Genomic DNA, 144179 nt, shown 5'->3' on the forward strand with positions numbered 1-144179 from the left:
ATTTAGACCACAAACACATGCCAGTGATAACATGGCAATAAATCAGAGATAGCAGAGGTCAAGAAGTTCACAGTTTAGGCTTGCAGACAACAAATAACAACAACCCACAGTCAAAAGATTAAAATTAAATTAAAACAAATATAAAATACAAAAATATACAAATGTTAAGAACACAAAAATATATTGATGAGGATCAAACCAAAGCCAGAGACACTTCTGCCATCCTGGATGAAAATAAAAGATTAAAGGAGAGGTTCACATTTTTTTCAAGTGTTTCTTAAAATAATACTCACGCACCCATATGTGCAATGAAACAGTTTTTGGTAGCTGTAATTGTTCCTGCCGATATACATTATAAAATTTGGCTTAATATGAGGCTTCAGTCATGAAGGAGATAGATTAAAGGGGTAGTTCAGATCATTTGGAGTCAGGTTTTATGAGGTACTTATCAATAGTTCACCTATCATGGCGGATGACACACCCCAGTTAGGAGAAGCAGAGAGGAGTACCAGCATAAAAACTAAGCCATGTACTCCTGTGGATGGGGTCAGCAGCAAAATGTATTTTAGTCACTTAAAGACCAGCCAATCTGAAAAAAAATAAAAAATAAAATAAGTTGACGTTTTTTGTTTTTATTTTTTTCAGAATATTTTCACTACTTTACTTTGCAGGAAACCACAATTATGTAAGCCACGACTGGTTAGTTTATTTGTGTTATTATCTTGACTCCTATGTTTTAAAGGACCAGTTTCAAATTCACTGAAGTCACACATTAACACTAGGTAACTAGCCAACTGAGTTAGTGGTAGACCAGCAGCTCCTGTGTTTTGCAAGATAAAATTACTGAGTTTGCCTGTGGAGTTTGGTTGGTTTGGAGATACTGATATTTGGCTTATATAATGGCAGTTTCCTTTCAGAAGAGGCTGTCTGATGTCAAGGTAAAAAGGTTATAATATTCTAAATATAGTTTCTATTTAAACTGATATCAGTGTTTTTAGGTGGACCTTTTTAAAGTAGCTAAAATGCCTTTGTTGCTTTTGTTTTCGGGGGGGGGGGGGGGGGCATGCCAACCACCAAAATAAGTAAATAAGTAAATACACTAACTATGGATAATTACCTTATACAACTCCACTTCAAATAACCTGAACTACCCCGTTAAAGTGGATATTTGCCGGATTTACAGTCTTTTTAATACAAACTTACCTCTTTGTGTTGCTACAGCTCAGCAAGGACAATCATTTTGTGGAAACATAAAGAGGGAATGTCACACCAAAAAGAGTAACCTCGACCACCTCTAACATTGCACTTTCTATCTCCTCAGAGCCAGTATGCACTCAAGGAATACTTATAAAAGACCAAAAACTGTCAATGTACATATTGTTCTAAGACAGACTTGGGGGGAAAAGGAAGCCTATCTATGCGGAGATGAATAAAGTGCTTTTAGGGGTATGGTAAAGTGTTGTAGTGCTATTAAATGTTAAGCCTGTCATCATAAAACCAGATTTAAAACCCATATTCCATGTCAACAAAGCACACCTGGTATTATCCAATTTAATGACCTCATGCAATTTGTATCTCAAGTTTTCATAATCTGGGCTAATCCTGCAGATGTCACTGTGAGCATGTGTTCCCTTTGCAGGGAGGGAACAAATCCAGTGCCGTCGTTAGAGGCTTAGAAGGTGTGAAAACTGTACAGTAGATTTCATCAGTGGAATGACAGCCTGTTAAAACTTTGGATGACTGCTCAAGCAACCAGGATTTTTTTTGGCCCCAGCTGGCTCACCCTGCTGGAGTCCAGACTTTAGTCAGACATGACCACGCAGAGACTGAACCAACAACTCTGGAATCCCTCTCAGAGGAAAGAGAAAGAAGGGGGTTGGGGTCGAAATGAGTTCTGACTTTCAGGTACTTTTTGGGGAAAAAAGGTGTCTAGACTGGACGTTCTTTTCCCTGCGCACAGTTCCTCAAGTGTGTCTGGGCTCTGTTGGGCAACCTCCCCCCACACAGTGCCTGCCCATATACTCTCACTCTGTGTAGCTAATTAGCTCCATGCTCTCAGGATGGTCAATGTACACTCTTAGAAATAAGGGTTCCAAAAGGGTTCTTCCAGGATTTGTCAAGGGTTCTTTGTAAGACACAGAGTTCCCATTTCATCTAAATAACCCTTTCTGGAAGAAAGAGGATTGCTGTATTCCCCAAAGAACTCTTTTATCAAGAGTTCTTTAACCATAATATAAATGGATTCTCTGAAGATCCCTTTGGGTGAGTTCTAGAATAAGCCCTCTTGTTAGCACCATTTTAAGTTGAAAGGGGTCTTGACAGAGCCCTTTTTCACCAACATGGAACCAGCCTTGTTCAAGTTCAAATATCTAATTTTGAACTGTTCTGAGCATTTCCACAACAAAACAAAACAAAAAAAAAAAACATGGTTTGGAACCTTGAATAGTTGGTTCCCAGCTGGAACCACAAAATAATGGTAATTTCCTTGAGATGGGTGTATTCTACAGGTTGTTGTGCCTGAAAGAGTTCCAAGAGGAACCATTATAAAAGATTCTTCAAGGAACCAAAAAGGGTTCTTCTATTTGCCCTTTTACACCAAATTAGCTCTGGTTCCATTTACAGAACCATTTCTATTCAAGATCTTTGGAAACCTGGTACTAGCTAGTGAACCAAGCTGAATCAAGGATTCTTGATTTTTGGTGGTAATTCTCCAAATGGTACACAATTAGGTGCTTGAACTGGAACAGGGCCAGTTCCATATTGGTGGAAAAGGCCTAATAGGGGGATCTGAGTGAAACCTTTCACATATGGTTCTAGGTCCAAGTGTAACGATTATAAAAGGTTCAACAAGGAACTAGAAGGGTTCTCCTGTTGGCCCTTTTCCACCAAATTAGCTTTGGTTCTTGAACTGGTTCCACTGAAGCTTCTTGGAAACTTGGTGTTATCTTGTGACCCAGCCCACGTTTCCACCAGTTTTGAGCTGAACCAGTGTAATCAAAGATGACATCAACCGAGGGTGGAATATGACACGCCCACTTTGGTTCCCAAGTATAACTTGCTAGTTTTTGGTTCCTGTCAGGAGCCAATGTTTTGGGTTGCAAACTAATTTATTTTTGGTGGAAATGTTCCAAATGGTAAAAAAAAGGCCTATGAGTGGACAAGATCCCTTTATGGTTCTAGTTAGTGCCTATATTTTTGAGACTGTAAAGCAGGTGTGGGGTTTACACAGTCATCCCCCCAGGGCGGCAATGAGAGGATTGGATGGTGATCCAGAGTTGTGCATTAATAAGCAATGGAAACTAACCACAGCATTAAGAGATGGAAACCATTAACTGCCTTGTAAGAAGTTTTATGCTCTTTTTCCATCCATACCGTTTGGAGAGGGTTCCTTTTTTTTTGTTTTTTGTTTTTTTTTTTTGTTTTTTTTTTGTTTTTCGTTTGTGTCTAAAAGCCAGGATGACATTCCAGAATATAGCATAGTATTCAATTAGAAGCCTTGTTTTTTCCCTTTTGAAATGAATAGCTCCACTCACAGTCTGTGGTTAAGTCCACACACCAGAACAATTTTCTACTACAGTGCTTGCATTAGAACACTCTGTCCTTCATGTGAGGAAACCAGTCCTCTTTAGAAATCAGATTTATTGAACTATAAACGCTTTAAAATCTAAAAAAAACTTTGTTCTTTTCCTTCACATACTTCACAGTGACACGTTTCAAAGGCAAACTCTAATTTTCTGAGTAGATTATTTTAATTAAAATCTGAATCAGACAGACACACCACTACTTAGTCCAGTCTTTGAGGGTGGAGCTGCAAAGAATCAAGCTTCTTCCACTGTGTTTCCAGCCATGGGGGAGAAGTTACAGTACACTGTGCATGTGGAGCCGTGGATGCCTCAGTGTGTGCTGTAATGTGGTCTAGCCATGCCAGCGTGCTGAGAAAATATGTGACTTTTCATCTCCCGAGATGCAGGGAGATGCAAAGCAGCTGCTAGTCTGCCCAGCAGCTTGAGGGAAGAGGAGCGTCTGCCAAGTTACAAACCAGCGACTTGAAGAAGTTGTTATTATGGTCCTCTGCCCTGTGTGCATGCAGGGATTTGAGAACTGAGAGCTTCACAATGAGCGCTGAGTTATGACCCAGGTCAGACTCGCTGAGTTTCACTTGACCTTCTTAAAGAAAATGTGATTAGTCTGTAATGAGTGTGGGAGTCTTTTCTGTAGCAGTAGCAGCACTCTTCTATCTGTCCACAAAATACAAAATGCGTTTTGTCCATGCTTTCTAGAACAACACATAGACGTTTTCTGATCTGATGCCACTACTGGCAGGACATCGTTTCTCTGTGCCTTTTGTAAATATCAGAAAGACATCTCTATGGTTAGGCTTTGGTTAGGTTTAGGCACAAAAACAACTCAGTTAGGTTTAGGGAAATATCATGGTTTGGGTTAAAATAAGTACCTAAGGTTAGGGGACCTTTATCGTCATGGTTACAATAATAAACACTTGGTTAAGTTTAGGGAGCAATCGTGGTCATGCTTTAAAAAAAAACAATGTTGGCTGTTGGAAACCAACAGCTGTGTTAAAGTCCAGTGTTTTGTTAACCCATTCATCCACCCCCAACCTCCTTCCTGCTCAGACTTTCGTTAGCGTATAACAGCGTCATCTCACTTCTTCCTTTACTCTATAAAGAGTGTGCATAGATGTCACCTTCCCACTGTGACACGCCCGCTCAGTCGGACTGGGTGGCAAAACATCCTGCAACATGGCTGCCTGTAGTGATTGTTTGCTTAATTTAAAAGCAGTTCAACTCGACTGATCCCTACAACTTACAAAAGAGACAGTGGTTCATGGACATTAGATGCCCCTTACCCCCCACATCACAGATTTTTTAATTGCTTTTCCTCTCAAAAGTTGTATAGACATCATGGTGGTCTATGGGGGAAAATGCTTTTCAGGCCGATGGGGTATCTTTCACTGTAATACTGCATGTGGCCACTGGCAAAAAATCTGCCTCAAGGCTGAGCAGCAAAGCCCTGTCTAGTTCTATAGTAAGTCTATGGTTTATACAGATTAGCCTCCACCTCCTTTCTCACGTCTCAAGTCACAAATCCATCTGTAAACAATGACTGGCGCATAGACGAGGAAGTTTTGGCCTGGATATGAGTTGGCTGAACCGGAAGGCCTGAAACACTGACTATTGCCCCGAGAGGCTAAATGGTCATCAGTCAACAGCTTATCGTTTCCCAGATTTCTTTGATTTAAGCAGATGTCATTTTAAGACACTTGGTGAAACCACTGATACAGTCATTGTTCTTGGGAGGACAGTTTCATCTTATTGTATCTGATGGAGTCTTGCCTTGTCCTGAGTTTTCCAGTTTTCCCAACACTGTCGGGCCAAGAAATAGTCCCACACATCACCCATGTGAAACTACAACGGGTGAGTTTTTTTCTTTCTTTTTTTTTAACCATTGGACAAAATCTGGCTAACTGTTTCCTTTTCTTCCAATCTTTATGCTTAGCTAAGATAAGCCAAGAGTCTTCTGTCTGTAGCTTCATAGTGAATGAACAGATGTGAGTGTGGTGTTAATCTACTCATCTAACTGGTGACAAGAAAGCAAAGAAGCATATTTCTCAAAATGTAAAGAGTTTAGTGTTTGCCATGTTTTTTAGTTTAGTTTTGTATCTTACTTTACCCAGAATTCGTGACAAATGACTCCTACTTGAGTCAGCTAGACAGCTTTATGAAACAGGTGAGTTCAGACTGATCAGATCAGAAATCTGGCTATTATTGTGATCAAGGCCATAGTCAAAGTCCAGCCACAAGCCTGACAGTTAAATATTCAAGTGTGCAACTATAAAATGCCTGTCTGTCACAGTCTTCTTCAGAATTTAAACAGGCCAAAACTTGTCTCTTTCTGCTTTCAAGTCTCAAGTCAGGTCAAGTTCTTGAAGAGTCAGTTCTCAAAGAAATCAAGTCTCAAAGCAGTCTCATGTCTGCAGTCTTTTGACTCATGATCCATCCTTATACAAAGCCTTAAATTCCCAGACATGATTCACACACATATTTAAGGTTTCTTATCATAATGTCCTATTATTTGTACTAATGTGCAGCCTTATTGGAGCCATTTATATCGTTAGGATGCTGTCATCAGTGGCTCCACTTTAGGACTTTATCTTATTATATAGTTCAGCTAACACAACAAGATAAAAAGCCACTTATACTTGAAAGCAGGACGTCTAAATAACAAAACATTGATCAATGGGATACATCCCAAAAGATCAAATGGAGGAAAATAAAGAGCATTTAAGAGCTCTCTATCAATTCAGTCAGTATTTTTTAATCCTGCCAGCTGAGACTTTTCATTACCTTGCTCAGCAGAGTGTATAATACCCAGCCTATCAGGGATTGTGTATTATTGCCCACGGTAAGTGAAGGCCTAGATGTGTATTTGCCAATGCAGATTTAAGAACATCCCTTCAAAGATTTTCACGGTCTTGTTATTATTGATCAAATCCCTGCGAGGGCCGTGAGCACACTTGAGTCTCTGAGGTGTTTGTAATGCTGCCTTTATCCACACAAGAACAATCAAAGAGGACGGCGGTGCACCCATGCACCCCTTGCACCGGCACCATGCCTCCTCTCCTGAACAGCTCTCTCATCTGCAGAGGGAAGCTTTTCACATGAAGTTCATTACATCCCCTCTTGCTGCTCACCTCTCAAAGCCGCTCTTTGTCCGCCGTAATCTCGGGATCCTTCAGAACCGCTAGCTTGAGTTTCACGTTGGGGAGTATCTCAATGAGTCTGGAAGGGATTTCAAAGGCGAGGGGCCGCTATATCATCCAAGCATGGTCTTCATGTCCTGGGCTTATCTTGACCTGGAGTCAAGTTGGCCACATGCTGCAACTGAATAGCTCCTCTCCATATCCGAATGTTGTTTTAACCAATTTGTCCCTGTTGGTAGAGTTAAGAGAAATTTACAAACCCGGATTCCACGATGCTGGGATGCTGTGTAAAATAAATGAAAACAGAATGTGATGATTTGCAAATCCTTTTCGACCTATATTCAATCAAAGATATTTAATGTTTAAACTTTATTGTCTTTTGTAAAGATACACTCATTCTGAACTTGATGCCTGCAACACATTACAAGTTGGGACGGGGGGAATATTTACCACTGTGTTACATCTTTTGTCTTTTAACTACACTCAGGAAGCGTTTCGGAACACTAATCGTTGCAGTTTTTACATAGGACTTCAGTTGCTCAGAAGAGGCTCGGTTATTGTACTTTTTGCTTCATAAAGTGCCAGTCATTTCCACTGGGGCACAGGTCTGGACTGCAGGCAGTCTTGTAACCTTACTTTTTTTTACAATGAAGCCACGCTGTTGTGACACATGCAGAATGTGTCTTTGCATTGCTGAAGTGAGCAGCTACATCCCTGAAAAAGATGTCCCGATGGCAGCATATGTTGCTCCTAAAACTGTATGTACCTTTCAGCATTAATTTACAGATGTGACAGTTAGTCATGATGCCATGGACACTAACACACCCCCACACCATCACAGATGCTGGCTTTGGAAGTTGCTGCTGGATTGTCCTTCTCCTCTTTAACCCAGAGGTCACGATGACCATAATTTCCTTAAAAAAAAAAAGTGAAATGTGGACTTCTCAGACCACATCACACTTTTCCACTGTGCGTCAGTCCATCCCAGATGAGCTCGAGCTCAGAGAAGTCTGCAGCGTTTCTGGATGTTATTGATATATGGCTGTCACTTAATACAATTATGTGGGTTTTTAACACAGTGCTGGCTGACAAGTCTTGGACATTCAGTGTTGGTTTTCGGTCTTGTCCCTCACATGCAGAGATTTCTCCAGATTCTTGTAATCTTTTAATATTTTGGATTGTAGATGGTGGAATCCCTAAATTCCTTGCAATTGTACATAAATAAAATGTTCTTAAACTGTTGGTTTACTTGCCCACTTTGTTTTTCACGAAGTCATGAACATTGCCTTGTCTTTGCTTGTGCACGACTGAGCCTTTTGTTTTCAACATTGCACAATGTTCCAGTTTTTTGTTGCTGCTGTCCCAATTTTTGTGAAACATGTTGCAGACATCATTTACAAAAAACATTAAATGTAAAGAGTAAATATCTTGTCTTTGTACTTAATTCAACTGATTAGAGGTCAAAAAGGACTGGAAAATCATTGTAACATTTTACACAGCTTCCCAACTTTTTTGGCATTGGGGTTTGTACAAAACAGACACTGTGCTCTATTAAAGTGTGTTTGTGTTACTGTGTATATCTCTCGCACACTGCCAGACGCCTAACAAAGAGGGATAAGACAGCTCATAAACTTAGATGATGTAGAAAGGAAACAAGTGTGACAAACTATAAAAGGAGCGTTTCAATCTGGACCACTTGGTTTCCATTTACAATAATCCAGGATAGGCCTGTGGTGTGATAAAATCCTAACAACTTCCGTACTCCCAAAGATAAGCCTGCTATGCACTTACAAGACGGGAAGTGATCTGGGATATCAGCCTTTCAAAGCAGGCCAGCAAAGCCAAGTGAGCTTCACTGATGTGCCGGCCGGTGGCTTTTAATCCCCACACAGGCCTCCATTCTTGAGAGAGTGACCATATTTTTTTTTTCTTTTAATTAAGACCTTACCTGTCCACATCAAAAGGCGACTCAGATTAGTCTTTTGATCTGCCTAAGCTCTTTATTACTGTATATGGAATATGTTAAGATTTCAGCCCAACAATGAATCATCTGTTTTGTGTAAATGTATGCTGCTCCATGCTCATAACCTGCTCTGCTCTTCCGAGGCTGGCATTGACACAAGACAAAGAGGCCGTCCGGATACATGAGTGGAGTCTTAGCGGTGCGTATCTGGAGCAAAAGATGATGCCGAGATAAGCAGGAAAAAAGTCAGGAAGCTGAGGAGGGAAGAGACAATTATTTGGCTCCTACGCACGGCACTGTTTTATTGAAAATCCGCCCACAGTTTTAAGTCCTTGACACAGATGGATCGGTTTTATTTTTCTCTTAAGAAAAACCAACAATAAAACGATACCAAAAGCAGACACAGACTCTTAAATCTATTTGAATTATTTATTTTATGCCCCCAAAAAAGAAAACAAGTGGTACATAGTGAATAAAGGGTAATGCATCGCCTCTATGAGGAGCGCCTGTTAAAAAAAAACATTAAATTAAGAGCATAGCTAAGATGTTAGGGTGTTATTACAACCTGCACATGTACTCTATGTTCTCGTGTTATCAAGTCACATAAAACTGGATTCTTTCAAACATAAAAAAAAGCTCAACTTCATCACCAATCATCACAATATTTTTGCTCAATTAGTCTGAATCAACTATATACAGTACAGATACATTGACAGAAAGGATAAAACTGATGAGAGGCATCTGGAGGAAGGAATTTAGATTTTTTTCTGGCTTATCTTTCTGGTTTTAAGGCAGGAATCATGTTTGTTTAAAGCACATTTTGTTACTTTACAACTAAACAAACATTAGCAAATTAAAGATGAACAAAATAATCAAACAAAATAAATGTTAGGACTTTCAAAGAAACTGTACAATAAAAGTTATCCCGGAAATGTAGCCACAGTAAACAAAACCCTGCTCTCCTGGAAATGATAAAGGGTATATTTATCCTTCATCACTGATACCAAGTGTTTTTGTTTTTTTTTTAACCTAAGTTACACCAGGTATTTAAAGGTCTGGCCGTTTCCAACCATAAATTTTACAGACGTATAATTTGATTCCTGCTGATGGATTGATGATGTCACAGAAATTGCAACCATTTACCGGTCTCGGGTCGAGAAGTCTGTGAGAGCCGAGCTGATTAAAGGAGAACTTCGCCAATGTTGCACTTCAAAGTTTGTTTACAGGTCACAGGGAGGACAAATGAGTATGTGAACAAAGTCGGATAAAGCCTTTTTTGGCTCCAGAGGGAGCAACATGAAGTCTGACAAGTTGCCTCAAGTGATGTCACAGCATCATCATCAGGGCAGAAGAACACAAAATCAAAAATGAACAAAATCTGGAGAGAAGTGAGCTTACCAGACCTCTATATCCTGCTCCTCATCTCTGCTTGAGGCTAACAATGGAGGCTACGTTAGCTGTTAATAGCATAACACACCTGAATATCCAGCTGAACATCCTGTGGCTGAAGGAATAGTTCAGATGATCTGAACTGAGGTTGTATGAGGCAGTAATCGAGTGTGTGCTATATTTAGAATACTGTCACTGCTTTACCTTTCCCTCAGACAGTCCTTTCTACCGTTACGTAAGCCATACATCACTGATTGAGCAAGAAAGACAGCAATATATGGCTTATATAATGGTGGAAAAGACTGTCTGATGGCAAGGTAAAGTGGTGGAAATATTCTAAATAAACCATACATATAAAACGGGCACTGTCCACTGTAGGTAATACACTGTCTATCGACAAGTATCTCATACAACCCTATTTAAGGATGTGATGTTACAATTTCATGCAACTTAGAAGGAATCCAAGAAAAAAAATATTCATTTGCAGTTCTTAAGCAACACTGCTTCAAAGTTAACAAATAAAAAGACACATTTGCAGCTTTAAAGTCAAATCAAACTAGCATAAAAAACTCCTGACATGCTGTACTGTTAGTACCTGTATCATGGCACACGTAAATAAATGTAAAAAGAAACAGGCACAACAGATTACTGCTGTTTTAACTGTAGCAAACGAAACTCTCCTCTCAAAAAACACCAACTCTGATCAGCTTTAGAAAATGTAAAGAAGTTTAAATAACAGCTTTCATATGTACACTGGAAAACCTGTCAAAAATCGAAAAAAAAACTTCAGGTTGAACTAATGCAAAGCAACTGATGACAGCTGTGCTGGAAAGAAACAGGGACAGAGCTCAAGAAAAATATCAGGGCACACAACAGCAAACAGTTGTGACATACAACCAAAATTATTGGCTGACAACACAGTGGAATTTGCTTCTCTCCTCCATAACAACATTTAACTCGCGTCTTGTTCAAACAGAAGGTTGAAAAGGTTGTCTCATCTTCAAAAGTGAGAACTCATGAACAAAGAAAGGTTTTTTTTGTTACCTTGATTTGAAAAAAAAATAACAGCATAAATATTAGTACATTGAAATTCTATGTTCTAGCATTGATAAAAAAAGGCAAAGGCACAAATATCAACTTCTAATATAGGAGCAACATTCTGCTAAGACTCATTACAACACCTACAAAATGTTAACATCGCCAGTGAGTTTGAAAAAAAAAAAAGCAGTAACACAAACAATAGATGGAGTGAAGATGCATAATACAGGAGTAAATATAGAAGGCATAACAATGTTAATGTGAATGTCTTTTATTCTGAAAAGCACAGTACTGTCCTGGTGCGTTCACAGTGATCCTCTCTCTCAGATGAACTCCCCTCGGAAAGGAAGTGACTGAATGTTTTGCTGTTGCCAGCGGCAGCGCAGCCTGGCCAGCGGCGTGTCCCTCGGGTTTTCAAACTCGGAGAAGCCCAGCTGGTTGAGGATGTCATAAACTCCGGCTCTGGCAGCCACCTAAACACACAAACACACGAAATGTTAATGAACAGGCGACACAGACAGCCAGGCTTTTTTTTTTTGTCCCTCATGACCACACAAACACTTTGACGGCCACTTTTTCAGAGTCGAAGCGTGTTATCTGACGGTTTCTTACATGTGCAGCTGTTTCACTGGAACAATAGGTATCTACTGTGGGTTTGGAAACAACAGGAAGTGGCAGAAGAAGTATTCAGAACTTTTACTGAAGTAAAAATATCAACACCACACTGTAAAAATACTCCACTATAAGCAAAATTCCCAGAATTAAAAGTTTACTTAAAGGAGCAGTTCACAGATTTTGCACATCCAGTCTAGCTTACTCATCACAAAGACTACTGTTTAGCCGATGAAGCCTTTTAAATAAAACTGTGCCTTTGGAGAGAGAGCTCTTAAAAATTAGCCACGATGATGACATAATGATGTCATCAGGGTTATGCATCCAACTGGCATCATGCCACCAGGCACCAAGGCTGCGTGCAATTTTGGAGGACAGAATAGCACTTACTCAATTGTTAATGTGAGGAGCTGCACTGAAACTAGAACAAACCATAATAATAACCAAGACACTGAGATCTGAGGCACATAAGAAGCATGATTATACACTCCTTGAAGTGGGTGGCTAAATGTATCACCAACACTCAGGTTCAGGCAAGGTCACATATTATTTGGCATGTCTATAAAACAAAGGCCTTTTTTAAATGTGAAATTAATGCACCCAAACCTGTCAAAATTGCAATATAACTGCATGTCAAATTGCATTGAAATCCATTGACTCTTCAGTTTTCTACCCCCCAAACAGGGACAGGGCAATGATACTTGTATGTGCCGGTCTGATGTATCTCAGCTCAGGCTTAGAGACTTAACTGATAACAGTTTGCATTACCAACTGGGATAGTGGAGTTTAAAGGCAGGGGAAGGTCTAATGAAAGACTATTCAGTTGCATCATGCTGTGTTTTGGGGGCTGGACCTACTGTACTAGAGGTCAGAATATATAAGGCTCAGCTGCTTTGATTTTAGACAGTCCCCAAACTCATTGCAGGTAAAATATTACTTCGCAAGAGTACCAGTACAAGAGTGTGTTGTTCACGCGACACAATAAATCATGAGCTGCTGAAGGGGCTGCAGAAAGCGTCGTCCACTAATTGCAGGTGGTTTGAGCTCTGGCTCTTCCTGTCCACATGTCAAAGTGTCCGTGTGCAAGACACCGAACGCTAAATGTTCCCGATGGTCGTCCTATGTCCTTGCATGGCTGCTCACTGAGTGAGAGTGAGTGAGTGAATGAGAGGCAGCTCCTAAAAGTGACATATCAATCAGCCCATTTACCATTTAATAATATCTATGAAAAGCCTCCTCATGCGCAGTGTTCCACTTTATTTTTTTCTTAGGTGTTTACTACTGGTGTATAGTGGGCATAAAACTGTCTACCTCACTATTGTACTTAAGCACAGTAATGGGACAACACCATGGAAACGGTACGTGTTATTCAGTTTTTCTCAGACTGAGTCATTACTGAATGAATGAGGACAGAGAGGAAGAGGGTGAGATTTCCCACAAGACAGTTCAGTGTTCATATTAAGCAGCAGGTCACGCTGACTCATGATCTGCTGTGTCTGTCAAACACCCTAGGACTGATGGGAAGCACCACGGACAACCAGAAACATCTGGCCATAAAGTCAAACAATACAAACAAATACAAATAAAACCAACAGACGGCGACTTAACTGCAAAAACTAAAGATTGAATACCCCATTAGAATTGCCACAGCTTGCCCAGTTTACTCTGCAGGAGAGGCTTCAAGAACCAGAGCAATAAAAGAGCACATGAGACTCAAAAAGTCAAATGTTTTTTATTTCTATCAATCTGTGTATTGATTTTCACATCATAACCCATTTATAAACTATTTCAGTTCATTTTTCGGGTGCAGAGGAAAGGTTTTTCTTGCAGCTTACAAGATACAGGACAAACCACCAGCTGTCAGCAAGTTTATTAGACCCTGGAAGAGTCGGGGAATGACTCAGTGGAGGCAACATGGCGTTAAACATTTTGTCAATTTCATGTCTCCCTCTTCTCCTCAGGCAGTCACGATGTCTACACAGAGAAGTGGAGAGGAATGTGAACTTTTAGGATTCCAAAAGGGTTCTTCCCAAAGTGCTGAGGATTCTCCCCAGAACCATTTGTTTCTGAAGAACCCTTTTATGAAGTAAGGGCTTGTCAAGGGTCAAAGGTTACATTAAGATCCCTTTTTATCCAAAGAACCCTTTTAAGGAGAAAGAGTTTTTCAGGGACACAATGGAACTGGCCCCGTTCTGGTTCAAGCACCTAATTTGGACCATTTTGATCATTTTCACCAAAAATACATTGATACACCTGAAACGTTGGTTCTCAAATGGAACCAAAAAACAGCAGGTTTTACTTGGGAACCAAAGTGGGCGTGTCATATTCTACAGGTTGCATTGTGCAGCACCCTCTGTTGATGACATCCTTGATTACAATGGTTCCACTTGAAACTGGTGGAAACTCAGGTTGGTTCACAAGAAAAAACCAGAGCTTTTGTGGTGGAAAAGGGTCCTGAAAAGATTCCAAGTGGTTCTAACAGGAACCAAAAGGACAAGCCAAAGAGCCCTTTATGGTTCTAGTAAACACCTTTATTTCCAAGAGTGTGCAAGAAGAGAAGTTTAAACATGTGGGTAAAAAAGGGCATCATTTGTGGATTTTAAGACTATAAAAAGTTGAATAATACAACTGTGGTTATGTTCTCAAGGCTGTGAGGTAATCCTGTATGAAGAGCTGCTCGGGATACTTTTAAAAATGCACTGTCAGGTTGAATGCTGAGGAGGACATAATGGAACAATGAACAGGAATAATAGTATCAAGATATCCCTTCCACTAACAGTGATTATAGCTCTGCGGGCCAGCTTTGTGCAGAAATAAACACAAGGCACCGCAGAGTGTGGTCTAGATTACCTACTTGCTGACCATGCAAAATCAAATCTTACAATAGATATCATGTAACGCTAAAACTTTTGCTTCTCTGCAAAGTCGACCTTGCCTAAAACTTAAAAACCTCCCCTCAGTCCTGTTAGCCGTCTCACCGTGCATAAATGATGAAGCAGCTTCCATTGTCCTGTCTTAATCTGACATTTTATGGCAAACATATGCACTGATGGACCTTTGAGTACATTTATGTTAGTGTCTGATGTGTTCCTGGACGGGTGCCAGGCTGAATGCTGTATAAGCTTGCTGGTGGGAACGAATGAGTGGGTGCAGCGGAACCATTAGTCAGTGGATGGGTCTCCCAGGAAAAACTATGGATCTGAGCTGTTAAGCAGGACACTTAACCTGACTCATCTACTCCTAAGACCAGCTGTCCAAATAGGCGAGGAGAGACAAATCCCAAAGAGTGAAATGTTGTGTTAAGAGAAGCCCATTTGCTCACGGTGTAATCAAGGGTTTCAAGATTTCCAAAAGAGGATGTTGGGAAGCGGAGATGGATCAAGGATCAAGAGCGACTGCACGCAATGTCCGTTGGTCAGAGCTGAGGCCGCTGACCCCACCGAAGAGCTTCTTCTTTTGTGTATCAAATACTCACAATCCCTCTTGAGAGTGTCTCTGAAAAGTTTGCTCCTTCAAAGGAGATGCCAGCTGCAGTCAAGGCGGACTCATTAGCAGTTACAGTTGAATGGATTTTGATGCTGACACAGAGACACGGCAGAAAAGGCATCAAAACTTCCAAAGAATCTTTTCAGCCCACTCTCACAAAAAACATCCAGAACGTAAACTTTCCGCCAGAGAGGTAAATACACCACTAGTCTCTTTAGTGATTTTCTGGTACAACAATGATTCTTTCGAACACACTGACCATCTGGGTCAACAGTGAAGCCAATTATGGTGCAGGAATTTGTTTTGATAAGTTTGTAAGAATGTTTTGGTCTTTTCTGACACAGATGGTTTTCAGGAGAGTATTCCTTTAAACCTTGGTATTGGAATTTAACTACAACCACCAAGCACTAATGATTTTAATTGATATTGCATTATTATTCTTATTTTGACTGAAAAACATATTAACATGTAGCTTCAGAAAACAAGACCAAGAGCTTACAGCCATGCTAGCAGCTCGGTGAGGCCGTATTTAGACACAGAATTGCTAAATGCTAACGTCAGCATGCCAACATGCTCACAATAACAGTGCTAACACACTGATGTTAACCAGGTATAAAGTTTACCAGGTTAAACATCTTAGTTTAGGATACTAACATCTGCTAATGAGCACCCAGTACAGGGGAGACTGATGGGAATGTGATTCATTTTTCAGGCATTTTATTATAAACTAAAATTAGACAAAATGAAACTTTGATGTAAAGACAGCGCTTTATGAAAAGTTGGGATGACCAAAGTTATTACAACCCTGAAAGGAACATGAATTCCTGTATCAAATTTCATACCAATCCATCCAATAATTGTAGAGATATTTCAGCCACGACCAAAGTGGTGAACCAACCATGAACTAGGTAGCTTTCACTCTGCTGTCTGATTTTAGTTTATTTGGTTTAGTCTCAGACTTTTCTCATACTTTCCTTTTAAGTCTGTTTACTGTAAAGCACTTCTTCATCTCCTGCTTTGATCTGGAGTTTGTCTGAAAAAAGCTACCATGACAACCAGCTAATGTTAGCGACCATGACAGCAATTTATTACTTACTGCTTATTTCTTTCATTTTGACCTGTTTGAAAATGTAATATAAACATAATCAATTGAAATACAGCTTCACAGCTTGTGACACCGTTGGCAAGTTCTAGTGGCATCCCTGGGTGCTGCTGTGGTGGAAATAAAAGCAAAAGACAAATCATTAGATCTGCACCCTGTATAACAAAGAGAAAAACAAATCAAAACTGTTCTGATCTTTGGGGGTGCATCTCGCCTTCTTTGTTTCTCTCCGTTTGTAAAAAATGCCCTTGAAGTTGCTGGTGTGTGGTGACAAGATGTCTGGGTGACAGCAAGCAGAGCTGTCAGAGAACGCGCTTTCATGCTGCACCGAAGAGATCACAAACGCCAATAGACATTAGGCGGCCGGAGCGATCGGGGAGGAGCAAGGCAGCGAGGAGGCACTGGTCTTTCCCACAGTCGGCTATCTCAAAGGCAGCACATACCGAGCCTGTGCAGGGGGACAGGAGGGCCTCTGTGCCACACATCAAAACAGCTGGAGTGACTGATAGGGTACCTCTCCTGCAGGCATCCATGGTATGCACTGTACACAAGTCCTGCCATTGTGTGAAGGGCCGTGTTTTGGATTAGCAAACATGGATTTCAATTCCAATAACTCCTCTGATGTTTCTGCTCTGATCTCACTACATCACCACAGAGCAACATGGCGCTAATGACTCAAGGCACAATATTTGTCCAATGTGCAAACAATGTGGCAGTAATGTGGAATTTAATTCCATAACTTTTCTCAAGAAAAACACAGATGCAAAACTTTTGTTTTTGCTTCCATTTTTCATGAGTTAAAGTAAAACATCCAAGACTTCCTCTGTGGACACAAAAGGTTTATTTCTCTCAAATTTTGTTCACAAATTTGCTAAAATCCGTGTTAATGAGTGTTTCTCCTTTGCCATCGATCTGACAGGTGTGGCATATAAAGATGTGGATTGAACAGCATGAACAGTGTAAAGGTCACAATAAAATGCCACCCTTAAATGCAGTTTTATCTTGAAAAAAGACACTTATTAGGCACTGAACTATGGATATGTTGCACAGGGCAAGAGATGACATTATTATTTCCTCAGGAGGGCAAAGTCAGCCTCTAATACTCCTTTTCCATACACATATGCTGGCTTGGCTTGATTGCTTGACACATGAACCCAGCACGGCAGGGATTTGCTTCTTGAGTTGGGCAGTTGTAAAATGGTGGATAAACACTTTATTTCCTACAAACTTTTCACAATGATAGTCATTATTTTGTTATTCAAATGTTTTTATTATGAAGCAGCAAAATTAGGAAATGTTGGGCTTTCATTAGCACCATCTTAACACGACTCATACAGTTGAAAGCGAACATGAAACAATAAAACAAAGCACATTCTGAAAGAACAAATAGTGACGCAGAGAAAAACTAAACCTCAAACCACAAAAATTCAGTTAGAAGCTACAAAAGAGATTTTTAAAGATGTCTTTCTCTCTGCTTTTCTCTATAGACTTGAGTTCAGTCTTGCAACACACCTCTGAGGAGGAGGACGGGTTTGTCCCCACGCCAGAGAGGGTCCACTTCGGATGCAATTCGGCACAACTCGGTGAGTTAAACGCAGTAATGGAAATGCAAATCAGCACAGCATGGTTTGACTTGGCGTGGTCAAAAGTGATGATAGAAAAGCACCATAATAACCTTAATCAATCACTCCTCATGCCTAAACCTAACCAACCCAACCAATGAAGTCAACAAATATGTGCCAGTCAGAGGCAGATCATGACTTTGCTCTCCTGGGAAAAAAAGATTGAATAAACATACATTTTTTCAAGATAGAACTGCGAATGTCAGATTGGCCTTTTATTGTGATGAGTCTAAGACACACCTGTGCAATAATTATGCTGGTTAATCAGCATCTCTCTATGCCACATCTGTCAGCTGGAGGGATTATCTGAGTAAAGGAAAAGAGCTCTCTAGCTTTTTAAATAATTTATGAACAATCTGAGAGAAAAAACTATTAGATCTTTTACTTCAGCAGCCCACTGCATCATTATACTGCAATTAGCGTTTTAAATCCTGCAATGAAACAACACAAAACACATGCTTCTGTGTTTAAACAATCTGTATGAACAGAAGCATCAAAACCAAATGGGTCAGAGGCTCCATATCAGCTGGCAGAGGCTGCTGCCCTGCATCACTCTGAACACTGCAGAGATCAAATTAGTCCATGCACAGACACACATGCGTGCACCCAGTGCAGGATGCAGGACAGACTGTACCGCTCATGATCTGGCAGGTTGTGTAACCGCGGCTTCAAATGCATGACGAGGGGTGGTGATGACCCTCGACTGCTGCCTCTGGCGTCGCAGTGTGTCATTAATGATCCTGCCACGGTCACTGGCGATAGGCTAATGATTGTGCCTCCGGGTTGGTTGGGTCGGATTGGTTGGGCTGCTGCCAGATTCTGCAGCAAGTGGGCCAGTAAACACATCACAACACTGATGGTGGTCGGGGAAAATGTATCATATGTCATAAGATTTTGCTGCCCAACATTTGTGATCGACTACTATTATAGAGATTATTCTTTTCTCTTAAATGCACTTTTAACAGAAAGTAGGGATGCATTATATTTGGTTTTTGCCAATATCTGATGTACCAATACTTTCCAACTCATTCTGGTTGATTGCCAATACCAATATATGTAGACGTTTCTTTTCCACCCAACTGCAGAGAACATCAAGTCTCTCTTGTAGTGGAATTATGCCTACTGTGTTTTAGGTTGGAACTTCTTTGTAATTGACAAGTCATTCTCTGTGAGTCCATCCAGTGCCATGCCCAGGACTCATGAAACTCTCAAAACTTTCAAACTAGACAGAGCTCATCCAATATAAATCAAGATTTGGTTATGTCGTGGCCTTTTTCTTGCCTAAAATAATGTAGAAACGCATGTTAACATTCTGTCTACTGACCGGGCCGCTGCCACTGTGTGACTGGTTTCCAACAGAGCCTCACAAAACTCAGATCAAACTGTCAGGCTAGGCAGTATTGATCAAAGATGGATTGATATTCTGTTACAACCTTGTCTATTCCTCACCTACAATGTTTAAGAAATATATTTTAGTGTACTGTTTTGTTGTAATACAAGAAATCTTGTGGCCAGACTGGCCACCATTATTTCTTGCTGAACAGACACAGTCCTAGTGGCAGTTTGCCACCTACCAGCTTCACCCTCTCATTGGCTCAGCTCATACTCTGGTTGCAGAAATCAAGAAGGCAACCTACATAATGTCTTGAAACTTCTCTCTTTGAAAGGTAGGTTAGCCACTGAAGCCACGATGCCTGTGTGTTTTCATACTAGGATGCAGTCACATACCAGCAGGTTTTACTCGTTCTTTGTCCTCCTGGCTGATGAAAGCACTAGGAGTTTCTGGATTTAACACTTCAATAATAATAATAATAATAATAATAATAACACTACAACCAACAGCAGGATTGGTGTCAGTGAGGTAAACTGTGCGAGATGACAGATGTAGTTCTCTAAGTGGTTGCACACAAAACTAAACTCAACCACCACAAACTGAGACTTCCTTGACATAAAATTATGTTTTAAAATGACAAATAGCACATGTAATTCATGGCACAATTCAAATGGAATCAAAAAACAATTTGTCTTTCGCCATTAACTATCATTTATATTTTTTTATATTTAGGTCCCACAGGGCACACTTGAAGGTGCGAGACTTAGGCACTCTATGGCGTGAAGGGAAGAATGAAGACAACACACCACATAATCCCAGAGAACACATGGGACAAATTTCTGTCTGGATGTTGAAAAGACTACATGCATTCTGTCTCAGTTGTGACTTACTCTTTCTTGTCCTTTTTGTTAGTCTCTCATGGGTTAAAAAATCATAAGAATGAAGATCTCTTCAAAATGACACCTAATTCTAACCCTAACGCCAGGAGGGAGGTTGCCACAACTGTCTCACCTCACAGGGTCCAACAGGTTCAAAATCAATCTCTGTCTTTTCTCTATTACCTCCAAGAAGTAATTTCTTATAAATGGTACGTTGGGAAAAATCTTTCATGCTCGACAGTTCTGCTCTCTGTTTGCGTGCTGCACTTTCCAGAGATGACCTGTCATTCAAACGGTGTCAAAATGCTTTGACAGGTTGTTGAAGTTTCCTTCTATTCAATTCAGACAAACGACTGCTGCTGTTGAAAATGTATAGAAGCTCACTCCCGCCAATGTGATGAAACAACAATTTTCAAAAAGTAACTCATTATTTTAACATACTAACTCATTATTTTCAGTTAATAACTCATACTTTTGAAACATACAAAGGAGAACAGGTGGATAACCCTCCCTGTATGCAGCTGATATTTCAACCGTGTGCACTTCCGTTACTTCACCCTGACAGCTCCTCTCTGTGATCACACATACGGACTGTAGAGAGTACATAAATGTTCACAGCATGTTTCTGTCTTTTCATTCATTCCACGTAGCTGTTATATCCGAGATCCGGACCACAGCCATGGACCTTTGTCTAATGTCAATTCACCTCCCTGTCACACAATCTTCCAATGTCACTGTTAATCCCACTGTGTAAATGTTGCACTTTGCTGCAATATAAAAAGTGTGCAGGTTCAGACGTTGGCCACTTTGACTGACATTCAGAATATAAAAAGGATATGACTCTTTGTTAGCTTCACATAGTGTTCAATCATCTAGGCAATTGGAAGTAATTCATGAAGCAGTTTGACCTAAAGCGAAGGAGGACTGTTATGTGATTTGATGACGTCCTCACAGGACTTTGAGCCTGCAATGACTAAGCACCTGCAGCAGGTGTCCGGTACATCAACTCTGCACTATGTGGCTGATGATGAAGATCATCTGGGGTGTCATCAGCTTTAGTATAGAAATTTAAATTCCAATTCTTAACATTACGATCACTTGGAACACATTTGTAAGACTGGGCCGTATGTTCTTTTCTGCTGAACCAATGCATGGTGAAACGTAACGGTGTGAGTCAGTTATGCTCTAAGCTTGTCTCCTTCTTGAGTTTTGGTGAAGATGGCTGAAGGAAAAAAAAAGGTTTCTGCTTTTCACTCTGATGTCCTCCGGCTCCACCATGCCACAACCGGAACTGAGCAAGCAGCAAACGTAATTGAGGTAAGCGTATGCGACATCGCAGCAGATATGAAGAGACCAAAGAGGATGTTGACAGAGGATGCCAAGACGAGAAAAAGCGTGTGACCACGCAAGAGGCTGTCGGACAAGAGAGAACGTTGGACCGGCTTTTAGTTGTTGGCTAGAGCTTCAAGAAATAAAAGGCTGCAAGATGGACGCCAAGCTGACTTCTTGCAGTTGGACTGGTAAGTAATGTTAGCTGACTTCTTATGTCTTGTGTTGTTGCACTTGCTTGATGTTTGGCTGTCTTAGCAAAGTTGTCAACTGGCTCATTTTTGATCGTAAGTATCATAATCATAACAGCAGCTGTCCACATTTATGACGGCGGTGTATATGGACTCTATTGTAGTCCTGAAAGTACAGGGACAGCCAGTTAGTTTTGTTTATACTATTTTCTGGATTCTGCTTGGAGGCCATGTTCCACACATGTGCAAAAGATCAACATTTGTAGTGGTGCATGGACAAGTGCGTATGCAGACACTCCTCCCATGATGGCATTTGTGTCACATGGATCTCAGTGGACCCTTGCACTGTCATTGAAGTGGATGGCATATTACCGGCTTAAGTGAATTGCACTCTGAAACTGGGATCATGCAATCACAGAAATGACCACACTTGGTCCACATTGGTGAGCAGGACATAATGATGGAATGAGTGCTGTGGAAATGTACATTATGCTAAATTTACCATGTGATGGTAATGTCACCCACCTCAATGCAAGTGTAGTCTAATGCTATAGTTAAAGTCGAAAAAAGCAGGAATATGTGTTCCAGTGCAGAAAATGGCTCACTTGATGTATTGTGGTGTCATCAGAATGATGTTCTCTGTGCAGCTGATGGATGGCTCTTATTTCCCAACTGCGTTACTTGGTTCCCTCCAGGCCTTCCCAGTGGGCTGGGAGGTGAGAGCAGATTGCACTGGCTCATCTACAGGACAGGCTGGGTTATTTTTGTTGTCCAGCTCAGACAAGGCCCCAGGTGTTCCAGGTGATGCAAAAGAATTGCCAGAAACTGGGAGTCGAAATTTACCACTGAGGTTATTATTATTATTACAGATTATTATTCATACTCTGCAGCCGACTAAATATAATTGGCTATAATTATATATTTGCATTCATAAAACATGGCTATTATAGCCATTTAAGCAAGCATATAAGAAATGCATTTCATAAGTAGCTATTAGGATGACATCTTTAACTACAGAACCTTGAGAGACTACATAGAAGAGAATAAAACGAAGTCTACTGATAATATCACCCTTTGCTTGTACAAAAGACACTTTCAGGTAAGCAGAGAGGTTATGAACACTGCAGCTCAGAGCAGAAGGTTAAGGTTTTTCAGCTGTAATCGCTGTACATCTAAACATGCTAGAAGTATCTGACTCATTTTCTCAAGGGCAGAACAAGCACAAGAAAGCACAATTTAGTACTTCGGATGATTTTATTGAATCTTAGACTCCTATTGAGTAAATGAGCTCTGTGCCCTGAACTTTTCCCCTTCTTTAATGAGCCATTTCGCTGAAAAAGTATTTCTTAAAGGCAGTAAAGTGTTTGTATGTAGTTTGTATCTGCACAAAAAGACTGTAAATACTGAACCTACAAAGATTTACTACCTGAAGCTGCAGCTCTCCTCAGCTTTACATGGATTCATAATGAGTTTCAGTTCACTGTTTAGTTGTTCAGCTGCATCTGTCCTGTCTCACGCATCTCACAGAGCCATTTTCAAGCCACGGCAGGCAGATGTTTTCAGTGAAAAAGCCCTAAAAACCCGCTGTACACTACCTGCTGAGCACCAAACAACAGACAGACACAGTTAATGACTAGCTGGTGACCTAGTGGAGCACTTGACAGCTAAAGAGACAAATATTTCCCTCAGGAGTTGGTAGAGACCAAAAACAAAGCTAAAAGTGATTATTGGACTTGACAGTCGGTGGCCAGAAGCACAACTCATGAGCAAATAAGCAACTGTTTGCTAACAAGTAGACCATATCAAGCACATGGGAGCAGTAAGCCTTCAGTGCTTTCTGTCAGAAAGACTTTGTCCTGCTAGTGTGGTTTAATAAACAAAGTGTCAAGAAATGAAATATTCTCACACCTTTTTCCCTTTTTAAACAGGTAAATACAACCATTTTAAGTTTCTGACTTTTACCAAACTAAGACGAGTTTAATTGGCTTATTAACTCAAACATAAAAACATGTAAAACTCACGAAAACCATCTTTGTTAGTCTGTCCAATTCTCCAACAATCTGCAACTCTGAAAAGAGTGCACAAAGTCTGTCTCTGCAGGCTGTTTTCCTCTCACTCCTCACCCAGCTCAGCACACTCAGAGTGGGTGTGTACTGCGCTGCTGGATGAGAGCGTGGCTGTTACTCTGCAGACCATACGTTTACAAAACAACATGACAAATATTGGCCCAAAAATCTTAAAAAAAACTCCAACTGGCGATGGATTTAGTCCTTCATCGATGGGCAATATATTTGTCCAATTGCCCAACTGTACTGAGTAGCTTAGTTGGTCAAACCCTGGTCTCCTGAGTGAAAGTCCTTTGGTTGACCCACTCATCCACCTCAACCTACAGACTTTACATCACCTGACTGCCAAAAGGTTTTTACAATTTTTGATATTTTGTTATCAACTTCAAACTGCTGATTTGTACTTTTAGGCCATTTGCTATAACAACACCACAAGAAAGCTGTTTCAGGAAGGAATAATGAACCAAAGAAAGACAGAAAGGAATACAAACAAAAATAAAAGACTACCTAGATGATAAAAGACTGAAATATCCTATCTGAGGGTTGCCTGCTTTACAGCAGAGCGATCCTGTTCCCTGTGTGCATGCCTGTATTTTCTCATGGCATAACTGGGCCATTAGAGTCACTCTGATGCACCACATATATTTGCTATTCATAACAGGAAGAATATGCCCCGATTGACCGCGTATATTTCTGTGACAATTGTTTTCACAGCTATTGTTCCAGTCTATTTTGGAATTCCACGTTTTTTCCACAAGTTTATTCCACCTCAATAAGAACAAAGAAGGAGGAGATTTTCATTCGGTGATTTTCAAACATTCCAGGCTCTTGGCCCTGCTTCTCCAGGACGCCTCTGCTTGCAAATAAGAAGAGAAAATGGCTGTGAAGTTGCAGGCAACAATCACGAACAAGGCTATGTTTATTTTAGACACCTCATTCTGACTACAAACATAAAGATGCATCACTCAAACTAAGGAAAACATATTGTTAAGCTGCTGCAGATGCTTGCTCCGTGGTGGCACAACACTTTCTAATTAAAACCGAATGCACAGACATGTAAATTAAACCATATGATGCAGATTTATTGTTTGTTTACATTTGAGCTGTGGCTTGAACTGATTACTGAATGTGTTTTGTCAGCCTGCCAAATTGCTTTTTTTTTCTTTTCTTTTTTTTTTACCACCATGTGAGTAACATATTGCAACATACATTTTAATTGCAGTGTGTGTGTGTGTGTCTCTGTGTGTGTTGGGTACCACTTACAGACTACTCATTTGTTTGGAATGCACATAAATTCTCCACTTTACTGTAGGGGCACAGCTGGCCAAACGATTAATGTACCAACAAAAACACAGAGCCGAGACGTTATGAAGTTCAGTGTGTGAAGAACCAGGCCACAATAGAACCAGAACCAGCTTGTAAATTCCTGCCGGAAAGTCCAAATGAAACTGTGGTAACCAGCTCACAATGTACTCGAACTGAGTGATAAAAGAAAAAAAAAAAGTCCCTCATCTTTGGCCTTTCACCAAGTTACTGACACGTGGTATAGTGTGTAATTAAAGATTTGTTCCTCTGCCACCATTTTAATGAAACCACGATAAACAGCACATCTTACACATGCAGAGCTGCAAATGACAAACCAGTCTCAGAGGCCACCAGCAGGTATTATCTCCTGCCTGTAGCACCTGACTTATTCAATACAGCACTGATCCGACCTGCCTGGCCTAATCTGCATGGCTTTTCTGATATTTTTCCAAGGGAAAATAGTACCAGCAGCATTAACTTGACATTTCCATGTCATGCAATTGTAATTGTGACACAAACCTAGTAATGGTGTTTTAACAGAAGACATATTATTATTTTTTCTTATGGCTGAAGCCTGCTTAGTTAATTATCATATTACCTTTCATTTATCTGTGTTTTATTTGCATCAGTGTCACAAAAATTAATTAAAATTCACATATATTCCCCGACTAAATTTGGCTGTTAGATACAAATATTCAACAATTAATTTTTTTTTTAGTTGAGAATGCCACACTAAATTCCTATATTTTCTGTATAGGAATTTGCCTGAGTATGTTTTACCGGTTGGTAGTTTTAACGCCATACTTCGTCATCTGTGATGGTAATTTTCACACATTCAGATAAAGTAAAGCCAGGCTGCAGCCAGTGTCACCGTCCCTGCACTCTATGCTCCTGAATTACGGATTAATTTTGACCAAACCAGAGTTGGTGATCTTTGGAAAAGTGGAAAGGTTACCCAGGACGTTTTTGATGGGTTTTATTTTGTTTGAAGTTGACAATAATGTTAATATTAGAGTTCTTCAAAGGGAGAAACAGCTGTTTCTAGTTAAACAAAATGTATCTTACTATTTACACAGCTATCTGTTCTAATAAGTGTGACAGCTACTACAAAAATATATTTATTTTTATTCCCCTTCTTTATAATTCCTCATTGAAATGTTCTCCTTTGCATTTTTGTAAGCTTCTATCGGTGTTTCCTGTTACTGTGATGCACACTGACTGAGTCTAATCTTCAACTTTCAGGGGGAAACCTTAATCTAGATAAACTGCATATGTCCTGTAAATAGAAATCAAAGCAAGACAGTACAAAGTAGAAACAGTAGAAGTGGGACAGAGATGCTGTACCTGCTCCATCCAGAGCGTGAAGGAGCGCTGCCAGGAGTTTTTCTTCTCTAGGTGCAGGTATGTGTTGAAGAGGATGAGGTAAATGTAGCGCTCCAGGTACTGCAGGCTCCTCAGTAGCAGCTGCTGACACTCCTTCTCCGTCTTACCGCTTTTGATCTAAGAAGAGAGGCAAATAAAGATTTATTGATGTATCAAGTGGATACAACAGTTTTTGTATTTTTTTCAAACAGCAACAGAAGCTTACTTGTTACATTTTTGTATTTTTATGTGTCAAGTATCAAAACCCATCACAAAAAAGATGAGCCAATTTTGTTCCACTCAATGTAAATGTAATAATTCACAAGAAAATCACAAAAATGTGATTCCTGGGTCCAAACTAGGGCCGAGCAATTTAAAAATATATATCAAATTAAAGGGATTTGTACCAAACAAACATATTTTCTTAAGTCTGTCAAATAAGATGTGTGGGCTATGACATATCTGCAGTACAACAACTTTTAAAATAAAATGGTATTTGGACACACAAAATTGTGCCTCCTGCTATTTGAAAATTGCCGTGGGCCAATTTGCGATTTTAATAAAATGTCTATGAATTTTTCAGCCGAACCTAAAACAATTTACTGACCAATTATTTTCAGGATTGATCAGTTAATAGTTTCGTCTTTTTCAGCTAGAAATACATACAACGTGCCGACATGAGTGACAGCTGTTGAGGACATGTGTGGTGAACTAGACGACCAATGAGATCAGACGTGTTCTCAACTTATATAACGTCCTCATTCCTGCAGTGTGTTTCTCCTATATCCCCTCAAACCCTCAACCCCTGCCTGCATGGACATTATTTCCGCTTAGCACCAACATGATATTGTTTATCGTAGTCTCCCTCAGGGCAACAGGGGGTTTGTGTCCTACTGAGCGCAGGAACAGTAGCAAACACATGAGTCACGCTTCAATAGCTTTGACTAATCTATTACAATACACAGAAAAGGACTGAAAAAGGGGAAGCTCTTGGCGACCAGTTCACAAAGTCGCTCTCTGTCCTCCAACAATGTGAGAGCAATTAATTAAAAAGCAGCACCCAGAGTAATTTAATGGATGAAACGTTTGTGGTATTACATTTTAAAGTAAAATAGGTCTTCACTGTCCTCGTGCCTTGGGCAGCAGAGGTGAGTGACTGAGAGCACACCCTAAAGATTCAAAAAAGTGCAAGAGACCAGCATTTCATATCATCTCTGCATGTTTCATGCAATTTATCAAAAGAGTGCTGAGCGGTCATATTACCATGCTGGGCAAGAGTAATTTATTTCAACCTTGAAGATGAAGGGCCAGAGTGTTGCTTTTTTTTTCCACACAGCCACCACAAAGGAATTTCAAATGCTGGACTTATAGGATATATTCGGAGGAAAAAATGGTCCTAAAACAAGAAATGTAACACAACTAAGTGAGGAAAAATTATCTATAAGATAGGCATTAGTATGAAATTTCAAATCTTTAAGCTGTCTCGCCAGTGATGACCTTCAAGGGAAGCCAGAAAGTAATAAAATGGAGGACGCTATTGTAGCTATTAGCTGTGATCCACCTTTAACCCACTGCCACTGTAAAACACCAGGGGATGCACTGATTATACCACTTCCTGTGTGACCAGGCCATTTATGACCACTACAGGGCATAAATACTGCAACCAAAACTCACAGATTCACAACACTTACATACCTTCAGTTTATTATGTTTTTTTTTTTGGCTAATGAGTTGCGAAACAATCGCATACTACGGCTGCACACACAAAGCAACATTATCATTCATTACAGTCATGTTTCTGTGATAAATCTAATTATCCTTTTAGTTCAATTTTGGTCTCCACCATCTTCTGCTACAATAGATGTTTGACTTTCTTTACCTAGCCACGTATTCAATGTTGGAATTAAGGTGACCAAAAAGTCGATAGATTTGTCACTAGGCGCTTTTTGATAAGGGTACATCTCTCCTACTGATTCATGTCTGTACTTTAGATAACAGAACTCGCTAGCTTCGCCTCGGAAGACCTTCAAATAGCCTCAATATGACATAAACAACATAAACGAGCAAGGCGAAGTAAAGTACTTCTGTCTAGACAACTTCCAGCGTGCGTATGTGTGATATGGTTGGTATATTCTTAGAAAAGAAATAAAAACATTCAAATTGCTCCACAGGCAGACCTTTCTTTCATCTCCTCTCCACTTCTCTTGTTGAAGAAGCCCACTGGCAGACAGCAGTTTTGACATTTGGAAGAAGCTCAGTCGCTAAGACATACGCCAAAACTTGTTACCCCGTGTACAATTTCATCCACAGTACACCCGGTGGTGCTCCTCAGGTGATAAAACATGATGAAGAGCCCTCTAAGGTGCCCTTCCAGAGGACAAAACATGCTGAAGTGTCCTCAAGGGTTCCCTTCCAATGCAGAAAACATGATAAAATGTCTTCTAGGGTTCCCTTATAGTGGAATGAAACATGATAAAGAGCCCTCTAAAGTTCTCGTCCATCATATAAAACATGATAAAGTGGCCTCCTCCAGTGGAGAAAATGCGATGCAGTGCCATATAAGCTGACCTGGCCTCTAAATGGTTAAATAGTAGTTCCTGTGTGCTTTTATTACAGAGGTGTAGTTGTGCATTAAGTCATATAATAAAACGTTTTTAGTATATTCGGGGATTGGAACGGTTTCTCGTCAAATGCATCACAACTTTCCGCCAGCTGGTGCCCTTTTTATTTTTTTCACCCCTGCCCCTCAGACAGTCCACGACTGGGTACACCCTAGTATTCACAACAGCTCCCTAAAACCTTTAAACCCCACGGTTTTATCAATAAACACTATAGTTACATGGTTATTCTTGTGATAATTACTAAATGATTTGAATTTTCATGTAAACCCTATGGTCAGAAACACGAGAACACTGCAATTATCCTAAGTATCAGATGCTGCTATAATTCCCTTGATTGTTATTCAAGAGATAAGATAATAGTACTCTCACAGGACTAATCTCACTGTCTACAGAAGAGCAGGAGGAAAACTTCTAAGTCCACATAAAACTGTATAAATTAAAGTTTTGCTTAAGCAATGAAGCCGCTCTGTAACAGCACTATTACATGCCACTTCTCGCAAAGTAAGGCTGGTAATTGAGCTGCTCTTCAATTACAGGCTGTGAGCAGCACGGAGGTACATGCAGACAGGCTTTCATCAGGGTGGCGAGTCGGTGTCAAGATGTTTTTCCTTATTTCTTTTCTTTTTTTTTCACCCTTTTCTGATTACTAAGAGCCTTGAGCACTTCCAGGCATCATGCGAAAAAGGTCCACCGTCCAGCTGTGCGTCTGTGTGGCGAGGTGTGAGGTGTGTGCTGGACTGGATAACATGTCAATTGGGGTTAAGAGAAAGTAATAAGGGGGGACGAGGTGTAGTATAGCTCGGTGATTTGTCAGCAGTTCTCCAGACGCTTGACACTAATGAGCATTAGACCGTTTGTGGTCTTTGTTTTTCCAAGTTTCGTCGGCACACACATCCTCACAAACGCTGATATAAAATGTCACAGTGTCGGTGAGTTCATCTACAGTAGCCTCAAAAACACTCAAATCGGAGCAGTCAAAACAGCCTTTTTGATGGATAAAACAGTTTATCTGCAGGGAGGTATATTAGAGACACTGTGGGGGTTGTTGCGCAGAGAATAATGAAAGTTTACCAAGTAGGTGGCCCAGCACTCAGGGTAATTTGAAATGTGCACAGAGCACCATAATACGATCATTCCAGAGCCGAATGACGCAACAGAGCAAGAGGGGGAATAAGTGGGGTTTCCTGTCCATTCCCAAACAGCCGTGGTCGGATCCCAGTTTTCCAAGCATCTGCAGCAGAGCTGAGGAGAAACTACACCTAGGAAAACAAAGGATGTGCTGTCTGTTATCAATCAACTCTACCAGGACACAGAGGAAAACAGAAAGCACACGCGTCACTTTCTCTAATCTCCCCGAGTTAACACTGACCACGGCGGTAGGCAGAGCAGGTGAACGCTGGTGAACCCGATCACCCTGTGCGCCCTGCTACCCCAGGGGGCTTTCAAGCATTTCATCTCATAGCCTGAAAATCCACAGTGCCAAAGCCTGGCAGCTATCTGCGCACAAGCCACGGCCAAATACCGACCTCATAGCGCACATGCACGCACACACACTCACATACCCAGAAACACACACGCTCAGATCAGTTTGCAAAGATTACATAATTCACACCTCTACAATCTGTTATTCTATGGCTGCCATCTGTCTGTCTGCATCGACTGAGCCATATGTGGTTGAGCGGCCTCTCGTGCACTCTCAGAAATTCCTTCAGAAAACAATGTAGGGGAAGATGTGGTGAAGAAACTGAGTAGATTTCTTCCATTCCATGTAAAAGAGACAGCCTTGAAAGCTCTGGATTTGCATGGATTACATTTTTTAAGTTCTGGGACTATGTACTGTTCTGACGATCATAACCACTTATCAGCACTTTGTTTGACAAGCTACAAAAAAAAAAGTTTGGAAAAAAAAAAGCTCAAGAAAGCTGCGATATTGCAGTTGCAAATTCAACCATCCCTGTGAATTCTGCACAACCTTGCAATTATATCCAAACACAACAACTTTTCCGCAAATTTGACCAAACATAGTGGCTTTCCACTAGTTCAACATATCATTGCAGTCCTCCATGCAAGTTTCATACATTCAAGTTTTTTCTTTTGTTGTCAATGTTATTGACGTTTAACAATTCTCTGTGCCTTTTTATATTTTCTAATTATAAAAAAAAAAATCGTGGAGAGACTGAGTTATAACTTGCATTACTGAGATCAAAATTCCTTCTAGTTCTACAGGTGGAGCAATTTCGTAACATTTTAAAGATAAAGAAGAAAACTGCTGAGTTGGCAGAACAGAAGGGGGGGGCGGAGTGCTACAGCATCCTCTCATCTCACTTGGCCTTTCAGAACAAAAGGAGTTGACAGGTCAGCCTTGATTTGGTATCAAAGGTGAAGGCCATTATTCAGCCGACCGCTGAGGTGTGATGATGAATGTCCTCAGCTCTGCTCGGTCCTCAGAGGAATGGGACGCCGGCCAAACACAGGCCACATACCATTGTTGAGAGAGTCCAGGAATGCTGCTTGGCTGAGCAGAGCTCTGGGCGAGGACAATATGAAAAGTGAGCGGTTAAGAGAAAGTGGAGGCTGAGTATGTTCCCACTAATGAGAGCAGTGACAGCTTTCTGTTAAATGTGTGGCTGGAAAAATCTCAGCTACTTCTCCTCATAAAATCAGAATCAGAATCTGATTTATTGCCAAGTAGGTTCACACACACAAGGAATTTACCTTGGTGTTTTACTGCATAACAATAAACCCAGTAAGCAGAAAAATATAGAGAAAGACAAAAGCAGGCACTGCAAGTCAAAAAGTAAAATAAAAAACTGACAGTAACAAAGAAAAATATTATAAAAATATGGAAAGCATGTTATTTAAATTAGAGAGCTGCTCATTTTTTGCAGGAACATACATAGTATTCTCCAAAGAATGGGCAAAAGTTCACAGCGCTACAGATTAGAAACATTTTATGTGAATTCAAAGGTTTTTTGTTTTTTTTTAATTGTGATGGACATACAACATGTATAACACATGCTCATTCTATGCAACTTAATTAAACCAACCTTTTTAGCTTTTTGAGTCACTCTTGGCTCTTTCCTCCTCTCACCATCTGTTCATCGCTTTTCTATTTTTGCCTGAGATGCTCACATCTATTTGTTAAATATGGAGCTGGAGACAAGCTGGAGATGGTTTGGTTCTTCTTCTTTTTGGTTTTTAGTGGCGGTTGGCAACCACTGTTATAGGTGCATCATCACCACTGGACGCTTAGGTTAGCTTAGCCTAGCTTGAGTGAAACAGGTTATGTGCTGGACTTAATTTTGTGGTTTTCCAGCAATTACTCCTTTATAAGCCATCTGCAGGCATCTGTCCATACAACATGTGTACGTTACTTATTGTTTTGTTTTTGTCATTCTTTCAAAGTCACCAGGATGCAGGAGACAAAGTCTTTGAAACTCACAATTTTTCAGGGAAAGAACCGCCAGACTTTCTGCTTTGGTTTGAACTTTCTTTTTTGAGGTCTCAAGGTTGGTAAGTATGTGTAAATTTTCAGCCAGTTCTCATGCCAAGCTAAACTAATTGCCTTTGCACAGACATGAGAGTGGAATCAGTCTTATCATTTAACTCTTGGCAAGAAAATTGCTATTTTCCAAGAGGTCATTACTGTTATTGACATAAAAAAAATGTATGACTTTGTCTTAACCCTGCATACACCATATTTTTTCTTGTTTGTAACTAAGAGAAAGAGGGAGAAGGAAAAAGGGGGTGGAGATGAGTAGACATGGTTTTTCTGTTGCTAATATACACTAGTCAGGAAATACAGTACAGTCACTGTACGAGACAGCATGGGGTTTGTCCAGTCAGTAAACTGAGTGAAGTCAGCTACAAAGCATCTACATATATTACCACATCTAAATGAGCTGCAAACCTCAAGTTCAATAAACTTTGTCTCCTGCAAGGCAACAGCACAATGAAATTAGGAACCACATGAAACCTGTGTTCAATATACTTTAAGACACTCAAAATCTCAGCAAAACAACTCAAAACTGCACTGGAGATGAGGCCGCTGAAGGGCGGACGCTTTGCTTCTTAAATATTTCCAGTGGATACAAATTGAAATGCAGCAGATCTTTGGGGTAATATGACTTACAGGGTGGCAAATAGTTTGAGAGTGTTCAGGCGTTCAGTCTGATTCAGTGATAGAGACTGCTGAATTTCATAAGAGGATTTAGTGTTTCATGGAAATAATTTTATAATGCATATTTTTTTATGAGTCACATCAATATGGAACTCATCAGACTTGTATAAAAGAGCTGAGTTGAACTATATTGGATTTAAACTTCATTCTTTCTCCCTTGTTAAAATTATCTATTTTGAAGGTAAAAGTGCTTCGGGCAATTAAAGCTTTAGTTCTATACAACGATGTCTTTCCATGAAAGTAAATTGATTTTGGAGAAAGAGAAATGTGCTTTGCAGCAACTGCATAAATGCATTCGGTCGATGCACTCGATTGTTGGCGGGTGATTTAACGCTACCCCGGGCAACTGTTTCAGTCTCTGCCTTTTAATTCAAACACGTCAGACCAGGGTCAAACAGAAGTTCACAATAATCCGCACATAAGTGCCACAGCCTGCAGCCTGCAGGTGGAGGTGTATTAAAGACAAACACCACTAACATATGAGACTCACTGCCTGCCCCGTGCCCGTGTCTTGTGTAAACAGGGTTGCTGCACATCAGAAGGTTTGGTATAAAAGGGCGCCACATGTGTCTAAAAGGGTTGACAGGCCAATCTGAAAAGCTCATCTTCTTGTCAAAACCGCAGAGACCAAACAATGGCGAGTGCTCAGCATTCATACAAACATGCTTATTTGTAGTTCACAACCACAGTGATGAAGTGAACCCCAAACTTCCCCCCCCCCACACACACACATACACACACAGATACTGAAAGGGAAGCTAGTCAATCAGAGCCTAGCTAGTGCTATTGATTTATCACCAGGGTTTTGGGAGGCACTAGCAATTTCTGCCCATCTCTGACAGTGAATCGCTCAGAAGTGTTTTCCATGAATGCGAAAAGCATTGACAGCATTGACATCTCTCTCACAATAAAAGCACAGTAACAAAAACATCAGACAACTTGAAAGTGATTGCAAGTCCCACAGTGGAGCATTAGGGGAGCAATTATTGGTATGTTCTTTTTCCCCTGATACTTTTCTGGAATGAACTAAATCAGCTGGTATGTCATGCAGCGAGTGCACAGTTGCAGCCGTGAACTTGGGAAGCCCACATCGAGGTCATTGCCCCAAGTTGTTGTGATATATCAGGCAGCGTTGGCACCGATCTGCTCTCACTGGCAGACGTTCAGCCAGCTGAGCGTGTTTGATCAGCAGCAGAGGCAGCCACTAAAAGAGAGCGCTCGAATGGTTGTACAGACCAAATGTTATGAAAACAGTAAGCTACTTTGTCATCTTTCCTCACAAGTGGGGCAACTTGTTTTCTGTTTCTGGATTACAGACACTGCCAGCTCACAAAGCTGAATGTTAATGAGTTTTGTTTACCCATTTCTTGTTTTGAGTTTTCTCCACTTGCTCCTCTTCATTGTCTGAAATTGAATGATTTCTGAGCTGCAAGAGGACATCAACTGAAGTAAATTTATGGTCAGGTGTTATTTCATAACAGGAAACAACTATGTTTGGGTGTATGAAGACATAAAATGTAAAATAACAGGATCTGAGTATTCTTCAGTGAACATCAGTAAAAACAGTTGTCATGTTAAGCCTTAAAGGGATAGTTTGGAGTTTTAGAAGTTGGGTTATATGAGGTTCTTATCCATAGTCACTTTATTTCCTGCAGTAGATGCTGGCTGACATGACCACCAAAACAGTATCCAAGGAATGTACCGCTGTGCACAGCCACCTAAAAAAAGGTCCATCTAAAAACATCAATATCAATTTAAGTGTACGCTATATCTAGAATAGTTTCACCACTTAACCTTACCATCAGCAGTTTGGGGTCGGAAAAAGCTGTCTGATGTTAAGGTAAGGTACCTTTTAAAGTAAAATACGTTCTGATGCTGACCTGTCCACTGCAGTACATTGATTAGTTTCCATTTCCAGTTTAGTATTGACTGGAATCGACTGAATGAAGAGACTGACCCCGTACAACCCACCGCAAATAATCTAAACTATCTCTTTAAGAGGATCTGAGTAAATCAGAGGAAAGAAAAAGTTTCCACAGTTTAATCCCTGAATGGTGGCAGACAAGTGTTGAAGGTTGCCCTTTCTGTGGGCTCATATGGGTGAGGACTGAACTGAGACGTGCGCATTATGGAGAAGTCCGTCTGCTTGACATATGGTGCCAATTACCAACTGATGGGGTTGCTGAGGTAAAAAGGCCAATCCATATTGGCCCTTCCCACCCAGGTTCGCACAAGCAGCCATTCATGAGATTCTGCGAGAACGCCTCCCACCCAAATCCTAAACCAAACCCCAACCTGTCTAGAGCAGACAGGCAGCCTACACATGGCTGCTTGACTCAATGTACAGACAACTCAAAGTCAAGTATGCATGCTGATCTTCAGGTAGGTTCATTAGAAACCAGGGCCCAGCTGCCCAACTTCAGGAACTTCTTTGTTCTTTGTTGCCAAAGCTTACATATGCAATATTTGAAGTTAAGAACCTCAGTGACAATGGGAAGATACTTATACTTAAAGTTAAGATATTAGAATTTTTCCTCCATCTGTCCTTGTCTAATATCGACAAATAAATGGATCTCACAAGTGACTCATCTTCATCATCATCTTCTTCACACAAAATTGTTCTGGCCACGGCTCTGACACCATCATGTCGGTACGTGAGTCAAAAAAGGTTAATGATCTGTGCAACTGTTATTTTAGGACATCTCAGACTCGTCACACTTGTCACGCTCAGCTCTGCAATGTCAGACTTGCAAATAGCAACATGCATGTTCATGCTATTATGCTAGAAAGGCCATAATTAGTATGTTAAGTTGCATGTTTACCAGCTATGTTTGGATGGTGAGCATGTAAGAAAAGGGAGATTGTGACTTCATATAAATGTTACAAGGGAGGGCAACTATCAAGTAAAACCTTCATTAATTTGTTAACACAAAATATTACTTTGTACTTAATTTATTCTCTCAAATATACAAAAAATAGCCTGACCTGAAAATTTATTAATTTTCCTTTCTTGTTCTGAACACGAAAAGAATGATTCATTACTCTACACATTCTGGTACAATAATATGAACCCAGACATAAGGTGTAGGACTATTACCCCTGAGTAATAACATTCATTACCATTGATTCCTGTCCAATAGTTTTCAAATACAACAAAAGGCACCTTAGTACACACTCACAGCTCTGTAAAATGCTCTTTTCTTTCATGCAACTTCAAAATGCCTCATTTTCACACTTCGCTTTTTACAACATGTCACATGCTCTCTTCTGAATGCCATACAAGATTGGGCGCCATTGTTGCCCAGCATGAAAAATATAATGTAATTTTACTCTGTGCTGAAGTGAAAAATTTCAATATTCTCTCTCTCTGACATTGTATTTTTGCTTTTGTTACAGTCTGTATGAAGCTTTTTAACTTTGATCAGACTGGTGAGGTATTTTAGACATACTAAATACTGTAAGTAGTGTTATTAAACCTGAGTGTGTTATGTATATGAACATATGTCATATATAACACCAATTCCTTAAAAGATAGGATGCTGTGTAAAACTGTACATAAAACTGTGTGGGCAAACAGTTCAGCAGTTTAAGGACAAAGTTTTTCATCTCAAAACTGCAAGGAATTGAAGGATTTCACCATACACAGTCCATCATATTGTCAAAAGATTGTGAAAATCCACATAAGGGGCAAGGCCGAAAAGGAAATGGACCGACAGAAAGGTGTTCCAACGATGTGGCTTCATAGCAAAAGAGTTCAGGTACTAGACTGGTCTGACTGCAGTCTGACTGAAAATTTGTGGTGCGTTATGAAGCGCAAAACACGACAACAGAGATCCCGGATTGTTGAGCTGTTGACTGTTGAGCTAAAGTTGAATAGGAAGCAAGAATGAGAAAGGACTGTGCTTCAACAATTAGCGTCCTCAGTTTCCAAACTCTTACCAAGTGTCTTACACAGTGGTAAACATGCGTCTGTCCCAACTTTGTTCGAACATGTTGCTGGCATCAAATTCAGAGTGAATGTTAATTTACAAGGAACAGTAAAGTTGACCAGTTTGAACACGAAATATCTTGTCTTTGTGCTGTATTTAACTGAATATATTAGTTGAAAAGGATTTGAAAATCATTGTACTCAGTTTTTATTTACATGTCACACAGCATCCCAACTTTTCTGGACTTGGGGTTGCATATTCCTCCGTGTTTCATGAACCTTGTTTTTCTCATATGCACTGCCATTTTTTCTGAAAACCCGACCATCCATGCATCCAGTAGTCCGCTGCCTGCCAGGTTGGCCAGTAGCAAAGCAATATAAGTCATATATCATCTGGCTTCAAGCTGCAGAGCTGATCTTTACGGACCAAGATGGTGCCCAAAACTCCTTCTTTTAAAAAGGAGCAGAGAAGCCATGTAGCAGCCAGTGAGAGGAGGAGACGGAGATGCCTTTATGTTAATGGTTTCTACAGATTCCAATCCTCTGTCTGTCTTTTTCCAGTCTCTCAGCCACACTGCGCTGATTAAATCATGAAGTCGAGGTTGAGGTGGATTTAAGGGGCAAGCTGTGTCAATCCGCATACTGTATATAGAGATCTGCCATCAACGAGTCTGCCCATCTCGCCACGGGCTTGAAAATGAATGTGAAAAGTTTAGATTTTGTCTCAGGACATTACACACAAAGTCTTGTGGATTTTGATCTCTATCAGAATATATTTATCCTTCCTTTAATATATAAATTGAATATTTAACAGCTCTCAGGTGTCATGTGTCTAATACAAAAATAAGACTCAAAAATAATCAAAGTCATAGAGAACTAAAGACACAATGTACTATATAATCAATAGTCAATAGGCATTTAACTACAAAAGGCCAGTGTCTCAGACAAAAAGACAAGCAGAAATGCATCACGTGTCTGGAGAGCAGAGATTACAAAACCCACAGGAGGAGACAGGGCTCATCAACTTAGCCTACACAGAGACTGGAATATCTGCCCACATTAACCACACGCATTATGGTACATTCTGTACGTGCACATGCCTGGCAACAGAGCACATGGAGACTCCCACTGTGAATCAATCATTTACTGAGCTATCAAAATATCTTGTGCATGCAAACCAAACACTGGGGCATTCAAACGGCATGTCTCTGAGCTACAGCTAATCAGACAGCAAGTATTTCAGCCCACTGGAGTTCCTCTAATCAAATTTTTATTCTTGGCCATTACTGACATTTTGTATCGATGCTGGTGGCTAACAGAAAGCAAATGTATTGATGGTCGGCTTTTTTTCTTGTGTGGGAGCCACAAACTGCTGTGGAGGGCATGTTGTATGTTACCCACGGCACAGTGCGGTCAAACACTTGGTTATTTTCTAAATAACTATGGATGTATCACCATGAAATTAGGTGCAGACATACAACCCCAATTCCAAAAAGTTAAGATACTGTGTAAAATGACTTGAATGAAAAAAACATTTTGATCTATATTTAATTGAACACAGTGCAAAGACAAGACATTTAATTAGAGATGCACTGTTTCCAATTTTCTTGGCCGATTCCGATTTCCAATTCCAATTTTCAATTTTTCTAAGACCTATAATTGACAGCATTCACAAATGTTTTTGTAACTTTTCTTGTAAAATTAAATTGGATGCTTAGAATAAAACAATGACCATACTCAAAACACTACACTATACTCACATTTTCTCCAAACGTCCTCCAGGTTATAGCCAGGCATTATTATATGATTATATTAAGATTATCTACTAGAGAGACAAGATCTTGTGGGATTACGCACGACACAATTTCCTGTGATCTCACGTGGAAGCAGATGTAATCAAACCTGAGACAGTCGCAATAGTTTGCTGTAGTAAAACTGCAGTGAGAAAAACAGAAGGAAGGCCAGTCGATTGATGCATCCCTACTGATTTCTTAGACATTTAGTCATGTGGTCCATTTTCTGGTTGAAAGCTAGGATTATTTAGCCCACGAATCAGTAATGACATCCTTTCTTAGGCATCTTTTGCTTTTGCTTTCATTTATTCTGCAGGGTGGTTTTTACAACAGTGTAGTTATGTACATCTGATGAACACTTGTTGCCATTTTTCTGCCTCTGTCAAAACAGATTATGTGCCCAAAAAACACGCCAGATGTGTTTGAATCAAAGGTCTGGAACCATGCTGCTCTTGCAACACCATATGTTCTTTGTCCTATTAAAATAAATCATAAAGTTTTTAATTTTAATGTTGTTTTCTGCCGTTTAACAGTCATATCCTCAAAGGACTGCTGATGTGCCTTTAGATGTTTATCCTCACTCCGATCTCTGAATATGCCAGTCTGATGCTCAGTCATAAAAACAGCGACACATGGATTTCACCACCAGCTGTCCCTGTCAATCTGTGGAATGTGTTCAGGCCATGAGCCCAGTGTTTAAATGCCAGCACATATCAAATCTGCGTCATAATGAAGGCTTCAGACAATGAATGAATGCAGAAAGACGATGTTCTTCATCAAATTGTGACCTGCCTCTGTGGCAAAGAAAAAACGATCTGACAAGATCTGAATGTTCCTTGCTGACTCTGTGAGTTGTTGGCACTTGGGGAGCAGTTATAGTGTCGTTAACACGGGATTCATCTGTTGCTCAACTGTCCTCACATATGAAACATGGCTTCCCCACTGGGGCATCACAAAAGTGCAATTCCTGGAGCAACTCAGCAAAGTCACGACTTCTGCATATTCCACATGGCTGGCATTTAGGTCACTTCACCAGTGGGATTGTGTTCCCGTTGGTATTTGCTCAGTGCCAGTAGCTAGCTGGTGTGAAATCTTCGACAGAAAAAGGGTGGACCTTTTTCCTGGTGAAATGATTTGGGGCTTAGCAGGATCCCTCAGATACCACGGCCACAGCTACTGGGGGCATGCTTAAACACACATGCATGGCTTTGGAGGTAGTTATTCCTGGTCTGTGGGCCTGGGGGCAATGACAGGTTTAGTGTGTGGGGGCAGGAAATGGCAACCCTTCTGCGCAGCGCTCAGCGAGGTTTGCAGCGTTGTCCTGGGGCCGGTGGTTAAGAGGGGGGGTGGGGGACATGAGAGAGGTCAGGGCAAAGGGCAGGCCAGGGCAGTTCAGTTATTCAGGGTAAAAGGGGACAGACCAGGAAAGAAAACATGATTTCTAAAGCGGTCAGCATGTAGAGAGTGAGGACGAGCATGAAAGGGAAAGTGTGAAATAAACACACAACATTATGATGAATGCAGAAGCCTTCGATAGTAGCTGCAGAATCATTAATGCAAAATAGAACAGATTTGCTTGTCTAATTATCCAAATTAACCCTGTCCTGCATACTGCTGCCCTCAGGCAACAGAAAACCTCCCCTCCCCTGACATTTTGTTTTCATTCCTACACATGACATTGTGTTGTGATGTCTGTAAAGAATCCACTGGAGTGCAGGAGTGTTTGTGATGCATCGAGTAGGGGAGTGGAGTGGTCTGAGAGGAGGGTAGGATAAATGTCAACCTTTCACATATTTAAATAGAGAACAACCTGATGATTATAATGTATTGCAAAAAATGTATATATACACTAAGTATAAATAAAATATACATAAAATGCACACTTGAATGGACCTCTACAGAAGCATATGTGATATATAGCCTATGATTGTGGTGCAGTTAGGCTACTTTGCAGAGTAGATTTCTGCTCAGTGAAGGAATCTGATGTAAAATGAAGGTCTCGATCAATGTATTTTCTGAACAAATACACTGAAATTGACAGAGGATGGACACAGGGACGGTCTACGGGTGAAAGAAGTCTAATGGAACAGTTAGGATCATATCATATGGTTGTTTTTCTCTTTTGTAAGAGGAAGAAAAGAGTTTTTTCTGATTTCAAAAGTAACTCAGTCGGGCTATTAATAGGTTTATAAAGCATGTTACCAAGGTTGCTAATTAGGGCCTGCTTGTTAACACCACAGCAGGCAACACCTTTGAATTTAGCCGAATCAAATGACTCCCTGCAGCTATTTTCAACATTTCAACTCATTATTTTTGTAAGTTGGGCTGACAAAAACATAAACAGTGCTGGTTTATATAAAACCTGGCTGCCCACAGTGCTCACGCAGCTCCCACAACACTACCTGCCCGGTGTGACGCGGCAGCTGAATAACATTCGGCTGTTCAGATCAATAAAACATCTGACCATGCAAAGAAACATGTTTTTGTCGGGTATTAGTGGACCAACCCAGGACTAAAACAAAAACAAATGTATGACTTAAAAGCAACAGGCGACGAGAACAAGAAACCCAGAGGGATTCACGTGCTGCCTTTTGCTGGATGTGAAACTAAGCAACTGAAGTCAGGATGTCTTAAATCCTATATACTGTGAGTCAGGTATATTGATATTAAGATTTCCAGTTCTGACGGCAAAATGAGAAGCCAGAAACCAAAAGTGTGCAGTTCTGATTGCCAAGTGTCAGTTAAAGATAATATTTAAACTCAAATGTGAATAACAGTGACGAAAAAGGTGAAGTGGATCTCTGTGGCACAAAGTGATTGTGGTGGCAGCAAATAGTTTGAATAATGAGACTGAAAATGATGGTAATTTGGGGTTGATGAAGCATACATTCGCGTGTATTGGCACCGTCGATGCGATACGCCAGTTGATTTCACTGATTAGCTTCTCTTCTTAGCGTGCTAATCAGTAAAATCACCTGGTGGTTTAACGTCAAACAAAAACCTGCATACACTCCACTACGATTTCCACTGGACACGTGGATATAAATACCATGGGCTCATGCCATGAGAGAGTGGAAATCTGTTGACCCTCCCTGCTCTGAAAAATGGCTAAACATATTTTCTTGTCTATATCTTCTATAAATTCTGTATATTCTGTCCATACTAATCATATTACAAGGGAGAGGGGTCATACTGGGACCTAATTACATTGACTTGTATTGGTTTTCATTGTTTTCTGGCCTTCGTCTTGAGCGTTGTTTGGTCTCACTTGGCCTCAGTAGCACAGACACTTTCTTCCTCTAAATCCACTTTAATACAGACTGACATTCATATTATGAATTTTTTCTGTCAGCTGGCAGTCAGTTTTATTTTCTTCTTCTTTGTCCTGTCTGTTTGTCCTTTTTTCTTATCTGCTGTGAGGCAAAAATCTTCATTAATAAAACATAAAAACTTAAACCGCCTCGCAATTGCATGCCAGTCAAGTTCCAGTTTACATCCATGTCTGTCATATATGCAGTGACTTTAAAGGAATTAAATAAAATGTTTAAGTTTATTTGAATCACTGTATTAACATGTAGGATTCCAGTCAATAATTTCCAGTGAGAAACTTAAGGTCTTCATTTAGAGACTATTTTTTTACAGAGGTGTACAGAGGACTGACGGAGAGGTGAAAATTATGATGTCACAGTGAAGGTGACCTTTGACCTTTTGGATATAAAATGACATCACTTCATCATTTTATCCTATTAGACATTTGGGTCAAATTTCGTCAAAATGTGCGTGTGAATTCTTGAGTTATGAAAAAGATGTTTTGTGAGGTCACAGTGACCTTGATCTTTCCCAAAATCAGTTTGTCCTCGAGTCTAAGTGGACATTTGCGCCTCATGTAATGAAATTCCCTCTAGTTGTTCCCAAGAAATCATGGTCACGAAAATGGGCAGACGTGACCTTGAAATATAACCTTTGACCAACAAAATCGAATCATTTCATTCTCAAGTCCAAGTGCACATTTGTGCCAAATTTGAAGAAATTACATCAAAGCGTTTTTGAGATATTGTGTTCGCAATAATAGGACGGACAGATAAGAGGTCACACTGAGCTTGAACTGACCAAAATCGAATCAGTTAATCTTCCGGTCCAGTTGGACATTTGTACCGAGTCTTAAGATATTGAGTTCATGAGAATGGCAAGGACAGACAGACAACTCAAACACATAATGCCTCTGTTGCAGTTTTTCTTCTCCTTGTCTCTGGCTTCTGCTGCAAATGTATTATTGAACCTACAGCTTCTAAACAAGGCACATAAATCATCACCGACACGAGATATATGAGGTTAGCATCAATGCTACAAGTGAATTCAGCAGCCCTCTAATGGATCATGTCATATTAGACATCAGCGTGTACATTAAACGCTCTCTAGGTGTATTAGAGTATCATTTGAAGTCATTTACAGTTGTGGAAACTCCCTTGAAATAAATGAGCTCCTGAATAGCAGCTGACTCGTAGCAGCTGCCTATAACCACCCCCCCTTTTCACCAAACCACTCTGGAAAGTCCCCAGAGACGCTTTATTTACCTCTATGTGTACTACCGACATACATACACAGAATCACACCTCCCTGTCCTCTGGACTGATGGTGCACAGAGAGGTGGTGTTATCCCTATCCAAGTACCTCAGCTGGATGCACCTGTTCAGACGGGATTCAGTCAAAGTAAGTCATTCTGTAGACGGCCGCAGCAAATACTGCTTTTGGCACTGGCATGTGAGAGGCTGGAAATTATGAATAAAAACAACAACCTCTGGCTCTCCCACTTTGCTCCCTCCCACAGTGCTGGATCTAAATAAGAGCTTCTTTTCAGGAATCAACGCGCACTTCAGGCAAGAAGAAGAAGAACCTGTCTCTGGCTCAGGTGGGATCATTTTCCTGCCAATATTTCCTTTGGCTGGTACCAACACCACCTTGTAATTGGCCCACTTGTCTCAAGTGGTTGTCCTAATTGAGAAGAAAACTGTTAACACAAAGGCCCTTAGGCCAAAGGAGTATTAAAGATAGCTGAAATTAAAGCACAAAGCTGCAAAACACTAGTTCCAACGTGGCGAAGTGGTGCATTAACCTTCCAGCGTGACTGCCTCTTACTTTCCCACCACACCACTTTCTCATTTTCTTTTTTCTTTCTAATCCCTTGCTCTTCTTTCTCAGTAAAATTAATCTGGCTGTCAGTGCTGTGGTGGTCCCCTCAGCCTCCACAAACATAGAGCATGTGGCCCCCACTCTCTCCTAAAGACGTCCACTACCTTTCCTCGAGAAAACCTGCTCGCAGCATTCTCCCCTTTCTGAAAATATTTTTCCACTGCCCCGTCCAAACCATGAGGGCCTTTCTTTGGACACACACACACACACACACACACACACACAGCATGGTTTGCTGCTCATTCACTCTGCTCCATGCGTTTCAGTTTTCTCACCACCTGAGTGAAAAAGCTTTTAATTACTGAAAAGAGGAGATACAGGAAACCTGTTTAAACTCTTGGCCCAACAAAAAGAATCAGGAGGTGAGTTCCTGGGGTTGTCAGATTTGACAATTTCCATTTCTGTACCTGCACTCACTTTGATTCTAATACCCTTTTGATGGATTGGGTGGAAGCCCGTGAAGTCCTGGACAGGATAAATCAGAAAAAGCTATGCCGTGCTCAGCCTGGTGGTCTCAAGGGTAACACTAGGCATGCAGAGCTAACTGATGGTCTGGGCAAAGAAATATAATTAGAAGGGTAATTTCAGTATTTTCCAGCCTGAATCCTATTTTCCCATGTTTTTGTGCCTATGTGACTAATGGAGACAACAAATTTTTTGAAATTTGTCCAGTATTGAGGAAGAGAGCTGCGGACGGCAGAAACAAAACTGAACTACAATCCTAATGGACACCATCAGAGTAATGGCACGTTTACAACTACGTGTGACAGAGCATCAGGCTACGAGCCATTTTCAAAGGAAGGGGAGTGCTCTAATGATATGGTGACACATCAACCAATCATATGTCTTTTGCAACTTTCACATCCTGTCACGGTTCCTGTGCCATATAAACAACAGATGAGAAAAGTTGTCTAGCATTTTGCCATTTGGTAGCTGTGTCAGCAGTAATGTGAATGTACAGGAAGTCCACTTTTAAAAGACTAAGGTACATTTTCTTTAACCGGAAACAGCTATTTGATTGCTCTGGACAAACTAACCAATTTCCATTTATAGAAACCGTATTTTTATCATCTTAAAACCCACTTCATTCAAACTTGACAGACACAAAATCAAATTCACCAAGCTGTTGCTCCCCGCTGCTCCTCTGATGTCCATCTACCCACTCACTTCTTTCGCATCTAATGAGGTGAAAAAATGGTTTGTTTTCGTTTTCGCTGAGTTGTTTGAATGACGATTGCAATTGCATAATCAAGGGGATTAAAGGGAGTCTGTTGCGAGCATCAAAACAGCTCTTTGGGTTTCTCTCGGACACGACTCTTCAAAATAATGTTTTCAGAGACTTCTGGCAATTTGAGCAAGTCAGGGGCAAAAACAAGCACTTTCAGTGGATGTAATTTTACATGCAAAGTTGTCAGTAGGGATAATTTTGCAGCTCAACACTTCCTCAATACTGAACCAATTTAAAAAATTGCCCCATTAGTCACTTAGACACACAACATATAAAAATAGGGTCCAGGTAAAAAAAATAGTCAAGTTGCGCTTTAACATATAAATATGATTTGTGGAAATTTGATGTACTGACAAGAAATTAGATAAAGCTGCAAAAGAATCAGAGGTTTAAGTGATGCTGGTGTATCAGCTCACATCAGATTCCCTGCTCACCTCCATATCATTTCTAATATCCAATAAATTCAGCCTGGGTGTCAAACTAAACCTGTAAACACACAGAGCTCCACAAAGAAATGGAACAATATCAAAGTCAGCATGCACAGATTGCTTGAGGCAATTTTTTTCCTCAAACTGGCCTGACGATGGAAAGAAAAGGCCCCTGCAGCTGATTCCTGTGCAGGAGACAGGAGGAGGAGAAGGAGAAGGAGAGGAAGTAACCTCTCCGCTGTGTTGGCCCTGATGTTGGAGGATGCATCTGCAATGCGAGGTCACGCCTGGTCGGCAGTGGGGATTTACAGGCCCTTCAAGGAGAACCCAACCTCCAAAAAAAAGCCCCACCCACCCCCCACCTCCATTACCCCCCTTCCCAGGCCCCTCTGGGAGCTGGCGGACGGTTCGGGTCCCAGTGTAAATATATTTTTTCTCTATCAAAGACACATTTTCCAACCACTGTCAAAGAGGAGGAGGGTGCTTCTGAGGGGAGAGGGGGCTATGAGAAGAGAGAGAGAGAGAGTGGGGGTGAAATTTTTCCCCTCTTCTTCCCCCCTTTTCTCCCCCCTCTCTCGTCTGCTGCTGCCTGCCGGGTTCTAGCAACATCTGGCACTGTTTATCACCTGGCCTGCCGGTTCAGGCAGGAAGGGAAAGGCTGAAAGGGGAACATGGTGCCAACCTGAGGTCTGCTATAGCAGGGTTAAAAGATCATTTGGATTTATTACACTTTGGGTCCAATTTCTGTAGTTTTGGCCATGCTTTCTATTGGTTATGATAACATTTTATGATAACCAGTAACTGCGGAAATCTGGAAATACAGCTAAGTCGTTAAAACAAAGCCTGATGGAGCAAATAAGGAAAACTGTGGACAAGCACGACTGGTAGGGGTCAAGTACGGTAGTCAACATTGTTTAAGGAGCAAAAAATTGTTAAAGGAGCCAGAACTTTAGTTTAAAACATTCAAAAAATCACTAAAATTATCAAGAGAATGTGAAGATATAACAGTTTTGGCGTTACGTCAAAGACGTATGTATTGTGTTGCAGAGGTATCTAGTGAAATTAGCATGCTAACCAGTTACCTGGTACAACCCTGGTCCCTCCTGCCTCTTCATACCACTTTATACCTTACGAGCTGATCGGAAGCGGGTAGGTTTAGGCATCAAGAACACGATACCTAACCCTAATTGTGAATCACTGCAGCGTCCGGTCTGCCTTCAGTCCAACATGAGAGAATGAAGAAGTAGCACTGCCCCAAAGGCAATAAACCATGAACCAGCAGCAAAGAAAGAAGTGATAAAAATAGAAGCTAAACAAGAGATAATTTTGACATTGCTTTCCACAACTCTTGGCGAGTAAAAGGAATGAAGTTTGATGCTGAATCTGGAAAGTAAACTGCTGTTAATGCTAAGACTTTTTTTGAATAATGTATGATAAAACTGTCCAAATGCAAATGCTATTATAATCCTTGTTTCTGTATCTTTTTTTTTCTGGAACTTATATTCTCTCTTTTAGGTGTTTAAAATACAAACCAACTTTGTTTTTGTCTTTTGTAAGTTTGAGGGACGCGTGAACAGCAGCCTTTAATTTCAGAGTTGTTTACAGGCTCTCGAGGTTTGTTCATTCCACGTGCAAACTTCAAATGTTATATTCTAACAACAGGTCTGCTCACATCCAGTATTTTTCCACCCAAACACTTGTGCACCCTTGAGGCCTAACAAACGAAAAAAAATGTTGTGCACATTTCCGACCACATAAAACATTTGCAAAGCTGATCTTTTTAATTTTTTAAATCATACTGTGTGTATAGCCATGTTAGCCAGTGGCGACTTCTTCTTCTGACTTTGCTGACACATTGCTGTGCAACATCGCAGCCGTTGGGAGTTTTGAAACACTGGCAGTTCGTGAGATGACGGGTGAGTTACCAAGCACAACACTGTGTACAAATATTGTGTATTAGTGTCTGTATGTCCATTGTATGAAGACATGTGTACTGTGACTTATGGAAGTGTTAATAAAATGAATTATCTGTGGGTTGCTGTGCCTTTTAAATGCTTAAAATGTTCAAATACTGACATAACGCAGTCTTACTTCTCTTTTGTAGTGTGCTGTGTGTGACCTGTCTGTACCAAGCCAACTGTATAATTGATCAATACATATTCTCCTCCTGTCCAGATAAGAAATGGCAGCATAAAAAGAGAACAAGCCAGTAACCAGGCAGCTCTAGTGACGTGTGGCTGAGCATGATTACACGATTGATACAAACAAACTGGGGACCCACTCATAACAACACTGCTCTACTAGTGGGCAAAAACTCCACAGAATCCAGTGTAATTATTACTAGTAGGAATTATGGTCACAACTACAAACATGTAACTAATTTTGTAACCAAAATCATCCTTTTGAACTCTGGGATAACCTGAGTTCAAATACATGCATACATGTATAAAACTTTCAGCCTCTACAAATTACCTAATTGATTTGAAAGTGAGCTGATATAGCGAGCCTTTTCCTGGAGCCTGGCATCAGAAAGTGACAGACGGAGGGAGAATATATGCGAAAGACAAGGTTCACAGGACAATGAGGCCCATTGATACGGTGGAGACAGGACCGGGTGCCTCCAGTGCGCTGAGAACGGCTGACGGTGCACAGAGGCACAATGATTACAGTCTGCATTACAAATGGCTAAAACAGAGCCGTGGTCCTGCAGAGGCCACAGCATCAGGAGGGACCTTGTCCACATAGGTCTTTCAAGTGCCACTACAAGTTAATTTTGTTTTCTTTAGGCCTTGTTTAGGATGCAGAACGGCCAAATGACCTTGCAGAGATGACGCTGCAGCTGCTTTTTATCCTTTCATCACAATGCAAAGATTAAAAATACTTCTCTTGCCCCTCTTGTTCCTTATTACCTGAACTTCCTCCTTGTGGTTAAAGAGTACTCAATGAAGGAAATCTAATAAATCAGAGGACATTGAATGAATGTAGCAAACAAAGCAGCTGATACTGATGTGTTATGCTATTTAATACTACTTGGACCATTAACAGCACAAGTGTACCCTTGTGCTTTGCACAGCAGGCGCACTAAATAAAACTTCAACAGGCCAAGCATGAAAATCCCACAAGTAATCATTTATTTTCCGCCTTTTTCCTCTTGCTCGTTTCCACTTAGACTCAAAGGAATTCCATTGAGTTTAAGAGATAAGTTATGTTGCACAACAATCAGTTTCCACGCTCTGCAGCTCGTGCTCACGGACCAGCAGGTCTCCCTCATTCATGTCTCTGATCCTAGCTGCGGCTGAGCAACTTCTTGATGCCATCTATGGGCCTCATGTGAAACTGCAGCTGAATCCTTTTAAAACATGCTGACAGTGTCTCAGCATGAGGAGGACAGATTTGGCTGATTTGATTTACCCTCTTTACAGAAATAAGTTACTAATTACTCAACAATTCAGGAATCGTCCAGGAAGTTCAGAGAAATGTGTGATGATTCTTCCCTTTTTGAACATAACTGCCTGTCTTAAATTTGTAATTTATATTCAATACAAGTTTAGAATACTTATCTGGACTCTGAGTCTCCATTTATCGGGTATATTTGTATTTGAATTCTTGCAAGGACCCTCAGTGATGCCATGCATTACCCTGGACCCAAAACTTGAAAATTTCCAACCTCCCACTAGAAAACATACAATGGAACGTCACTCAAACTTTCAAATTTCAACTTGTGAACTTGTGTAAAACTAAATGTATAATGACCTCTGTTGCCTCATGCATCATTTTTCCTCTGTGTCGTTAATATTTCCAAGAAGGCTGCACTGCTGAGAGTTGCCACGGTCAGCCATGTTTTTTTGTTTACATTTGGTTTTGGAGGTTGGACTAGAACTCTACATAACTCTAATCCCAATCCTCAGTTTAACTTAAACCTAATTTGAACCTTAACCCCAATAAAAATAAGTCTTAATTTGTGTGTCGCTGTTGTGGTCTGATTTTGTGCTTTTTGTTAGTCTTGATTTGGTGTCCTGGTTATTTGTAACAACATGTTTTAAAGGTGTCTTTCTGTGGTTGCTTTGGGTCAGTGGTGGAGTGTTCGGCATCACAAATAAGCGCTCCTTCGGGAGAAAAGTGCACGTGCTGTATTTTAAGGACCAGGTAATGAAACCTGTGGGGAGATGTGCTGTACCTGTCTGTATGTGCAGATGATGATCTCTCTCAGATGGTAGTGCATGGGGGTCATGGTCTCGCTGACAGAGTCCAGGGCCATGTCCACCTCCCTCTTCATCTTGTGGCCGTCGGGGAGCAGACGCACCAGCTGCATCACCACCTGTGCGCCAGAAACAACACACATCACTCATTATACGGTCCGTTTTCAGTTAAAACTTTCAAGAATGTTTCAAAAGTTAAACAAAAAAGAATAACTCTGGTACATCTGCCTCCCACTTAATATGGCTTTATGCTTTTTAAATGACTGAGGCTGATGCTGCGCCTTCAACGGAAGTAGAGGAATGTTCAGCAAGGTCATTATTAAGTCGCCCATTTGTTCAAAATGTATTAAAGCTACAACGCCATGACTGAAATATTTTCGCTCCATATAAATTCACAGTAAAGTCAGCTCAGTGTGCGGGGGTTTTATGTTTATGTTTTTACCTTCAAATTCTCTGTTTTTATCTTTTTAATGTACTTTAAAGTGACTGACAATCTCACCAGAAGTTCAACTTTGTTGCTGTTTTGGAGAACTCAGTCTAATCTTCCTCTGCAGATAAAGTCTGCCCAGTTGGTACCGTATTGTCAATCTTAAAACTCCCATTTTCTTTAAGGTGTTCCCACCGATGTTGGCGTAAAAGTTGAGACTGAAAGTTCATTCTTGGCCTTCAGCTGACAAAGCATTTAGCAGCTGTTCTGGCACTTTGGAAGTCACATGTCACATGATCTTCCTTGTGGCACGACTGTGGTGTCAACTAGCATCTCCAAGTCCAAGAATATACAAAAACCTCATGTTTTGTTTTGTCCTTTTCATCCTTGTTATACATGCAACACGCTGTTGTATGCATTTGTAGTTTAAGTGTAATTATGTAATTAAGCTTATTATTAAAACATAATTGCCATGCCTAGAATTTGTGTTTTTATGTCTAACACTTTGTTTTTATTTCATTGCATAAAGACCTTTGAATTGCTTTTATGTATGAAATGTGGATTATAAATAAAGTTGGAGCAACAGTGGTGTCTAGCATCATCATGATATGCCAAAATGTATACTTTTGTATCTTTAGAATAAAATAATATTCATATAAATATGATGAGCACTGAACACAACAACCAGGATAACTGTCCATTTTCTAAGTTCTGTTGATAAGAAGAGTCCTGTGCGTCGGTCCTGGCCTAAATTAAATATTTGTGTCAGTGTGTCAGCATATGCATTATCAGCGTTGACCTACTGTAGCAGAGACATGAATGTTTCCATCAGCCCTGTGCGGCTGCAACCTGGTTTACTAAAGCTTGCTGATGGCCCCTCTGCAGCTGGTTTACTTCAAATGCTAATGTTAGAATCGATAATACTGGGAGGAAGAAGGAGCAGGAGGAGGCAGAGAGGGAGGAAAACCAAAGAGCGGGATCAGAGAACAGAACAAGCCTGCAGGCAAAACCCTATTTTCTCATTCAGTGTGTGTGTCAGAACATCAGCATGCAGCCTGACCACTGCCCCACATAATCTGTGTCAGGTTGCACAAAACCTTTTATCATAAAACAATTTTATGTATACTCCTTTAACTCAGAACCCGCGCACATTGCATTTTTAATACAGACTGACTTTACAAAAACTACATCTACAATATGTAGTCAGTTATTCATGTTTTATGATCCCTTGGTTGGTGGTTTGTTTATGCCACTAATATTGTTAAATAGTGAGATAAAGGTAAGCTTGTAGAGCGATGTGTTTGTGTGCACCTTACAGTAAGTTGATGTGGTTAAAAATGACTGATTGGGCATATAAGGACACTTCAGTGATGGAAAACAAATTTTCAGCAATTTCTTTAAGCTTAAAAGAGACACAAGAATTAAATAACAATTAATTTATGGCTATTTTGAGTTTAACTCAATAGGTGAACACTTTTTGACCACTTGAGGGCAGCAGAAACAAGCTGAACACAACAATGATGTAGTCTCACCCTTTAAAAAGTGCAGCAAGTGATTCTGGAAAAAGACGGCTGATTGTTGAGTTTCATCCCCAACTCAACAATCAACTATTGTACCAACCTGTGACCAGCCTCCTGTCATGGGCTGGATTTAAAATAAACCCTAGTTTCCTCTCACACCACTTCCTCCATCACGTCAGGCTTTGAACTTCACAGCCATAGCAACGCCTATTTAGCCAGATAAGGCAGCGGGGATGGCAACATCACACGTCCTTCACAGGCTGAATTAGAGGCAGACAAGGTTTCCGTGGCGACCACTCTGTGTATCCCAGAAACTCTTGCGGCCGCGGCGCTGTGATTGGCACGCGGCATTGTGTGGCGGCAGAGCGCGGCCTCTTTCTGTGTGTCCGTGTTTACAGTGCCGAGGACACGGCCAGCAGGTTCCAACCACTGAGTCATTGTCACAACTCTGAATCAAGAAAAACCACCCAGCAGCCACCATTCAGAGCAGAAGAGAAAGACTCTGGCTTCTGCCTTTGTTTGGCCAAAGCTTTCAATCACAGGTGCAGAGTTAGAGTTTAGAAAAGAACAAAGGATGGCTGAGTAGAGCACCCCTTTAATGTACACTTGTGTGGTAAGAATTGTTTGTTTGGAAAAACTGGTGATGTGATTCATTAAAGAGATGAACTTTACAGCAGCTGACCTGATAATAATTCCCACAGCTATGACCACAAGCAAACACAAACATGTTGAAAAAAATGTTACACTACTATAAATTTTGTTAACAAAAACTACAATGAAACGTGGTCGTCAATAATTATTGCCTGCACCATATAGGAAGAGAACAAATCCCCAAAAAAGGCTTTAGTTTTTACAACACCCCTACCCAACGTAGAACAAAGCACAAGCATTATTTTTTTCATAATGTCTAGTTTTTAAAATGGATGATTGTATACAAATGTTTTACTGCAAAATTAGTTTATTTGGGTGATGTTGTGATCCTCTCCAAAACCAAAAATTTGGGGTCTCGAAAAGGGACAGCATCTGCCTCATCACATTTATCTCTGGAAATAATTATCAGAATGTGGTTTTGGCCAGATTGACTGAAATGTTCAATATTATCTGATCACTAAAAATAACTAAAATGTCAACAGTTTTCATTGACGAAAAGTAAGTTATTATTATTACTATCATCATCATCATAATTATAATCATTAATAATAATATTTATTTCATTAAGTAATTAATGTATTTTTATTTTTCTCCCCATATTTTGTCCCTGTCACTACCAACTCCAGCTCCAACTGTTTGGTCTAATTATTATCATTCTGTTTCATGGATGTTCACACTAAGCAAAGTGTCACCTCAGATAGGATGTGTGGAGGAAAGCTTGTTAAGAAAAATGTCAGGCTGTAATCAGGTTAGGGCTGAAATATGCTAATGATGGTCGGGTTCAGGTCGGTTTGGGACTTTTGTCGGGCTTGGGCCTTGTCAGGTTCAACTTTTCATGCCCAACTAAAGATCTACTGCTGCACTGAATATCATGTTTACAATTTAAAGGTTTTGCTACTTTATTGCCTTAATGAAATATTGAATGTGCTTTTTTGATTGTCAGTTGACCTCTGGTGCAGTAAAAGCACAGCAGCAACACAACAGTGACAAAAACTCAACAATAACAAGGTCACCTATATTAAAAATAAAGCAGTGACATGCAGGGAACGCAGCTGTGAAAAGCTCTGAAGTTTCAAGTCATACATAGTGTAGTAGATTATATTTACTTGTTTGACCCTCGACAATTTACTTCCCTATATTCACACTGAGACATGTTGCTGCTAATGAAATGTTGATCTACGTAATTACTCATTAGCAACCATTTTTCAGAATGCATCTCTGTTTTTTCTGGTAAGACTAAAGTGACAGACTTGTTAGGTGTGTTTTGACTCAATTAAACAATTATTTTCTCTGCAGATTAAAATGAAAATTAAAACTAATCATAATGAAGATTAGTACTGATACAAAACACTGACTGGAACTGAACATCAATTATTTTCATTATCAATTAATCATTTATGGATTGTTATCACGTGTTTACATTCATTTTTTATGTGCACATACCTCAAATTCCCCTTTTGTGTACTTGGCGTCAGGAACACTCACAATCTCATCATCAGCAAACTCTGGGAAACCCTGCAGGTGGAAGAAACCAGATTTTGGTATTCTGGACGATGATCATGTGGTCATTTTTAAGTAAATGGTATTAAATACTGAGGGTTTTCGTGATCGTGCACAAAACACAAGGCGGCGTCTCACATTGAAGTGCCAGAGGGTCATAACAGCGACGACCATGGCGGTCGTGGTCCTGCCTTTGCCGTTCGAGCAGTTGAAGACGAAGGCTGAGTGAGAGTCCTCAGCCAAGGCGCTCTTCATGGCCTCCAGCAGCTTATCAAACTCCTGAGAACAACAACAACAGCACACAAACAGTTCACGTACAAACACACAAAAACTCTACTGCAATATTTCTTTATTTTTTATTCTTTTCTGTTTTTTTTAAACACTGTTTTTCATTACACTCTTTCCTGAAGAATAAACATTAGCTTAGCTCATTAGAGTGGCGCTATAGGGACAGAAACAGTAAAAAAAAAAAAACAATACAACACAGACCCAAAATATCTAACATCTGAGTGACATATTTTTATCAGAGCTAAGGGTTATATATTTAGGAAGTATTTTACTTAAAGAGTTTAGATGGAATTTGAAAAAAATGCACAGCTTGTTTTGCAATTTCGCTACAGTGTGATCAAATCAACTGTTTCCCAAAAACACAAGACCAAAGAAAATAAAACTTATAAATGTAAAGTTAACTTCATAATTACAATCAATTTTAGGACCTGTCAAACTAATATTTACGACATATTAAGGTCTAAAATTCAGATTATTTTAGACTTTTTAAGAACCTGTGGAAACCCAGCAACTTGATCACATTTTTCACTTTTATTTTCAGCACAAACTAAATTGAAGTCATTTTTTCTAACCTATATATTTTTTTATAATCTATAAATAAATTTATAATCTATTATAACAGAAAACTGCTGAATAAATGAACATTAATGAAGAAAATTATAAAATAGAAGTAGTTGTGGTTATAGTGACAGTATGACAATAACATTCTTGACCGCTAGAGGGAGCACACGTCTTATTCATCATCACATCTCTTCATTACAAACAGAAACTACAGGAACCTGTCAGCTGTTTCTGGACCTCATGCCTGCATGTTTGTGAGTTCATTCACATCTTTACCTCCTCCCGGGGCGCGCTGTGGTCTTGCAGGGGGATGCGTTTGTAGACGAGGCCCTGGTGGGAGCTGATGTGCTGGTTGAAGATCTCCCGCACCGTCAGGCAGCTTTTAAACATCTTCATCTGCTTCTCCTGCTCCAGCGTCACCTCGAGCCACTTCTGAGCTCGCAGGATCTCCTCCTTCAGAGACGTCTCCAGTTTCTAGAGAACAGGAGGACACAGAGCACTTTCACTTCAGCTGTGTGACATTAGACCAAATTCTAAAGCTTCTGATGGTAAAACATCATTTTCACTCTCACCTCTATTAGCTGTGGGTCAGACGCTGTGATAGAAATGGGCTGGTCGATGCACGACGGCTCCCTTGGTGTGAAAATCTGACCGTTCCCTTCCAGCACCAGCTCCTCCTGCAGGTTGACCCACAACACGTGGCTGTGCTTCCTCTTCTCATCCGTCAGATGGGCCAAAACTGCTCCAGTAGCCTGCGCAGAGCACGTTTATGATTATTCAACAAGTATTCACTCTTATTCAACACAGTTTTTTTATTTACACGCATAAAAAGCTGCAAAAAATCCAGATGATAAAAAAAAGAAATGTGTCAGGAGAGGTCAGGGAGCACAGGCTTATAGAGTGAACCTCCCTTCCCTTTAGGAAATGAAACAAACAATAGAAAATAAAAATAATGATACTAATAAAAAACCAAGCTAACATAATGTCAGAAAAAATGCAACAAAAAAGACAGCAAGAATCACACACAGTGAGCAGAAAAACTAAGCAATCAGGAAATAATGAACCAATAAAAAGAAAACACAAAACAATGCAAAAAAAAAAGAAAAGAAATACAGTATATTTATGCATACAGGTCAAAAAAATAATCAAACATCATGAATTAAATCTGACAATTTCCTTTTTAGTATTTTTCAGTATTATATGAATGTGAATACGGATATGAACTTGAGAACTGAATTTGATGATGCTGTGACATTTGTTGGGGTCTGAGCCAAACAAACATGTTTTCTTACGTCTAGAGAACAAGATTTGTACACCAGGACATCTCTGCAGCACGACAGTACTTCACTGTAATACTGTTTTATCACACATATTACTTTAATCAAAAAACTGCAATGTCTGTGATTTGGATATTGCACTTGGCCACAGTGCGATTTATTTGCAATAATACTTGGATTAATTGTGCGGTCCTGTCTTTTCTATTGAATATTTGCACGTATATTTTGTACCTTTGTCACTGTGCAAATAAACTAAACTAGATTAGATGGCGAGGAGCTGGAAGTCCAACTGGAGCATCCTGAGGTGGGCGTGTGACTCTCCACCAAATCATCATGAGTCATTCCTCTCAGTCTATTTGTACTCTCGTGAATATTCATGACTACAATGGTGCATATTTGTGATGAGGACATAGGGATGTGCAAAATCAGTCTTTTGAAAATTATACTAAAGATTCCAAATTCCAAAGTATTAGATCTCCTGCTGCTTCTCTTGATTTTTAAGTCAAGTACAATCTCTAATAAGCCACAAAAATCAAAACTTAAAGAGACACACATTAAATATAATCCTCTCTAGATAGAAGTGGTACTAAGAAAATTCAATCCTTCGGGATGATATTTAGGATTTATGTGATTAAGTATCAGAAATATGAGGGAATCTGCTGCACCTCTGACGTCGGCTGAGCCACTCCATAAACGGGCATCTTGGGGACTCGTCTGAAGTTGACCGCCTTCATCTCCTTCACTGTGCTGAGCACGTCCGGAGCCAAACACTCATCAGCAACCTGTGCAAACACATCCAGACACACATTAGTCATAACATAAGAATATTTAGTGCATTTAAAGATACAGATGGGTACATGATTGTGTGGGAGGATGGTGAGAGATTTGAGATACACTGCAGAAAAGATGTGGGGAGTTTTGTCAGCATAAAAAAAACAAAACAGCAGCAGTATTTAGTACTGAGGATACACCAGTGTCCTGCTTGATTAAGACTGCAGATTAAGACTTGTATCTGTACTGTCTACTCCTTACATTTTCCAAACAGGCTCGTAACTTTAGTTTTAATGCATTTTAGAGTAAATATTGGTCGTTTTTATTTTGGGTGACTGCACGCCCCCTTTCCAACATCAAGACTGATTTCAACCCAAATGGACGGGACAATAACGCATAACTATTCCTTCATGCATGAGTGCATAACACACGTAAGTTTTTCAGCACTGCAGGACTGATTTTTAGACCCAAAAGGACACTTGGTTCAAAGACCTTTGAGACCCAGTTTCTCCAGAGGCTGAACAAAAGATCATGGCAGTCCTGTAGAGCATATACTGCAGACCCCCTCATATTATATTATTAGCTGAACTATGAATACTTTTGTAAAAAAAAAAAAAAAAAAAAAAAACAGTAAATATTTAAATAAGTGAGTCTGAAAGCTTCTCACAGACCCCCTGGCTGGGTGTTATGACTCCCCTGGGGTCCCTGCACCTGCATTTGAGACACTGCTGTGTGTTATGTTCATTACTTTGAGTATATTGGGTATATTTTATGATTATTTTAAGTTAGATTGGTTTAATAATCTTTTAATTATATAATATGATGGCAGGGTCAGTACAAGTATCTGTACTTCAACTTGAGTAAATAATGTATGTGCTTTTGCCACCTCTGCGAAGATGTAATCCATATCCTGATGATAAAAGCATCAGTCTTGTGTGCGTCTGATTTCCTCACCAGGACGCGGGCTCCTCTGGTGACCAGCTCGGCCGGGGCTGACAGCTCCGACAGGTCCATGCAGGCCAGTAACCTGTACAGCCACGTGTGGCAGCACATCCACTGGCTAAAGTTGGACACAAAGGCGAGAGGATACTGCAAAATGCAGAAAAATATAGTTAGAACTCAGGATTATTTCAATGGCTTCTAACCTTATGAGGAATTTTACACTGCAGAAAAGAACCGTTACCTGTTCGTGAAGGTACGCGTTAAATACAATCAAGTAGAAGTAACGTTCCAAACTCTGCATGGTTCTGTTGAGAAAGTAGTCTTTGGTACTGCTTCCCTAAGAGACAGACAAAACTTCAATATCTGCACACAGCAGCAGCTCAGAAACTATTTTTAAGACACCACTTGTTTCCTGATTTCATTCCCTAATGCTCTACATTACTCAAGTCCTCCATCAGCTCGAGCGCTCACGCTGATGAGGACTTTTTATGCATCATCATCATCATCGTCATCCTTTGATTCTCGCTCACTCTTGCTTTATTTAGCCAAACATAAATCAAGCAGCAGAAGCTCTCAGAAACCGAGTGTCACTTACGGCACACGGCGCTGCCTTTGAAGAGAAATTACAGGTTGCTCTCAGCGCTGCTAAAAATAACAGCTAAAAATAAAAAGAATCATCAGTGCTAACCTGAATTTGATAGTCTTCTCCGATCCCTTCCAGCTTACTCTTGTTCTCGTATATTGCTTCTTTTATGTTGTGCATTTCTGAGCACAGGGCGATGGCCTGATCAACCTGTCACATAAAAACAAAGACACTATCAACTTCAAAACAGTGTCATCACGTTAAATATTTTGGGCCATTAGAATAAATACATATTTTCATCTTCTAAGACCTTGACTTAAATATTTTAAGTTAAAGATGTCCTCCAGAAATGTTTAATGACACATAAAAGTATAATCTGTGTGGTAAGGTTTTCCCCAAAAATGAACATGGTAAATTGTTTTTGTCTGTTTATGTGGTTATGTGTTTTTGTATGGTATGTTTTCTTAAATGTTTTTGGTTACAGGGTTTTGTCAGAGTTTTGCTATTTGTGTTGATGTGCTTTTGTATGCTGTTTTTTTTAATGTCAGTTCCATCAGTCTGCCAGGGTCTGCAGATGAAAATGGATGTATGGCTAAACCTGTGAAAGCGCCCTCAAGGGTGGGAGCAACACAAAAATCACTGAAAAAATAGAAGTAAATAAGGGAAGTGATGTAATACATGTGAATTGAAAAATAGGCGTGGTTGTGTGAATTGGAGAATGGATGGTGGACAGTAGACAGTAACATGGTTAAAATGTCCATCACATTTAGCAGATTAATTAACAATTCATCACTCTTTTTTAAATGACATGCATTTTTAATAATTTTACTTCCACCCCTCAAACTTTTCCATCTATGAATATTCAAAAGTTAATTTTAAAAGTTTAACTGTCGGTCACAAAATGTCTCCTATCTCACTGAAAAGTCTGAAAAGTGAGCAGAGAGACACTTCACCCCTTTAGCAAACTAATGAATTCTCTGGGTCTCTCTGAATTTTCTGATCTTTAACTGGATGTTTTGGTGGTGCTGCGGGTTTATCTGCTTTACCTCCTCCATGACCTGCTGTCCATTCGGCAGCTTGTTGATCAGAGACTGGATGACCTGGAACAAAGGTTTGGGCTCCGAAGCCGCTGCCTCCTCAGCTCTGCGAAACAAGGCAAACCAGGTCAACGCCCGACTTTTGAAACATCAAAAGGGCCAAACAGAACCAGTTTCTAAGCTGCGGTATTATTAAACATGATGAAGTTTTATGTCGTGTCATTCTCCGCTTTCAAGATGCTTTTGAGTTCTTACTGAGGCTGCGGTTGTGAATCACCCCTCAGGCGATTCATGACCAGCGTGCCCAGGATCATGGCGAGGTTGGTGCGGCCGACGCCCACCTGGCAGCTGAAGAGGAGAGCGGGCAGCCGCCGGGACTCATCCTGACCCAGAGACAAGCTGGTGCTCTCCTGGAAAACAGAGCGCATGTAGACAAGAGAGACTCTGATGAGTGGGTGTTATATCATTAGGGTTGTAACGATCTGCCATTTTCAAATCAGCAGCTCTAAAGATGGAAATGTTCCCCACTGAGTGTGGGTTTGGTGATTAGCAGGTCAAAAGAGGTTAAAACTGGCCTAAATTTGGTTGAAAAATCAGTGTCAAGAGCATTTCAGCCAAATTTAGCACCATCTTGACAGACAGAAGACGGACAGTTCCTTTTGGGAACTTGATTAAGGACCTCATGTGCAAGTTCAAGAAAACGCCCAATTCAGACCATGTGACTGGAGCTTGTTAGGCTGTTAGACGTTGCGTGGGACAAAACATGTGATTCCTCTTTTAGTCTGAATAGTGGGCAAGCTGTATGTCACGGTGTCATCTAAGTCACGCTGCACATTGGTTGTCCAGTTATCTCACCAGCAAGTTTAACAACCCTGTCCAGTTTGTTCTGGTTTTCAGAACAAAGACTGAATATGAAAGGTCAATCTCTGAACGAAGTTCTGTCCACATTAAAACTTCTAAATTTCCTTAACAAGTAGAGATGCTGTCGAGTCTAGCATTACTGTTCGCATTCCATGTCAGTCTGCTATCAATAATATGTCCCAGGTATCTATTTTTTTCCCAGGATGGCAAAGGCATGTCCTGGCCTACCCTCCTTTTGATTGACTTGAGTGTGAGTGAGTGTGAGTTGTTCACAGCAGCCAGCGTCTTCTGAACACCACACTTGTGCTTTGAATTGAAAAATTATTCAGAGGAAACAAAAACAGGGTCAATGCACTTAGCTGGGCCTTTTACAGCGAGCTGTCACAGAGTGAGCGCCAAGGTTTGAGCTTCACATTGTTTGTCCAACAGTGTTTTAGCTAGGCTTATGCTGACGTCTCACAAATAGCGGGCTAACTACTCAATCCTGGCCTCCAAAGTCATCAGCGACTGGCTCCTGGTTTGTCGCTTTACCACATCTCACACAATAAACACTGAGTGCAACTGACATTTTTTCAATGAATACATCTTGACTCTTAGTGTACAACTGAGTGTGAATTTTTGTTCACTATGATTGGATGAACAACGTTTCACATTCAAGTCAATCAGAAGCAGAGTAGGACGGGTTATACGTTCACCATCCTGTAAAAAAAAAATCACCCCGTTGCACACTTTCAGTGGTTGTGGCGTTCATAATTACAGGGGACAGAGAGGAGTTTCTTCTGAAATCACTTCTTTAGTCTCTCTGTGTTTAAATTTCTCTTGACACCAGTTGCACAAGTGGTTAATCTTATCTCTGTAACTGGTCTTTCTGGTCTCTTTCCAGCTGCAAATCACTGAGCGAATTCTTACTGGTTCCTAAATGGAAATATGCAGGATTAGTTGAGATGAGAAAACTGTGGTTTAAAAATATGTTTGAACCACAGAAATGGAAAACCACACCCCTTTGATAACTGCTGGTCTGATTTTAGGAGCGACTTGGGTCATATTTCAGTCTCTACTGGGTTGACGACAAAATATGTTGGCACACATTTATGTAGACATACATAATTGAATTTCTATACACTAATGTGGATACATCTTGTGTGTATTTCTCTAACTTATTTGCTTTTGTTTTCTTCCTGCTTTTATTGTGGCCTTTCATTTATTTATTTGATATTTCAATCCTGTCCATTCTCCTGTAAACTGTCCAGTGTTTGAGAAAAAAAACTGTACTGTAAAATATGAAGGATTGCCATTCCCGAAATCAAGACAAGAAAAAGTCTGCAAGGACAATGCCTAATGTGAGAACTACAAAAAGAAAGAGTGAATTTAAGAGTGCAGTAGGACTCAGTACAGCTCCGATCCAAATGCTGTCAAAAAAAGGAGCCACTTTCCAACCACAGGGAACTGGACCGGCTGCTGCAAGTCAGTCCAAAAAAGGGCAAAACAAGACGAAAAAGGAACATCCTGTATGAGTGAAGGGCAGGACGGAAACCAGACAGAGCGGATGACCAAAGAGCGGACATAAAGTGAGTACAGACTGCAGGTTTTCTGCTATTTTTTATAACTATCACACTTATTGATGATTGATAGAACAGACTCTACGTTAGAAAAAGCTACCCTGACCTTCTCGCTGCCTCAGTGAGAAAGAACAGATGCTCTCCAATATTCCAGCCATTAATAACTTTAATGGCACATCAAAACAAGAAGAGCACAACCAAAAAAGGCGTATCTAATTGCTGGACTGTTACTGTGCACCGTGATTGACATTTTTACGTGAGCTTACCCTGAGTATGTTCACAAAAGCATCAAAGTCCTCTTCCAGTGGTGCTCCCTCCACCGGCAGTGGTAATCTGTAGTACCTGCAATACAACAGATTGTTACCCAGAGATGAACCCACGTCTGTGTTGTGTCAATATTAGCCTTATGTAGGTCAAAACACGTGGCACATACACATCTGACCTAAAGCAAGACTCGACAGCTGAGCTCCCTCATGTTGTGTTTACTAATCTCACACAGAAACTTTCCCTCCTACAACAATCCACGAGGAATGATGGGAGAGATGAAAATCTCGGGATCATTAATGTTCCCTTTAAAATCCACCATCTGTTATTTCAAATCTCCTATAATAATAAAACATCCTGCGAAAAATTGCTGTGGATAGAGGATCAGGGAAACATTACAGAGCATCAATGCAAAAGGTTTCCAACGTCTTTTAACCATCTTCAAAATTCTGTTTTCTTTTCAACATAGACGAGCCGAGCACACAGCCTATCTAAGTTGCCTACAGGAAGCAAGCAAGCAAAGCATCTTACTGGTAAACACTGGAAAAGTATTTATGGTCCATCTGTAAACCTCTGGATGCATGAACTCTCTCCTCGCATAGCAATTGAAAAGCTTACACACACAATCAAACAAAAAAATGTGGGATTAATTTCTTTTTTAAACTTTTATACACATGGCTATATGTGCACTTGTAGCTGTAGTATTTTTTCTCATTACTAATATTATGATTGTGTAAACTTTCAGTATTGTTTCTACCAACATTGATGACTCAGAGTTTACTGATGCGTGGGAGGAAGGAAAGATGTTCCAACAAACACAAATGTTTCCTGATCAAAAGCAATATCGAACTAAGTGCTAAAAAAATAAAACATCCCGCTGCTTTCTTGTGACCATAAAACTTAAGACGGGTCAGAGACAAGTCCTCAGCGCCGTCCTCTGAGTATAATATATTCTCTTGACCTGGAAATGTAGTGAGCAGCTCATGACATCTCAATAAAGCTGACTCCGCTGATCTGATTGCAAACAGGAAGCTGCAATCTGTAGTTTTAACACCGCCTCCATCCTTTCTTCCAAAAAAGCAGGGCAACCAGCCCTTGCACAAACAAGCGCCACTATTTATAACCTGCCCTGCATATTCTACAGCAGGCAGCCACATGTACACTGAAGTGTGAGCGGCGGGCTAATAAAAGAACAATGTAAACAACCTGTAGGCCGGCATGGTGAACATGGGCCTCTTGTAGACCTCTTCAGTCACATGGATGTCCTCCTCACACGAGATGGAGATCTTCTGCGGCTCGTCTTTAAAGTACTCGATATCGTTGTAGACGTAGAAGAGGTTTTCATTGAGCTTTGCAAAGTCGTGAAGCTGTGGAAGAAGGAAGAAGGGAGTGTTTTAGCACTCTGGGTGTCTACATGTATCAGCAAGTTAAATTTAACACTTTGTCAGACTTTTAATGCCACTGTTTAATTCAATTCAAGGTATATTTTGCAATAAAACTAAGCACCAAATGTTAAAATATAGGCCTGCACTTCTGAGTAAACAGGTATACTGTTCAAAATTAAAAAAATGTCAATAACAGGAGTTTCAGAACCTTTGTTCAAATATGATTATTAGAGTAAAAAATATTTACTTGTCCGTCATGATATTTAATACTGAATGTCCTACAGCCAGAATCTGAAATGAGGCTCTATTAAGGTAGAATTCCCATTTTTTTATGCTGAAAGTCATTTAGACCCCTGTATTATTACCAGGCAATGTTTCCTACATATTATTAAGCCAATAATGTTTCTCATAACCATATTCAGAAAAGGAAATGTGTCAGGTAGCATGCAATGCAAACGATTTAGATTTGCTCTGACCATGATGGAGATTAAACACTAAATGAGAACATAATCCTACAGAAACTGGAACGTACTGCAGTTTAGCTAACTGGCTACGCGAGATTTCAGACAAGAAAAGCAAAAGCCTAATACCCCTTTTCCATACACTTGTGCTGGCTTGGCTTGGCACAGTTTGGCTCGGTACGTCAGGGATTCGTATCTACATTATAACAGGGCTACCTGCTTGAAGATTTGCCTTTAACTGATGTGCACTTATCTTGAGTCAAGCAGCCGTAAAACGGTGAATAAACAGGTCTAATTTCCTATGAATTCGGCACAAAAAAGTACCCTGCTATTTGATCATTTAAAAACAACAGAGTAGTGTTGTCACGATACTGGACTTTCTCATTTTGATACAACACTTTGAAAAATATTGATAGCATTTTCAATACCACAGAGGAAAACAAACTCAAAATTGAGGGCATCAAATTTTTGATTATCATTCATAGATAAATATACCGAGGCTATAACATCACAACAGATACAGAAAATGAGATAAGTGACAAGAAGAAGACAGCACTGTGAGTAACTGAGAGGAGGCGGAACTATGTGGGCACTGCAGCACAGTGCTGAGAGCTGAACACACACAGACTTTTAAAAACCTCTCTCTCTCCGCTCTCCTGCACACACGAATTGAGTCTTTCAGGCTTGTTTTAAGGTGGAAAAGGGGGGTCGTCACGATTTGTCCGCAACAGGCAAGACGGCGAGACAGCACTGCAACCAGCTGGTCGGGCTTTGGCCCTCCTCCAGAGACGGTCCATCTTGGGCACAACTCAGCACAGCTTGGTGCGATAAAACTGGTAATGGAAATGCAAATCAGTGTGGCAGGGTTTGACTCGGCCGGGCCACAAGAGACAATGGAAAGCCTCACAAAAGGGATGACGGAGGCATTCAAATTCAACTCAATATCGCCAGAAATTAGATGTACAGATATTTTACGCTTGGAGTAAATTTGAGACCATGCTTACAGCATTCAGAAAATAAATATTTAATACCTTCCCAAACAGGATTTGAGATTATTTAATACTAGAGCCAGACCATTATATCAGCTGGCCAATATTAGTCTAAAACAGATATATCAGAACATAATGCAGATTATCTTTTGTTTGTTTGTTGTTTGGTTTTACAGGCAGCATTTTTGTATATTTGATCGTTTTTCTTAATTCAGGTTCTTTATTTGTGTTTTTTTTAATTTACATTTACTCAATGATTATTAAAAATACCAGTGAAACTTTCCTGCTCTGACGCAAGTTTGGATTTTGTACATAAATACAGAATACTGGCTGATACAATGATACCAGATTATTTTTTACTCGTCATATCAGTTATTGGCTCCGAAAATCCAGTATCAGTCAGGCTCTATTTAATGCTGTTTAAAGCCTGATTTAAGTAAAAGTGAATTCAAGCCATTATAAGAATCAGGACCTGTAGCCGCCCTGATACTGCTGTGAACTAAAGGGCACCAAAAACCTCTGCTTTGTCACACTCAGACGCTGAGTCAGCGTCAGTGTTCATCACCTCCTTCCTGACAGTGAGCTCCAAACTCTCCACCAGCTCCTCCTTTTCCAGGCCGTGAAGGTTCTCATGTAGGTTTTCCTTCCTCCTGGGGGTGTATGGCACAAAGTCGTCGTCCTTGTGCAGGAAAACCACCGGCTCCTCTCTTACACAGAAGAATATGACCTCCTGTTGGCAAGATGAGCATCAAATAATAGCTTTGTAAAGAAAATGATTGTTTCCTCCTACCAGCTATACCACTTCCAAGAGCAACTGGAAACAATCTGTTGTCATAGAGCATGCAGCACATGAGTAAGGAGTTTACACAGGCCTGATGTATAATTTTGTCAATTTCATTTCAATTACGGTCAGTTTTAGCTGCTGTAAGCACAGATTTATTTTCCACTGGTACACATGACCGCAACTTTCTGTTTGCTCAGTTCTACAATTCAGCCACAGCCTCCACTGAGCACTTGACTCCTCAAATATTTACTGACAACACGGCTAGAAAGAGGCCAGGCAGAGCTACAGTACACAGACACCAGCACAGGAGAATTAAGGGCAACACAGGAACAATTTACGTGAGCTCATGTGCGTAAATTCTGCCTGTATAAATGTGTGTATAAAAAAAAAATAACAGTGACCTCGTGTCCTTGCGCCTGGAGCCTCTGGAGAACCTGTTTGAAGCCGTTCAGGCTTGGCTGACCCATCCCGTACAGTGGGTACGACCCCTTCACTTGACGGAAGTTGGGCGCTCCGTAGCTGCCCGTGGTGTTGAGGACGTCTGCCTTGCTGTACACGTCCTGGACCATAAAGTACTCCCCCTGGAAGGCAATGCAGCTTTCATCTGACTGTACCCAAGAGCATGAGCGCAACACAACACTTCTTCCACTCAAGCATGCATTAGCATTTGTATATTCTGCAGAAAAAAATGTCAACATTAAAGCGGTCGAACAAATGTGAAAATGGTGTTTACATGAGAAAATGGCTTGCATCCTCACGGGCATTTTAAGCTTTTTTTAGTTTTAGTTAGTGTTTTGTTGTTTAAGTTTAATGTGTTTAAGTGTTAAATAAAAACAAAAAAATTGGAAAAGTTCTTCTATTTTCTCTTTCTGTTGGCAAATAACAAAACTGACACAGTCTAGTTGCTCTGTTGCCTCAACAGATTAAATCTCTGCTCTGTCACCCCCATCTCCTTCATTTCATTACAGTATGTCAAACTATATCAAAATATTGGCATATTTTCAAGTTTCCATGGCAGTGTTGAGTACTTAATAATTATTTAAATTAATTCTTACACATTCAAATCATCATTTTATTCTTTAGAGTCTTACTGATAACATTTGCATGCAATTTAAATAGACTATAACTATAGGATATATCCCTATAGGACTGGTTCTGACAGCTGGTTCCACTGCAGTTACAGTTCCAGGATGGCAAAATAATGTATAATTGTTAAGCTCTGCAGCCAAGAAATCCCTCCTTGAATCTTTCACTTGCTACATCTTTTATATCAAGGACACCACATTCAGCGAGCACACTCACCAGTGAGGGGGCAGCAATAAGTGCGTGAAACTGTGGCAAAATACAGCTGATGTCAAGAAATGTAACAGCCACCTCACTAATCATTAAAGCTGTATAAACCAGCACAAAAATGACAATTACCAGCATGAGCTAACATGTTCTCAACAGACACAAATGCTGACAAAAGTAACATCTGCGTTTTGGAACATACAAAGACAAACTATAGGCATGAAATGTGGGACATCGCTACTCCCTTCAATATTTTAATCTAGATTACAAACTGAGGCAGTGGGCCAGACAGCAGCACACTCTGCTCTGCCCAAGTTGCAAAATGTATATAAATATATTTATTCAGTGGCTTTTTATTGGGCATCAACCTAAATAAACCCCTCAGGTCGCAGTTATACCCATGAGACACGGCTGTGAGAGCCTGCACAAAGCTATAAACATGAGGTCGGCGAGAGCCTCTTTCCTGTAAGTGTTGCAGTATAGGCACATTTGCAGAGATACCGCTATGAAACATCACCCTCTTCCATTTCATAATGCCTTGCCGAACTTCTGCAATTACTTCGGTGAAAGTAACACAAAGGGAGCACACTCATGGCTCTATATAGACAGTTTGTAATGTAATTTAATTTCAAATGAAAGTAAGGCGTAATATGTAATATATTTTTAAAGGAACTTGCCCAGCAGTGGTTATATCATATTCCATCAGAAACTATGACCTATAGCAGTGCAACAACGATTTCACCTTCAGGTAACAACAACAACAACAACAACATACAAATACATCATGCATAAATAAATATTGTGATTTAGTTAGTTATTTGGTGTGCGCATACCTCAGATGGTGTGCGCATGTATGCGTACGTGGCTCTAAGCTAAGGATCTACCCCATCTACCACCTCCAACCTCCCAATTTGACGTGAAAGACACCATGTTTTTAGCCTAAATCTTCACTGTTGATCCTTAGCTTGGAGCCACGTTCACGTGTGTGTGCACGCCATCTGAACTGGGTGTCTATTTTGTTTTTTTTCATCCACTTGAAAACTGGTCATTTCACCAGATGTATTTCATTATTTTGCAGTCTTTTCTCCAACATGATGTGGGTGTTTTCAGCTTTCTCCACTTTGGAGCGTGTGTTTTTGAAAAGCACTATTTCTGGTGGTGAAAAAAACACCTGCACAGTGTGGATGGGAGGCCAAAACAGAGAGGAAAATACATGTTTTTAAATTTACCCGCCTTCATGATCTTACTGTGGACCTGTCTACCTGCAAACAGCGGCTGTGGGTTAACATTGGCAAAACACTGCGTGCCTTAACAGACACAGCAGAGGTGACAGAGCAGATCAAAGCTCTGATAGAGGGGTGACAACAGTCCTGTTTCAATGGCTGCCTCAGATCATAAAACTGCGCATGACAATGTTCCTGTTCCACTCTGCAATTTGGACATGTGAATGTGAAAAGAGCAGCCTTAGAGACAGGTGAGATGATGCCATGACAGTGCGGCGCTAAGAGGTTTGTCCTTACCTGCACCAGGTAGTGCTCAGGCATGGTGTCTGATATCCGACCCACTTTATAGTTGGTCTTGAGGATGTCATCGTGAATCTGAAATTCCTGTCTGCAGTTATACCTGTGAAACAGCACACAACAGGGTGGTAAACAGAGGTCAATTCAATTATCAGCTACTATTTGCCCGGCTGGGATTGACAAATGAGATGATAACGGGGGCAAACACTTGGGCCGGGGCAGCGGGGGATGTCACCGCAGTGATCAAAGAGGATTAACACCCAATTGTGAGAACGCGGATTCGGGGAGGGACTTACGTGATGACGACAGGTGCGACTTTGTTGGTGATAATGGACTTGGCCTTGTTGTTGTGGATGTTGACTGTCTGGAAGGGGCTCATGCTAAGAGACTGCCTGCTGTCGGCCATCCCGTTGCCATGGACACTCTCAAGCGGCGACGCTACGGAAACAGGCTGTGGCGCGGCACTGGCAGTTGTACCCATGCTCCACAAGCAGCTGTGAATGACATCGCAGCGGACTCAGAAACAGGAAGCAAACACACGGACACACATACAGACACAGGGGCAACAAACAGCATATACGGGCAGTGACGACACTCACAGACATATCTGAAGTGTGAAAAAGTATTCGGTGAACGTTTCACACTTCCACACTGAAGTGATTGAAAATACAAAGATACAGATTCATGAAAATGTCAGCCTGTAAGTCGGTCCTCCACCTTCATCCAGACTGAAATATCCCAACAACTATTGGATGGATTGACATGAAATTTGGTAAACACATTTACAGTCTACAGGGGATTAATTCTACCGATCTCCCACCATCTCAACCACGCTGTTCTGCACCAACAAACAAATGTTCAGAAACCAGAATAAGGTGTTTACATGCCACAGTATCTTGGTTTCAATCGGAGTACCCCAGATAGCACAACCGGGTTCCTCAATACTGGGATAAGCCCTCATCCAGGTTTCTGAGACCAGGATATGACATTTACATGTGCATAACATAACAAGGATACTCCAAAAACCTGATCATAACCAGGATACTTAAGTGCATGTAAACACACTCTGATTATCCTCTGACTTTTCCTCTATCGCCACTATGAGGTTTTGGTTTTTGTTGAAAAGTAAAACTACTGGATGGCTTGCCAGGATATTTAGTACAGACTAGGGATGCATGATAATATTGGCACGTCATTGCTATTGGCTAATGAATGTTACTGGCCCAAAATTAACAGTACAGTGTGGAGGTTTTTCGAAGTCTGTGAAATAGATAGCGAAGTTGTTATCTGCAGTGATTGTTCAACATTGGTCACAAATTTAATTTCCCTGAAAAACAAAGGCAAACAGTCACCAGCAAAAGCTCTACATTTTGAAGCACTGTGTTTTATGTCTGCATCTGCCAGTGGCTCATTAAGATAAGACTATGTTAATTTCACTACAGGAGAGACTTGATGTTCTCTGAAACTGAGTGGAAAAAAATACTTGCATATATCAACAATTGGCCAAAATGAGTTGGTAAATATTGGCATACTGGATATCAGCCAAAATCCAGTATTGCGCATTCCTGGGAACCAAACTTCAATAGTTTTATGGCACTGACCAAACTGCTTCAGCTCTACTGAGTATTGAAAATGCCTTGTCATTCCGTACCAAATTTTGATACTTTAGGAGTAAATCTCTACTAGACATTTATGGCCAGAGGATGAATTATAATAACTTTGATCCCCTGATCTTCTGTCTATCAGGTCAAAATACGAGCTTGTCGAATACTTTTGTTTATAATCAGAAATAGTGACCTTCTTGCAAGCCGCAGCTGTGCTTGAGAGACTCTTAGTCTTGTTTGGGTTTTAAAGCAGCAGTCGCTTTTCTTGCCAAGAGTCACATGAAACAGTCACCGCCACTCTGACATCTGTTCACTACATATGAAGCCAGCAGCCAGTTAGCTTAGCTTAGCATAGAGAAAATGTTCCTTTAACAGTTCTGTTTCTGCACCAACCAAACAAACCAGATATACACCAGAGGTGTTATTTGGCGAGCTGCTGAGCACCTCAGCAGATTTTTGTTACATTTGGACAGAGCCAGTCTTGCTGTTTCCCCCAGTTTCCAGTCTCTGTGCTAAGCTAAGCTAAGTGACTGCTGGCTGTATCTTCATATTTAGCATACAGACATAATGCTGTCAATATTCTCATCAAAGTCTCAGCAAAAATGTAAATGATTTTAAATGTTTTTTTGCTTTTAATGAATGCATATCCATGCATAGGTTTTATTATTCATGCAGAAGGATATATTTTATCCAGCTGCTGAATCTGAAAACTATAAATATGAGTCATTATTCCCTGCACTTGAGATATAGTCTGCTCCAGCTATTATTTCTGATTTAGTGCATGAAGAAAAACAGTGCAGACTGAACCTGTCTGATGCATCTGTATCTGGCAAAGAGGCCGTTAAAGCTCTGTGGTAAATCACGTCACACATGTTACTCAAGAGGTAGAACATACAGAGGTTCAGCCACTAACTGACAAAATCACCCTTTAAGGGTTAGTCAGCACTCAAATTACAATCATCATTAATTTCATATCTCTACAATTTAGTCACGGAGGCGTGGGATTACAGTCGAGTGTGACAGTATTTATATTTTAATCACACAACTTGACACGGAGCACTCAGACCCCCACGCGTGCCAGCCACAGGTTTCAACCAAACCTCCTCCCCTCTGAATAAACAGTGAGCTTTGCAGGGAGCTCTGCAGATAAACAAACGAGTCTTCCGACAAGCTAGCAGTCAGGAACAACACTGCTCCTCAACATCATTTACAGGATGCTACAGTGCCAGAGAAATACACACAAATACACACATAAAACCTTAACAGTACACAGAAAAGCACAGCATGTCACCCGACACCAACTCACAGATGTAACACTGGAGCTGCAAAGTAGAGACCAAAAGAAAAAGAATCGATCCAACATCAAAATCTACTTGATGTGGCACAGCTGAGGGGTACGGCAGGGTCGACTGAGCTCAAAGCACCTCTGTGTGATCTGCAGCTCTGAACAGAGTGGACTCTCATTGTGCAAAGAGGCTCTGTGCACAGAGAAGTGCCGGTGAGTCACCGCTGCTCTCCTCTTTGTTGCTTCTGGAGCTGAGTGGGCAGGTCAACCTTGTACTCCCATACCTTTTCATTTCGGTAGGGAGATTCTCTTTTCAACAACATATTGATTTTTCTCATTACTTTGTCTGCTGGCATGGCTAAAAAACACAAAATCTTAAATGTTCTTTACAGCTTGACTTGAACAATTGCATGATTTTTAGGGAAAAAAAGAGCAAAAAGAGGAAGAATCTCGACCAAAGTTCCATAAAAGGAAGCTAGGTTTTCAAGAAAACTGTGCTCCAGCTGCCCAAATCTATTTGAGTCCTCACCACACACCAAAAGCATCCCTGTTGCCATGATTGTGCGACTGCCACAAGAAAAACAACAAAAAAACCCTCCACGCTGCAAGAATCCACTAAAAACTGGCATCTTACGTGTGAGACGAGGAGCGATCTGAACCTCGGGACCCTTTTCTTTGCTGCTTGTTTTCCGCCATGATCCAAAGGAGTGTGAGAACTTGGCATCACATCCAAAGACAAATCTTCCTCTTTTGGATCCCCCGTGCCCACCCCCAGTCGCTGGGAAACACCCCTCTCGGGAGCTCAAAGTGCCCGGCTGTGCTTTGGCACTGGGTAAAAATGTCACGAGTTGGAGCTTCCAGGCAGCGTCCTCCTCGTCCTCGTCCTGTCTCGTATGTTGAAGGGTAGATTCATGCTGGAGACTGAGGTCTCTACGGAGGGGACCGGGGGAAGTAGTGGTACATCTGGCAGCCAGATGGCCAAAGTTCAGCTCCCTTTCACAGGGACAGGCTGCGCACAAAGACGACACAGTTGACTCTTGTACCGTACAGAGAGCGGTACAACAAACACGCTGGAATGATAAATCAACTAATCGAAATTTATAGAAGTCATTTATCAGGGAAAAATGCAAAACATTCGCTGGTTATAGCTTCTCAAATGTTAGGACATTGAAGACGTCATCTTGAGCTCTGGGAATTAGTGGTGGTTATTTTTCACTATTTTTGGCATTTAATAGACTAAACAAAAGATTACATCTTTCTGCTTTCTCATATTGTAAATTTATTATCATTACTGTTATAATACTAGTCAAGTTTCTATCCAAGTTTAGTTTGATGGAATTTCCAGAAAAACGGCAAAGGAAAACGCAAATGAATAATGAAAAAATGTATTATGAGCGCATCAAGAATAAGAGACTGGAGGCAACAATTCTTCAGTTGAGTGCCATTAAACCATTGCAGAAGTAGAGGGTACAACAAGACCTCAAAAGAACAAAAATCACTCTCCGTAAAGTTGAGATTAACCCTTTTAGAGCACATTCCCAGTCATATTGTACAGCTATTTATGCCAAAAAATACTTGAACTTTAACTTTTAACAGCACAGAGCTAAGATTCATTAGTTAGCTAGCTGGCAACGGCATGGTAGACACTCACTTTGCAATGTTCAAATCAAATTCCTTCTCACTTTATGTCCTGCCTGCCTATCCAGTTTCAAACAGAAATATGTTGCAATACAAACACTAGATACTGTCGAAAAAGCTGTATTATCTGGACCCGAAGACATCCGTGATGAACACAATGTGGGAGGTAAAAGTATAGAGATATGGCAGTTACATTTGACCCGTCAGTCCACACATTTTTCATCTCTCCGGTGAAGCAGATACATCACTGGATTTATCGATATAACAAAAAAAAACAACTTTATTTTATTTATCTGTTGCTCTTGAGGTTTTTCAAAGTTCCCACTTTTTACAGAGCTCATTTCCAGGACTTTTTAGGACAATATCAGTACTAATCTAGATGGTATGGCTGACAGAGGTCACGCCATACACTAATATGTTTTATAACTTAACAATGAAATCAACTCTTACATGCTTAGAAAATATGACAAATTGATCACAGAATAAAGAAAAAGTGCCAGCAGCCTCCCATTCATTATTATCCATCCTTCTCATCAACACCCAACACACAGTTGAAAGTACTGTTCCTTGCCAGAATGTAATCACAAACCTTAAACCTCTGCAGGCAAAGCAAGCTGACAAACATGTCAACTTTAGCAAATTTAACAGTATTCAACTGTTTAAAATAAGTCGGGAAGAAAGCAACTTTAGTCTAAAAACCCTAAAAAAAAGTTACTAGCCAGCAGTGACCAATATTTATATTCAAAGGATAATGTTTCCACAGCATAAACCAAGAGCAGCTTATTCCTTTTTCCATTAAAATTGTATTTTGGGAGGTTTTACTTATCCAAACCAGGGGTCTAATGACAGAGGACTGTAAGATTGTAAAGCCCTTAGAGAAAAATTTATGATGTGTGATGTTGGGCTATACAGATAAAACTAACTTGACCTGACTTGAAATAATAGTAATAAAAGAGAGTAGTCATGTCTTTTGCACACGTACACTAAAAGTTTAGGCATTATACGAAATGTTATAGATATAAGACGTCTTCTGTTTCCTTGACTTCCTATTTGGACTAAAAACAGAGCTTACAGTCTGTGCATTCCTCACTGTAAAGAGCATTTACATAGCAAACCCTTTTCAATCTCTGTCACTTTAAGGACATTTAATCAGTAGGTTTCCTTTACCCACCACCACAGTAATGCATGATAATATGCATGTTCCTATGTGGCTCGGTCTATGGCTATAAAACACTCTGACAACAGATTCTCCCATTATCCTCATCAACACAACAACTTCCTATGTCTTATCCCATGTGGTGTTGTTATTTGTAAATCGTCTGAGTGTTAAATGAGGCTAACTGACAGAGGCTTCAGTCTTACAGGCCCCCAAAGGAAACGTGACATTATCAATGCTGCTCACTGAAACTGGAACGCTGAAAACCCTCCTCTGTCTTACCTTACAGCCTGTCACCTCTGCTGCAAGACCATGGTGCACACTGCAAACACGTCTGATACGGAAGTTCCCGCTAGACACAAGCTCAGCTCATGAGCCACACTGATTTCAGCCTAGGCAGGCCCGGTCTAGCGGGCGGGCGGGCAGCTGGGGCGGAGGCCTGAGTAGAAATAGCCCTCAGTCATAAACATCCTCCTGGAGATCCAATCAAGGCAACTCATCAGAGAGGCTGTTTATCCCACATGTCAGCCAGAGTAGTGTCGCACTGCTCGTGAGGCCAATAAAACGACAAGACAAACTCAGATTTCCTCTGTACAATATAAGAAGTAATGGAAAAACAAAGTCAAGATGATCTTGACTTCACCTTTGTGCGTTTCTCTATGACACTGACAGCCAGACTGCGAGCACTAATATTTAAATTCTCTGATTGCACAGTAAGAATCAGACCATGGAAACTGCAACCTCCTGCCAGCCTACCAGCATTGCTCCATTCAGAGCTGCCCCATTTAAATTCAGCCGGTGTCCCAACTTTGCTGTAGCAACGTCTTCAGACAAAAGGGTCTGAGTGCAGACAGGAAGGAGCGTGCAGCTGCAGGATGCATCTGTTGGTGGCCCCGAGGAAGGATGCAGAGCGCTCTTCATTCACAAGAGATGCAGGGGTTCAAGAGAGATGGGTATCACAGAGATGGAAGATCTTTCGACATGAATTCCCATATCAAGATGGAGACAAGAGAGCGCTGCACAAACTAGAAAAGAGTCAAAATTCAATGCAACTTGCTTACTTGGCAACATTGCTCATCTTAGTCAAGGACCCTGGGCATTTCTGGTCTCCAAGGAGGCCACTGGATCAGTCTGCCAATGTTAAGTTTGAAAGCCGGCCCGCTGCTCAAAACTACACAAAAACAGCTTAATTATATGAATACCACCCAAACTGATGCAGTCAGGATTTCATTTATTGATGTGCTTCAGAAATCTGACAACAACATCTGCAGGAATACTTTTCAGCATTACACAGAAACCTAATCTAAATTGACAGTTTGGATTATTTAAAGGAGGGTTGTATAAGGTACTTGTACAGCTATAGTCAGTGTATTAGTCACAGTAGATGTCAGTCAGCATGCCTCCTGTTTGGAGAAACAGGGAGGAGCACCAGCAATGTGCTGCTGTAGACATGATCAGCAATAAAAGGTCATTGAGCTACTTAAAAAACGGTCCACCTGAAAATATCAGCCAGTTTAAAGCTATAATATGTAATGTTTCCACATTAAAATGTCTAAAATACTGAAGATGTTATATATTTTGTTAAGTTGTGTATTTACCTTACCCCAAATGTTTCCAATGATGGTCAAATGCACAGAAATCCCTAATTTAGTCAAGGTAATGATGCATTTCCTGCTAGCCATTGCTAGCTAGTTACTATAACTTCTGGGAAAACACGGGGTAGGTCATATACGTCAGACAGTGAGGAAGGAAGTCAGAAAACATGACTAAACATAACATGAGCAAAACTTTAATACACTACCTCGTTTGTTTCTACCTGAGTCATATCAGATATACTTTCATCAGCTGTGAGGACTGTTTAACACCTATCATCATGGCCTATCGTTACCTCGATCTCTTAGCATGTTTGTGCTGTTGTGCAACTTCTCTGTTTTAAAATGATACATCAACCTATGGCATTAAGTCGGTTTGGAGAAAACAATATTTGGTTTGTATAACTGTGGTTTCCTGTTGTAAAAGCCTGTCTGCAAAGTAAAGCAGTGGAAACAAACCAAATATAAATATATATAAATATAGTACAATTAAACTGATAATGAGTTTTTAAGGTGGGCCTTTTTTAAGTTAGATGTGCTAACTATCCTCTACTGTAGGTAATACAGTGACTGTGGATAAGTACCTCATACAACCTCACTTCAAAACATACCAGCTATCCCTCTGAGTTTGAAAGCCTGATGGCTGCACAAAACCACATAAAAACAACAGAATTATATAAATATGACACAAGCTAATGTCTTAATCTCTACAGCAGTGCTGCATTTATTATGTGCTTCAAAAATCTGTAAACAGTGTATGTAAAACTGTGCAAAAGTGTGTTCAGAATTGCTCAAAATGCTAATTTAATTTATTCCAATTGAGGGTTTGGTGTAATGCAATCCTAGTCACACATACAACAATGACACAATGTCCCATAGTCTTGAAACTCATCACAGGATACTAGACCACCAAATCATTCAATGCAACCCAGTCACACCCCCCAGTGTGCAGAGGAAGTGTAAGCACACCTTTACAGGAAGTGCTTAGTTGTACTCTCTGAAACTTCCTCCCTGCAGCTGTACACATATTTCACCAATGAGGTGAAGGGTTACATACAGGCGTGATTCCACAGGACATTGCTAGTTCCTGAGCTGAATATCAGTGCTGCTGCACGGAAATGAGCTCAGCGCTTCCTCTGCAGAAAATCTTTTTTGTTTTCCCCTCAACTGTTCCAAAAGACCTCATTGTGAGTTTGTGTCAACTTGCAGCTCCGATGTTTGTTTTTCGTCCAAAATAAATCGCCCACCACCAGGCTGTTCAGAAAGAGACTGTGGCAAGGAGGAAGCCATGCGATGCATTGTTCAAGGATGCAATTTTCAAATCTGATCAAACTACCACAAATTGCTTTTGCACTGCATGACAGATAGTCCAGATAAGTGAACACACTGACTTGAAAACAACTGACTGGAGAGCACTTTTCCCCAGTTAAAGCAGTGAATCTACTAAGACTCCACGAGTGAATATGGCATAAATCACATGAATAACCTTTAGCCTTCTTCTACATTCTTGCTTTCATCACAGCTCGACACTGAACTGCTAAAAAGGGTGTGCAAATCTATTTTTAAAACCCTGCCTGTAATTTATTTCATTTCAAGATGGCAATTTTATCCCCCTATGATTTCAAGGCTGCAGTAATGTGGCTTTCATTTTTTCTAAAACCCCAGCGTCTGACCACAATATTCTGTCAGCACCACCAGGCCAACTGACAGCATTTTTACTTGTCGAACCCTCCTCAAATCTCTCCAGCGGATGGATCCTTACACCAATTTGTTAGCATGTTTCGTTTCGCTTGCCAATCAGACTGAAACGGTAAACTTGTGTGTGTGCAAACACATCCTGACTTAGCAGCAGCTGCGTTTTCTAAGTTGGCGTGGAGAGCCAGAATCCTGTCAAACAGGCGCTGGTCCTCAGATAAACACTTCAGAGGAGAGACTAGGCATCACATGCCAAGAAAAATGTAATCCATGTAGCTATGTGAATATCAAACATGGTAAAATGACCAAACTGTATCTCTCTGCAAAATGAAAAGCAGCTTTTAGATTATAATATATCAAGATCACTAATCACGTAATTTAGACAGCAATATACATTTCCTATTCCATCCTTCCCACTGATGATAAGTCTGCAGCAAGACTCAAGCATCATAACACAGAGGAGGTGAAGTATCACAACTGTACCTGACATTCAGCTGATCAGTCCACCATCCGAGAGGTGCTTGAGTCTCTGAGGAACACAGTGAAAAAAAAACAGAAAATAGTGGGTTAAAAATAACCAAAATGACAGCTCTCCGGTCTCAGTCAGACATCCTCGCTGGCATCTCTCTCTCTCTGATGTGTCTCTCCCTGCTGATCGCACTACTGCAGGCAGTGGTCTCGCATCATTAAGGCGTCCTTATAAAGCGAGTCAATGAACGTGTCCTTCAGTGAGGACAGATCCCAGACAGGCACTCAGCAGCAGAGCGGTGAGGGAGAGAAGGAGGGGAGAAGTGGGGGGGACACAGCTCTCCGTCTGAGGTTCAGATGGGTGACGGCATGCTCCTATGCTGGTTTTTTGTTACTTTTTTGTATGCATGAGGTGTTCGCGCATGCTGGGATTTGTGTGTGTGCAACTGTGTGTGTGGGGATGTGTAAAGAGGATGTGGAGGCGGACCCAGAGAGGCTTACTCATCATTCACTTCACTATCCAATCACTACCGGAGCCTCCTGGCTGCACAATACCTCCCACACATAGCAGACCTTTTAACAACTGTCTCAAACACAGAAATTAGACCTTGACTTATTAAACTTATTGCAGCCGTTAACCCTCACCGACACGATGTAATGCAGACCTGCCAGGAGGCTGATAATCAGTAACAACTGCACACAGATGACATCACGTAAGCCTAATTCACTACGATGCTATAATTACTCCATTCATTAGTGGTTAACACTTGCCAGGTTGAAGGCAAACAGGCTTACAGCTGGGCAAATACTTAGATTTAAGCTCGAGGTTCAGCTGCAGAGGGCTGTGTGCTCTGCCTCTTGTAGTCGTAACCCTGAGGGTCAAACCAACTCATCATCACCGAGGGTCCTATTTCATCCAGTGGGCTTCATAAAGCAAGAACAAAGCCAACATATCTGACAACAACTATCACAGGTGTGGATTCGAGTCACACTTGATTTACAAATTTGATGACTTCAGACTCAATTTGGACTTTAACAGTGACTTGTGATTTCACTTGGACTTGAGCCTTTTGACATAAATACTTTGCTCAAGCCCAAAGATTTAGAAAGTATTTGAAAAGTCTGAATCCATGGATCAACCATAAAGGGTTCTTCAGCTTGCCCCCATAGGATGTATGCATGTTCAATACATGTATTGAACCAGCTCACATTTCCTCCAGTTTTGAGTGGAACCATCGTAATCAAGGATGTTGGGTGCGTGAACCGGAACGTGTCTGGTTCCATGTTGGTGAAAAAGGTCTGTGAGAGGTTTCAGAGGGAACCTTTCTATGGTGTAATGCTTCCACCCACAGGTTTTATCTAGAACACAGTCAGCGGTGAAAACAAAAACACTTTTACATTCTGAGGTTTTTTATCTAGAACCTACCCAAGGGCTTCTTCTGAGAACCCTTTTATATCATGGTACAAAGAAACCTTCATGAAAGAAAGACAAAAGAGTTTTCAAGGATTTCAACAATCCTTAGAGAAATCTTTGATGAGTGTAACATTAACACAACTCATTTCCAGCAAGTAAATGCAGTCTTCAAAATATGCAGGTCGAAAATTACAGACAGAGACACAACAACTTCCAGCTTCATTCAACATTTGAAGTTGCACAAATCCAAGGCTCTGTTTTTAAACTGGCATTGTATTTGGTGAGGAGTCCATTCTGACTTGTATAGGACTTGGGACTTACTTGGGACTTGCAAAACAATGACTTGGCCCCACCTCTGACAACTATGACTCCAAAACAGCCAACAACATCAAGCTTATCTCCTGCCGGTGAGAATATTTTCCTACAAAAGTATGTGTAATCAACACTCTGTTGCAAGATAATGAGCCTATTTGCAAAAGTGGTGAGCGGCTTTCGAGATATGGATGTAAAATCTGCTGCTGCCACACCTGTTCCTTCCTTCCTGCAGCAGCGCAGGCCAAGACTCTGATGTTCTTGCAACATGATGAATGTGAAACAAAACCCTCCCATGGCCCACAAAAACCACAGAACATGAATGAATCAATCTCGTGGGTGAGAAATCATAAACACAAATTTGCGTCTGTGGGGGTTATTTTTTAAGATCAAAACCAAATATCAAGAAATAAGAAGTTATCTAGTAGGTACTACAATTTAAAAGGACAGTTCACACCAAAATCAAACAATATATATATTTTGAATATTTGGATCTACTCATTGATAAGAGGTTACATCTCAGCTGATGAGGACGCCATGAATGCTTATATCCCAGACTGTCACGAGCACAAGCCTCTCCTCCATGACTAGATGCACACTTTCTTTTGTGCATGGATAAAGTTGGCGGACAATAGAGCGGATTGCCATCTAGTTCCATTATATTCAAGGAAAAGCAGACCGCTCTAAAGCCGATATCTTTAAAACTTCTGACACCATCACAACATCAAAACTATCTAAATGGATAAACAGCACTACAGACTGGAGGAAAAACTTGTATTTTTGGCTTTTAGGGTGAACTGTCTCTGTTCTAAGTAAAAATAAACACCAAAAAGCTGCATAATGACACACATAGTTATCTGACAGGTTCATTTCAGTCCATTTTTTTAATATATGGTGTTAACGCAGAGCACAATCTGCAGTGAGAGGATGTTCTGTGACAGAGTAAGAAAAACTTCCTCTCTTTGCTAAATGTCCCCAGTGGAAAAAGGAGCATGCGGCTAACATCACCTGTCTTGTCCAAATCCTCTCTCAGGTCTGGTGTCTGTCTTACCCCCAAAAAGCCAATTTGCTAAAAGCAACAGGAAAGAAGGAGATAGCAAATGACAATAATTCACCTGAGCCAAAGTGCAGCTCCTAGGAATATGTTTTTTTTTTCCTCTGAAGTTACAAATATATATCACTAACACTAATGCTCCTGGGATGACAACGAGGTCACCCAAGGGGACACATTATGGGAGGTATTAAATATTCACTGGAGTCCAGTGATCAAATATGACACCTTGTGGCAAAAATAATCCACTGCACTCAGGTGTGTACACAAGATTTCTAGTCACAGGGACACAGATGTTCATTATCTTATGACAACCATATCAAACAGGTGTTTAAACAAAATCTTGGCACAACTTGACAGATACTTTGAAGGCTGTAAAAATTGTATCAAAGCAATCAGATGCAAAAAAGTAAGAGAGGAAACCAACTACTTCTGATATTTTCTGAAGCAACCCCAGGGTATTAGGGCTTGAAGAACCCCCAAACGTGACGGGACCCCTGACTGGACCAATATACCAACAACCCATAAATGGATTATAATAAAGCAAGAGCTGACAACAAAATCATCAACTTTTAAAGTTAACCCCAGGAAGAGTAATGTTTCTGATCTATTGCTCTTATCAAGATGAGCCAAATATAAATAGCTCAATCATTTATGATCCAGGTGTCATTCATCGACGGGTTTCATGCTCTCACTCTTGATTAATTGTGATGTTCGCGGTTTGATCTGCGCTCTCGGCTGTCAAGACCCAGTTTCTGTCTTCCCCCCCGGGGGATGTAAAGGTAAAGTGATATGAACAGAGGAGACTGATCCCAGCTGCACGGGATAAATCAAACAAAGGCCGGGACTACAAAACATCAAAGCATGAATCATGTGCTTTGTCTTACTGCACTATAGACTTTTCATACGTTAGATCACATCTAATGGTGAGAAAGAACATGCCCTGGTACATTACATGAATGTTGGTCATGTCTATGGGCATGAAAAATGATATTAGCACTGCCAGAATAGACCCCAAATGTACAAAACTGCCCAAAATATATTTAGATTACATTTATAAGAGATTAAAAGTAATTTTTGCCTATAAGCTGGCAACATATAATATGTAGCCTATAACATATTTTAGCATGGAGGTAACAAAATAAAAGAGAGTAAATCTATTTAACTAGTTTGATAATCCATTCATGTAAGGGCTGGTTTGGGGGTGCAGGGTATTTGGGTTGAGGTAGTTGTTAAGTGTTCATGTATGATGTGTGGTTATGTTTTACTTTTATGTGTGGACCTCAGGATGAATAGAACTGTGGTCAAACTGTGGTCTGAGGACCAACAGGGGTCTTTGAGTGGGTTTTAGGGGGTCCCCAGCAAAAGGAATAATAATATATATTTTACTTTTACAGCATTTCTTGTACATAATGTATTTGAGCATAATTTTTTTACCTTTGGGATCAATATGTGTAACAAAACACGTTCAACGGCCCACTTACTAGATTTTTTCTGAGCTTTCAGTTGCACCTCTCAGTCTTTGTCACTGAAGAAGACAGTAAATGGACCTTTGAGCTGCAATGATTCAACATGGCTGCATCTTACAGTATATAAAAACACAGTCAAGCCAGTAAATTGCCAGCAGAAAACGCAAATGTGTCGAGAAAAGCCGCCTGCAAAAGTGTTAGTGTGACCTTCATAATATAGTACATAACCCAAACATTTTATTGTTTGAATGTACAGCAGTTGTCACCCTGTATTTATCTGTGCTTTTGCAGGTTATCTTTTAATGTTTTTATATGTCATCAATCTGCCAGGGACTGCAGATAAAAAGAGAGTAAAATAAAAGCATAAAGTGACATGTGTTTGAGCACTTGCAATAGTTTACCCAGCTTTTTCTTTTCTCTATCACTGTCTGGCTGTGTCCAAATCACAGTCCTGATGCAGTGCACACAATGCAGTGCAGGAGGCATGGAGAGTGGGGGGTGCCAAGCACATGTATGCCCCATCAAGCACACAAACACTTTTTCGCATCATGAAAATATCCTTCGCTGTTCAAAGCGCCCTGCTGCAAATATTCATGGTGCATCATTAATAAAGGTGTCCAGAGAGAGTTAGCGTCCGGAAACGACACGAATTTGAACTTTTATGCTGCCGTGGCTCGTTCAACAACAACCGTGTAAACTTTAAAGCTACTCACCATTTCAGCACTCGGGAGGTGAAAAAGCGTCAAACATGTTTTCAGAGCTCGGTGTGTCCGCCGTGGAGGAGGTGGCCGGTGTGTCCTGCTTTCTGTTTACGATCCCGGGAAAAAGACATTCATTGATATTTTTTGTCCTTTCTCGAGAATTTTACGAGGAAAAGGATTTCGCTATGTGAATGAAGACGGACCGCGCATGCGCAGTCTGCGGTCATCCTCGGATGCGCCGTGTTGGTCTTCGGTTATAATAATTCACATCCAAACCTTTAACTAAAATCTGATTTTATCTTGATATTTGTGACATTGTAGCCAATGAAACCCAATTTCTACGAAAGACAGATAAGTTCAGATAATGAGAAACTTTCTCACTATAATGTCTCAGTATCTCAACATAATAACTTTGTCTCAAAATAATGACTTAATATCTCAAAATAATGGCTATTCTCATCATTCTACAAAACTGTATTTAACCTTTTTACCTGCTTTTTTAATTTATTTGTTCTATATTTATGCCCTCTAACACAATACACTGTTATTCTTGTATATATTTATAACTACACACTTCTTCTATCATTGTATGATTTTATCTTTATTGTTATTATTCTGTCTGTTATAATTTAAATTACAGTTCTTTCAGTTATATTAATGGGAAATCCCAGCCAAAGTTTTTCCACATGATAACTAGTGTGTCAATAAACATCTTAAATCTTGAATCACAATAATGAGTAGTATCTTGGAGTAATGACTTAATATTTCAAAATAATAACTTAATATCTTAAAATAATAGAAACATTCTCAAAATAAAGAGTTAGTATCTCAAAATAATGAGAATATTTCTGGATACTATGAGATTAGCAATTATTTTTGAGAAAGTTTCTCATCATAATTATCTTTTTTTTTTTTTCATTACACTGGCTGAAATGCCCTTCCATAGTGGCCACTAATTTTGCCAATATTAGCCTACATTTGAACATTATAGGAAATGAATGAATGAAAATTCAAAACACCACCAAGTATGGTAAATTAAGATCACTAGAACTTCAAAATCAACCATATATAAGCCACAAAGCTTGACATAAAGTGTTTTCTTTTTATAAGTGAAGATCAGGAAGTTAAAATATGATAAACAGAGATAAAGAGCCTGTTTCCTGTTTAATTCTACATGTCTCAAAAGGTTTTCATTGAACCTTATCTTATTTTTGTGGTGCACATTTTTATCTCAGTGTCTGTCTTTAGTTTTAAGACTCTTGTGCAACGCCCTAAATACACAGATGTTTAAAATAAGAGATGAACATTGTGCTATAGGTCTAAATGTAGTACTACTCTGATAATTGATCAATCGTTTTCAGACATTTTTAAGAAAAAATGTCCAAAATCTCTGATTTCAGCTTTTCATGTGAATATTTTGTGGTGTCTTTAGTTCTCTAAACTGAGTATCTTTGGGTTGTTTTATTGCCAGGTGGTTTCACATTTAAGAAATTTGCTGTGTTGTGCAAAAAACATCAAGATTGCACTATGTTTTTACAGCAAAGCCTTGTGTCAACAATAGGGAGGTAACAATATATTGAATATCGCAATAAATGAATGTCTCAATATCCTACTGGGCTGTGACAATATCTATTGCAAAGATAATGAGAATATATCTATTGATATATTCTAAAAATAATGACTTTTTGAGTTCATATTTCACAATAATGAGAAAATTATCTCAGTATCTCAAAATAATGACCTAGTATCTCAAAACAATGAGATAATCTTCATTCATTGCCAAAGAAATTCATGTCAGCTTTTTATAATTTTCATGCTCCTGTCATGTGGCTACTTAAATTTTATTTTATTAAAGAATGAAAGCAGACGAAGTTAAAAGGAAAATATGTCAGATCTATTACAGAATAAAGGACATTTTTTAAATTGTCGTTTGCTCTGTTTTTTAATATCGCGATTAATATTGTATAGTTGAGGGGTTTTTTTACCTTGAGTTTTTGGTATGTTACATAGTCAGCACTGTTTTCTGTTAATGTTTGTAGCGTTTCATTACTGTCTTATGAGCACAGCAGCCCTGTCGTCCTCCCTATTGTCCATTTCAGACGGTATTCAGTAGACTACATTACACTATGGGAAAGCCTAACAATTAGTGTAAGACAAATAGCTCGAACAATTAATCCAAGGATGGGGAATCAGGCTGCAGCAGCCCGGAGAGCATCGCGCAAACAAAAAGCTGCGCTCCTTGTAAACACGCACCCAGGCGCCTCATTACCAACTGAATGGATGATGAGCTGTCAGGTAACAAGTCTTGAGGACGCATGTCAATTTCCTTTAATGTTCTCAGCTACTTGTTAAACATGAAAGGGGGTGGGAGAGAGTAGCCTATATAAGACACCCCTAATCTTCCAGAAGAGGAATTTGTCATTAAACATGCGCTCATTGGGACTTCTGGCGTTCGCGCTGCACGCATCTCTGCTCGGGCTGCTGGCTGCCAGAGATGGAGTTTATGTGAGGCCTCTGCAGCGTTTTTCCAGCGTGATGGAGCGATCGACCGGGTACCACCTGCCAACGTACATGATGCATCTCTACAGGAATTTCAGGACGAACTTTTCCAGGCCTTTGGATGCTATGGAGCAAGACGCAGCGAAGCAAGCGGACACGGTGAAGAGCGTGGTGGCTAAAAGTAAGATTTCCAAGTATTTTCCAAACGTGCAGCTACTTAATGGGGCATAAATGAAAAGAGGGAGCAAAATAGTGGAAAATATCTGTACTTCTGTTTTTTTTTAGCTTTGGTCAAAATCAGATCAGATATCCATTTAAAGAGCTTCTGAAATGTTAGTTTTTTTTGGCTCCAGCCTCCTGCGACCCTCTCCAAAGGATGAGCGGTTATAGATAATGGATGGATGGAAGTGTTCTCCTGTCAAAGCTGCGTCCCAGACGACCTCAGAGGGTTTCAATCCACATCCTAGCGCAGGAGGGGGAGAATAACCATGCGGGGATCAGCGTGTGAAAAGGCCGGGGTTTTTCTGTCTAATTCTCAAAGCAAACCTCTTTTTTCTTAAATAGGTGATGTTGATTAGACATCTCGCCAGACATCCCCCTATACAAATCTCTTGTTAAGTCAAATCAACAGCTTCCCTTAGTTCTTTTTTTTCACACTTCTCGGCTTGATTAGATTAGAGCTTGGGATTTAATGGCACAAGCAGCCCAGCAGAGAGGACAGCCCTCCCCGCTGCTGAAGCCAATTCCACATCGCTGCTAGGTGTCAGAGTTATTACCTATTTGTTTGACTGAGGATATGCAGAAGCCAGCAGAGGCACGGACGTGTTAAACGATTGGTTTCGGCTCCGTGTTTGGTTTGAGTGGATTAATAGAGACGGTGGTTTGCACTTTTGATCAGCAGTCTAGATAAACAGGCCAATGCAGAGCTGCACAATACAGCAGCTCAGTGTTTAAAATGCTTTAATCCTTTAGATTAATTTGAACCACACCTGTTCATTGAATCACAATGAGCGCCAATTACAGATGTGGGCGCAGCACATGTGGTGCAGCACTGGAACAATAGATTAATTCATTTTTTATAAAGAACTCTTAAGTGCAGCTTTGATTTGTTGGAAAAATCCATCAGTACAAGCATTAATCTCGAGGTCATAGTTGAGGTTATCTATGGTAATTATATTTTGCATTTATTATTGACTCTACACTTATTTTTGCAAAACAAAAGAGATGGTCTAACCTGCAAATAACATAAAGCATAACCCTTGTTATCCACCCCCACACTTAAACTTTAGTTAATAAAATCATATTAACTTTGGTATGATAATAAAAACAGAAATATATTGTTTGTACATTGTTTCTGGATTAGAAATGTATGGAAGTATATTGCTGCAATGCCAGAAAAAGAAGAACGGATCAGTGTTAAGATAAGAGATAAGATAAACTTAATTGATCCCAAACATTTTACATTATGTTATAACGTGACAAGTCTGTTGTTATAACAAGATGTTTTTCATGTTGTAACAAGATATTTTCACACCACACATACAAATTTATCACCTTACAACAAGACTTCTCTTGTTTTAAATATAGCCTGTTCTTTTTATCTTGTTATAACGTGATAAGTTTCTTGTTATAACATGACGAAGTTATTTTATAACAACATTATAACGTGATAACATGTCGCTATATCAAAAATTTCTTGTTATAACAATATACCATTTATGTTGTTAAACAATTCATGTTATAATGTGAAAACTTACATTGTTAAAACAAGATATTTTCATGATATAACAGAATATTTTCACATTATTACAACATACAAACTTATCACCAGAAACTTTTCTTGTTTCAACAATAACCTATACTATTTATCTTGATATAACATGAAAGGTTTATAATAATAAGTGATAACTTATTGTTGTGTCATCAAACATTTCACATTATAACAAGATAAATATTGTTAGAATGTGAAGTTATTTAAAAAAAAACTTGTCACATGAAACACTTCACGTTGTATACAGTAAATATTGTTTAAACAAAAACATTCCTTGTAATAGTGTGATAAAAATTGTAAATGAAAAAAGAAATAAAATTGTTACAGCGTGAAAAATATCTTAAACATACATAAAATAAACTTTTCACATGCAGTGGTGGGTTAGATTAAAAAAAAAATCATAGTATTGACAATTTAAATTTCTAAGACAATATTCACATGTATTGTGATAAACTATATTTTTCATTTAACTGAGGGACAGATGTCTGTTTTTGCCAGGCAGTAAGTTAACTGACATGAAGCAAAATCCACCTGTTGTAAATATTATTTTATTAATGTGTGTGTCGTCATATCAGCTATGAGTTTGATATTTTTATCCTGATTGTGTTCACTTATTGTAATCTGTGTAACACTGTGTGCACAGCAGTGATGCAACTCCTTTTCTTTTCACTACATTAGGTTTGACGTACAGACACAGGCGCTGGATTGCGACCTTTGACCTCCACGCCCTGCTGGCTGACAAACAGATACAGGCAGCAGAGCTGAGAATCAAGCTTCCTCGGACACAGAGTGCTTCCAACATCACCGTGGAGGTCTATCACCAGTACAGCCAGGCCTGCCATACGCACAAGAGCTGCCAGGAACAGCAGCTGGTGGGGCTGCTAACTGAATCATCACTGGTCACTTCATCGCAGAGCTGGAAAGTGTTCAACATGACGAAACCTCTCTTGAGCTGGCTCCGACAGAAACTGGCAGCGAAAATTCGAGAAAAAAGAGCGTCGAGAAGAAGGAAAGTGTCTCTTTCCGATCAGCCCGTCTATGCCTCGAGAAGAGATCAGGAAGTGAGTGACCGGGCCTTGCTGGTCGTCTTCTCACACACCGGCTCTGATGAAAACTCAAAGGCCAAAGCCAGCTTACTCCATACAGCTGAACAATCCAAGTTCTTGTCTCCTGCTGAAATCAAAAAGGCCCGCTGGCCCAAGAGGCGCAGGAGCAAACGGGGCCAGAGAGAACAAACAGTGAGAAGCCTGCAGGCGTCCAAAAAAGGGAGTGAAAAATCCCTCTGTCGCAGAGTCGATCTGCATGTAGACTTTAATCAAATTGGCTGGGGGTCCTGGATCATCTTTCCTAAAAGATATAACGCCTACCGCTGTGAGGGCTCCTGCCCTGGACCCCTCGGAGAAGACTTAAACCCAACAAACCATGCTTACATGCAGGTGAGTATCTGTCTATCTATCTTAGACTCAGTAAACAAAACTTTCTTTTCTTTATTTTTTGTGTGTTAGATTTGTGGTACTATGGTATAGTATGTTTTCATCAGTGTATAATCAACTGAAAATAAGAAATGTTGTGTTTCTGCTAACTTAGAATGAGATGTTTATGTCTACAGAGGGTGCAGGTCTTTCCTGAGTCCTCAGAAACCCTTCAATGGCATAAACCTGAATAACTGAACTGAAAATAAGTATTTATCTGTCTTTGTTTACAGAGACTGGAATTATTTATCTAAACCCTCTGTTTTGTTTCTTCCTTTTCCAGAGTTTACTGAAACACTACCACCCTGACAGAGTGGCATCGCCCTGCTGTGCCCCTACCAAAATGAGCCCATTAAGCATGCTCTACTACGAGAACGGAGAGATGCTCCTTCGGCATCATGAAGACATGATTGTGGATGAATGTGGCTGCCAGTGACAGCCACAGCCACCTCCAACCAAGACCTGTGTTGCTGAGTGGCACAAACATGCTGTGCAGGAGCAACCACTTCCTGAAAAACAAAACAAAACACTTAACCAGAAGGGAGAAAAAAAAAAAAGCTCTTTGATTTTTGTCACTGTCCACTGTAAGATTGTCGCTGATCTATGTGCAGAGAGAGAATTTTAATTTGTGACGTGAGCTCTGGTTTGTAAGGAGAACATTTTTATTTTATAAAATGTGCTGAAAAACAAACTTAACAACAGCTGTGTCCAGCTGTGTGCAGTTGTCACAAACTAATGTGCAACTTTATTCCCCTTATCAGTTTCATCAATATAAACATGAAATGGCAATGTTGTTGAATATTCCAGCACTGTTTTTATTGTACACTACCGTTTGTGTAACTGTAAAGTAATGTATATTTATTGTAAATATTAAAAGAATTGTATTTATGTACATTTTGTGCATGGGTTCTGTATTTTGTTATGTTTTATTACGTATACTGTACTTTTTTGGCATGTCAACAGTTTGGCTATCTACAAGTGAACCTGTTAAATTATGTACCCTGCTATCCAAGCTTATTTTTAGCACTGAGTCTGGGTATCAAACCTTGTTCTGCTTATTTGGTAACAGTTGAACACTGTCATGTACTGAAAGCTGGAATCGATTATATCTTGTAAAATTTATACTCTTGATCACTTCAACTCTGCTGGGACATCATTACTGTCTTTGAAAGGCAACAGCAGGCTCAGGCTTGGATTTTAAAGCTACGGTGAAGATATTGGTATCATATGACCTAAGGAATTGGCTAAACAATGTCAGGATAAATTTTGGCGAGGATAAAACCAGCCTGGCAGTTTTCAAAGGGGTCCCTTGATGTCTCATCTCAAGATATCTGTATGAAAATGGGTTTTATGGGTACCCAGGAGTCTCCCCTTTACAGACGTGCCGACGTCATGCCAATTCCATGCAGAGTATCTTCTTTGTATGAACTGGGTTTGACTGGAGAGCTGAGACTCCTGTGGATTCAATGAGCTCAACTGTATTCATGTGTGATGGTGTTAATACCCATAGTTGCCATTTCATTGTGGTGAGACTATTTTTGACACTTGACCTCTCTGTATAAAATGACCTATTGTGACATCTAGAATAATCACAGCTTCATGAAACCTCAGAACCACAAACTAGTGGCCTGAGACATTCAGAGGACGGATGGATTCCCTAGGTATATTGACAATAAGAGGGTCTCTGACCAATCCCCAGAACAGAAGTGCTCACCATCCAATCACCAAAAAAGTTTTTGGTACAAAATCACCAAAAAGTGTTAGTGTCTTAATATGGTATTATGGGGGTCTTTGGACCATTTTTATTTATTTTCAGGTGGTCAAAAATGGTTAAATAGTGCGCCAAATACATGGTATCAACCCCAAAATTGCTGCTACAGCTACAAGACACAACCAAGCATGGGACTGGCCATCATGTACTTCCAGCATATTATTCTAAGCCAGGGTTCAGCAACCTTTACTCCCACAAGAGCCATGTTTGTTCTTTTTTGGATTTGGCATCCATAGTTAGCCTAAGGAGGCTCAAGACAAGCCTCTGGCAAAATTTAGAGGAAAAGACACCAAGCCATAGACGTAGACTGTGACACACATTTTAGTTGATGTTTTGTTTTTTTTTTAATTTGGCGTATGTGATACACATTTTTACAACTGGGGAATGTTGAGATCATGTTAACTACAACGATAATAAATAAGAATAAAATAATCTTTATTCATTTCCATATATCCATAATTTTCTTTCAAAGCCTCAGAGAAGGGGACAAAAGACGCATGTGGCTCTACAGCAGCAGGTTGCTGACCCCTGCTCTAAGCCCTTATACACTCTAATCTTTCACAACGTGAAAATTTTACACTACAGCTTGACCCACAGTACTTAGAATATATAATTAATCTTCAGGTTCCCAGCTTTCAGATGATGTATACCATCTCTAAATGACATACGCCACTAACCTGCTATCTGACCCTAAAAGTTGACAAAAATGGGTACATGACAGGGAGGGAAGGAGTGGAATTAAATCCAAATGTAGACGATTTCAGAGTGTTTCATTTAGCCTATTGTTGCTGGGCTGCTTTAATTTGCTGACATATAACACAGCATACTTGCAAGCATATCTACAAAACACAATATGTCATCACTCACTAGCATATTCACCTGAAATTACTGTGTGTGATACAAAAGAACCGACGCACCAAAAACAGGTGGACTTTTCTAGTTTTAGAGCGTTTCAGTCATCCACAGAGAGATCATGGCCAAATTCGCCTCACAATCAAAACACAGCGAGGGATATCCAGCAAATACTGTAAAGTGGCAGTTAGTTGTAACAATGGTAAACTATTCTTCTGAAGCCAGAGAGCTCATTGTATTCAAATCCTTTGAAAATACACTGACTAACCAGGAATCTGCCAGAGTCATGACCATGACACTGGTCAAACTGGGAATAGTTGACCAGGACTCGACAGGTAAGACAACATTTAACTTCCTAATGTCAGTATCAGGCAAATATTTATATGGAAAAAGAAAAAACTAAATGTCTTTAGAGGTATTCGAAGAAGTGAAGAATTAGTGCATTGAAATAATTCCTCAAATAAAGGTGTGTATTATCAGCAAATTTTACTTAAAGTAGTACTAAGTATTACTACCAATACTATTACTACTGCTACTACATAGTAAGTAAAAGTAATTGTGCAGTAATATGGTCCTTGTCAGTGCTTACTAGGACAGGAAGGGTATGAATAATCATAATGTTAAAAGTAACTATAGTCACTGAACTTGTTAGATTAATGTAGTAAGAGAAAAAAGTGACAAGTTTTGTCGACAACCTCAAGATGTTCAGTTTATTGTCATACAGAAGGAGTGAAACCAGAAAATATTCACATTTGAGAAGTTGGAAATCAGAGAATTTCACTTTTCACTTTTTTTTCTTCTTAGAATATCACTCAAATCGATTATCAAAATAGCTGATGATTAATTTAGGCTAACAGTTGACAACTAATCGATTAATCATGGCAGTCTATAAAAGGTCCAACAATGGACAACATTCAGCTTTTAAAAACTTTAAAAACTTTAAAAACTGACTAGGACTAAATTAACATGTTGTCACCCAATATTAGCCAACTTAAACATAGCTGTTATTAATTTAGTAGTAATAAGTATTACCTGGGATGGAAGCAACTAGTTACAAATACTCAAGTTACTGTTATTAAGTAGTCTTGAGGGGTAATTTTACTTTTACTCGTACTTAAGTTTGTATTACACTATGTAATCTACTCAGTTACTTTTAAAATCATAATTAAATTGATAATTCATCTGCATTTTTGTAGTCAATAAGGCTATCTGATCATAAACAAGCAAATGAAAACCAGGACATATGGACAAAAAAACTAATCACTGTAGCAGCACAGGTTTGGAGTAAAGATGTTAATGATTAATCATTGATTTATTAATCGACACTGAGAATTTAACTGTTTAAAAACTTATTAATGTACTTTACACTGAAGGTTTGGAGAAACAGAAAGCCCTTTGACTGAATAGCTGCTATTAATAATGTATTAAACACCAACGGTTAAAAAAGTAAGCTTTTGAGATTAATACTTATAGTTCTAAGTATTTTTCTAACACCGGTGCTTTTACTTGTAATTGAGCAGTATTTTACTGATGTTAAAGCACTCGTACTTGCTTTTTTATTGCTTGCTTTGTCACTTTAAATTAAACTACACCGTCTGCAGCTTGACCGCGCAGGACTGACGCTCGTGAACTGATCGTTCACATACTTCCTAGCCGGCTGTTAGCCAGCAGTCTGAGTTAGCATGTGCCTTACTTAACTAGCTAACTGTAGCTAATCTCAACAACGACAACAACCAAAGCGTATTTAATTTTGGTACAAGAGGTGTTGCTAGTGTGTCTTTTGCAATGACTAGCGAAACGGGAAGGTGAATTGCCCTTGTCGTGGCTAAAAATACACACTTACCAAATCTGTTGCTGTTGCTAACGCTAGCTAGCTGTGGCAGCTGTCAGGCTCTGTAACCGTAGCTTGTAGTTGGGGTAAGTGGCTTCTGAGGTTCTTGAAGTGGTCTGCATGAAACAGTGATTAAATAACTGCTTACTTATAGCTCAGTATCCTGCGTTTGACTTAGTTCTGTAGCGTAGGTCTGCAGCAGGCCTGGAGCTGATGTTGTATTGATTTATACCTCACAGTATTTGGTCCTCAGCTGCTATAGTAGGTGCAGTAACATTACCCAGCCTCACTTTCGGGCTTTCTAAATTACCTTTATGACATTTATGTAACGACTGTCAGTTCAGATTTTGTACAGTTTAAAAATCCTTTATTACAAGTAAAAATCCTGCATTCACAGTTTTAAGTATAAAAAATACTAGTATCAAATTGTACTTTACATACTAGAAGTAAAAGTACTCACAATGCTAAATGGCCAGTGTTGTAATAATATAATATCACTGGATTATATATGGTGGTGGTGGTGAGAAAAAGGTCTGTCAGGAATGTTCATTACTTTAGTGTTGAATCTGCTATACTGACAGATAGGTTTTTGTATAAATAATATTAATCTGCAAAGTAACTAGTAATTTATGTTGCTAAATGTAGTTGACTAGAAATATAAAATAACATAAAATGGAAATACTCAAGTGAAGTACAAAATTGTACTTGAGTAAATGAACTTAGTTACTTTCCAACACTGATTACAGAGTGCTGCTCTGAAAACATAAGAACACAGCATTTTAGAGACACTTTTCATTATTTCCACATCTTTTCAGGTGAAATTCTTCAAACTTTGTAGTTTTTGTACTTTTACTCTACATTTAAAAACCTTAAAGATTTGAGTGAAAGCTTGTATTGTATTGCCATTTTCATACGTGAATAATATACCGCCTCCCTGGCAAATGTTAATGTGAGTTAATGGAAAATATTTAATTAGAGTAAGGGGATTTGACTTGTTTGCACCTGTTGTTAATATGATCCTACTGCTCCTATTGTTAGATGGACAAATCCAGTAATAAATGCATATTCAATCCATTTATCCATTTGTGATGATTCTGATAATATAACCAAAGCTTAAAAACACTTGCAGCACTAACTTAATATTGACTAAAAGTACCAAGTCTGTTAACTGCATGAAGTTGGATACATTTGTGATAGTATAAAGTAATTATTAGTGACTGTGATTAGTATTTGTGTGTTGTTCAAATCCATGTTTTAAAAAAAAAAAGTGTGTAAATGTAATGTTGCATTACCTCCCATAGGAGCAGTCACAACAAAAAAATGGCTGAGGCAGTCGCAAATGTGGCCCGCAGGGTTAATGCGACCGTAGAGGAGGGGAAAGACTATTTGGGTAAGACTTTCTTCACACATCTTTCTCTCTGTCTCTCATTCGCTTTTTCTGCAGTTTCCCAGCATATGATTGAAGAGCTCTGATTTAATACTCTGTTCAGTGCTATACCAGATATCACCAGCAGGTGGCGACAGAGGCTTACATTTGTGGAGCTCAAATTACCATAATTCTCATTTTCAAAGTGTTAGTTAATATTCAACATTCCCTTGCCATGTTAATACTTGATAATCTCATAATAATCTTCCTCTTCTCTGCAGACCTGTCCAACTGCAAGCTCATCTCTTTCCCAGATGGTGTGTTCAAGGTCCTGAGGAGCGTCTCAGAAAACATCCGCGTTATCACGTTAGCTGACAATGAGATGAAGGCTCTTTCTAGCAAGTTCTTTACAACCTTCACTCAGCTGAGAGGTAACACACAATGACTCATGGACTCAATCTTCAAAGAAAGAGTGTTGATTTATGCTGTTTACAGACAAGCAACTCCTGAATTTACTGGTGTCTTGAAATACGTTGCAGAACTGGACCTGCAAGGAAATGTTCTCACCAAACTGCCTGACGCCGTGGCAGAAATGGAGCATCTGACCAGCATCAATCTGGCTAATAACAGCTTCTCCATCTTCCCTGATAAACTGACAGAAATAGCCTCACTGGAGAGGATTAACCTGGAGGGAAACAGCATCACTGGTAATGATAATATATTAAGGAAAGGGATTATATATTGTTGCATGGCCTGATTTGAGCTCAAATTTACTCTGTTTTTTATTTTGTCCCACAGAAATACCAGTGGAGAAGTTGTCTGCCATGCCAGCATTGAAGTGGATAAATGTTAAGTCAAACCCTCTGGACTCAAACACCCAGGCTGCTCTGAAATCTCCACTCAATTTTGACATTTTGTCCACAACTGAGCCTTAAAATACATCATGTATAACTATAATCTGCATGCTGGGTGCCTTTAATTACTTCAGTTGGGTGCTTCTGTGTGCCTGGGCTATCATAATACTTGAACTGAAGATATCATAGTGGGTTTACAAGAGACAAGAAAACAGGTGTGTAAAGATAGTTTCCTCTGTGATTTAGTTACAAAGATGAAATCAATCCATCTTTATGCACTATTTTTATTAGAGATATGTTTTTGTCTCAATTGAGGTATGGCTTATAATGACTTATTTATTACTTTTGATAGTATAAAAAGTTTTTCAATTAAAGATTATGTGCTGGAAACTGCACTCTGGTGTTTTGTGCTACTTTACACTTCCACTCCACTACATGTTTTGATCATTTGATAAAATATAATTAGTTGGAGAGTAAAGCAGTGGCTGGTCAGGTTGTGGCCCCATTGTCATGTCTCAGCTGTTTATGAATTGTTGATGGGACTTTTCACAACTTTTCTCATGGTTTTATTTAAATAAATGTTTGATGTGCAGAGATCACACAATCAATATTTAACTAAAAATAAAATATGAGACAAAAGTGCAAAATATTAATAGAAATATAGCAGAATGTTGTTTTTTCTTCTGTCCTCTCACATAAATCATCTCATGACCCCTGAGATTTATTTTGTGACCATTTGGAAGGGCTCAATCCCTAGGTTGGGAACCACTGGACTGAAGCGCAGAACTTCACAGCTCCACTGACTGCTACTGGTGCACAGAGTCACCAGTATTAATAATCTAACAATGTAAAACATGTATATATATAATTTGTAGAACAAGTGCTTTTACATTTGATACTTTTAGTGATTGTAATACTTTATATAACTACTGTATATTAGTTTATTATAATAATATACCTCTACTCCAGTAAGATGTTAAATGAATGACTTTTAGTTGCAGTAGAGTACTTATACATCATGATATTGGTACTTTTAATTAAGTAAAGATATGAGTTATGGAACCACTGGAATTTTGTTGGATGGCACACAATAATTCACAGAATACCTGAAGTAAAGTTCAGTTGTACTGCTTTATTTAGGGCTAATTATTTTTATTTTCAATTAGACAATTACTTTATTGTATAAATTAATATTCATTCATTAATTCTGATATTAATTAATCAGAAAATAGTCAATTAGCCAGCTAATTTTCAGTTTTTGGCATTTGGCAAACAATTAATTGGCTATTAAATAGTTGCAAATTAATTTTCTGTGATACACTAATTGATTATGTATTTCACTTCTAGTTTTATTAGTCATTTATTTGAGGTTCACCTTCACAAACATAAAAGATAATGTTTATTATATATAAACAATTTAGAATATAAAATACAGATCCTAGTTTACTTCCAATCTAATTAGAGGAGAATTGGGATGTGCCATCTTGTTTTTAAAGGGGTCCTCAGGCACAAAACATTTAAATTAACAGATATTTTAAACAAAAAATACACACAGTAATGACAATAAATTAACAACACAAAATAGCCAACATAGTAACATCAGTAAGAACATACACATAAAGTGCTCTCACACACAATCCCAAACCACACACACACTACATCTGCACAAGGTTAACAAGAAATAAAATCACAATAAGAGTCGGGGCAATGATTTGGCCAATAAACCTGAAGACATACATTCAAACTGTATGTTGACTCAGGCTTAAAATAATGTCTTGAAAGACCATTAGAACAGTAGCAATATATTCTCCTTTAGTTCACCCTCAGGTTCCTGCACAAAGATCTATGCTGGGCTCATAATAGAGAGCAAAATCAATTGGAGACACAAGCAAAATGTTCTGAAGCTGTCTGGTCACCGGCTGCAACCTGGAGGCACCTCGGAGACTTGATTAAGTCGGGTACAGATTGCACCTTAAACACAGATCAAGCTCTTTAACCCTCCATCTGTAATACAGGTTGTTGCAGTAGAAGGATTCAAAGTATTTGTTCAGGATTTTCCTGAATTCTTTAAATAGAAACTGGATCACCTCCTGTATAAGCTGATGTTTGGATTCGCTGTTTTTAGCCTAGAAGAGCAAGAAGAGGGAAGTCGTGTTATTGTATGATATGTGAGGCACTCCGTAATGACTGCATTTTTTGTATCCCTTTTCTGTGTAAAATACTTTTTAAAATGCCTACTTTATATGACAGCAAGATGCCAAACTCTTAAAACTAAGTTGGCTAAAGAGGAATGCTTTCTGGCCAGGAGAAATATTTAGCAGGATGTCAGACTTAGTGCATCACGTGACCCCTCTGCTGCTCAAGCTGTGACCTTATCTCATGCTGCCCTCTGACTTACTGTGATTTGATTACAGTTGTACAGATGTACAGATGTACAGATGTGCCTGTCTTAGCAGGCATTTTAACTGTGTTTTCAGCAGGAGGATTTTTTGTGTCTTAGCTACTCACCTACGTTGCGGTTTCTCGAAATAATCAGCTCCTTGTTAATCATTAATCATCTAACGATTCACATTTATATGTAATTGCACCATTGTTTGGCTATTGTTGAATTTTAATGAACATGTTAATATACAATATAATTTTAGAAAAAGCAGCAATAGCAGCAGCTTAATGAAAATGCAACAATGCAAATAGAGTAATATAAGGAAATAATAATACATGAAATAAGAAACAAGAAACAGCAACAGGAAAAATTTTTCTCACAGTCGTCTTATGAGAAATTAATGAGATTTGAGCTTGCTGAAGTCTCATCTGTTTCTCCTAAAACGAGAAAAAAAAAGGAGCAAAACAAAAAGAAATCAGGAGATTTTTGTTGAGCTTTGTCTCAGTAGTTTCTCCCTGGTGATCATATGGAGCAACAAGACTTTAACTTGACCACAGAGACAAATTTAAGATCTGATTTAAGATAACAGAGTTTTCTTTTAGATATCGGTTTTATCTCAATAGCTGTTATTAAGATAAACTTCAGATCAGCGCAGTAAGACAAAAAATGACATTTTAAGATCTTCAATTGGGCTCAAATTAGTCTCAGGCTGATACGAGACAAAGGCTGTTTATCAGGAGCCGAATTTAAGGAGTATGAGAAAATGATCAAAGTCACATATTGTTCTTAATTTGAGCTCATTTATGTCTAAGAGAAACAGACAAAGGCTTATTTTGAACATTTCCTTTCCTCTGGGAGAGTGACCAGTGAAGCCCTGTGGAAGAGGGTGGACTAAAATAAATTGGATTAAGGGAATGCCAAGCTGTAAAGGTATGTCTTAAGATTTCTTTTAAAGGTGTTTACAGATTGTGATGCCCTCAGCTCCTCTGGCAGGCTAAGCCATAGTTTTTTGTCCTCATCTAGGGAACAGTTAAAGAGCCAGCACCAGAGGACCTGAGAGTACTATTTATCTCTGAAATGATACAAATTATTTTCTGTGTTTTGCCAGATGAGAATAAAATGATTTTCTTTTATGCAACTCACACCACCATTTACTTACTTTACTTTACTGTATTCTGCAATATATTATAAGAGAAATAACTTTCCTGTCTAACTTACTGCAATAGTGGACACATAAAGCTGATGATATGATTTTATTGAATCTCTAAAACCACACACAGTTACCTGGAGCTGTTTTATATGATTGAACTCTGTACCATAAAGCTGCATGGTAACGATCCTGAAATCTGGCATCTCTGATCAGATGGACCGGAGATCAAAAGGGAAGTAAAAATGGAACAATGAAACTATCAGGAGAATATTTTCCACAGCACTTAATGTGGACTGTGGTGGTTCTACCCTTTTTTCTTTACATTTAATAAATAATTTGAAGAGTCTGCTCACTAAAATTGAAATACTAGATGGATGGAATGAAGCCGATCGGGCCACACATAACATCGACCAAGTCATCCATCACAGAGAAAATACTAAGCTTTTTTATACTTTAAACTCACTGAACTCCTCCCATCTGGCATGTAGGAAGCCCCCAAAAACAAACTGAAACATGTTTGCAAATACTGTTTGGTTCACTTCAACAACTGAGAAGGATCAACTGTTTCTCCTTCATCTTTCCTCTTCGCCTCTCGGCTCTGAAGGCTGAACTGAGTGGCACTTCCGTCCTACGTTACTTCTTTTTTATTTCGAGCTGTTTTTTCTTGACTAATTAAACTGAATTTTAATTTCTGCTTGTGAGCTCATTATTTATATACTGAGGTGTCCAAAATAAGTCTACACAATATTTCAAATGTACTTTTTGATGCTTTGAGCGCCACAAGCCGAGAGCTGTAGAGATTATATTATCTCTACGGCAGATACCTCCAAAACTCTGCAACCCACACCAAAACTATTTAGATGGATGAATAGCACTAAAGGCCTGAGTAAAAGGTGGCGTCCCCACCCAGGTCATCACCATAAGTCATCGCATCAGTGATCTAGGACATTGGCTATCGTATGAAAACTTCTCCTTGAAGTACCATATAGTTTGCACACGTGCTCAGTTTGACAAAGTGATTAAAGCAATTCCCATATCAGTCAAACTATTAGTTCAAAACATAGATAGGCAGTCATGTGTGAATTTTTTAACTGAGTGAAATTCAAATAAATTGATATGGAATGCTTGAATAATGTATTGTTCCAATTAATCTCACAGAAACTCTGTCACCCAACTGTTTTCAGACTGAGAAATTTGAAAATGGAGAACCAAATATATCACTTACCCTATCAGCCCTAAAACCAAAGAAATCCGTTTTTAAAACTCTCAACAATATTTATTCATCCAATGAAATGCTAAGAAAGAGATTAATTAGTGATCACAATAATTGTTTCTTTTGTTATACTGAAATTGAAACCACAGGTTGTCCACAGGTCAATGTCTATACTGTATGACATTCTGGGACGACTTGCAGGACTTGCTACCATCCAAAATCCCACTACATGTTCCTCTCACAAGAGAAACTATTGTGTTTGGTATTGATCTCAAGGACACTAAAGGAGACTTGATATTAAACAGCCTTACACTACTGGCATTTTTTTTATCTACACATCTAAATGGAGGAAAATTAAACCCCACTTCTCAGTTACTTAAAGGGACTTTATGGCCAATCATCTGAGTGCCTTAAAATTAATGGAAGGAAAATAATCCAAGTCTCTCCTCAAAATTTATGAAGAACTGAAAGTTTTTTATGACCCCTAGATCGACTTTCCTTTTCACAATTTTGTTTTTCTGTTTTTTTAGTTTATTTTTTTACTACTTATTGCTCTGCATTATAATATCAATGTTAAATTACTTTTCTATACCATGTCTTGTATGTTATTCCTCTATAATGTTTTTCTATGCCTTGTTGTAATTGTTTTGTTACAAATAAAGTTTTAAAAAATTCAGTCAGCCATCTTTGAAAAAAAAACAAAAAAAAATGGTATCCCATAGCAACAACAAGATCAAAGAACCGTGTTCTGATGATGTCATCAAGTCAGTTCTGGAATGTTGTACTATAAAAGGCTTCTCAGAATCAAACCTGCATCAGACACGATTTTCACTGTCGAGTATTCAGACACGAATTTCATCGTCACAACTTAGGAAAGAAGTTTTACAGGTTCAAACACGAGTTACAATGGAAACGACACAAAGTCAGAGAAAGCAGAGGAGGCAGAGGAGAAACAACGCTGAGATCCATCAGCAGACTCATCAAGTCAAGGATTTCGCCACCAGACGCCTTGATTTCTACCTCCAGTCCCTGGAGGAGGAAATAAGGTGCGAGCTTAAGGACAGCGAGGCAAGGCTGACCAGGGGTCGATCTGAGCAGAGGCTCCACTTGGACATCCACGTGGACTCGCTGACCGCTCTCATCGATCAGCTCCAGGACAAGCAAGAGGACAACAAGAGCAAAGAGCAGATGCAGAGTGAAATATGTAGACTGCAAGCCCTGCATAACCGCTCTGAACAGGAAGATACTGAGACTCTGAAATTACGTTTCAGGAAAATCTGCTTCATGCTGCGGACAGCTCAGAGCGACCTTGAGCAGAAGACATCCTACAACAAAGAACTTGAAGTCAAGTTGGAGGCCATGACCAAAAAGAACGAGGACCTTCAACGTGAAGTCGAGGCCATGAAGTTACAGGTCCGTGTTGAGAAACAGCTGCGTGCCGTGGCTGAAACCAACGTGGAGACGACAACTCATGGCCTTAAGTTGCAGCTTTTTGAAAAGGACACCGCGGAGTTTGAGGCTCGCACAAAGGCTGAACAGCTGGAGGCCGATCTTGTGTTTGAGCGGGATCAAGCTCATAAGCTGCAAGCAAAGCTGAACAAAATGGAGGAGAGTCTTGCTAAACAGAAGGAGGATGCAAAAAAGACACTGGAACGAGTCAAGGCTTCCCATCAAGCCCAGTTGGAGGAACAAAAAGCAGAGACCAGGAAGATTTCTTCTGCCCTGAAAAAGGCAGAGGATCTGCTGGAGACTCAGCGTCGCAGCTGGCAGCAGAAGGTGGAAGAAACAGAAAAATCAAAGACTTTCTTTGCGGCTCAACTTGAAGAGCAGAAACAAGAAAACAAAACTCTTGCAGATGCTCTGCAGAAGGTTGAGCAGCAGCTGGAAACTCATCATAACGAGTGGCAGAAGGAAAAATCATCCCTCCTTCAGGCCACAGAAGACCTCAGGAAGACTCTCCAGGAAAAGGAGCAGGAGTGGAAGAAGAAAGAGTTCTCCCTGAACTCCCAGCTGACAGCTCTCGAGAGTCAGCTAGCCAAGAAGAAAAAGAAGAAGAAGTGGTACCGTGTACTCATGAGTGGCGTCTGAAGATCATCTACAGCCCACGCACTTCCAGCTCAGGGACAGGGACTTACACAAACACAGGTATTTGTGAGTATTAATCAGTTTTATCCCCCAAACAGCACTTTGAAAACGGCTGTTTGAGGGTCAAGACTTTACGTTCGTGCAGCACGGTGGTCAGCACTGCCCCCCTCACAGCAGAAAGATCCTGAATCTTAAACTCACTTGGATCAGGGTCTTTCTGCATGGAGTTCAGATGTTTTCCCCGTGATTACGTGGGTTTCCTCCAGGAGCTCTGGTTTCCCCACGCTAAAAACAAAAAGAAAGAAAATTGCACATACTCACATATATACCCCCAGCCATAGGGAGTTTTTCCTCGTCTTCCTGGAGAGCTTGGGCTGGGCGCCTCTTCCTGAGCTGGATCTGCGAGACACATTTAAACACCATCAGCCACATGAATGAACATCACTTTTGTACATCAAAAAAATAAAAAAAAAATAAAATAAAATAATGTCATGTTTCTTGGTCATTTGTTTTTTAGAATTTAAAGTTGCACTGTGTGTCACATTTGATATTAAATGGTTTGTTTGATGAATAAATTAGGGACAAACAGTGATCGGTCAGTTTTGTTGACTAGATCTCAAAGATGCTCATCAGCACATGGTCAGTTACAGTTCTGAACAGTTCTGTACACACATACATGCTAAAAGATCTGCCATAAGACCTGAAAAAGGTTGCTTGATTGCAGAAAACAATGGTTTGAACAATGGTGGTTTGGTTGTGACATTTCCTAAATTTACACCCTGATTTAAAAAAAATACTACATGTACTTCAAAATGATGGGACCTTACACTGCTTTGGTAGTGACATGAGAATGTGTGTCTGCATCACACTGTCATGATTTATTTCACAATAACAACCTGCTCACTGTACATTATCCTGCTTGATACATGGTTATTCACAAAAAAATAAAAAAAATTGACACAAAATATTCATTTCAAAGTGATTTTGGTCATTTAATACTGACTCTATTTTTCCTGCAGAGTCTATGATTAGAACTGTATCCATGGCAACAGTCTGTTTTTCATAACAACGGTCTGCTATACAGAAATAACACATACATTGTGTCCATGTAGTCCACATGTATCTAGAGATGAAACGGTACAAACATTTCATATTGGAATGAAAGAATTAAAATTCTTTATTTCAAACGTAAAAAAAAATGAAAGAAAAAGAAATAAAACAATAGAAATAAATAAAAACAAACAAACAAATAGAGTTCAATAAACCTATACAGCAAACTCAACAGGCAAATATGGTTCTGCATAGAACCCCAAGTTAGGGTTCTGGGTGGGACCATTACTCCCAAGAAGGGGTCCCCCTATTAGACCCTCTAGTTGGGGGTTCTGGGTGAAACCTTTCATGGATGGTTCTCGGTATAACCCTTTATGTCGGGTTATTTGAAGAACTCTCTGATAGGTTTCCAAGTAGAACCTTTATAAAAGGTTTCACCAGGAGGCGAAAAGAGTTCTCCTATGAGGCCAAGCTGAAGAACCATTTATGGTTCTTGTTAGCACTTTTATTTCTAAGACCTGCTCTTGTTACATTTAAACAATACTGCACTTAATGCATTAACCCAGCGGTCACCCTGAGTGATGAGTGTGACCCCTAGGGTGTCTTCAGTTACTGCGGGGAGCCTCCAAATTTTTGTTTGATCTATTTATTCCAAAAACATATTACTTGAAATTATGTTTGAAAATACACATCATCATTTTTATGAATGCATACAAATGTTATATCTAAGGCTAAACAGAGATTTTACAAACACAGATACTGTTGTAACATGCAGCTTACTTTCACATACAGTCAGTCTTGGATCACCTTTAACATTAAAAGCGTGTCTGACAAGTATTGAGACCACAAATTAAAGGATCTTAAAATCTGCTCTGAAACTGGCAGGCAACCAGCGATGTAGTTCCTACAACTGAACTTTCCACACATTGAAAATGAAGATGGCAAAGTAATTAGTGCGCTTTCTCCATAACATTGATTTCTATTGATGCAAAAAATAAATTAGCTTCTCTATCAGCAACGCTATATCAAAAATTAATAAAATAACTTTGATATAAAGGTCTAGATGAACAGAAGATCCAGCTGGACTGAACACAGCCTCAGAGACTGATGGTTTGACAACAGGGAATACAGTACCAAGGTGGTCTTGCTGGGTTTGGCTCCTGGCACCCCGGGGCTTGTCGAGTTTTTATAACAAAGACAACTAAAACAATGCCAGCTTTGCATTAAAAATGATGCACACGCCTTCAAATAAAGCGTGATCCAAGTGTTTGTACAAAAGCTCAAAATGGAAGCTAATTGGTTACAGAATTATTCAGCATTTGTACCATGCAAAATACCATAAAATGCCATTCATGATCATCAGAGCAAAATGCTACCATTTATTAGACGTGATAGAGAAATAAAAGATAAGTCAAATATTATTTTTAAGCATAATATTTCTAAAAAATAGCCCCATAAATGTGTTATCAAATAGTTACACTGAAAATTGAGAGGCAAGAAGCCACAACACGGGCACACCACCTAATCCTGCCTTGTTAATTGGTTTACAGCTAACGCCTGTCAGCTCCATCTGTTTTTGTCTGAAAAGAGCTCTCCAGAGCCACAGCTTATAAGAGGGACACGGAAAACAAATCACTTCACACGCAAAGAAGGTAAAAACTTCACAGTGCAGCCGGGATGAAGTGCTAATTAGGACGGATTTGCTGTAGATTATTATTCTAAGCAAATTCAGGGGTTTGTTTAGAAAGATGCCAATATTGTAACCAGCCATGGACATACAGGAGCCAGCATGGCTCTGTCATCTGGCCTCCAGCCCTGTTGTCACACGCAGGAAGCTGTCAGGTCTCTAACCCTCGGCTTAAGCACTGCGCATGCCCGCTCCCCCCTGTCTCAATGACTGCCTGTCAGTCAGGAGCTTCTTAGTCCTCCCGAATCAGCGCTCGGACCACAGACTCAAACAACAGACATGAGCTTCACCATTGAGGAGAGGGGCAGGCCCAACACTCAGGACTACAGGGTGTTTTTCAGTAAGAACAGCTTCTTTCGTGAACTCATTTGTGTGTTAGTGGAGAATATTCCCTCCTTGCTTGACTACTGAAATATCTATAACAGCATGTAATTATCAATTGCATGACTCCTTTCTATAGAAAACTCTGCAGGCAAATACATCTCTCCATTCCACGACATCCCCATCTACGCAAATGAAGCAGAGGTACGTGAGCGTCATGTGTTCATGCTGCAGGTTTTTGCAACTGCTGTCAAAAAGTAGAGGTGGATTTTTAACTTCTGCAGAACCAGAGCTTGATGATGGGGCTGCACTGTGTAGATTTTCAGTAAATTACCCTTTCTTGCAAGTTTAAAAGCTGCACACCAACCATCCATAGTCTCAGAAGTATAATTACGACCAAAATGAGCCATGTTACACAAGATTGAGGAAGGATCTGTGCTGCTTTTTTTTTTTTTTTTTTTTGGAGATTGCCCTTTTATTCTGCAGCCCTTGTCGCTGTTGGATTCAGTAGAATGTTAACACTATAGTGCCAATTTGTCTCCAGTGGTGGACAAATGTACCACCTGGGGGCTACAGTCAGTGTGTTACCTTAACTGACTTCAGTAACTGCACCCTTAGTTCAGGCTGAAATTGGCACTGTAATCTACTGCACTGAGCCTTTATGGTCAAAAAGTTTCACAACACAGGTTCAAGTGACCATTATGTGTCTGTTATAGTTGTGCAAAAATGTGCTGCAACTGTCCCTCTGTCTGTTGGAGTGTTATTCTGGCATTGAGTCATTTATCTTGGGTACTTTTCCAGTTACAGCGTCCTATTTGTAATAAATGGATGTCTAGTGTTTTTAAGCACATAGGCCTGGAATACTTTCTACAATATATCTTTCCATCTATAATCACTGTTTTGTATCTCAAGATAAGTTTCAATCAAATGTATTCAAAAGAGTAAAGAGAATCCATCCTCTGTGTAACAAAACTGTATTTCTAATCATTTTGCAGAATATTTTTCATGCAGTTGTGGAGGTTCCAAGATGGACAAATGCAAAGATGGAGGTATGTGTACATACTTTTGCAAATTATCAATGTATTCTTCTATTAAGTTAATGCATGTTACCTCCTAACAATCAGAGATCCATATTCTTACTTTTGCCATAGTTTGAAACTGTCTGTACTTGTTACAATGACTTATTGATATGATATCAATTTGCTAGTGAGGGATAATGTACACTGAGCAGATCATTATTGCAACATAAACAGAAGGGGTGCACATTATCTTATTATGTGGCTAATTATAAAAAAAAAATCACTAATCTCAAGCAAAATATTGATTAAAAAATGATTTTATTGCTCCTGCTAAGTCCTCCAGAGTCTATGGTCTGTTTTTCCTTTCTATTATTCAGAAATAACAGACCACATATCGCCATAACTGACCAATCAGAATTGAGTATTGAACAAAGCTGTGTACTTAATTCTAATAATAATAAATAAGAAAATGTGACAGCCAGTTAATCATGGCATTTCATAAAAGTTCACACTGACCATGTTGTGAATCAGTGCCTCCTTCTATTCATAGTAAGATGATGTAACTGTGTTTTGGTCGTCTGTGTATCAGATTGCCACCAAAGATCCTCTAAATCCACTCAAACAAGACGTGAAGAAGGGGAATCTCCGTTACGTAGCCAATGTGTTTCCTCACAAAGGCTACATCTGGAATTATGGAGCTATTCCACAGGCAAGTCCCACTCAGATGACATTCATGACAACAAGATGAAACCAGACCACGTTTCTGCTTCATCAAACATGTGCTTTCTCTTCACACAGACATGGGAAGACCCCAACCACAAGGACAGCGACACAGGATGCTGCGGAGACAATGATCCTATTGATATATGTGACATAGGAAATAAGGTGCTGGAACATCTCTGATGAAGGGGTTTATAGAAATTGATTTAAATCCAGCTGTTTCCAGCTTTTTCAAAACTTTTGTCTTCGATTCTCAGGTGTGCTCTCGAGGAGAAATAATCAAAGTGAAGGTGCTGGGAACTCTGGCTCTGATCGATGAGGGAGAAACAGACTGGAAGGTCATTGTGATCAATACTGAAGACCCCGAAGCTGCCGACTTTAACAGTATGAATAACCTGCGATAGAAGCTGCTGGCACTGCTGAGAAATATGGCATCAATCACACAAGTTATTCTGAATTCTTCAGAGTTCTCCTGTCTTTGCTGTTGATGTGTTACAGATATTGATGATGTAAGACGGCTTAAACCTGGATACCTGGAGGCAACTGTTGATTGGTTCAAAAGATACAAAGTCCCAGACGGGAAACCTGAGAACCAGTTTGCTTTTAACGGAGAGTTCAAGGACAGGGTACACCTTTTAAACTTGTGTTCACAGTATTTGTGTTGTATTTTTAGAACATGTCAGGTCGTGTTTTCAAACTTTAGACAGCAGATGAAACCGAGAAATACACAATAAAAAAATTCAGAGGGAAAAATTTCACTTTTATAAGCAAGGGGTTCCAAAAAGGTTCTGTCTGAAGGGGGAGGTTCTACTGCTTGTCAAAAAAAACGTAACTGAAGAAAGAGTTCATCTAGTGGTCTTGGTAAGACTGAATGTCCCATTAAGAACCATTCTTATCTTTTAAGAGTTCTTTAAGGATTGTTCTTAAATCCTTGAAGAACTTTTTTTTTATCAAGGGTTTGTCAAGAGTTCTATATGCCATAATATAAAAGGGTTCTTGGTAGAACCCCCTGGGTAGGTTCTTGTTAGCACCCCCAAAGTGGAAAGGTTCATGATAGACAGTTTGCTTTTTTTTCCCTTAAGCATATCTACTATTAATATACAGAAATAAAGGTGCAAACTAGGACTATGAAACTTGTCTCCATAGCAGAACCCTTTTTAGTCCTGGTAGAACCTGTTATAAAGGTTCAACCTCAAAAACTAGAACTCATCATGAAGCGTCTTAGAACAATCTGTGAAAGGTCCATCCAGAACCCCCTATGAGAGGTTCTATAGAGAACATTTTTTATATTCCAAGGGTTTCATCTGACACCTATCCATCTCTTCCTCCTCCTCTTGGCAAAAGAGTTCTTCGAGGATAAAATGGTTTCTTTGGATGAAAAGGGTTCTCAATGTAGCCCTTAGTCTTACAAATAATCCTTGACAAATCCAAAAGAGTTTTTCAGAAGTTAATGGTTCTGGGCAGAACCTCAGCTCTGCGGGAAGAACCCTTCTGGAATCATTATTTCTGAAAAAGTGTAATACATTACAGAAATTATAACCACATTTCTTGGCGTAAGGAGATGAGGAAAGTCTGTCTTCGTTATTGTGAGTATGAATTGTGTTTTGCAGGACTTTGCCATTAAAACAGTGAAGAGCACCCACGAGTTTTGGAAGGCACTGATTTCCAAGAAGACCGATGCCGGCGGATTAAATTGGTGAGCTAGATTCATAATCAGAATTCGACTTCTTCTCCATATTATGCAAACAGCATACGACAGTATATATGACAAATGCTATTAGTGTTATTTCCTGCCATAACATCCTTGAGATAATTATGCAGCACTGAGTGAAAGTCGACTGCTGACATTAGAGTGGGAATCAATTAGTTAATGGACTGTTAAGAACCGTATTCCTGCAGGAGAAATGGTGACATTGTGAATATATGTCTTTGTAGGTCCCTTCATAGTTTTCTGGTTAAGTGGTGCTTATAGGAGGACTATGTTGTTCTAAACCTGAAACTGTTTCCTTTGTTTTGTCTCTTTTTTGAATCAGCATGAACACCACTGTTTCAGATAGTCCGCTCTGCTGCTCAGCTGGGGATGCAGAAGCCGTGGTTAAGTCTGTAAGTTCATTTTATTTTGAAATCCATGTTAGCAGCGTAAAGGGACAGTTCGGCCCAAAATCAAAAATGCACCTTTTTCCTCTTAACTGTAGTGTTATTTATCAATCTAGATTGTCTGGTGAGAGTTGCAGAGTTTTGGAGATATCAACCGTAGAGATGTCTGCGTAAAGTAAACAGGGGGTTGCGGTTTTTGTTTGTTTGTTTGTTTGTTTGTTTTTATAAAAAGTACATTATTGTACACATATGTCAGTCATTTGAATTAGTTGTTTTTATATCCAATGGCTCATGATCTTTGTGGAGTAAGTTTGAGAAAAATGTTTTACCTTCTCCATGTAGATCATAAAGCCTTGAATATAACATGAGTCAAATATAAGCGTTCTCCCATTTGCATGTTTTTGTTCACAGGCCAGTCTTGGCAGGGCCAGTATGACAGTGGTCGGTGTCGATGTATTATATGGCCATGGTTTCATGTAGGAATTAGTTCCTTATTAAACTACACCCATAAACTGCATCAATGTGAAGAAGGATGAGTGCATCTACTCATGGATGAGAGGCTCATTCTTGTGACCACATGGGATATAGATGCATGCTTCCTTCTGTGTGGTGATAGGATTGGCAAGTAGTTTGGAAGAAATTCAATAGTTCCTGCACGAAACTGCTCTCAACAAGGTCTGTGAATTATCTTGAGTAACCAGTTATGATTTCTGCTTTTGCTGTATTTTCTGCTGCTTTGAGCCCCACAACTTGAGTGCCATCTAGTTCCATTTAATTCAAGAGAAGGCAGACATCTCTATGGCTGATGACTCCAAAACTCAGCGACTCAAACAAATAAATAGCACTGCAGATGAGAGGAAAAATATGCATTTTGGAATTTGGGGTGACCTGTCCCTTTAAAAGATCATCCCTCTGTTCTTGATAAGACTAGAGATGAATAGCATATCAGCGTGCTGTTTAACTTGGTAACACACAAGCCCTCTGACAGAAAGAGAGGATCATTAGTTAACTGGCAGGAGACAGAAAAGTTTTAAGGCGGTCTGGCAACAGAAGGGTATTGATTTCTAACTCAAACAGAGACCAGTCTCTCATGGCTTTAATAAAATAATTTAAATGAAAAAAACATACGATTGATTTCTCTCTACATTCAATAAATTAAAAATATCAAAGCTACTCACATATATTCCTCATTACCTCTAAAGTGTATTACTATTTATTAAACACAATTTGATTATTTTAACTCTTACAGGCAAGTGCTTTTGGACCTGAAGATCCCATTCCAAGTTCAGGTGGGTGTTTGTTACCAACTGTGACAGCATGACTGGTATTATATTGTGTATATGTGTGTGCGTGTGTTTGTGTAGCATCATGGTAAAATGTGGTCCTGGAGACACCTTTGTTATGTCTGTCTGACTGCATAGACTTTTCACCAAATTAGCAACACAACTGTACAAAACTTAACTGGAGCATAGTTGAGATTAAAATGAAGTCTGAGTCTGAAGACGGGTGTGGTCCGAGCAAGGATGCCAGAAGTTGGGGGAATGAATCACAGTCATAGAGCCACGTACTGGTAAAAGGAAATTACAGGCCTTATAGATCCTTTTAGTGCCAGCATCATGATTATGTCACAGTGCTGGCTGGAGGCGAAGCGAAGGAAAAACTGGAGGCAAACGCGAACAAATCACCTCAGAGTAGTAGGCCACAAACAAGCAATGTCATCTTGCTGGGTTGTTGCCACAATCAAAGTAGTAATGGTGCAAAATTTAGTTTCTGGGGAATGAGTGGGCATACATATTCAACAAAACTAGCCAGTGTCATCCAACATCTTTAGGGAATTGTTGCTAAGCTATCCTCCATCTACAAAAAAACATAAAGTTTAGTAACAGAAAGGGTCTATACTAGCAGGTTAACCAGATCCATCTCATATGTGGTCAGCAAAGTCTTAAGACCTTGATGATGCTAAATAGTGAAGGTTTTGAGTTTTCATCAAACGCCATTGCCACGATGACAAATTATTCACCATGAAACAAGAAGCTGTTGTAACATCAGTGTACAGCATGGCTGGTATTGTCTTTAACTTGTGAGTGTGTATTTGTGTGTATCTTGTCATGGCAAAATGTGGACCAGGAGACACCCACTGGATACTATTGAGTACTCATGTAATAAAGTAGTAATGACTACTGAGTAATCACAAGAGGAAGCGATAACATTTCACCAGTTGTGGCAGCTGGTGTGAGTCCATCTCCAGTGAATTTATTTGTTTTATTGCAGCTACTCTATGTTGTTGCTCTACGGAAATCACTTATGCTTGATTTTTCTTTTTTCAGTCGACAAATGGTATTATTATGAGAAGTAAGAAGAAAATCCTGAGCAGGAAACGTCTTTCACTCCTTCAATTCTTTCCCTCCTTCATCTGATTTCAACACACCTGAGAAGTTCATGAACTGGATGGATTGCTCTTTTGTTCACTTCTGATGCTGTTGTTGTCAAAACCGCTCGTAGCTTATAATTTCAAACTTGACAGAACACTGCAATAAACCACAAATCTAAGGGTCTTGCATGTTGTATTGATTTTATCGCCACTATTACAAATTTTAATTATCACATAGTCTTGAGCTTATAAATCTAAAGTGGATCATGGTGTCCTGATGGGAAATGACAGACAGACAGACAGACAGACTGACTGACAGAGGACATGCTCAGCCTGTAATCACTGAAATAAGACACATACACCCATTTCTGCACAGTCCTTCATCCAATAATTCATGTGGACATACAACTAATTGCATTACAGCCTGTGGGCAATTCCAATAAATAATGTAGTTAGTGTTCTTAAAATATAATAGCTATTAACAGTATAAATGACTGGTTATTAAAGTCGTTGGCTGTAAGTGGATTAGCCCCATGAGATATTTGTAGGCTGCAATTAAATAATAAGCTTCAATAAGCACTATATCCTTTGCAGAGTGGTAACAAACTGTGGTTACAACAGCAAGCTAAAAAGTGATTTATGCACCTATTAGGATAAAAACAGATGTTTTCATGCTGACCTGATTAAACCTGATTGTATAACAGACTAGTTCATTTTCTGTCTATCACAATTTTTAATAATAAATAAAAAAATAAATAAAACAGGCCAGTAGAAATACATCGACAAGAGAAAGAAAAGAAAAGAAGTGTACAGGTGAGATTTAAAAAAAAAAAAAAAACTCTAGAGGCTTATAGAATAAATCTCAAGCACTAGACATAAGCAAATACAAAAGACACGTAATCCACAAAAGTAAGCAAACAAACAGCCATAGGGTCAAAGCATAGAGAATGACAAGATAAATGTTACAAGTACGTACATTTTACCACAATATATTTAAAAAATATAACAGCAATAAAATTTTAACAAAAATATATAACAAGTAAGAGGTATGTTAAAAACGTGCCCTATTCTACAAAATGTAACAGGAATATATAAATATACATATAAACAGCAATATGAAAAAAAGATGAATTCCAAAATAAGAAATGTAAAAATTACAAATGAAAATGTGCATCATGTTACAATATATAACAACGTAAATTCTAATGCTGTATTGCACATTTGAGTTATTTCACATTTCCGTTCAGCTAAAGTATTGAAAAGAGTTATCTTACATGTATTGCACTGATTGCTGATAAAGCAGCTCTCATTTTTACAACAGTGTAGACTTAGATCAGATTTATTACATGTATCAGTGCAAAGCCAGCCGTCAAGATGAGGACGCTAATTTGACACACTAGAAGCTACACGCTGAATTCTAAACCACGAAGAAGAACAACCCGGAAGTCTGATTGACTGTTTCCAAGGAGACCACCGATACTACTTAACGCTGGGCTGCTGGTCAGTGCCGAGGGGGTAAGTTACCTAACGTTAGAAAATATTTTAGGTATAAGTACATAATAAATCATATTGTTCTGTTAATATAGTTAATAATGAGCTTGCGGGCAGTCGGAAGACCGTTAAGCTTTTCCCTGACGCACACGAGATCAGACTCTAGAAAGTACCAGAGGTTTAACGTTAGCTAACATGCTAATGCTAACGAGCTAAAAAACCGTTATCTGGTTAACGCTGTAAGTACATCGGTTCCTAGCATTTGAAGCACACTGAAGCCAGCTAAATACCAACAAACACATAGCTACATATGCTTCAATGTTTTCAAAGGCTGGGACATTACACTATTAGTGATTGTAATAGTCATTTTTACAAATGAGTTAAATGTGTGAAGCTAGCTAGCTAATTGTTAAATCTAATAAATCATTTACTCGGACCTGTTGCATCTTTTCAGCTGGGTTAATGAACACAGCCGAAGCCGTGATACTGTATATATGTGAATTGAGGTACTGCTTAACTTTGATGTAAGCGATTCATCAAGTTTTGTGAACATTCAGTTTTGCTTAAAGGTAATCTTTCTGCTAGCCACCTGCCACACGTGTGGGTGGAGCTGCAGTGTTATGTCACGGACATTAAAACACCTGAATGATGTAATGTAATGCAATGGTACACACCACTTTTTCACAGCAGACATGTTGATAATAAATATTAGGGTAAACACAGGTGTTAGCAATGATACTAATGAAGGTCCCGTTGCATTTAGGTCAAATGGAGTGAGAGTCCTACTATTATACATTGGCTCACTAGAAAGGCTCTGCAACACTAAAAGACACGTAAGCTTAATAAGTATCATTAGTAACACCTGCGTTTACTAATACATGTCAGAATGGCTGCTGTTGAAAAGGGCTATACCTGAACTAGAACTGCAGCAGTTAATCAGCTATTAAATAATAACTGAGTAGTTTGGTATGAGTAAACTTTTAAGAAAAAAAAAAAAAGTCAAACTTCCCTGATTCCATCTTCTTAAGTGTGAACATTTTCTGGTTTATTTATTCCTCTGACATTAAACTGAATATCCATGGGTTGTGAGTTTTGGGAAACACTAATTGTCAGTTTACACCATTTTCCGACATTTTAAAACTAAACTATTAATTGATTAATTGAGAAAATAATCAACCCCTTAATCAACTTTGTAAACAATTGTTAGTTGCAGCCCTTGTTATTAATATTTTGTCCAACTTGCTTACATCAAAGTAGGATCAAAAATAGAAGCATGGCACAATATAATGTGATCCAGTACATCATGACAAACTGTGCCCTCTCAGTACAGTGTTATGTAGGAGTAACTTGACCTCTTACTTGTTTCAGGCAAAGAACGTCAAGATGTCATTTTTATTCGATTGGATCTACAGGGGGTTTAGTAGTGTTTTACAGTTTTTAGGTAAGTACTGTTTGGATTTTTGCAATTATTTAAAAGTGGTTTAAAAGTATTGAAATGTTCTGCTTAATAGAGGCAGCAATGCCATCAGTACTTTATTGACAAGTAACATATATAGTAGGTGTTAGTGGGTTTTTTGTCTAGTGCAAAGTACCACAAAGTAATCTATGGTATAACCATGAAGCATTATTTCTCAAGTGTAGCCAGTGTAGTAAAAGTGTGAAGTACCCATGTTCCACTTCAGGGATTAAGGAGGACTTGATCTTAACTCACAAAATTTGTGGTTCATTTCTGATCATTTATGAAATATTTCTTCCAGGTCTCTACAAAAAGTCTGGGAAGCTGGTTTTCCTGGGCCTGGACAATGCTGGTAAAACAACACTCCTGCACATGTTGAAAGATGACCGACTTGGTCAACACGTGCCAACGCTGCATCCAAGTAAGGCGAAATTCTTTCAGACAGTAGCACCATCCTATATAGGCTGACATGTTAAAACAAAGGAACTATTTCGCCTGTTTGGGGATATAAATTGCTGCTTAGTTACATAGACATAGTTGTTTATTGTAGGTGACTGCCTTGTAAATGCCATATATCAGAATTATCACATATCATCATTTGGGCAAAATGTTACACTGTAATTTCAAGCAATGTTGAATTTTATCTTCTTTTTCTCAAAGCTTCTGAAGAGCTGACAATTGGCGGGATGACATTTACCACATTTGATCTGGGAGGACATGTACAAGGTGAGGTTTTTCTCCATTTTTGCCAGTAATGACACACTTTAAATTAGGTAGTTGTCACTGCTTTTTCTGTCACAACAGATTTTGGTAAAATATCACATTCTAAAGCAGAATGTACACCTCTAAGCCGAAGTGTTCTGAAAGAATTTTTTCAGTTCAGCATAGGGTTAACGTGTCGATTGTTGTACAGTGGATTTGTTGTATATTATCAAGCTGTAATAATGTACTGTAAAATATTCTATTCTGTCATAAATTATGTGATCAAAGAAAAAAGTACAGGGAGGAGGTCTGCTAGATCAGAAAATACAGATTTGTTACAACTGCTTTAAAAGCAAAAGATTACAGGGCCTTTGTGTGAATTTGCTCCTGTTGCCTTCACTGTCAGCAATCTCTACTGTCATCAGACACATGTTGCAGATAACGGTCAAGTTGACCTATCACAGTTCTAATAGCTGCCACATGGTGTCTCTGTAGTCCCTGCGGCACTGATGTGTGATTCAGATCAGCTCTGATGGAAATACTAAGGCTAGAATACTGAGCACATTTGAGCTGAACTTTAAAGGCAGGCAGTTCCTGTATGTGGAGGTTGTGCCAGTGCTGCAGAAAATGTACATGAAGAAAGAGAAGACTCTGCCCCTCAGGATTACGTTATGGATTTATATCTTCATTTTTCAGTAATAATCACAGTATTGTAAATCTCATGCTAAAATAGTAAATTCATATTTGTTTTGCAGAGTCAAAATCCTGTAATTAAAAGAAAAATGCAATTCCTTCACAGGTATTTTCACATATGTTGGCTGATTAAACCTTTTGTCAAGTCTGTGTGGGCGTGTACACATACTTGATTGACAGCTTCCTCACTTTCCTTTTACCTTTGTTCCATCTGGTGAGGCAGGAAAATTTGCACCATTATCGTTATTAGTTCATAGTTTGGTGACTTTGTGTAATAGACCTTTTTCACAGAAGCCATTTTGACAGGAAACAGTAGAGTAAACACAGGTGTTACCAGTGATACTAATTAAAGAATCTGGGTACTGTTTGCTCACTGGAAATACTCTGCTACACTAGATTGAAGGGACCTTAATCAACATCATTAGGAACTCCTGTGTTTATCCTACTATTTCATATCAATATGGCAGCCTTTAAAAAGGTCTAATTACACAGTTATCACTGTTGTTAGTTCTTAGTTTGGTTCGCAGCATAGCTCCACCCAAGTTCCACTTGACTGGAGATCTAATTAGCCGCAGTAATTAAAAATATTTACTGAGACATATTCCTTTAGACATGAGGCTCCGTGAGCTACTGTATCACTATATGAAGATTGTCATTTTATGAAACAAAACAGGATACAATTTAATTTTCACCACTTTCTATTTAAAACTGCTGCATTACAAGCTGAGGAGGGCATTCACTATACAATTCTATTGCTGCAAGGACAAACTGTATTTTTTCATTGTTGACAGCTCGACGAGTGTGGAAGAACTACCTGCCGGCTGTGAATGGAGTTGTCTTTCTCGTAGACTGTGCAGATCACGACAGGCTCACAGAATCCAAGACTGAGCTGGATGTAAGATTAAACATCACCATTACAAGCTGTTTGTACCGACTGCTGTCTGTTAACAGCAGATTAATGATGGTGATTGAGCTGCTCTTGTGTGTCCAGGCTCTCCTAGGAGACGAGACCATAGTCAATGTACCGGTGCTGGTGCTGGGTAATAAAATTGACCGTCCTGAGGCCATCAGTGAGGGAGGACTGAGAGGAGCCTTTGCTCTTGATGGTCAGGTTACCGGAAAGGTAGGCGTGTCATAGAGCTTGTCTTTTAATTCACAGAAATAATTTGATCTCTCTCTCTGTGAGCACATGTCCTGGTGCCTGCTGACCGTCGTTCTCATTTTTCTGTACTGTTATCGACAGGGAAATGTTTCTTTGAAGGAGCTGAACGCCCGGCCGCTGGAGATTTTCATGTGCAGCGTGTTGAAAAAACAAGGCTATGGGGAAGGTTTCAGATGGTTATCACAGTACATCGACTGACATGCAGGACCGAAGCTTAACCAGAGGGGATTTCCTTGACACATTTTCATGAAGCATGACAAAGACGTTGTGTCTTTGCAAGCATCAACCCAAATTTCAACCAGTATTATTAAGAGTATATTAAGACCATATTCTTTTTAATACTTAAAGCACTTATTCAGGATTTAAAGGTTTCTATGCAAACTTTTAAAAGTGGTTCATGGTGAACTGTCCTACGTGTTATTAATGTGAGAGTTAATTGAGTTGTAATATGAGCAGTCATAAATTATGCAAGAATATAGATATGTACACATCAGTGTTGCTTTATAATGGAGTAGACCAGCTGCTCTTGCTGGAATTTATCAAGGAAACTGAAAAAGAAGGAAGACTCATTACATCTTAATGCCAGTATTCTAATACTCTGCTTGGTGCCACTTCTGTTAAAGCTTATGAGAGATACATGGAGAAGCACATTAAAACCCAACATATCTCCATCATACCAGCTTTAATGAAGAAATGCCTCTAACAAATGAAAGACCACAGAGAATACTGACTGATTGTTTCCAAATGTGTGCATCCGTTTATTTGCTATTGGTCCTGTATAGTATCCAAGTGAGTCAAATTAAAATGCTCACCATGGCAAATTAAAAAAAGTTGCAGTGTCGCTTCAAAATATTGAGTTTAGAATAAATAAATCGGTCAGTATCTGTATTCTTCATTCCTTCTGTCTAGTTTTGTTCCAACTCCAATACTATCTAAAATGCTGGTATCAGCAAGTACACCTGTCTATGCACCGATCCCACACCGCATAATTTATTAACCCCAAAACAGGACACTGTTATTTCTCGTGCTATTTTTTTCCCCAGGATAGTAAAGTCATGTTCTCTGGCAATCATTCTTTACGTGATTTATTCATGTTTTAGAAAAGGTTTAACCTGAGCTCGGCCATACAACAATGATCCAGGGGTTAGTTGTGTGTGTGAATGTGTGTATATATAAGCAAAAAATGGTATGGGGCATCTCTCTTCAGACAGACAGAGCTAAGAATAACTAATGTTATGGGAATGTTACATTGCAGGTCTAAAAAAAGGTCTAAAAATGTCTTACCATGTCTTAAATATGATTTTGACTGGTCTTAAAAATTGATTGGATAGTGAAGTTAGCATTACTTTCACGAGGCTGCATTAACATCAGTCTTGCTTTTAAATTTGTCTGGATCATGCTGAAACAACTACGAAACAAAACCAACATGGAATCAATAACCACTAATAACCTTCAAGTATGTAAGGGACAAGATATCTTACATTATGTAATTTGGTTTGGCAGATTTTGTAGGTCTTATATTATTGTCTTAAATAGGTCTTAAAACATATTAAATTTAACTTGTCAAATTCTGCCAAAACCCTGGAATTACGATATAGGCTATAAACTAACCCATAGCTATAAAACAGCAAAGGCATATTAGGGTATTCTCACAATTTATCTCACTTACTAATGATAATAATAATGAGTCTGTTACTAACCATAATCACATATGTATAAGAACCAAAGTTTGTTAAAAATCTAGCATAACATTAACATAACTTTCATGCAAATAAATCACTGAATTAGCTCAAAATCAAATGAAATGCGCCTTGAAAACACACGAAACATTAGCTAAATAACAACTCACCAAAATACTGGTGGCTCTATCGCCCAGATTGATAACCTGTGAAACTGAGAGGGGAGAGATGAAGGAGTGCTCTGTCCATTCAAAGCTACGCTCACTGCACCCAAAAGCTTTCAAGTGTGGCACCAGTGGCATAATGACCCTTCCGTCTTTTTAAGTTTCCTTGGAATTTATTAGGAATTGAGTGGTGAAAACTAAGGACTCAAAGTCGAGTGTGGTGGGTAGTTTACTGCTTGTCTGACATCAGTTTAAGTTGGCCGAGTTTAGATTTTAAAATGAGACAAATAAGTAAATAGAGAAGATTAATTTTGCTCCGTTTAATCTAATGCTATGCAGCCACTGCCTTCAAAGTATATAGCCAAAGATGTATGCTAATGACTGCAGGATTAGCAGGGAGAGAGATTTGGACTTCAACAAAAGATATCTTCTTCCATGCTGAGCACGAAGCCAAAATAACGTCAAATCCCCTTTAGAAACCACAAAATGAGAAAAGACAGCCCGTCCCACAAATAAATGCAAAGACGATGCAGTAAACACATTCAAATTGAACCCTCGCCGACAAATAATGTGCTTCTCACTTACAATGTGATGTTGATGGAATTTGCTTGTTTATTTTTGCATCTTTTCTTATGTTTGTTGACCCAAAGGGATGTTACATGTTGCGTTGAAGGCAGCTAATTGGAAATGTGTCAGCTGGACCAAAATGAGGCTTCATTATATTTGACTTGGGGTGTTCAATGCAGAGCTCAAAGATAAAACAGAACTTTTATGACTTTTAATGGCTGCCCTCGCTTTATTATATCATGAAGGCTGTAATAATGCACTGGCCTTAAAATGTCAGGAAGCAATAAAGTAAAATAACTAACTGTACTGTAGCAGAAGCACTGTTTTTGAGAGTAAGGAAGAATAAATCTAGTTCTGAGCCTGTTTTATTAAAATCAGCCATTAATTAAATTAATGGGTAATTTATTTGTCATTATTTATTCCTTTAGTCCAGAGCTTGAGCAATATATGGGCATGTAATCAGCATGTAAGCTGTTCAGCAGCATTGAAGTGATGTACTTTTTGACTGTCTGAAAAGATATGAGAGTGCACTTGCAAACGTTAATATGCTAACCTGTAAGTTAATATTCTATTCTTAATCAGAAAGTATTTTTGTTCTCTGACTACTGTTCCCTGCATCCCATGTTTACAGGATAACATTTTCAACATTTTATTTATTAATACATGCAGGGATATTTGTGACTGAGTTAAGAAGAGATGCATATTAAACAGATTTTATACAGGGAATCTTAAGTGTTTTCTCAGATATAGTATGCATGTAAACAAACTGCTTTTCCTTTGAACAGTGTTCTGTCTGTACCAGTTGCTGAATCCTGTAAATTATGTATAAAACAGATGTAAATGTTTGTACAGTAACTGCCCTTTAGCTGACACTATAAAGTAATGGAGTTATTTATAACTGATGATATTGTGAAATAATTACCTGTGCAGATAGTTTGACCTTCTGTGATAACGTCCTCACATTAAGTTTGATCTCTGTGATGAGTAGTTAAAATGTAATAAAAACAACTTTTTTGGACTCAACTGACCATGTGTCCTTTTTTTTAACTCCTGAGGGTGCTCTACAGCTGATATCTCCAAAACTCGAAAACTGACAACAAAACAATCTAGATGGATAAATAGCACGACAGGTAACAGGAAAAATATGTGTTTTTGATTTGGGGGTTAACTGTCCCTTTAAGTGACACCTCAACATTATTCAGTGCTTGTCACATTACGTCATTCAGCATCTGCTACACGAGGCCTGACAGACAAAAATAAAGTGTGAATGACAGTGGAGAGGAGAGATGTCTCAAGATAAACCTGTTACCTGAGGTGGAAAGGGAACGATATTGAGGTCGTTCTGTGTCGTGGTTGGTCAAGCCTTGTCCTCTAGTGGCCCACTCTGTTGTGGCGTCTCCCTGGGCTCTGTCTTGGGTCATCTTTTATTCTCTCTTCAACATTAATATGAGGAATTACAGAAGCTATTAAGATTCACCCCCATTGCACTTTCTCATGTTTAGTTATTTTACAATTTTGAATGCATTTAAGTAGGACTTTACTGTTATCCTGAAAACAAATCTCTCCAAACACACTAAAATATATACTATATAATAGTTCAAACAGAAAGTAGAAAAGCAATAATTAAAATGTTTCGTGATGTAACAGCATACTTATTGTTTGACGAGTAAAATTCAATAAAACAAGTCCCAAGGAATGGGTCCGATGAAGGATGGGGGGAAAATTGTCAGGCTCTAGCTACACTTTTGCAATCAATTGTTCAAGGCAGTGAGTACCTCTATAAGTGCTGTGTCTTATGTGTTGTCTTTGTAGCTTATCTATCGACTAATGTGGAGCCAGAGGGCTGTAATCTTGGAGTAAGTTTTGATTAAGACCTGTTATTAGATGCTCAAGTGGTGCAGTTGTGTTTTGTTTTGGCACTTTGTCATTCCAGACGTGGAGAAAGTAGTTGACGCTTTTATCTCCAGACTTAATTATTGTGATACACAGCCTTGTTGTAATATCAACCGACTGCAGCAAATTGCAGAGTGCTGCCTCCGGGCTTTTTACACTCTCCAAGAGAAGTGACCACATTATCCCAGTCCTCGGTGCCCTTCACTGGATAGAAAAGATTTTACTGCTCGAAATACCTCCCCATCTGCTGGATGGATTGGCACAAAATTTTTGCACAGTTGTTGTACCCACTTGACTTTGGGAATCTGCTGACTTTTGCTCCAGGTCCAACACGGGGTTGACAGTTTTTGGCTTTTTAGTAAAATGTCTTGACTGCGTTTGATCGCGCTTTTCATCTACAGCATCATTAACTCAAATTTTGAGATTTCAACATGGTAAAATTACAGCATTGCAGTGCCTAAGTTCAGCCTCACAAGCACAGTCAATGGTAGAAGAAGTACTGAGGTTTTTTTTTTTTTTTTTTTTACTAAAGTGAAAGCAGCAATGTCACAGGGTAAAATTACTCTGTTACAAGTAAAAATCCTGCAGTATGTAAGTATTAACAACAAAGTAAAAGTACACATTATGCAGAATTGACTATTTGAAATTAACAAATAGTATTATTTGTTTTTATTATTAAAATACAGTGCATAATGAAACATTTCTTTAATTGTTGCAGGTGCTGCTAAGGACTGCTTTAGCTGTGTAGCTTAAAGGGACAGTTCACCCCAAAATCAAATAAACCAAATACATAGCTTTCCTCCGGCCTTTTTTGAATATGAGACTACATGGCACTACTTTCCTACAGTAGAATCTACTTGCATTAAACACCTCAAAAGGTGTGTATAAATAAAGATAAGCACTGACACAAAAAGTAAGAAATGACACATTTACTCAGCTCATGTATTTAAAATACAGCGCTTGAGTGTTTGTATTTTGAGAGACTTTCTTTCTACATTTCAGAGGGAAATATTGAACTTTTGTCCCAGAGAGTTGATGCTATTTATGCTATTTGGAGTTCATTTTGTATTTCAGAAATTGAAACTATTCTGCTCAGTGACAAAATGCATTTTGGACACTATCTAAAACATTAGTCATGAATTAATCCATGACTTTTACTGGTGACTGTAGGGTTGCTAATCGGAAACTAGTACAGATCTGTTAATTGCAGATTTTATCATCCATATGCCCTCTGACTGTGTTGTCTTTCACATTGTGGTCATTTAGTGTTGCGCCATTTGGCTGTAATTTGTTCTTTTAGCATGAGGTGGCAGCTGAGCACCAAAATATCCCCAGCAAATATCCCCGTCTGCTCATCAGTGACTCAACTGAGAGGAGACTCTGCAGCCTTCAATTTTCTCCTGTTATTTTATTCCACTGCAGGCTTCATGATTGTAGATGATGATGATGAAATTGTATTTAGTTAATGCCTTGTTAAACATAATCAGATGTAATCGCTGTAGTTACAGGCCTGAGCTGTAATAAGCTTCAGTAATCAGCGCTTCACACACCAGGTGGGAGACCCAAAGGTCATGAGAAAGTACTTCTGCACTCCAAAATACTCATATTCACACATGCAGCTTCTGTTTTACAAGCAAATGTAAGGTAGACTGCATGAGGTGTCAGTTCATTTATGCTCAAAATCTGTTTTTAGCGCACAAGCTAAATTTGAAAATATGGATCCCTGAGGTAAAAAAAAAAAAGAAAAGCTGAGCGCTGCAGTCTGTGATACATATCCTCTCCTGACCACCTTCCTACAGTGAGGACAATCAACCTGCCTTTATCTTACGAATTCATTTAATTTCCCCACAGGCGTCTACGCTCAGTGTTCTTTTCTTTATCGAGGAGAATCGTTGCAAGAATACTCATTATTAAATATAAAGGAAGATACAGATGAGATTTGGTGGCACTGCGGCTACAAATTCAACCTAATTTCTCTCTGGATGGTAGTTTTAATCTTTGAAATAGTTGGAAAGATTAAAGTCAACATACAGTTTGGCTCCAGTGCCTTTATTAGTAAAGTGCTCAGCCTAGAAGTACATTCTTATTTACTAACATGCAATACTAAAAACAACCAAATGTCTGGCCTACCAATAGCATGAATGAAGACATGGCAACAATATTCTCATAGAAAAAAATTACATTGTGAATTCAAGTATACACACAGAACTTCAAGTAATGCACACATTTCTTTTTTTTTTATATAAACACAAAATACAGTTTTTCAAGTTGCAAACTCAGAATAAAACATAGTTGTGGCACATTCTTTGACATGATTTCAGAGTTAGCAGAGGAGAACGACTAGTGGTTTCTACTGTAGGTGCAGTTTGGGTCATTAAAGTACATTCTACAGGTTTTCAATAAAAGTAATCCAGCTGGAATTGTAGGTCCTGTATAGTTTAGTGTGTATCCACTTAATCCGTAAAGCATGTTAAGATTTATAAACTGCTAAGAGCTGTGGTGCACCTTTATCATAAAGGTAACTTGAAACCGTAGTGACCTGAAGTCCTCTAAGCTTGCAGATCATTTACACTGGATTTATATACAGAATCGATTTGGAAATACATAACCACATTGCACAGAACTGCTTTAAAGGTACAGTTAGACATTTTGGGAAATCTGTTTATGTGCTATGAATTCCAGACAAATGAGAAGATAAACACTCTATGACCCTCAGCCAGGAGATTAGCTTCACTCAAAGCTGCAATAACGGATTTCTTTGGCCACTTAAGCAGCGATAACAAGTTGCGAACACCGACATATTATCAACATATCATTACCTTTAAAGTTGATACGGCAAACTTGTTAGCAAACAGATACTTATTTACACATCCAGGAGACTCAGAGTAACATTATCATCAATGTGGAGTCGTGCCTATTGTCCATCTGATAAATGCAAGTACAATATTCACCCTCTTTTTGCTCTGTTTTTGGTCTCCACCACTTTCTGAGGGAAATATCTGGCACCTCAGCTACTAGATGTTCACTAGCGAGTCGCTGACTGTGTCCATCTGCTGTTTGTTGCTGAGTAAGTAGTACAGTGGGTCACAGTTAGAAAACATGTCGTAAACATTGACATATACTCAACATAATCATCACCTCACATTGATATGGCGACCATGTTAGAGACAGCTGCTTATTTACACATTCAAAAATAGCAAACATGAGCATCCATTTGGAGTCATGTCTCTAGTCACCTGATCAATTTAAGTCCAATATTTGCTCTCTTTTAGCTCTGATTTTGGTCTCCGCCAACTCCTGAGGAACATTTCTGTCTCTTTAGCTGCTAAATGCTCCACTTTGTTCACCAGCTAGTTGTTATCTGTGTCTGTCTGGTAATGTAAAGTCAGCCACAGTTGGCCTGGCTCTTTCCAAAGGTAACAAAATTTGCCTACCAGCCTCTCTAAAGCTCACTAAAAGACATTTTAGATCTGTTCATTTATGATACATATAGCTGTTTATAGGAATTAAAAAACTGACTCTTCCTAAACCCTGCCCCTTTTCCCCCCATTGCTTTAATAACAGTTAAGCAAAATAGGTACCTAAATCAACTTTCTGCTTTTCCTGCAAAAGTGACATATGGGGTCGCATGTTAAATTAGTTAAAGTTAGCAAAACACTAGCTATGTATCCAGCTAATGCTGGCCAACTAGCTTGCTCATGATTATGCAGTTTAATCACTAGCTTGTTAGCTAGTGCTTTGCTAATATTAGCTAACTTTAGATATAAATATACATAGCTTTTACATCTTTTCAACATATACCTAGCACATAGCATATCTAAGTTCAGGAAACAAGCTGAGCAAGTAGCTTGCTTAACTGTCATTGGAGCACAGAGCAAAAAGAGGCGGGACTTAGGAAGGGTCAAATAGCATTTCTTACTGACAATTTATCTTAATCCTTTAAACAGGGTGAAGCAACTGTTTCCCTGTGTCCAGTCTTTATGCTAAGCTAAGATAATCATCTCCAAGCTCTTGTTTCATATTTAACATGAGAGTGATATCTCTTAAAACGCTGGTAGTGAAAGCAAACAAACGTATTACCCAAAATGTCAAACTATCCCTTAAAGTTCGGATCTCTGGTCTTTCCAGTGGGACGGCGACTCTAATACTCAAGCAATTGTTCACACAATACAAAATTACTGGTAATCTCTATATGCATAGATGGCGGTTGGACAAGATAGGAATTCTGATGGACTTTAGCTACCTATGGCGCAGTAGTCAGTGGGTCCTGCTTTTCAGGACGGCAAAACAAAAAGCTCTGTTGCTCAAAAAACAGAGAGGAGAATGAAGCAATTACACATATCTAAGACAAAAACTGGTCATCGTCTCATCCCCGGACCAGCACCACATTTCCCACCAGGATGATACACAATTCCATGCCTCCCCAGTCCGATCCCAAAATCTTTTGCGGTATGAGGAGAGAGCCGTCCCTGTAGATTTTCAGGCCAGCAGCTGTGACTCGGCTCTCTCCGCGTGGGGTCAGACAGTTCTACCAGATGTATCCGCCATCGTCTGCCTCGCCCTCCTCCTCTTCCTCCTCTTCCGCCTCCTCTCCGTTGTCCTCTGCCTCCTTCTCCTCTTCATCCTCCCATCCCACTCCACTACCGAAATCTCCGGAATATCCCACCACCTCATCTGGAAAAGCATAAATACATGTGGAATGATACTGTAATAGCTGATACTTAATTAACTAACAAAATTATTGAGCAAAACTCCCAAAGATCAGCTTGTTTTAGCCTGTAAAATTAAAAACATCAGTTTTTCATGGGATGTATCATTGTTAAGTGATTAATAAGAGGTTTGAAGACAATACCTTGAGCTTTGGAAATGTATGACATTTTATAGAATAAGCTCTTGATCAATCAAAACAGTAATTGAGAGAATAATCTGTTCTATTGACAGTGGTATTTACAATGGTGGGACCAGGTCACTGCTTTTGAAAATCAAAAATAAGTCTCAAATCTTTGCACTCAAATCCTAAGTCATCTCCCAAAAGTTCTTAACCACCATAATGTTCAGAGTTAAACTTACTCTTTCTGCATGCTCCCATTAGCTCAAATTAGGGAAAACAACAAAACATGTTACCATAATTATGCAGATGACACACAAATTTATATAATCATATAACCAGGGGTGTATAATCCTATGCAAGTGCTTGGTAGTTGCAATGAACGAATCAACAATTGAATGTGCCAGAATTTTCTTCAGCTGAATAAAGATAAAACTGAAGTAACTGTTTTTGGAGCCAAGGAGGAAAGATTAAAAGTCAGCGCTCAGCTTCAAATCGGTCAATTTTAAAAACCACAAACCAAGCCAGAAATCTCTGTGTGGTCACGGATTCAGACATGAATTTTAACAGCCGTATTAAGATAGTTACAAAGTCAGCCCACTACCACCTGAAGAATATATCGAAAATTAAAGGACGTATGTCTCGGCAGTTTGGAAAACTTGTCCATGCATTTATCTTCAGTCGAGTCAACTGAAAAAATCTCACAAAGTGGATCACATCGCTCCAGTTTTGAGGTCTTTACACTGGCTCATCTGCTACGTTATGACAGACCTCGCAGGTCATCTGGGACAGGATTACTTTCTGTGCCCAAAGTCAGAACTAAACCTGGAGAGGCACCATTCAGTTTTTATGCACCAGATGTCTGGAACAAGCTCCTAGAAAACTGCAGGTCTGCTGCAACTCTCAGGTCTTTTAAATCAAGGTGGAAGACTTTTCTGTCTGTCTCTGTTTCATTAAATTAAATATAAGGCTTAATAGGATTAGGATTAATATCTTAAAGTGCACTGTGACTTTTATTTTCCTGTTTGATCTTATTTTATATTTTCCTGTTTAATTCCTTTAATTGTGTTGAAATGTCTTTTTATATTGCTTATGTTCCTTTTATATTTTGCCTTGATGGTTTTTATGTTTAATGTAAAGCACTTTGAATTGCCTTGTTGCTGAAATGTGCTACATAAATAAAGTTGCCTTCCCATACTTTGTGCAACCTCAAAAGTCAAATGAAGTTAGAAGTTGTTTTGCCTCCATCTGAATTTTCGACTTGCATGTTTCTCATACTGTAATTTGTTTTTTGTTGTTAGTTTTGCACAAAATTATCTTTTCGTATCATTTTTTCAAACTGGAGCTCAGTCACGTAATATCAGTTCTTCATGAGTCTCATATGATTTGTGGCACTGGTTTTAAATAACACTTTGGTCTTGGGGGAAAACTATCAAGTATTTTCACATCAAAAGGCTCAAGTCCAAGTGAAGACATGTCCAGGTTGAGTCGACTCTTCTGTATACTGAGGTGTTTTTTAATGGATGCAGTTGATATTTCACCTCTTATTTAAGTCCTTAAGAATAAAATGCAAGTATAGTAGGAATACAACTTGTTTCCAGAATTTTCTAAAAGTGTGTGTCTGTATTATCAAATACGAAAGAAATGCAGCACTAGAATGAAGAGAATAACAGATAAACATCATTCTGAAAAGAAATCTTTCTGTCAGAAATTTGTTTTTCTCATGAATGATACCACTCAGTGTTCTAGTAATGTTTTCAGCATCAGTTTTCGTTTTGGTTCCGAGAATGTTCTGCTTGAAGGGAGGAAAATGTTCTCTGAAAATAGTATAATAGTAATAATGCCCTAGCATTATGCTCCACACTTGGAGTAGGATAAAGAGTAGGATAGGATTGTGTTAACATTTTATTAAAATATTTTGTTATTATTAGAACATTTGACAGCATTACTGTAACTCTTCAACTCGAAATTCCTGGGTATCTGGACTGATTTTCCTTGGTGCGCACAAAAACATGATTTAGGAAGAAGTAAATAAAAAGGGAGACATCTGTTTTTGCAAATAAACCCCTCAATTACTGAGAAGGAGATTTTCCTGCTGTGTACAGTGTGAGAAATATCTGTTTGCCAAATGCTCCCCCTCTTACCGCAGTCGGGGTTGCCATGGATTCTGGTGCCCATCATCTCTCCGCCGTGCTGGTCGACGCACCAGCACTCCCCTCGGCTCTGGTCACACTGCACTTTCCTGTAGTAGCCGTCCTCATCGCAGCTGGGAATGTACATCCCTGCAAGCACGTGCACATGCCTACTTATTAAATATTTATAGCCTCAGCTCACATAGCTGCCTCATGCTGATGGCGGCGATGAGCGCTGCATAAACGAGAATGCCAGCACGCCTTAGTGAACCTGTGATGAGACCATCAGTCAGGATAGAGAGGTATATTTCTGGCAGAGACTGAGACGGAGAAAGCTGCCTTGTTTGTTTTACAGTGGCATGCATATGCTGGCGGATGTGATTTCATATGTTGGTGAAGTGTTTTTCCTTGCGCTGTGAGAGTGGCGTGTAAAAATGTAGCGACAGCCTCGGTGACAGAGCTCCACTGTTTCAGCCTCCCTCAGGACACTCTTGTCAAACCGAAAGCGAAGTTCCCTAACAAGCACCGAATCCCCCTCCCACCACCGCCACTACTGTGAAAACTAGAGGAAACACAAGCAATAAGACAAGTGGGCTTCAGGGATGGAAGAACAAAGAACATGTCTCTGGGTTTGGAGCTGAAGACTGAAAAGCAGCTGCGTGGCATGTTGAGCATGCTGGGTAGATACCGTGGCATGGGGTTTTCTCAGAGAGCCAAACAGGAGCATTAGCCTTGCTCTTTCCCAAAGCCAGCAGCGCTGCCCCCTAATCCCCCCCCAGCCTGATTAGGGCCTAATCCTAGCCGTGTGCTTGTGATCTCTTAAATGAGCCTCCTCCAGCTCCTCGCCTGCTGCACCAGTCACCCTGTTACGTAAGCACACCCCTGAGACCTGGAGCGAGTGCGGGGGCACACTCCAGCCAGACGGTGCAGCTCATGGTTAACTATATGGCTTTGAAGGGATCTGAAGTGAGTCAGAGGTGATATCATGTCCCAAAGTTGTGTCTGTGCAAGTACAGTGTTTAAAAATCTTCAAATGCATCCTGAACTTCAGGGCTGGCTGCTGGTATAAACCCTCCATACAGCTGTTTAGAGCCACATCTGTTATACACGATCACTGTGACTTTCTGTGTTGCTCGATCTGCAGCCACAGAGGCCTTGATGAAACGCCCACACCGTCCCAGCTGATTTCATCATTTTCTCCACTGACTCTTTCCCATCAATTTTTACAGAACGGTGTCTTTTCTTGACATTGTGATTGGGCAGCATCAAGTCAAACTCCATGCACAATAACCAGTTATGGGTCAGAGTCATTATCATGAGTTACTTTCTCAAAATAATAACTCAGATCAGCCATTCCCAACTTAAGAAGGCTACAGCCCAATTTGAAATCTTAAAATCTTCAGTGGCATGCTCAAAACTTTAATTACAACTCCAAACAACATTTCAGACTAACTGTATCAAGGATCAGACATAAGATACGTTCCGCTGTCAATCTGACAGGTCACTAAATATGGTGTAAAACTCAATATTTTGAGACACTAACTCATTATTTTGAGAAAGCTCAATATTCTGAGATACTGATTCTGAGATAATATTTTGAGAAAGATTTTCTTCATATTTTGAGAAAAAACTCAATATTTTAAGTTACTAAGTCATTATTTTTGTGATACTAATCATTATCTTGAGAGTTTCTTCTTATTTTAAGATAAAACTCATAATCATAGGTTTATTTGATTGCTTGTCCTCAAAAAACTACAACACCAAAGGCCAAGCGGCCTTGCCCCTGAAATGACGAAATACCAGGCCTGCTCCTTTAGCCATGGTAGCCATGGTAACACAGGTTATCTAGCAAACAAATATCAAGAAAGCTGGCTTGTTTCAGCTAAACTTAATGATAGATACAAACAAAATCTTGTTTAGGGCTGGCCCTGCTGAACTTCACAGCACTCTTATGATAAATGCACTTACCAGGCTTCTTCTTGGCCGCCTCCTGCACTTGGATCCTCTCCAGTTCGGCGAGGCACGGCGGCTCTGCGAGAATCAAACAAGAAAAGTGATGACAGACAATACCTAAAACTGCTCTGCCCCAAACTTTGTCTCAATCAATGCTCTTCATAATTACACTTTTTTGCCGTATTGATTTGTTTAAGAAGTCTTATATTTCATTCCCTCAGAGCCTGATCAATTGTCGAGAGCTTAGGTGAAAGAACATATGGATGTAGTCTGAGAATGACAGGGAAATGCACCTCTGGAACAGATAGAAATAGAAACAAAGAAGAGAAAGACACTTTGTATTGACCCCCAAGGCGATAAAACTTCCACGGTATTTGGAGATTTTCACAGAAATATTTCTCTGCCTTCACAACATTTCTATTGAGTGTGTTTGCACAAAACTTGATGATATCACTTCTATGCATGTAATGTGACGTCATGTTCCTAATAATTATTGTATAACCATGATTACCTAATGGCTCAGCGTGAAGTAGTTTATAAATATCAACAGCAAGTAATGAAAAATTGATTAGGGAGCCTGTGTAATCAATTGCATGCAGGTTAAATGCCTGATCAATGGGATAATCAGCGTGCAAATGAGGTTACTGCCAGAAATATCCTGTATTTGTTTAGTAAAGGTCAAACGGTGCAGATGATTCAAACATGCACGGCTGAAACAGCACTGTGAGTCAAGGTTATCAGTGAGATAATATCCACAGGGACACTTTCATCATTTTACATGTTACAACATGATAACTACACACAAAATATCAGGAATATGGTTTCAAAGGGAAGCTCCATTTCTACATGAATATTCAAGCACACCAGGGGGTTGCAGATTCACTCTATGATCATTTTGCCTGACATTTCTCTTAACCCAACTCGCAGCGTCACCATGTAACTCTGGTAATGTGCTTTCAACTTGTACTCTGCTAACAAATTAAACGTTTAATTTTTTTTCCTCGGAAAAGAGGACTTTGATCTCAACTGAGGTTCATCATCAAAATAATAACATTAAATCAAACCAGATCTCAAAGGGATAGTTTTTTTTTTTTATTAAAGTGGGGTTGTATGAGGTACATATCAATAGTCAGCGTATTGCCTACAGTAGATGGCGGTCGACACACCCCCAAATTTAGGAAGCAGCAAGAGAATCGATGTAGGAAGTTAAGCAATGCACTGTCTTGGACTGGGTCAGAAACAATGACATTTACAAAGTGCTACTTATATCACCATGCACCATAATATACTTTTGCATTCAAACATAGAAAAAAATATATAAAAACAGGTTAATTTGTTCTTCTTTTCTAGTGCAACTCCTCATGGCGCAACTTGTATCAATGTGACTGCATGTTGCACAGAGGACAAACAATAGTTTTTCTGTGGAAAGCAGGACGGGGCTGATTGAAACGAACAGTCTGCCTGATCTGAACACAATGATGCTTTGTTAGTGGACTTTTGTGCTAATCAGGGACTGTCCAAAGGGAACACCATGTTCAGGCACAATGTACCTGGTATCAGGTGATGGAGGACGTTGCTGCACAGACCAAATAAACTGGGAATGTCTGATTGAAGCCTCTGTCTGCAAACTTTTCTTGCTTTCCTGGGAAGCAATGTAATGGTGCTTGTTGTGGTGGCAACCAAAGATGAGGGACCAACTGTGGACACGTCCCAGCAAAAATATTCAGGTGTAAGACAAAAAATCTCACTGCGAGGCACAAAGGAGAAAAGACTACACCCTGCTAGGCTCCCAATAAATAGTTTGATTCTCTTTTAAGGCAACGCTTTGATCTACAAATTCTTCCTCAGGCGGTGAAGAAAGCCATCACGCTGGAGAAGGAGTCTTTTCAGGCTTAGCAAGCCCAGGTGAAGCTTAAATCAGGTAAGGACCGCAGCATGATGGTGAAACAAAATTCAGCTCCAGAGTTGAGTGAGGCCATGAAGAGGGACTTTAAATTCACCAGAAAGTGATTCTGGCAAACTGTCAGATGACTCAGATAAAAGAGGTCTTGCCCAGATTGTTCTCAGCAGGGGTGGAGGACTGCTGAGCATGTCTGGGAATATTATCGGTCCTGGATAGGCAGCGGAAAATAGACGAATGAAGGGAGAATTCAAGCAAAAGTTTGTGCAAACTGCCAACGGTTAAACAGAAGAGAAGCAACAGACAGCCAGAATGCGCTTTGAAGATGTTGATTATAAATCCTGCTTTCAGACTTTCTTGTAGAGAGTTCAATACCACTTTCATAGCAGTGTAATAAATGTAGAGCTGAAGCCAGGAGGTGAATAGCTTAAAATAAAGAACAGAAACAGAGGGAAACAGCTATCTTGTCCAAAAAAAACTGTGCCCGTAAAGGTCACATCATTAACACGATGATTCTCCTTTGAATGATGATTCTCCTTAAATATGACGTTTTAAGGAGGAGTTAAGTGTTTTAACTATTTCTTAGCTTCAGAGGTGCTGTCAGATGTATTTATGAACTTTGGACTGATCCAAGCTGGCTGGTTTCTTTCCCGGGTTCGTGAGATCACATGAGAATCCATGTCTCCAGGCTTCAAGTTATCTGTTTGTGTCCGCACCAAAAGTGGTGAGCCAATCAGCATCCTAGGAGGGACTACCGGCATTTATAGGTGTGGCTTTAGATGCGATGACAGCGAGAAGACAGGTTGTCTCTCCTCTTTCTTTTCTGTTCTTCTCACCTGACAGGCCGCTGATGAGGACCAGGCAAACTTTACCAGATTTATTAGTGTTTTGAGATGCTGATTACTGTGATCTAATTAGCCAACGATTTCTCATCTCATCTTTGTTTGCCAGAGCAGCATGAGGAGACATTTTGTCTGAATTGTTGTTGCCATATTTTCTTAAATTTACATGATCATCACAATTTAGCCATGGCATAAAAGTACAGCAACGAATACTTATACGTCACTGCAAACCCTCTGTTTCCCTCTGATGTAATGTTGCAGTTATTTCACCCATTTAGAGAAGTGACTCAAAATAGACTCAGCTCTCTTCACTCACTTTCTCTCCAGAAGCAGAGGCACCACTCCGCCGTGGACACCTTCCCGTCCTTGTAGCTGTCGCAGGAGTTGAAGAAGGGTCGGATGCAGACCTCGTACTTGTCCAGGTTGATAGCGGCCAGCTCAGCCTGGTCCAGATACAGGTCGCTGTTGGTGTCCAGCTTCGAGAACATCCAGCCGATGGAGTCCTTGCAGCTGGCTACGAGGCTCTTATCTAGAGCTGTCAGAAATAATTTGCACAGTTCTTGAGTTTCTTTCTGTTTATACCACAATTCTTTGCATAGACAATTGAGTTGTAAAGCCGCTTTGTGAGTTTCAAACCTGAAGCGGTGCCAGCTCCGAGCTTGCCAGAGTTATTCTGCTTCGCGTTTCCATGAAGGAGTTGGAACCAGTCTCTCAGACGGTCGCCCAGGTCTGCCAGGTCCTGGCCGGTGCAGCTCTCTGAGGGAGTGAAGAAGGGAATCAAAGGAAACCCTGGCAGACACTTAACAGCAATCTAACTCACCTTCCCTGAAGACATTCATGGACAGCTTCATATTGCTTTTACTGATGTGCAGCGAACAGGATCAAAGGCGCAGATTTCCTTCACTGTAAAGCTGTTGTGGCGTTCTGTTTGATTTTCATGCTGTCACTTATAACTGTATGATCTGCTAATCAAAGAAAACATTATTTTGCAATTAACTCTGCGGCTGTTCTCCGATAGAAATCCACTTTCAGTTTCAGGCTAAATGCTTATTCCAGGCTACAGATGAAAAACAAGAGTAACATTTCATCCTTTTGATCAATTGGCATTTTCACGTGCCCGAGAGCCCAGACGATCAATACTGTTTGGCTGCAATGATAGATAGTGTACACTCTAAATAATTAATTACCACATGATTGAAAGAGCAGTTTAACCACATGGGGGATATTTGGATAACAGTAATCTCTGAAATTGGTGAGTATTGATCCCAAGTGTCGCGCATTCGGGTTGATTGGTTCTGTGAAAATATTGGAGTCGTCTCTTACTGACAGACCGCACGCTTTGTGTGGCCCCCCAGTGCATCATAACTTTCTTTTTTTGAAACCTTGACTCATGAAAGGGATGACATGGTGCAGACAGGGAGGTGTGACTCACAAAAATAAAGGGATAGTTCTGATTATTTGATTATCGAGGGTTGTATGAGGTACTTATTGATAGTCAGTGTTTCAGCTACAGTAAATGGTAGTCAGCACATGTTCAGTTTGGAGAAGCAGAGAGGAGTACTGGTGTAAGAAGCTAAGTTGCTGTGGACATGGTCAGTGGCAAAACATATTTTAGCAGCTTAAAAAATGCCCATCTAAAAAAAAAAAAAACAATATCAGTTTAAGTGTACAGTATATTTAGAATATTTTCACCATTTTACCTCACTGTCTGACAGCCTTTTCCAACAGGAAAACATTGTAATATAAACCAAATATCACTTTCTCCAAGGCAACCAGACTCCTTTGGCAAAAACAGTTAGTCATAGAACAAAGGAGTTGCTGGTCTACCACTGCCTGTTTATCAATCGTCTACCATAAACCGATCTGTTAAATAAAGTTAAGCAGGGATAGCTCCAATGAGGCCATCGCCTATGTTAACAAATTAATATTCTAAATATATCATACACTTAAAGTCTGTGCAAAGCTATAATAAATATGGGTTTGTCACACCGCAGAAAAATATGTTTTTAAGTGGCTAAAACATGTTTTGCATCTGATCTTGTCCACAGCTGTTCATCGCTGGTACAACTCTCTGCTTCTCCAAACTGAGGGCGTGCTGACTGCCATCTGATGACCACCGTCAATAAGTACCTGATATAAGCCCACATCAAACAATCCGAACTATCCCTTTAAGATGCAAAAATATAAGAAGGTGGAGAAACTTGCCACGTTTTGAGTCAGTATTTGAGTCGGTGATGGGTGCTGAGGGACAGGGGCAGAAGCCGGTGCACATGATGTTCAGGTCTTTGCCTGTGAGGCAGGCCTGCTGCTCCAGCTTACACTGTGAGAAGAGAGAGACGCAGTTAAAATATTTATGGGGGTGACCGCAGGAAAAAGAGATTGCTCATTCAGATGAGACTCTGCACTTAGAGAAAGGCAGCAAGAATGAGTTGTCATTTTCTGCTGCCTTTCTCATGCAAGGTCAAAATTAAAAACTATACATAAATCAATAAAGAGTCCTGGCAGCGGCCGGTGTACAGTGATGCCACTCAAAACCACGTCAGTCATTAATCATGCGGCCACGTTGAGCCGGTGCACTTGTCCTCCCGCGAGCAGTGATGAACTGTGCTGGCCTGCTGCGCCCACGTATATGTCAGCGCAGCAGGAAACAGCACTTGACTGGACTCCTCTCATTATTTAAAACGATGACACGGGCACTTTCCATTTCTTTTCAGGGTTTTTATGGCGGCAGAATCCAGTGATAAAGCAAAAGAAAAATTATCTGAGTGCTTTCAGAAAGAGATGCTGCCGCAGAATATTTTCTCGTACCTCAGAGGCGTAGTTGTGTCCATCAGAGCCACAGACAGGTGAGGAGGCAGTAACAGGACACGGCTTGCAGCTGTTTTCATGAGCCTCCAGCTGCCCCGACTGCTTCACTCTGAACATGAAAGGATAAAAAAGAAAAGTTAAAATCCAACAAAATTACAGAAAACTGTTCTCACTTACCTCTACCTCTAGTGGTGTCTAACCAGGCAGATTATTTTGCCAGGTTTTTAGGAAACCTGTCTGCCAATCCAGTTCAACAGAGCTGAAGAGATTTCTTTTTTTGGTGCTCACAGCTTTGAAAAATTACTTCTGAGGGAACACTTCACGCCAAAATCAAAAACACATATTTTTACTCTGGTCTGTCAAGCTATTTATCCATCCAGATTGTTTTGGTGTGAGCTGCCGAGTTTTTTCGGATATTGGCCATAGAGATGTCTGCCTTCTCTTGAGTAAAATGGAAATAGATTAACTCAGCTTGTGATGCTCAAAGTGCCAAAACTACACACACCAACCACATCACTGTGCACAAGGATTTGTGCATCTACTCATGAATAAAAGGCTACAGCTCAGTTGAGTTTGTTTGTTTAAATCCTGCACTATTAGCCCTTCACTAAAACAGTTTTGTGAACTGTCCCTTTAACAAGACAACAAGTAAACAAGAGTCTAAAACATGTTAGCAGCTCTGTGAGGCTATATGTGGAGAGTGTTGCTTTGAGCTAAATGCTAACACGAGCATGCTAACATGCTCACAATAACAATGCTAACTCCACCTGAACATCAGCAGGCACAATGTTTACCATTTTAAACATCTTAATTTAGCATGTTAGCATGCTAACATCTGCGACACAAAGTAAGGTTCAGGCTTGAACTTACTTATCTTCATTCACTCATGTGAATGGAAGGATTCCTGAAATAATTCTTCTGCATTTTATGCACTCATTTTTATCGGACGCTACAGCCGTGTAATATAGATGATTATTGACACTTAATCCGTTCAGAACCACAAATGTCTGGACAAAATATCACGGCAGCCAGTCCAACAGTTGAGATATTGAAGCCAAAGTTTGAGACCAGCAACTAAAATTGCCTTCCCTTGATGGTCATGCTGCTATCCTGGCTAAAAACTCAAAAGTAACATCTCTTTTCAGAAACGGTGACCCTGCTATACACTGTCAACAGTCTTCACAGTGACTTTTTCTTTTGTAGAAAGTTTTTGAAGAGAAAACGCTTGACAGAAAAGTCTGTGAATTTTCCAGAATAACAGATAATGCCTTTCTGTCTTCACAGTGGTCGGATGAACTGCCTGCTGACACCAGGACACCAGAGTCACTGAACATCTTCTGCTGCAGGCTGAAAATCACTTTTTCAGATGACATCTTGACACCACACTTACTTATGTCTTATTTCTTTAAAAGCAAACAAACAAAACAAACAAAAAAAAACTCACTGTGGCACTGATCACGCTCTCAGCTGCTTTCTGAGGGACGCAATTCTCCAATCTACACTCTTAGAAATAAAAGTGCTAACTAGAACCATAAACTGACCTTTGGAACTCTTCCTGGTTCCTGGTAGAACCTTTTATAAAGGACCCACAATTCTATCTAGGACCCAAAATAGAGTTACACCTACAAACATCTGTAAAAGGTTTCACTCAGAACCCCCTATCAGAGGTTCTAAAGAAGAACCCTTCTACAGAGAAGCCTTTTATATTCCAATGGTTTTGTGTAGAACATTCTTAGGAGGTCCTATCGAGAACACATTTATATACCAATGGTGTTACCTAGAACCCACCCAGAGGGGTCTATTGAGAACCCTCCTGAATTCCAAGGTTTTTATCTAGAACCCACCCAGGTTGTTCTATTGGGAAACTGTTTATATTTCAAGGTTTTTATCTAGAACCCACTCAGGGAGTTCTAACGAGAATCCTTTTACATTCCAAGGATTTCATCTAGAATTCACCCAGGGCATTCCACTGAGAACCCTATCATATCATGGTGCAAAGAACCCTTGATGAAAAAGTTCTTTAAGGATTCCAACAATGTTTTGAGAACTCTTTCTTCTAAAAATGGTTCTTTGAATGAAAGAAACCTTTAATCCTAACAAAGAACCCTTGATGACACCTTCAAAAAGGCGTTCTTCAGCTAGAACCTCAGCCCTTCAGGAAGAACCTGTTCGGAACCCTTATTTATAAGAGTGTAGCTCTTGTTCCTGTTAAGTTTGAATGCACTTACTGTAAGTTGCTTTGGACAAAATAATGTGAAAAATAAATATAATGTAATGGGACATGTTGAATTTTTTAAATACTGTGAGCACCATTCACTTTCACTGCAGCGGGGTGGCAACAGAATCCTCCGAGGCACATGATATCACCGATCCCGGGTAAATAAAACCAAAATGGCCTGCATTGCCTCTTAATATTTGGATGCACTGCTTTATAAAAATCCCTCTTGCTTGCTTTCCTCTCACACGGTGAATTGACTTCATGTTCAGTGAGCACAAGCAGCATTACGCTCCGCAGTACGACTTCTGAGGCTGCTACTTAATGACGCTCAGATAGTTTAGTGTGCTTGTGTTCGTGCTTATTACCCATTATTCGACACAGTCTCTCTCATCTCTGGAGTGACTCTGTAAATGAAGCACTTTATTGAAAAAGATAAATGCCTGTCGCAGCAGATAGACTTTGCAGGTAGTAATAATTCACTCCATTAATTCCTTTCAGACGGCAACCCTGCTCATTTGTTTTTCAGTCAAAGTGGAATGAATGAGTGAGGGAGGAGATAAATACTTTTCAGAGAGGTTTATCACAGAAAACTAAGGGCTCTTTCTGTTGAAGTGAGGAGCATTTGAAATACTATAAACCCCAGAATTAAACATATTGAATTGGCAAAATGTAAAAGTATTTTCAATATGGTTTAGTTGTCATGGTTTCAGCCTCCTCTTCTCTCCTGCTTACTGATTAGTCTATACCACGGCTCCTAAAGAGGCTGTAATATCGACATGAGGAGTCAGGTAGTACACATCGCTTTCAAGAGGTTGAGACCTATAAGATCACTGTTGCTAAGTTACAGACAATAAAATGGACCTCGTTTAGTTTCTTTTGCAAGAAATGCGTTTGTGTTTTTTGCATGTCAGTGTACAGGGTCAAAAAAGGCAAACAAGTCAGCAAAAGGATTTACTCAAGTCACATGACTTGGACTCCTAGTCTTTCACAGCAATGACTTGGAAGTACTTGACATCTTGGTACCCAAAGATTAGAAAGAATGTTATTTGAAGTTGTGAATCCACAAATAAATTCCCAGGAAGTCGACATTTAATTCCCCAGATCCACTTTGTTTCGAACCAATCCAGCAGCATCCAATCAAGTTCCAGGAGAGAACTATGAAGAACTAATGTTGTGTTACTGAGCTCCACGGTTGGAAACAAGATGGAGGCGCAACAACTTCCAACTTAGGTGAATACTGGATTCTGACTGGTAACTTACAGCTGTAAGCAGCAGTAATATTTGTGTTGATACTGGACTTTACGTGGTGATTTGTAGCCACTTTGGCACCAGTTTGTCGACACTTTCACAGTTCTTTTCGTCAAGTGGGAAATACAGAGCTGTTCTAAAATCCTCATATATCAACTAGAAGGCTGATATGAATGTTTTCTTTCCATCTCAGCTGCTCATTGGAATTTTGTGATTTTAGCTTCCTCACTTTCTCACTGAGCTGAGGAGACTTTGTCCACTTTCATCAATTTACATCTGATTCGATGACGTTAATTTTAGTCTGACTTAACCACATAAATGTATGAGTTCACGAACTGATGATCCATGTATTTTAAGCAATTAAACTAAGTAATAGTGGCTTCATTATTAATTAAAGCTGAGCCACGGGAGTTCATGATACATCATGCATTTGATTAGATCATGATGAGTCATGTATTAGTTAAATATTAATTAATCATGAGGTATGCACCCTTGACATTAAGTGTTACCCATTAAACTGGCATCTTTCTCCTGTGTCTCATGGGAGCATAATTAGGATTTTAAATGTAGACTTATTAAAAGATGGTAGATGGAAGTAAATAATGGCCATAAAGATAAATACCTATTTTTTAAGTTAAATCACTGCTGAATAATTAACATTGCAATTTAAATTCCACTGATTTTTTCTTACTCTGAAACTCATCTATTTGAAGTTTTGTGGTCTGAATTCCTCTCTTTCAAGTTGTGCAATTTGGACTTTTTTTAAGGTATGTTTTTTAAGGTTCACAAATTCAGATTTTAAAAAAATCATGCCAAGTCAAAAAAATCAAAGGGAAAGTTCAGATTATTTGAAGCAGAGCTGTATGAGGTATTTACCTGCAGCAGATGATGGGTTACCTTGGCATCAGACGGCCTTTTCCTATAGGAAACCTAACAAATTTCATTGAGACCTGTTGTTGGTTTACTGTTGCTTGGATCAGTTAGTGCATGAATTCGGTGTTTTATAATATTAGTTCGGATTCACCGAGGTTGCACAATAACACAGTGAAATTCACTGATCAAGGCAGAGGAAGACAAGCAACTCCCATGTTCTGTATGGTAAAAATGGTATTCAGTTGCTTATAAAAAAAAACTTTTAATGGCCATTATTTGCTTCCATAATCATCCGTGTTCAGTTTTCCCTCCACACAGTTAATTCATCACTGCTCAGCATGAGTGTTCCAGCTGAAATTACATCACTCCTGACTCATGACAGTCTCTGACCCTGTTACTGAGTTTAATCAATAGCTCTCCAACCAGACACTGAAAGGCTTTTAACTGACACACAGCTAACAGCTGTTGACACCAGCACCACAGAAACGCCTGTCCTCCTGTTGGCGCAGAAATCTCCCTAACGGTGGCAACACGTCCTCCAAACAACAAAACAAGCCTCCCTCTGACTACTTCAGCGCTGAAACCACCACCTACCTGTGCTCCAGTTTCTTGCGATTGACACACATGGCCCTCTGGTAGCCCTGAGCGACGCACACCTTATGGCGGCTGCACTTCACATTCTGGCACGGGTCCTTGGTGGTGTCCACGGCTGCGAACACAAAGACAACAACACTGAGAATACAGAGGTGTCACTCACTGCTGCAGTGTTCAGCTTTAATTCTCTATTTCTGTCACCTCCACACTCTTAAGGCTGTGGAGGTTCACGAAGGGTCTGTCAAAGCTTCTAAGGGTTCCATTAAGAACCTTTTAAATTCAAAGAACCCTTTTGGAAAAAAGAGTTCTTCCAGGATGTTGTTTAAGGCGTGGGTGTTAAAATATTCTCAAACTCAAAAAATCTAATGTTTACCCATTTTTCAAGTGGCATTTTTAAATGTAGATGAAACCCTTTAATCAATTCAGTTTACATGTGTGTTTGAGTTTTGGCCTCATCTGTAGAATACAATATGGTTCTCCATAGAACCCTCAGAAGACAATAGGATTATTCGTAGTTGAAACCTGTATAAAAAGTCTATTTTTAGATCCCCTTGGGTGGGCTCCAGATAAAACCACTGGAAGTCAGATGGATTCTCACTAGCACCCTTAAAAGGTGGAAAAGTTCTGGATAGAACCACAACAGGGGGTTCTGGGTGGAGCCATTACTGCATAGAAGGGTTCTCTGTGTAGCCTGTAATAGGGGATTTTGGGAGGAACCTTTCACAGATGTTTCTAGGTATAACTCTTTATGTTGGGTTCTAGGTAGAGCCCCTTGCCAAATCTGCAGAACACAATATGTTTCTTCGTAGAACCCTCAGAAAACAAAAGGATTATACGTGAAACCCTTGCAAAAAGTCTATTTTTAGAACCCCCTGGATGGATTCAAGATGAAACATTGGAATATAAATATAAAAATATAAAAAATCTCAGTAGAAAAACCTAGGTGGGTTCTGCATAAAACACTTGGATAGGTACTTGTTGGCACCCTTAAAAGGTGGAGAGGTTCTGGATAGAACCCCCAGATAGGGTTCTAGGTGAAACTACTGCACCACAAAGGGGTGTTCTCTCATAGGAGGTTCTGTGTGGAACCTTTCACAGATGTTTCTATGTATAACCCTTTACATTAGATTCTAGCTAGAACCCCCTGAAAGTATTCCAGGTGGAACTGTCATTAAAGGTTTTACCAGACACAAAAAGGGGTTCTCTAAAACTGAATAACCCTTTATGGTTCTAGTTAGTATTTTTATTTCTAAGAGTGCAGGAGAAAGATTCAGAGCTTGCGGCTGTTTTTTGACAGGGAGCATGTGTTCCACAGATTGATGGCGAGTAAAAAACAGAAGAAAGCAGCTATTTTATCTGCTGTATAATCAAATTCTGTATATTTACATCGTTTAAAATTATCTTCCATCCACACAAAACTATCTTTTACACGAGCGTACGCAATAAAAATCATGAAATGTGTAATGAAAAATATTCTCGCAGTGTGCACAAATGAGCCCATTGATTTTATAGTCAGCACAGCTGAAAACATGGACGCCTAGCTGTCATTAGCGCGGCAGCCCATCGTCAATAGTACTGCCTGCAGTCTCCGACGGCTGTCTCTGATTGCGAGAAAACCTGACAGCACTGATTGAGCATCTCTTTCTCTCTGCTTGTCACATCTCACTTCCCCCATGTCAACTTATCACTGTCTCTCCCCGTCTTGCCTTTTCTCTCTCACACACACAAACACACACACTCCATCTTTGTCTCCCACGTTCCCCTTCTGTCTTGCATCCCCACCCTCCCTCCGCTGCATCTCTCTCCATCTTTGGAGAGTTGAACTGTTCAATGCCAGCCTCTTTTCCACTGATAGACTGAGATGGAAATAGCACCGCGTCCTCCACCTTCCTCAGCCCCGTGGTCAATGCCATCCGAAACTGCATGTCACATTGTCCCAGTCCATTTACCGCCCTGCCGGAGAGAGAGAGAGGCCTCGGAAAAACTCACAGGCGCAGATAAATTTAAGAGTGAGTGGCAAGCGGCGGCCGGCAAGAGAAATTTAAGCTGTGAAATCCTGAGTCAGCTTTGAGCAGCTGCTTTGTAGTCAACACGGTCAACAGACGAGGTGGCTGCCAGCCAGATCCCTGCAAATCCAGAGACGAGGTGATACTCTGCTGCTACAGCAGGGAGGTATGAGGGAACAGTGGACTTTTATGGATGACATGACAACTCTGAGGGAATCCAAAAATACTGGTAGGAGGCGGTGTGCCTGTAGTGTTTCTGTTCTTTAAAACCAGGTACGAGACTATGCTGGCGACTGGAGTTCACAAAGAGCTGAAGACTTGCACCACTTCCAAGCTAGCTTGTCATCTGCTAACCTTTGTTCCACTGTGTATTTTTGTTATGAGGTTATGTGTTTGGTCCTGTTTGTTTGTCTGCAACATGGTTTTGATCCATCCTCTGTACAGCAGCGTTTGAGAAGTGCATGCCTAATTCTGTTGACTTACTCAGATTTTGTTCTTCTTTCCTTTCTTTTCTGTCTGTTTTTACAATCTTTTAATTTGAAAATTAACTGTATTGTCTGTCTGTTCCTGTGTCTGACTTCCTGACTTTGATCTGCTCTGTGCAGCTTCACGCAGCATCCATCAAAAAGAGACTGCACGTACTGTATTCTATGCAGGGTAGAGCGGAGGGCCATTTCTGAGACACGCTGCTGCGCTTTTGATGGAATCACAAGCATTGTCTTGAAAGGCTCCAATCAGCCCTGGGGGCTGCAGCGTCGCCACAATGTGACGCAGCCATGCCCAGTGGAATCAAACAGTTAGGTCAGATTTCATAGTTAAACAAGCTTCTGTGATACCATGCACCCATTTCTGACCTCAGTACAATACATAATTGTGTTGCTACCCAAAGTACCACTAACTTTTAGTCCCTGGAACTACTTTTCGTTCAGCCTGTTGCTGTCTGTGTTTTCACCCATAAGGATTTGGCACATTAGCCACAGTAATATTTTTATACAAACTTTTTTGTGTGTGTCTGTACAACAACAATCAAGTCAAATTTGATCACAAATCAGAAATTGGCGCAGGGGGCTTTACAATCTGTAACAATGATGCGATACAGAAACTGATTTGAGGGGGAATTGGAGGAGAAGCCATCCTCGTTTTTGGGAAAATGACCAAAATCCATCCTCCTTGAAAACCTGCCAACCTTCCTCTCTGTCTCCTAGTAGCAGAGAGAGTGCAGTGGCAGAGGGGTTATTTAGTTGGATGTTAATGTTAGTCTTGTCCGCCTGACTCATTGATCCTTCATCTGACTGAGGTTCCTTAAAGGTAACATCCATGGCCACGACCATCGCTCTGATATATCAGAAGCTGAACTGTGCTGTGCATTGATGAATCCATGGAGCTGTCTGTGGCGCTGAAGTAGCAAACAGATTTGTAATTTCAACTGTCTGTCTGTCAGT

At 39.7% G+C, this 144179-nt stretch overlaps 7 protein-coding genes across 13 annotated transcripts in view; 5 read left to right on the top strand and 2 right to left on the bottom strand.

The window, feature by feature from the left end:
- Positions 1–10484: 10484 nt before the first annotated feature.
- On the bottom strand, positions 10485–83218 carry pald1a (phosphatase domain containing paladin 1a). 4 transcript variants are annotated; one of them, XM_084741017.1, is made up of 21 exons: positions 83029–83218; positions 78085–78130; positions 68928–69125; positions 68632–68734; positions 66223–66402; positions 65603–65767; positions 63409–63569; positions 62205–62280; positions 59774–59928; positions 59528–59624; positions 58587–58691; positions 58140–58235; positions 57911–58045; positions 56851–56967; positions 55481–55660; positions 55185–55382; positions 54198–54338; positions 54003–54074; positions 49940–50080; positions 26377–26532; positions 10485–11581 (listed from the first exon to the last, which is right to left on the bottom strand). In XM_084741017.1, the coding sequence occupies exons 3-21, from the start codon at positions 69110–69112 to the stop codon at positions 11432–11434; spliced, it is 2613 nt and encodes an 870-aa protein (XP_084597143.1). In that variant the 5' UTR covers positions 69113–69125; positions 78085–78130; positions 83029–83218; the 3' UTR covers positions 10485–11431. The 4 variants fall into 4 exon arrangements, with proteins under 4 accessions (XP_084597143.1, XP_084597144.1, XP_084597145.1 ...); XM_084741018.1 differs by lacking the exon at positions 78085–78130; XM_084741019.1 differs by lacking the exons at positions 78085–78130; positions 83029–83218 and adding an exon at positions 74597–74618.
- A 2225-nt stretch (positions 83219–85443) lies between these two features.
- Positions 85444–89324, top strand: ndr2 (nodal-related 2). The gene is made up of 3 exons (XM_084741032.1): positions 85444–85696; positions 87965–88722; positions 89042–89324. Exons 1-3 carry the CDS (start codon positions 85444–85446, stop codon positions 89192–89194), a joined length of 1164 nt encoding a protein of 387 aa, XP_084597158.1. The 3' UTR covers positions 89195–89324.
- A 2356-nt stretch (positions 89325–91680) lies between these two features.
- On the top strand, positions 91681–95827 carry lrrc20 (leucine rich repeat containing 20). 3 transcript variants are annotated; one of them, XM_084740909.1, is made up of 5 exons: positions 91681–91716; positions 94514–94602; positions 94860–95009; positions 95118–95285; positions 95377–95827. In XM_084740909.1, the coding sequence occupies exons 2-5, from the start codon at positions 94533–94535 to the stop codon at positions 95511–95513; spliced, it is 525 nt and encodes a 174-aa protein (XP_084597035.1). In that variant the 5' UTR covers positions 91681–91716; positions 94514–94532; the 3' UTR covers positions 95514–95827. The 3 variants fall into 3 exon arrangements, with proteins under 3 accessions (XP_084597035.1, XP_084597033.1, XP_084597034.1); XM_084740907.1 differs by lacking the exon at positions 91681–91716 and adding an exon at positions 93012–93186; XM_084740908.1 differs by lacking the exon at positions 91681–91716 and adding an exon at positions 93022–93298.
- A 5257-nt stretch (positions 95828–101084) lies between these two features.
- LOC146312120 (uncharacterized) lies at positions 101085–102266 on the top strand. The gene has a single exon (XM_084741563.1). The coding sequence runs from the start codon at positions 101085–101087 to the stop codon at positions 102264–102266; it is 1182 nt and encodes a 393-aa protein (XP_084597689.1).
- Positions 102267–104922: 2656 nt separating this feature from the next.
- ppa1a (inorganic pyrophosphatase 1a) lies at positions 104923–111712 on the top strand. Of its 2 annotated transcripts, XM_084740423.1 has the most exons (11): positions 104925–105340; positions 105461–105525; positions 106317–106370; positions 106930–107049; positions 107139–107225; positions 107318–107444; positions 107559–107686; positions 108671–108756; positions 109094–109163; positions 110407–110446; positions 111485–111712. In XM_084740423.1, exons 1-11 carry the CDS (start codon positions 105280–105282, stop codon positions 111511–111513), a joined length of 867 nt encoding a protein of 288 aa, XP_084596549.1. In that variant the 5' UTR covers positions 104925–105279; the 3' UTR covers positions 111514–111712. The 2 variants fall into 2 exon arrangements, with proteins under 2 accessions (XP_084596548.1, XP_084596549.1); XM_084740422.1 differs by lacking the exon at positions 110407–110446 and having other exon boundaries at positions 104923–105340.
- A 1196-nt stretch (positions 111713–112908) lies between these two features.
- Positions 112909–118116, top strand: sar1aa (secretion associated, Ras related GTPase 1Aa). Its single transcript, XM_084740685.1, has 7 exons — positions 112909–113043; positions 114388–114460; positions 114777–114896; positions 115136–115201; positions 116662–116765; positions 116862–116993; positions 117114–118116. The coding sequence occupies exons 2-7, from the start codon at positions 114403–114405 to the stop codon at positions 117228–117230; spliced, it is 597 nt and encodes a 198-aa protein (XP_084596811.1). The 5' UTR covers positions 112909–113043; positions 114388–114402; the 3' UTR covers positions 117231–118116.
- A 6769-nt stretch (positions 118117–124885) lies between these two features.
- Positions 124886–144179, bottom strand: part of LOC146312123 (testican-2) — a 30522-nt gene continuing 11228 nt past the window's right edge. The window contains exons 2-9 of the mRNA XM_084741368.1: positions 140732–140846; positions 135799–135907; positions 135196–135310; positions 133627–133746; positions 133307–133525; positions 130264–130326; positions 128308–128445; positions 124886–126009 (exon numbers count right to left, since the gene is read on the bottom strand). Of these exons, the coding sequence (XP_084597494.1) occupies positions 125864–126009; positions 128308–128445; positions 130264–130326; positions 133307–133525; positions 133627–133746; positions 135196–135310; positions 135799–135907; positions 140732–140846 (1025 nt within the window). The 3' untranslated portion in view covers positions 124886–125863. The remainder of the gene's footprint in view (positions 126010–128307; positions 128446–130263; positions 130327–133306; positions 133526–133626; positions 133747–135195; positions 135311–135798; positions 135908–140731; positions 140847–144179) is intronic.

This window comes from Lutjanus erythropterus, chromosome 17 (assembly GCF_056507025.1).
Source record: "Lutjanus erythropterus isolate fLutEry1 chromosome 17, fLutEry1.hap2, whole genome shotgun sequence".
NCBI classification, from domain to species: Eukaryota; Metazoa; Chordata; class Actinopteri; order Lutjaniformes; family Lutjanidae; genus Lutjanus; species Lutjanus erythropterus.

Coding starts and splice junctions, on each gene's coding strand:
- ppa1a (XM_084740422.1), top strand. CDS start 105,280: ATGAGCTTCACCATTGAGGAGAGGGGCAGGCCCAACACTCAGGACTAC. Junction 107,226..107,317: donor TATGTGACATAGGAAATAAG/GTGCTGGAACAT, acceptor TTCGATTCTCAG/GTGTGCTCTCGAGGAGAAAT. Junction 107,445..107,558: donor CGAAGCTGCCGACTTTAACA/GTATGAATAACC, acceptor GATGTGTTACAG/ATATTGATGATGTAAGACGG.
- LOC146312120 (XM_084741563.1), top strand. CDS start 101,085: ATGGAAACGACACAAAGTCAGAGAAAGCAGAGGAGGCAGAGGAGAAAC.
- ndr2 (XM_084741032.1), top strand. CDS start 85,444: ATGCGCTCATTGGGACTTCTGGCGTTCGCGCTGCACGCATCTCTGCTC. Junction 85,697..87,964: donor GAAGAGCGTGGTGGCTAAAA/GTAAGATTTCCA, acceptor TCACTACATTAG/GTTTGACGTACAGACACAGG. Junction 88,723..89,041: donor CAAACCATGCTTACATGCAG/GTGAGTATCTGT, acceptor TTCCTTTTCCAG/AGTTTACTGAAACACTACCA.
- sar1aa (XM_084740685.1), top strand. CDS start 114,403: ATGTCATTTTTATTCGATTGGATCTACAGGGGGTTTAGTAGTGTTTTA. Junction 115,202..116,661: donor TCTGGGAGGACATGTACAAG/GTGAGGTTTTTC, acceptor CATTGTTGACAG/CTCGACGAGTGTGGAAGAAC. Junction 116,994..117,113: donor ATGGTCAGGTTACCGGAAAG/GTAGGCGTGTCA, acceptor TGTTATCGACAG/GGAAATGTTTCTTTGAAGGA.
- lrrc20 (XM_084740907.1), top strand. CDS start 93,167: ATGACTAGCGAAACGGGAAG. Junction 94,603..94,859: donor GGAGGGGAAAGACTATTTGG/GTAAGACTTTCT, acceptor TCTTCTCTGCAG/ACCTGTCCAACTGCAAGCTC. Junction 95,286..95,376: donor GGAGGGAAACAGCATCACTG/GTAATGATAATA, acceptor TTTGTCCCACAG/AAATACCAGTGGAGAAGTTG.
- pald1a (XM_084741016.1), bottom strand. CDS start 72,216: ATGGCGGAAAACAAGCAGCAAAGAAAAGGGTCCCGAGGTTCAGATCGC. Junction 58,046..58,139: donor ACGCGTACCTTCACGAACAG/GTAACGGTTCTT, acceptor TGCATTTTGCAG/TATCCTCTCGCCTTTGTGTC. Junction 50,081..54,002: donor ACACAAAAGGGGAATTTGAG/GTATGTGCACAT, acceptor TCTGGCGCACAG/GTGGTGATGCAGCTGGTGCG.